At 43.1% G+C, this 122,031-nt stretch overlaps 3 protein-coding genes, 3 long non-coding RNA genes and 1 other non-coding gene across 8 annotated transcripts; 4 read left to right on the plus strand and 3 right to left on the minus strand.

Moving 5' to 3' along the window:
• The first annotated feature begins 2,830 nt into the window (after window positions 1-2,830).
• On the plus strand, window positions 2,831-4,063 carry LOC123631786 (nucleophosmin-like). The gene is made up of 3 exons (XM_045541774.1): window positions 2,831-2,947; window positions 3,235-3,449; window positions 3,530-4,063. Exons 1-3 carry the CDS (start codon window positions 2,893-2,895, stop codon window positions 3,725-3,727), a joined length of 468 nt encoding a protein of 155 aa, XP_045397730.1. The 5' UTR covers window positions 2,831-2,892; the 3' UTR covers window positions 3,728-4,063.
• A 15,555-nt stretch (window positions 4,064-19,618) lies between these two features.
• On the minus strand, window positions 19,619-22,520 carry LOC123631787. 2 transcript variants are annotated; one of them, XR_006733225.1, is made up of 4 exons: window positions 21,980-22,520; window positions 21,451-21,704; window positions 20,692-20,812; window positions 19,619-20,336 (listed from the first exon to the last, which is right to left on the minus strand). It is a non-coding gene; the product is annotated as an uncharacterized LOC123631787 (long non-coding RNA). The 2 variants fall into 2 exon arrangements; XR_006733224.1 differs by having other exon boundaries at window positions 21,953-22,520.
• A 14,799-nt stretch (window positions 22,521-37,319) lies between these two features.
• LOC123631789 lies at window positions 37,320-39,836 on the plus strand. The gene is made up of 4 exons (XR_006733227.1): window positions 37,320-38,670; window positions 38,907-38,985; window positions 39,358-39,384; window positions 39,817-39,836. It is a non-coding gene; the product is annotated as an uncharacterized LOC123631789 (long non-coding RNA).
• Window positions 39,837-43,966: 4,130 nt separating this feature from the next.
• LOC123631788 lies at window positions 43,967-73,676 on the plus strand. The gene is made up of 5 exons (XR_006733226.1): window positions 43,967-44,002; window positions 44,398-44,510; window positions 44,779-46,286; window positions 47,115-47,211; window positions 73,509-73,676. It is a non-coding gene; the product is annotated as an uncharacterized LOC123631788 (long non-coding RNA).
• Window positions 45,705-45,845, plus strand: LOC123633605. Its single transcript, XR_006733638.1, has one exon. It is a non-coding gene; the product is annotated as a U4 spliceosomal RNA (small nuclear RNA).
• A 12,223-nt stretch (window positions 73,677-85,899) lies between the features above and the next one.
• Window positions 85,900-86,772, minus strand: LOC123631790 (40S ribosomal protein S3a-like). The gene is given in 1 exon segment (XM_045541775.1): window positions 85,900-86,772. A coding segment is annotated over 1 exon segment (795 nt). The 5' UTR covers window positions 86,752-86,772; the 3' UTR covers window positions 85,900-85,956.
• A 15,224-nt stretch (window positions 86,773-101,996) lies between these two features.
• On the minus strand, window positions 101,997-103,529 carry TSBP1 (testis expressed basic protein 1). The gene is made up of 2 exons (XM_045542193.1): window positions 103,095-103,529; window positions 101,997-102,977 (listed from the first exon to the last, which is right to left on the minus strand). Exons 1-2 carry the CDS (start codon window positions 103,464-103,466, stop codon window positions 101,997-101,999), a joined length of 1,353 nt encoding a protein of 450 aa, XP_045398149.1. The 5' UTR covers window positions 103,467-103,529.
• Between the last annotated feature and the right edge of the window lie 18,502 nt (window positions 103,530-122,031).

Below are 122,031 nucleotides of genomic sequence, written 5' to 3' on the forward strand. Positions count from 1 at the left end.
ACTCCTGACCTTGAGAGATCCACCTGCCTCGGCCTCCCAGAGTGCTAGGATTACAGGTGCGCGCCCGGCCTGATCTTCTTTTAAGTTCACTGAATCTTTCCTCTGTCCTCTTCATTCTGCTATTAAGCCAATTTATTGAGTTTTCAATTTTGATTATTATATTTTAAGTCCTAAAATTTCTATTTGTTCTTCTTTATATCTTCTAGTTTTTACCAAGATTATTTTTTTTCATTTGTTTCAAGAGAGTTTATGAGTGCTTGTTGAAGCACTTATTTTTATTTTTTTGTATTTTTGTAGAGATGGAGTTTTGCTATGTTGCCCAGGCTGATCTTGAACTCCTAACCTCAAGCGATGCTCTTGCCTCGACCTTCCAAAATGCTGGGATTACAGACATGAACCACTGTCCCTGGCCAAAGCATTTTTAATATTTGCTTTAAAATAATTCTCTAAATATATGTCAGACAATTCCAACATCTAGGTCATCTTGGGTGTTGGTGTCTATTAATTTTCTTTTCTTATTCAGTTTGATATTTTCCTGATTCTTGGTATGACAAATGATTTTCAATTATATCTTGTACATTTTGGATAAGATGCTATGAGACTCTGGATCTTATTTTGACCTATTTTAGTAGGCATCCTCTGACCCTGCGGCCGTGGAGGATAGAGTGTGCTTCCTCACTGCTGTCAGGTGGGGGTAGATGTCCAGGTTCCTCACTTGGCCTCTGTTGCCACTTGCAGAGGCAGGGCACCTTGTTACTGCTAGGTGTGGTTGGGAGTTCAGGCTTCCCACTAGGTCTCTGCTGACAAACACTGGCTGAGAGAGGGTGAAGCACTTCATTCCTGCTCCTCACTTGGTCTCCAGACATTGGTTTTTAAAAAAAATTTTTTTTATTTCAACATATTACGGGGGTACAAATTTTTAGGTTATGTATAATGCCCTTGCCCCACCCAAGTCAGAGCTTCACGCGTGTTCATCCCCCAGACGGTGTGCATTGCACCCATTATGTGTGTATATACCCACCCGCCCTCCCTCCTCCCATCTGCCTGACACCCGATGAATGTTATTACTATATGTCCCCTTAAGTGTTGATCAGTTAATACCAATTTGATGGTGAGTACATGTGGTGCTTGTTTTTCCATTCTTGGGATACTTCACTTATTAGAATGGGTTCCAGCTTTATCCAAGATAATACAAGAGGTACTATAACACCATTGTTTTTTGTGGCTGAGTAGAACTCCATGATATACATATACCACATTTTATTAATCCACTCATGTATTGATGGGAACTTGGGTTGTTTCCACATCTTTGCAATTGTGAATTGTGCTGCTATAAACATTCTAGTGCAGATGTCTTTTTTTATAGAATGTCTTTTGTTCTAAAGCATGAAACTATAAGAATTTTAGAAGAAAATGTTGGAAAAACTCTTATAGACATTGGCCTGGGCAAAGAATTTATGAAGAAGACTCCAAAGGCAATCACAGCAACAACAAAAATAATTAAATGGGACCTGATCAAACTAAAAAGCTTCTGCACAGTCAAGGAAACTATCATGAGAGCAAACAGACAACCTACAGAATGGGAGAAAATATTCGCATGTTACACATCCGATAAAGGGCTGATAAATAGAATCTATATAGAACTCAGGAAAATCAGCAAAAAAAAATCAAACAACCCTATCAAAAAATGGGCAAAGGGCCAGGCATGGTGGCTCATGCCTTAATCCTAGCACTCTGGGAGGCTGAGGTGGGAGGATCACTCAAGGTCAGGAGTTCGAGACCAGCCTGAGCAACAGCGAGACCCGGTCTCTACTAAAAAAAGAAAGAAATTATCTGGACAGCTAAAAATATATATAGAAAAAATTGGCCGGGCATGGTGGCGCATGCCTGTAGTCCCAGCTACTCGGGAGGCTGAAGCAGTAGGATTGCTTGAGCCCAGGAGTTTGAGGTTGTTGTGAGCTAGGCTGACGCCACGGCACTCTGGCCCAGGTAACAGAGCAAGACTCTGTCTCAAAAAAAAAAAAAAAGTGGGCAAAGAACATGAACAGAAACTTTTCAAAAGAAGATAGACTAATGGCCAACAAACATACAAAAAAATGCTCAACATCTCGACCGGGCGTGGTGGCTCACACCTGTAATCCTAGCCCTCTGGGAGGCCGAGTTGGGTGGATCGCTCTAGGTCAGGAGTTCGAGACCAGCCTGAGCGAGACCTCGTCTCTACTAAAAATAGAAATAAATTATCTGGACAACTAAAATTATATATAGAAAAAATTAGCTGGGCACAGTGGCGCATGCCTGTAGTCCCAGCTACTCGGGAGGCTGAGGCAGTAGGATCGCTTGAGCCGAGGAGTTTGAGGTTGCTGTGAGCTAGGCTGACGCCATGGCACTCTAGCCTGGGCAACAAAGTGAGACTCTGTCTCAAAAAAAAAAAAAAAAAAAGTGCTCAACATCTCTAATCATCAGGGAAATGCAAATCAAAACCACAATGAGATATCACTTATCTCCAGTGAGAATGGCCTTTATCAAAAAGTCCCAAAACAATAAATGTTGGTGTGGATGCGGAGAGATAGGAACACTCGTACACTGCTGGTGGGGCTGCAAACTAGTACAACCTCTGTGGAAAGCAATATGGAGATACCACAAAGAAATACAAGTAGAACTACCATTTGATCCAGTGACCTTGTGATGAAGGGGGCTTTGGTAAGTCGCAACTTCCCACTTGATCTCTGATAGTATGCCAGCAGTGGGGAGAGGTATCCCAGCTGGGTAACGGTGGATGTCTAAACTGTGATGTCGCCCTGGTGTGATTCTGTCCTGCATGGCTGTTCTTTGGAGCAGTAGTTGTGTATCTCCATCCACTTTCTCTCCTACCTAAGTGCGTGCCACCACCCCATGGAAGATTCGATGGACATGAGCTCCCTGAGGCCCCAGAACTATCTTTTTGTTTGTGAACTAACACCGATAAAGATTATCACTTTAAGGTGGATAATGATGAAAATGAGCACCAGTTATCTTTAAGAACGGTCAGTTTAGAGGCTGGTGCAAAGGATGAATTGCATATTGTTGAAGCAGAGGCAATGAACGATGAAGGCAGTCCAATTAAAGTAACACTGGCAACTTTGAAAATGTCTGTACAGCCAACGGTTTCCCCTGGGGGCTTTGAAATAACACCACCGGTGGTCTTACGGTTGAAGTGTGGTTCAGGGCCTGTGCATATTAATGGGTAGCACTTAGTAGCTGTGGAAGAAGATGCAGAGTCAGAAGATGAAGAGGAGGAGGATGTGGCACTCTTAAGTATATCTGGAAAGCGATCTGCCCCTGGAGGTGGTACCAAGTTTCCACAGAAGAAAGTAAAACTTGCTGCTGATGAAGATGATCATGATGATAAAGATGGTGATGATGATTTTGATTATGAGGATACTGAAGAAAAAGCCCCAGTGAAGAAATCTGTATGAGATATTGCAGCCAAAAATGCACAGAAATCAAACCAGAATAGAAAAACTCAAAACCATCAACACCAAGATCAAAGGGTCAAGAATCCTTCAAAAAACAGGAAAAAACTCCTAAAACACCAAAAGAACCTAGTTCTGTAGAAGACATTAAGGCAAAAATGCAAGCAAGTATGGAAAAGGGCGGTTCTCATCCCAAAGTGGAAGCGAAGTTCATCAATTATGTGAAGAATTGCTTTCGGATGACTTACCAGGAGGCTATTCAAGATCTCTGGTAGTGGAGGAAGTCTCTTTAAGAAAATAGTTTAAACAGTTTGTTAAAGTTTTCCATCTTATTTCATTTCTACAACAGTTGATATCTGGCTGTCCTTTTTATAATGCAGAGTGAGAACTTTCCCTACCGTGTTTGATAAATGTTGTCCAGGTTCCATTGCCAAGAATGTGTTGTGCAAAATGCCTGTTTAGTTTTTAAAGATGGAATTCCACCCTTTGCTTGGTTTTAAGTATGTATGGAATGTTATGATAAGACATAGTAGTAGCAGTGGTCAGACATGGAAATGGCGGGGAGACAAAAATATATCTGTGAAATAAACTCAGTATTTTAATAAAGTAAAAAAAAAATAAACTGTGGTGTTTGAGCTCCCCACTTGGCCTTTGCTGGCAGATGTGGCGGGGAAAGTCTTTTTGTACGTGCTTTTTGCCAAGAGTAGAGCGATTATTGTCTAAAAGTTTTCTGTCTTTCCAGGATGTCCTTTGCTTGGTCCTTTGGCTAGAGACTTTTCTGGGATTTTTTTTTTTTTTTTTTTTTTTGTCTGTTGCTTGTGAAGTTTCCTGGTTGCTGGCTTTTTCAGCCTCCAGTCTCATATATACCAGGCAAAAACAAAACCCAGGAAACTCACCACTATGTTGGTCTTTGGGTCTTGAGATCCCTAGCCAGTCTACCTTCTTCTTTCTATCTTTCAGAATCTTTTTATGTTCATTTTTTATACAACCTCCAGGGTTGTAGCTATATTTAGCAGGAGGAATCAGAAGTACATCTACCTCATCTTGTCCTAGAACTGGAAGCCAGTTGGATAAGCCCTTAGATGTTCAACATAGACTTAACATATGACCCAGCAATTCCATTCCTAGGTATCTACCTAAGAAAAGGCTGGGCATGGTGGCTCACGCCTGTAATCCTAGCACTCTGGGAGGCCGAGGCTAGTGGATCGTTTGAGCTCAGGAGTTTGAGACCAGCCTGAGCAAGAGCGAGACCCTGTCTCTACTAAAAATAGAAAGAAATTAGATGGACAACTAAAAATATATATAGAAAAATTAGCCAGGCATGGTGGCACATGCCTGTAGTCACAGCTACTCGGGAGGCTGAGGCAGGAGGATTGCTTGAGCCCAGGAGTTTGAGGTTGCTGTGAGCTAGGCTGACACCACAGCACTGTAGCCCGGGCAACAGAATGAGACTCTGTCTCAAAAAAAAAAAAAAAAAAAAAAAGAAAAGAATAGAAAAGAAAAATAACAGCATATATCCACACAAATACTTGTACAAGAATTCATATTAGTATTATTCACAATAGTCATAAAGTAGAAACAACCCAAATATCCATCAATTGTGAATTGGTGAACAAAATAGTATATCCATGCAATGGAATATTATTCAGCAATAAAAGGAATGAAATACCGATACATGCTACAACATGGATGAACCTTGAACACATTTTGCTAAGTGAAAGAAGACAGACTCAAAAGACCACATATGACATGAATACAATTATGTGAAATGTCCACAATAGGCACATTTACAGAGACAGAATGATTAGTGGTTGTCTAGGACTGAGGGTTGGAATGGGGCATAAGTACAAATGAGCATAAGATTTCTTTTTCGGGTGATGAAAATGTTCTAAAATTATATTGTGGTGATATGATAGTTTTACAACTCTATAAATATACTACGTTATATTATTTTCATCATAAATATTTCAGTATCTCCAGAAGATAAAGGCTCTTAAAAAACCACCACAATATTATTATTGTTTCTGAAAAATTTGCAATAATTCATTTTTTTATTTCAAAATATTACCGGGGTACCAATTTTTGGTTACATGTATTGCTTTTTTTTTAAAATTTAAAATAGGGGTGGGGGTTGTGAGGAGGGGTGATCGGTTGCCTTTTGTTGTTGAGACAGAGTTTCAACTCCATTGCCTTGGATAGAGTGCAGTGGCGTCGTTGTAGCTCACTGCAATCTGTAACTCCTGGGTTCAAACGATCCTTCTGCCTTAGCCTCCGGGGTAGCTGGGACTACAGGCGTGCTGCAACGCCCAGCTGGTTTTATTTTTTCCGCTTTCCTTTTGGTAGAGATGAGATCTCATTCTTGCTCAGGCTGGGTCCGTGGGGACTTTATAATCGGGAACCGCGGCAACGTTGATTGGCTTCTCTAGAAACTGGACTCCCAATGGGAGTGAGAACTGGCGACGCGTCATCAGTATCCGGGAAGAAGAACCTGACTCGGGTTGGGACAGGGAGAAGTGAAACTCCGGACAGATGGGGAATCCCCAGCGCTGAGCTCCCCGCCCCGGACGCCGCCCTCGGGACCGAGACCCTGAGAGCCACGCCCGGGGCCCTGCGACATTGCCCTGACCCTCTCCTCCTGCGCGGAGCGACGTTTGTCACACTGTCTCCCTAAGTCCCGGCCCAGGGGCTGTCAGAGGAAACCAGGGACAGACCCCCAGGCTGGCCCAGCCCTGCCCCTTCACTTCCCGCCCTGAATCCCTCTCCCTGAACTGGACTCCCTGCCTCCTACTCCTTTCCTCTCCGCCTGGACTCTTCTAGAAGGAAACTCACCCCAGGGCACTTGATGCCAGAGTGAGCTCGCCCTGCGACTGGAGATGTAGAGAGGGTGGTTTTCTCTTAAAACCTGGAGGCCTTGTGTCTGAACGCACCAGATGGAGATTCCCATAGAGACCCGTTTCCTTTTTGTTTATTAACTAGGGTGGGCAGCGCAATCTTGGTGACCCCTGGAAGATCAGGAATCTAAGGTGTAAAAGAAGTGAATTTGGCCCCTCGATATATAAAAATGTGTCTAAACGCGTTACGGTTACACTCACAACGCTCCCAAGTTTTACTCTCCCAGACGATGTGTCTTGGACTCTGAGTTGTTGTATTTTAAAATTGTCCTCGTTCTACAGCCCTGAGTCTGTGTGTGAGAGTCCAGGACATCCCCTCATAGAAAGAAGCACAATTTGTTACTGTCTGTTTCACCCAGGAGTTGTAGAACTTTAATCACTTCAAAGCTGCACGTGCTCAGTCAGAATGTTCTTCTCCAGTGCTCAGGCCTTGCCTGTTTTCATGAGTTATTCACATCTAAGCTGTGTGCATATTTTGGGGGACACTGGTATTTTTTTTTAACCTGATTAACTTTTAGGAGGCAATTAGCTTTTAGGCAGCTCCACAAATGTATTAGTTACCAAATGCAAACAACGCCCTGCTGGGCTCTGTAGATATGTGTATTCAAAATCTATAACACGCTGGGTTCAAATCTGAGAATTCCAGCTGCTTTACAACTCTCTCCCTCTGCTCCTGTTCCTCAGCTCCTGCTTCTCCAGCCCTTCCCTCTGTCCCTCTCATCCCACAGGCCCCTTCTCCCCTTAGTCCCACCGCCTCTCACTCCTGACCTGTGGCGCTAGCACTGTCCCCTCACCTGCTGCCCACAGTGTCCTCCCCACAGTGGTCAGCAGTCCTGCTAATGAGAGTCAGATTCTGTCATTTCTTCACTTAAAATGCTCCCATGCGTTGGTTTCACTCTTGCGAAGCCTCTGGAATGTAAGGCATGTGGGCACTGGGGCTTTGGGCTGTTTTGGTCAAAGTTGTAACCCCAATATGTAAAGAGGAACCTGGTACAAAGTAGGCACTAAATTAATCTTTGCTGAATGAGTGAACAAAACATGATTGTAGTATAATTTAATCACATAAAAATCATAAACTGAAAAATACCAAAAAATTTAGGAAAGATTTTATTTAATGCAGCTAATTGCATATCAGTTAATAAATTCATTCTGGTGAAAAAATGTTATGTGCTTATCTATGATCCTGTGTATTAATTTCCTGTTACTTACATAACAAATTACCACAAATTTATTGGCTTTAAACCACACCCATTTATTTGTTTACTGTTTCTTAGTCAGAAATCTGGGCATGGTGTGGATGGGTTCATTCTCTGTTCAGGGCTTCACAAAGCTGTGTCCTCGTCTTGAGACTGGGTCCTCCCCCAAGCTTATATGGAACCTGTGGGCAGAGTTCAGTTTCTGGCGTTGTAGGACTGCAGTACTTGTTTCTTTGCCAGCTGTCAGGGTGGAGGGTGAGGAGGGCTGCTTCCAATTCCTGGTGCCCCCAGCAGTCCCTGCCACATGGCCTCTCCACTTTCAAAGCCCAGAGTGAAGAAAATCCCTCACACTGAGTCCCTCTCACGCTGGGAATCTCATTCCCAGGAGGAACCCAATCATTTAAGAGCTCACCTGATTAGGACAGTCCAATCCAGGATAATCCCTTGTCCTAATGTCAATTGATTTGGGACCTTAATTGTACATGCAAATCCCTTCACAGTAGCACCTACACTAGTGGTGACTGAATAACTGGGGGAAGGTGAATAAGCAGGGGGTTGCTATTGGGGGACATGACAGAATCAGCCTAGCATGGCCCGGATCTTCCTTTTGTGTTCATAGGGTCATAGTTGGAAATTGAAGTTCAAATAAATGGATTGTTGTAAATCATAACAAAATGTATTTTATTTAGCAATGGAAATTCTTCTGAAATCTCAAAACCAAATGACATGTTTAGGAAAGTGCAGTAATTCATTCTTTCTTTGGAAGCTGTATTAGTTATCTACTGCTGTGAAATGTATTACCTAAACTTAGCAGCTGAAAATAACAATTATTTATCATTTCCCACAGTTTCTGATGGTCAGGAATCCAGGATAGGTTTCCCTGAGTGCTCCTGGCTCGGGGCCTCTCACAGGGCTGCTGCAGTCCAGCTGCCAGCCAGGGCAGTGTCACTGAGGGCTGGACTGGGGTGGGGGTTCCATGAAACGCGGCTCACTCACGTGGCTGCCGGAAGGGGCCTCAGCTGCTTGTTGGCTGGTCCCAGGAGGGCTCAGTTCCTCACACGGACCTTTGCACGGGGCTGCGTACGACACAGCAGGGGTCTCCCCAGAGCTCGTGACCCCAGAGAGGGAGAGCCAAGGTGGAAGCCACAGTGAGCTTTGTCCTACACCAGAGTCACAAACTATTACATCAGCGTTGCTCTGTCAGTCAGAAGTGAACCATTAAGTCCAGGCCACACTCACAGGGAGGGAATTGAGCTGCACCTCTGGGAGGGAGGAGTAACAAATAATTTGCATACATGTTAAAAGCAATATTAAAGTGATTGTTTCAGGATTTTGTAAATCAAATGCTTTTTTCCTCTGATTATTTTTCTTTAATGCTTTAAACTTCTTTTTTCAAAGTAATATTGAAGGTTTGAGACATCACAGAGCACTGGGTGCTGCATAGGAAGTTTGAGACAGAGAAGGGAGATACGACAATATCTCTAACATTTTCATGCAAATGCCTTTAATAATAATGTTCTCTTCCATAAGTTGCTACAAAGTTGAGAACATACAGTTGCTGGATCCAAGAGTTCCAAGACTTCAGTGCCATAACAATAATGCCTTTAAATAAAAACTATCTTTGTTTTTTCTAAGAAGATTCCGAGCTGGGCACAGTGGCTCACACTTACAATCCCTGGGACTTGGGAGGCTATAGCTGGAGGATCACCTGAGGCCTGCAGTTCCACACCCACCTGGACAACATAGCAACTCCCTGTCTCTAAAAAAAAAAGAAAGAAAGAACATACAAAAAATTTTAAAATAGTTTGTTAAGAATGCCAAGACCACGACCTGTAATCCTAGCACTCTGGGAGGCTGAGGCAGGAGGATTGCTTGAGCTCAGGAGTTTGGGACCAGCCTGAGCAAGAGTGAGAGCTGTCTGTCCTAAAAATAGAAAAATTAGCTGGGTGTCATGGTGGCATGCGCCTGTAGTCCCAGCTGCTCGGGAGGCTGAGGCAGTAGGATTGCTTGAGTCCAGGAGTTGGAGGTTGCACTGACCTACAATGACACCACTGTACTCTATCCAGGGCAACAGAGTAAGACTCTGTCTCAAAAAATAAAATGCCCCAAATGCTGATTTTTTACTCAAACATCATCTTCAAAAATATTTGCCTAGGCCGGGCGCTGTGGCTCACTCCTGTAATCCTAGCACTCTGGGAGGCTGAGGTGAGAGCATTGCTCGAGGTCAGGAGTTCGAGACCAGCCTGAGCAAGAGCAAGACCCCCGTCTCTACTAAAAATAGAAAGAAATTAGCTAGACAACTAAAAATATATGGAAAAAAATTAGAGGGGCATGGTGGCGCATGCCTGTAGTCCCAGCTACTAGGGAGGCTGAGGCAGGAGGATTGCTTGAGCCCAGGAGTTTGAGGTTGCTCTGAGCTAGGCTGACGCCACGGCACTCTATCTAGCCTGGGCAAGAGTGAGACTCTGTCTCAAAAAAAAAAAATTTTTTTTGCCTAATCGAATTGCCTTTTAGTTAGAAAAATGTGAGTTTCAAACCTCATTCTACATACCTAGCTTAGCACAGTGACAACAATTTTGGTTTGATGCAGGAGGCAGAAATGATTAACTCCAATCTAGCAACTAGGTTTTTTGAAAACTAGCTATTCTCTGGGCATCCTATAAGTTTAATATCCTTCATGGTGTTTTCTAATGAGATGAGGGTCAGAGTGATTCGGACACCACGTGATTCTCAAAAAGCACTGTGATCATGTGCTTCTAAAGTTTTTTCTAAAGCAGCTCTATTGTGTTTTCCATTCATATTTTCTATTCCATCCCTGGTTATTCTATTTTTTAAATCACTCCTAGAAAGATAGTGATTAATCTTTTATAATGTTTCCCTGTTTAATTTATTTTGATCAACAATGTGTTTTTCTAATTCTGTAAAAGTTTAATTCAGTTGCATGTTTGGTAAAATGTAAGTGACACATCAAATCCTTTGTGAGATGGAATTGCCTTGCTCATCAGATTGAACACTGGGTACCAGGGGATCCACAGAGGTGCCAGTGAGCCAAGGACCAAATGACCTATTTCTAGCCAGGTCTATTTTCATGGCGTCCTGGTCCTCTCTGTCATGTGGCTCATTACAATTGGCTGTGCCTTTGTTCCGACGTGAGTAGTTCTTGCAAAGGATCCTTGCAATGAATTTTGCTATTTTCTTTTCTCTTTCATTTTAAAAAATTAATCAGAAGTACATCTGAAGCTGCAGTTTGAAGAATTCCAGTTCAAGGAGTTATGATGAAGTAATTGCCTGGGCTCCCGCCACTGGCAAAGAAACAGAACCTATGAAGCCGCCATGGGCTGCTGCCCAATCCTGACCCAGAAAGAGCCTCCGAGTCTTCATTTCTCTAAAGATTTTTATAATAAGTGTCTAGATCCCCAAACCAAATATTTGTTAGTCTTGCTTGTTTTTAAACTTCCTCTGCACTGAACTCATACTTCATGTATTCTTCTGTGACACTCACTGCACATAAGAGAGTTATCCCTGATGTGGGAGGCTGTCATTCATTTTTACTGCTGAAGGTTTACATTTTGTAATTATACCACAATTTTGCTACTTTTCTGTTGTTGATTTCAGGTCTTGCCAGAAACATTGGTGTACGTGTCTCCTGCACATGTACAGGGCACATAGGCAAGGACGTCCCCAGAGTATATATATAATCAGGAGGAGGATGGTGGGATAAGGCTAGGTCATCGTCCCCTCCCTGCTCACTGCTCAGGAGTCACAGCGCTGATGGTCGTGGAGATCCCTGGCTGTCTTCATTGCTCCTATGGATAACACCCCCCTCGTGAAACCTAGGGCTGGTCTCTGAGACATCTTGCAGGCCCTGCGTTATGGTGGACCGACTGGCCCCACCAGACCAGTGGCCTGTACCCAGGAACTGTCCCCACTGATCTTGTGACCCCGCCCAGGAACTGACTCAGCGTAAGCAGACAATTTCTATACCCCGCGCTCTCCCCAAACCCAACCAACCAGCAATACCGATCCCCTGGCCCCCCATCCACCAACTACCTTTAAAAACCCTGGCCCCCAAAATCTTGGGGAGACAGATCTGAGAACCTTCTGCTGTGTCCTCACGTGGCGCTCTGTGACACTGACTCTCTCCCTGCTGCAGCCCCTGCTGTCTCAGTGCATTGGCTTTTCTCTGTGCAGCAGGCAATGCAGCCAGTCGGGTGGTCACAGCCTGACCTCCCGATCTCTTTACCACGTGAGGAGACAGCAAGAAGGCAGCTCCTGCCGGGCAGGAAAATCCCTCACCAGGAACCGAATCTGCTGGCACCCTGGTCTCAGACTTCCAGCCTCCTGAACTGTGAGAAGTAAATTTCTGTTGCCTGAGCCACCCAGTCCCTGGTCTTTGTTACAGAGGCCTGAGCTGACAGTCCAACCCCCACAACTAACAACAGTCACCCTCCTTTCCAGTCTCAGACCTGCTTTAAGGCATTCTGGTCACAGCGGTTATTCACCCATGTAACAGGTATTCAGTGAGTGTCTCTGTGCCAGGCAGTGTCCTAGGCCTGGGGATCATTTAACCAGAGAGACACACACCTGCTCCTTGATGCTGACACTCTGACAGGAAGACAGACAATGAATACACACATAGTGACAGGAGCAGACTAGATGGTGTGTTCTGCTAATCCATCGCTGGGTAACAAATAGTCTTAGAACTACAGCCTTTCTGTTACCTCTCATTCTGTGGGTTGACTGGGCTCAGCCGGGCAGCTCTTCTGCTCCACGTGACATAGGCTGGGGCTGCCGTCACCTGGAGCCCGACTGGCCCGGGACATTCACGAGGGCTCCCTTCCAGGACTGCAGTCGGTGCTGGCTGTGGTCCGGGACTCCCCGGGGCTGTGAGCTGGGTGGCCTGGGTTCTCCCCAACCTGCTGCTCCTGTGGCCTGGCTGCTCCTGGCTGCACACCTGGGGTCCAGGAGGGGGTGTTTCAAGCAGCCAAGTGAGAACCACAGGCACCTTATGTCAGAACCTCAGAAGTCAGGCAGTGCCACTTTCCCCACGTTGCAGTCACCAAAGGCACTTGCAGACCCAGGGGAGGGGGGTTAGACCCAGGTCTTGACGGGGGATGACCAGGTCACATTGCTAAGGAGCATGTGGGATGGGAACATGGCTGAGGCCATCTTGGGATAAAGACTTTTTTTTTTTCTTTTCTGGTGCCTTCCTCTGCCTTCAAAGCCAGTAACAGTGGATTGAATCCTTCTCACATTGTGTCACTCTGACCTCTAACTCTGCCTCTCCCTTTCACTCTTAGGCCCTTGTGATTACACTGGGCCAACAGCACAGTCCAGGGTAATCTCCCTATTTTACAGTCAGCTGTGGTTGTTTTTCCACTGAAGTGGGAACAAGTCAGCTAATGGGGAACGTGAGGTCTCTGGCCTCATGTAAAGGTGTTTCAGTTCCCAACTGGGAGAACCACTGACCTCTAGGAAGGTCTCCTTGCCTGGTCCCTGGACCCTCCCCTGTGGCAGAGGCCATATTCCCGCCCACTCCAGAGTGACGTCCCAGATGGCAAGCTGGGCAGCAGCTGTCACTCTCTAGCAATCCCAACTCCTGAGGCAGGTTTTCCTGTCTCAGCACCTTCCTTCTCTCAGATGTTCAAAGCTGGGACTGTCCACTCCCTTCTGAGCCACCTGTGCCCACGGGCCTGGGGCTGTGCCCTCCACTCTCAATAGGACACCCCTAGAACACTCTGCAGGAAGCTGACATCTACACACAGGCTTGCACACGCCCTGGGTGCGCACAGGGCTTTGGTTCTGTCCAGGAGGAGTGGAGGGAGGCTCACCAGTCCAACAAAGCTTGGCACCTGTGCCAGTGTCATGCATCAGGAACGCAGGTTACAAGTGATACAAAGTCACCAGACTAGCAGAGCAGGCAAACCCCTCCGACATGCCGTGCAGAACAGGGACAAGAAGCAAGGTCATTCTGCGCCAGCAAGAAGAGAGGAAAAGGGAACAGAAAGGAAATCATACCTGAGCCCGGGCAGCGAGTGTGAGCTTTGAAGTCAGGTGGACCTGCGCTCAACCTTCCAGGCTCTTCCCCAACCAGCTGTGGAGCTCTGAGCACATGTGGCCCGGAGCTGGCCCAACAGACACCTGGCGAACGAGCGAGCGCTGCATGAGACCACCTGAGTCAGGTTCCTGCTCTGCAGACCAGTGCTGTAATTCCTCCCTTGCTCAGTGGACGGGAATAAGAGAGCAAAGATACGGTGCTGAGAGAAACAGGAGCAGGCCCTGGGGTAGGCTGGCACGTCCTCAGCACGTTCTGCCTAAACTGGCAGGGACACTTTTTGCATCAGGGTCAGGAGTTGTTCTGGACTCTGGGGCCAGGCTGGGTGGGAGAAGGGGGCAGCAGAGTGGGCGGGGGGGGGGGTCCTGGGCAGGGCCGGGCACTGAAGGAGGCCAAGGCCTGGAGGGAGCCTGTTCCTGGTGGCTGTTGGTAGCTCAGACACCTCCCTGCCTTGCCTGCCCTGGTCCCCCCACTGCCCTGGCTCTCTCGGGACTGTTGCCTTTGCCTTGTCCTGCCCTCCTGGTCCCTGGTACCCCAGGGCTCCCAGGGGTGCTGCTCCCAGAGCCCCAGGGTATGCACGGAAGAGAAGACCAGCTCCAGGGGCAGTGGGAAGATGAGGTCCCCTCCCAGGGTAAGTGGCACCAAGGGTGGGGGCAGATGGCATGAGAAGAATTTATACTGGGGGGGTCCCCTCTATCCCACCCTGCACCCCCCACCCCTGCAGCTCCAGGCCTAGTCCCAACTCTCAGCTCCCAGCGCCGGCCCCACCCCCACCCCAGTCCAGACCTCAGGGGTCCCCCTCCCCCACCCTCTCCCTCCACAGCAGCACAGTCCACAGGGTCCTTGCGCAGGAACCCTCTCATCTGACAGGCAGGACCCCACCCCCTTAGCCCCGTCCCGAGGGTGGTTCTGGGTGGTGCCTCCTGAGGAGCTCCTGTCTCCAGCCCCCCAAATCCCCCAGGGTGACGCGTGGGTGTGAGAGCATTGAGGTGCTATCAGTCTCCAGTGTGTCTGCACACGTGTGTGTGTGTCTGTGAGTGTGCATGAGAGTGTGAGTGTGTGTGTGTGAGTGTGCGTGTGTGGGTGTGAGTGTGAGTGCATGAGCGTGTGTGTGAGTGTGTGTGAGTGTGTGTGCAAGTGTGTGAGTGTGTTTGTGAGTGTGTGTGTGCATGAGTGTGTTTGTGTGTGTGTGCAAGAGTGTGAGTATGAGTGTGCATGAGTGTGAGTGTGAGTGTGTGAGTATGTGTGTGTGTCAGAGTGTGTGAGTGTGTTTGTATGTGAGTGTGTGAGTTAGTGTGTGTGAGAGTGTGTGTGTGTGTTTGTGAGTTTGAGTGTGTGCCTGTGTGTGCATGAGTGTGTTTGTGAGTGTGAGTGTGTGTATGTGTATGTGTGAGTGTGTGTATGTGTGTACGAGTGTGTGTATGTGTGTGTGAGTGTGTTTGTGAGTGTGAGTGTGTGAGTGTGAGTGTGTGTGTTTGTATGAATGTGTGTGTGTGAGAGTGTGAGTGTGTGTGTTTGTGAGTGTGTGAGTGTGTGTATGTGTGTACGAGTGTGTGTATGTGTGTGTGTTTGTGAGTGTGTGTGAGTGTGTGTGTGTGTATGTGTGTGTGTGTTTGTATGAATGTGTGAGTGTGTGTGAGAGTGAGTGTGTGTGTTTGTGAGTGTATGTGTGTGTGAGTGTGTGTGAGTGTGTGAGTGTGAGTGTGTGAGTGTGTGAATGTGTGAGTGTGTGTGAGAGTGAGTGTGTGTGAGTGTGTGTGAGTGTGTGTGAGTGAGTGTGTGTGAGTGTGAGTGTGAGTGTGTGTGTGAGTGTGTGTGCGTGTGCACGTGTGTGCATGTGCACGTGTGTGCGTGTGTGTGAATGTGTGAGTGTGTGTGAGTGTGAGTGTGTGAGTGAGTGTGTGAGTGAGTGTGTGTGTGTGAGTGTGAGTGTGTGAGTGTGTGTGTGAGTGTGAGCAGAAGCACCTGCCTCTGCCCAGGCTGCGCTGGGGTCGGGCGGCGGACGTGTCACAGCTGCTTTCCTCGCTCTCCCAGATTCCACCTCAGGGCACGCTGGGTGATTGGTCGTCACCTCAGGGCACGCTGGGTGATTGGTCGTCACCTCAGGGCACGCTGGGTGATTGGTCGTCTAGGTTTGTGTCCTACAGATACGTGAAAAGCAGCGACGATGCGTGCAGCGTGGGGCAAGGAGAGCCGCAGCCCCGCTGTCTGAACCCTCACCCCGTGCACGTGCCCTGGAGCGCGAGGCGCAGAGGAGCCCCCGGTGCTGCTGGGGGAGGGGGCCGCAGTGCGGCGCGTGGCCCCGGCCCTGACCCGGACAGGGTCCTGTCACAGTGGGTTTGTTGGGATCTGCAGCCAAACCCAGTGTAAACGCTGCCGGAGACGAAGTACCAAACACCAGATGATCGGCGTGTGCTCAGGGAAAAGCTGGGAAGGCCTTAGCGGGGGTTTAGGAGGACAGAACTGGGTGGGGTCTGTGCAGCAGCCAGGGGGATCCAAAACCACAACCTTCAGCACGTCTTTGTCCCTTAGGGGTCTGGTGCCCACAGACAGGGGCTGTGTCCCAAGACAGCCTCAGGGTTGCCTGGGAAGGCCAAATCCCGGCGTGCTGTCTCCACTCAGTGCCCCTCCTGAGGGGTGGGGGCTCCCGAGGGTTGCAGACACTGGGCATTGGCCTTCGCTGATCCCTGGCCTAGGTGATCGTCACCCATGTGCCACCTCCCCACTCCCCCGGATTTCTGGGGTCTGGGCTGCGCTTTGCCTGGCTCCACTGCTACGTCCTGGGAGGAGGGACTGTCCTCAGTGCACCCCAGTGGGGTCCAGCTGCTGGGCCTGGGGGCTTCCCTGACAGGTCGTGCTCATCACAGTGGTGTCTGCCACCAACTCCAGGGATCCACATGAGCCAACAGACTGGGTGACACACGGGAAACTGGAGGAGTGACCAGGATTCTCTTAAGGAAGCAGACACTGCAACGTATAACCAGTGAAAGGACAAACGGGCGACTGAGACTTGCAAGGCCCCTGGTTTGCAGCTGAGAGCACAGGCAAGGGCGTGTCCTTGACAGAAACCACAGGGAAAGAAGACCCTGCTGAGCGTGACACTTGTCTGGCAGGCGGAGGGGAAAGGACTCACCGAGGCCAGGGGACATTCCTGGGATCCTTCCTCTGTCCTGAGATCAGGTTCGCAGGGTCTGGGCAGGGGATGAAATGCCACTGCCCTTCCAGGTGTTCCACTGGCTGTGCGGGCTCAGCCCTAAGGGGCTCTTGATTCTGGGGCCACTTGCCAGGTGTGAGTGCCCTGGGGACACTGTCAGAGGGATACTTAATGGGCAGACACACCTGTTAAATGGCGATGTGGTGTCCGAAGGTGCACTGCGGGAGGACAGCAACCTCCCTGGAGCGGGGTGGGGCGGGGGGAAGGGCTCACGCTGATATTTCACTGAGGACAGTCCACGAGAGCAGGTGTCACGCTGCCCTGACCACGAATCCTCTGAAGGGACCCTAACCCAACTGCCCTCGTCCATTTGCCTCCGCTTTATACAAAGGAAAGTAACCGCCTTTCCCCCAAAACACGACAGCCCCTGGGGATGGGGCTGAAGCCCACAGTGATGCCCTAGGAGGCCTGGGGGTGAAGGGGGAGAGGGCACAGCCCTGACACCAGGGCTCTGTTGTGAACACCAGGGGGAGGGGGGGCGTCCGTCCGCACCCCACCCTTAAGCATGGGATGGGAGGAGAGAACCAGCACGATTTCTGCAGAGACGGAGGGGACAAAGCCCAGGAAGGGACACCGCCATGGGGGGGGGGGCTGCCAAAGGCTTCAGACACGATCACGGGTCTGGGCACCCCCCAGGCCAGCTGTGGGGGCGCTTCTAGCTCTCCACAGACTCTCCTGTTAAGAGCTGACTGCCAGCAGATGAGCGGGAGCAAGCTCAGGGCTTTTATTCAGGAACCAGGGACTCTTCTCCCTACAGCAGGAAGCAGACTGGGTGCCCCCACCCGCAGACACAGAGTCCCGAGTCCTACGACTGCTCCTTCCCTGCCACTTCAAGCGCAGAGACCAAAACCGTTTCCTGCTATAGATAGTTCTGGAAGCCTCAGCGGCTCTCGTGGTTTTCATAACCCTCCAGCACCTCTGTAAATCCTGCCGCCTCCCAGACTCCCAGCCACCCCTGGCTGTGCCCTCTCTTTCCTGCCAGGACCCCACTGATCACAGCGTGTTCGTGGGGAACTGCTAAGAATTCGCACGTTTATGTCTGGAACTAACATATCTCTTCCCTATGCTAAATCCAAAATTTGGCTACCACAGTAAATGTGGGGAAAAGAGGAGTATTTCACAAACAAGCAGGAAAGTGGGCAGAGGTGGGAACAGCCAGCTCGCAGCATCTGGGAAGCCGCATGTGCAGAGGCTGCCCTGGGCCGTCAGGGGACAAAAACGAGACAAAATGTCAGTGTGAGACGCAGCACGGCCAGAGCCGAATGACAGTAGATCTGCGAAATAATACTCAGATAAAGCCCTGATGACAGGGATCACATCTAAACATAAGATACACAGAAAGAGGGGAGCTGAGGGCAGGACTGAGACCTGCCATTCCCCCCGTTGACCCCCACGGGGTTGGAGAATGGCTTGGCCCACAGGGCAGGCGTGTGAGGCTCTGACCTGGAGCCGCACCTGCCCCCTAAAGAACGGGTACCAGTCACAGCACCAGGGGTCCCAGACCAACAGGCAGGAAACCTCGAGCGGGAACTTTACTGGGCACAGAGAGAGGCAATCCCCACTCAACCCCTGCCCTCTCCCGCCCCTGTCCCCACCTGTCCCCGCCTCAGCATAGCACATACTCAGAATCCAGAGAGAGTTTACGCTCTTATTCTACCACGTCTTCAGAGAGGAAATGAGAACAATAACTGATAGGGCAGCGTGGCTATTTAGGACAGGGAAGTCACAGGGAGATCTGGGAGCGACACACTTTAACCCGTTCATTCCCAGAAAAGGCAGGTTGATCCAGGGATGGGTCCCACAGCCTGGACACTGGGTGATCGGGGGACTGGGCCCCTCTCCCTACGCCCTCCACGTGCTCTGCAGGGAGGAGACAGACTCAGCAGCTGAGCAGCTGGGGGAGAGGAGTCAGGGGCCCCAGAGAGACAAGGGGCAGCAAGGACAATGTCTGTCTTGCTGGTCCTCACAAGGCAGCTCTCACGCTGTGGACAAGATGACAACGACCAGATTCAGCTCAGCCACTCTCTGTCGTGACACCCTGAGCATCCCCTACCCTCAAATCCCAAAGGCCCCTGCAGCCCAAGTGTCCCCACTGTCTCAGCCCCTGCTGGCATCAGGCCCCGGAGCACATTTCAGGAAGCTGTGAGCAGCACACCAGCCTCGGGGACCCTGTCACCTCCCAGAGAATAACGGTGAAGAGGGCCTGGCAGAGCCTGCAGGAGGAGACAACGTTGAAGGCAGGATCTGGGCGGGACGGGCACAGGACTGTGGCTCCCACCCTCTCTGCTCCAGGGGTGAGAGGGGTGGGCTTCCCCGGCCACCCCTTCCGTGCTGGCATTTACAGAGTAGACCCCCTCTCGGAGTTCCTATGAGGAGAGGAGACCCTGTGCCGTGCCATGGTGGAGAGGGGCCTTGAATACCTGGTTAATGTCACTACTCAGCTGAGATTAGGGAGTTAAATGCAGGACACAGGACAGGAGGAAGTGACAGTGCAGGACCAGGCAGTCACTCTCCTGGGTGTCTGTTTGCAGCAAGGGTCTTCCCTTCAGGGTCTGGAGCAGCCAGTATCATGTCCTGAGTGTCGCTACCCTGCTGTTGTCACCTGTGAATGGGGCTGGACCCCTTTCCTCCTCCCATGTAAACAGCTAGGAGGATCCGTCCACACATACCTGGCACGAATGCATTAATTCATCCTGTGTGATTGTTTGGTTTAATGTTTTACATATCTCGCAAGAAATGAACAAAATGGAAGGATGACTCTTTAAAACCTGAATTCATGACTTTATTTTGCAGCAAAATATGTGCAGCAATTTCAGGCTTGGAAATTGTGTAAAGTCAAAGGATGAGAAGATTCTGAAATAATAAGTAAACTAAAGTCAGAAAACTTTATATATATATATATATTTTAATCAAACCTAAAGGGCTGACATTTTTAATAAATGCAATCAGATGATGTGAGACCCAGATTCCGGGTGTCATGGGCACCTTCACCTCCACTGTCTGGAGTCCTCATGGAGGGTCGGGGCATAGAGTCCAGAGATGGCCACAGGGCTGAAGCTCTCTGGTGAGAAGGACCTTCCCCCGGCCCCTGGGGCTCGGTGGGGACAGCACTGCTGACCCACCGGGTCTGCAGCCTCCGGCCCCTGCTGTCAGCTGCACGATCTCGGCTTTCCTGGCTGCCAGGCTTCGGGTTCCCAGCAGCCTCCTCGCTCACCCTGAACCTCTCCTGACCCGGGGCAAGTGGCCACTTGGCCAGGCAGTGAGCTCTGTGCCAGTCTGCCTGTCTGCCTGGTCCCCTCTCAGGGTCTGTGGCTTGTCCTCAGCCCCACCAGGAACGGGGAGAAGTGACGTGCAAGTCATCTACTCTCAGTGGGATCCCTCAAGGTCAGATGCAGCAAAGCCACATGTCCAGCCCCTTCCACAGCTGAGAATTTCTTCTGGAACGTCACAGCTCCAAGGACCAGAGCAGCAGGTAGCGCGAAGCCAGCAGGGTTCCCACGATGGTTCAGATGAGCTGGGAAGGTGGTTCTGAGAAGGGAATGAAAGGGGCCTGGGCCTTCAGGTCAAACTGAGCCTGCCACGGGACCCGGAACAGTCCCTCTGCGCCAGTCCTGTGCACGGGTTCCCCCCCCCCACTCAGCAGAGGGGCCTGGGCAGCCCCTGGTGCTGCGCGGCGGGTGGGTCTCTGCTCCGCCCCAGGAGGCACCACCACTGCCACCCCTTCTGGAAGGTCCAGGTCCCCACAGGCCCGGGGGCCCCATGCTCTGTGTCCTGGGCCTGGTCCTCCCCGCCCCGCAGCCAGGTCAGCGTGATCTCTGCTGGGCAGGAGCCCCGGGCCCAGCACCTCAAGGGGACCTCCCATTACGGCCTGGGTGACGGTCACCTGTGCTGATGGCTGGTCTGAGGGGAGTCGGGGGTCGAGGTGCATTGAGCCGTAGACAGCAGGGTTCTCGCGGGTGGAGAGACTAAACGACAGTCCTGGATATCAGCCTCCTTGCCAGAGTCTAACAGCAATTTTCAAAGTTAAAAATAGGTTCCAGGAGAAGCAATTTTCCACATCCCAAATTCTCTTTTTATCCAAATGTGTCCCATCTCTGTTAAGCCACTATTTTGGCTCCACCTTCTGAGATACTATTTTTGAGTTTTAAAATTTCTGTTTCTTCCTAATTTGGAGTTAGATGTAAAATTTTCTGATACTTGTGACCTGCTGTGTTCTGATATTGGCCCCGGGCGGCGCTCTGTGAACTACTTTTGTTCGCTGTGTCTCTGCTGACTCCCTGTCCCGGTGTCTCAGCTTCGGGTTGGGCCAAAGGTTACCTTTACCGTGGGGCCAAGGACCAGGGAAGGAGCAGAAGCCCCGGTGCAGTTGGACCCCAGCACGTCACTGCCACACGGGTCACTGCTGTCCTTTCCTGTTTTCCTTCCCACACTCCTCCTCTCTGTCCTCCTCCCTCCACCCCCAGGTCAGCCTCAGTGGCCTGGGCAGAGCCCCAGCCCGGCAGGGAGAAATGCTTAGGAGGAGGAGGAGGAGGAGGAGGAGGGCGCTGGGTTGGGGCCCCTCTTCTCTGCTATAGGGTCGCCTCCAGGGGACATAACTCCAACTCGGGGAAGTCCTGACGTGCGGCCCGGAGGACCCCAGTACCTGGCCGCAGTGGCGTGTCCTTGCCTTGCTCCAGGTGTCTGAGCAGCGACTTAGCACAGTGACCCATCCGTGTTCCCTGGTAGCCTCGAGATTCCGAACCTCTCCAGGCGCGGGATCCTCCAAGCCGCGGTTTGCGCCGCTGCCCAGGTCTGTGGGTCCCGGTTCAGGGACATGAAATCCTCGCCGTCGTGGGCGGACTGAAAGTGTCCCCCGAGGAAGCTGCCGGCAGGCGCCACCGCGCAGCCGCGCAGCATCTGCAGGTGCGGACCCGGGTCGGGTCGGGGTCAGCCCGAGGCGGGGCGGGGGAGGGGAGGCAGGTGGCCCGGCCCGTCCCACCCCCGTGTCCTCCCTCCTCCCTGTGATTGGTCACAGCCAAAGTCAGTCTAGATTGAAAGAAGCCTGAAGCAAAATGTCCCTTGTCCTTGTGAGGGGTCCGCGTGAGGCCCCGCCCTCCCACACCCGGGGGCCCCTGGCGCGTTAGTGTGGGGTGGGGGGACCATACCTGTCCCCGCAGTCTGACGTCACTCACCGGCCTGGCCCTGGTGGCTGTACCTGCCCCGATCCTCAGGTCCCTTTGTAATCCATTCCCTGTGGGCCTGGCGCCCACAGTCCCGTCCCACCCTGCACCGCCTGCCCGCGGCTTCACGCTCTGATCCTTGCGCTCGCAGGAGGCGACGCCGACGACTCCAGGACGCCAGTCGTTGAGGTGGATCAGGGAGGACTCCAGGTACCAGAGGGAGTGCCGGCCCGGGGCTCACCTGTGACCCTGGACCTGCTCTCCTCTGGGTCTCCCCACCCGCCACCTCTCTAGGAGCTGCAGACGCTCAGATTTAAGCCAGAGACTTTGCATAGTGTCCCGACGGACACATAATCCTGTCCCCTTCTCTCCTGGAAACGTGGGGCCAGTGACCCACTCCGCCCACTCTTCTCCTCTCTCCCCAGTCTCTCTCCCTGAGCTGCCTCCACTTCCCTCCCGTTTCCCGCCCGCCCTGGGGCAGGACTGTGGGGCAAAGCCAGCTCCGACACCACTTTGTCCTGTGACCTTCCTTCCTATTCATCCTCTGCCAAAGGGAAGGATAACAGTCACACCCCACAGACGTGTCCTGAGGATTAAATGAATTAGTATTTTTAAAGTGCTAAGGACGCTGATTAACACATAGCACAATAACAGTGTAAGGTACGATCACTACTGTCATTTCCTTAGTCCTTTTCCCCTGAGCCCTTCCTCTTCTCTTTGGGGTCCCACAGAAATTTACCCTGTTGGAAGGTGATGGCAGCAGGAGACCTGCACCGGGGACGTGCTGGTTCATGGTGAGTCGTCCTTCTAGTAAGGGAAGTAAACTCCTGGTGGATCCATAGCTAGCGAGTCACTCCGAGTCCAGTTCGTTTATTGTAAAAAGATCACCTACCTGGGAGCAACTGCACTGTAATAGGGACACATGTCCCACACAGAGTTTTCATTTGCTCGTGCAGCATGTCCCTCACTGTGCTGCCTTTCAGACAGTCTCGTGACAAACTGCAGATCTCCGGGTCTCCTTTGACACCATCGGCTCATGGAGTGAAGGGGATGAGAAGTACCTTCCTGCCTTCCTCCCCCGTTGGTCTATCACAGTCACAGTCACATGTGACACATACGGATTTTTTCTTAGAAGTTATCATCTGTTGATATATAATTTATCCATGGGGTAGATAGATATTACCCAGCATTTTGTTTTTATTCTCTCTTATAAATATACTACATTACATCATTTTCATCACAAATATTCCAGTATCTGTAAAAGATAAAAGCTCTTAAAAAACAACCACAGTATCATTATTATTTCTGAAAAATTTGCAATAATTTCTTTTTTTTTATTTGAAAATATTATGGGGGTACAAAGGTTTTTGGTTACATGGATTGCTTTTTTTTAAAATTTAAAATAGGGGTGGGGGTTGTGAGGAGGGGGCTCTCAGTTGCCTTGGTTTTTTTGTTGAGACAGAGTCTTGTTCTGCTGCCCTGGGTAGAGTGCAGTGGTGTCATGGTAGCTCACAGCAACCTGCAACTCCTGGGCTCAAAGGATCCTTCTGCCTCAGCCTCCTGGGTGGCTGGGACTACAGGCACCCTGCAACACCCAGGTGGGTTTTCTTGTTTCCTTTCTTTTTGGTAGAGACAGGGTCTTACTCTTGCTCAGGCTGGTCTGGAACTCTGGAGCTCAATCAATCCTCCCGCCTTGGCCTCCCAGAGTGCTAGGATTATAGGTGTCAGCCACCATGCCCAGCCTGGATTGCTTTTGTAATGCTTTAGGCAGGGCTATAAAGTGTGCCCATCACCCAGATAGCGTTCACTGTACCTGTACGTAGGTTTTCACCCATCCCTTTCTGCCTTCAGCCCTGCAATAATTTCTTAATATTCTCAAATATGCAGTCAATGTTCAAATTTCTCCAATTATCTAACATATATGTGTGTGTATACACACACACACACATACCACACATACATGCAGTTTGTTTGAATCAGTATCGAAGCAAGATCCATGTATTGGATTCAGTTGATATATGTTTTAAGCCTCTCTTTTTTTTTTATTTCAGCATATTACGGGGGCAAAAATGTTTAGGTTACATATGTTGCCTTTGCTCTACCCAAGTCAGAGAAGTCTCTCTCTTTTAAATAGAATTTATTAGGTGGGTGTGTTGGTTCATGCCTGTAATCACAGCACTTTGGTAGGCCATGGCAGGAGGATAGCTTGAGGCCAAGAGTTCAAGACTAGCCTGGGCAACATAGTGAGACCCATCTCTACAAAAAGTAGAAAAAATTATCCGGGTGTGGTGGATGTTCTTGCAGTCCCTGGTAATTGGGAGGCTGAGGCAGGAGGATCATTTGAGCCCAGGAGTTGGAGGCTGCAGTGAGCTGTGATGATGCCAAGGCACTCTAGCCTGGGTGACGGAGTGAGGCTCTGTCTCAAAACAAACAAACAAAAAAAATCGACTTTATTGTTTAGAACAGGTTTAGATTTATGGAAAACTTTAGAAGATAGTACAGAGCATTTCCATGTATCCTATTTTCAGTGTCCCTATTATTAACACCTTACATGAGTGCAGTACATTTGTTATGATTAATGGATCAGTATTGAGAAGTTATCATTAAAGTCTATACTGTATTCAGATATTCTTAGTTTTTACCTAATGTCTTCTTATCTATTCTAGGCTTCCACCCAAGACGCCACATTACATGTATTTGTCATGTATCTTTGGGCTCCTCTTGACTGTGACAGTTTGCAGATGTTCCTTGTTTTTGATGCCCTTGATAGTTTTGAGGAGTCTAGTCAGGCATTTTGTAGGATGCTCCTCTTTTGGAATTTATTTGGTGATTTTCTCATGGTTAGACTCAGAGCTTAAGGCTCTTTCAATCTTTTTTTCTTTGACATTTATTTGTTGAAGAAATGACTTGTTTCCTATAGAACTTCCCACACTCTGAATTTTGTTAATTACATCCCTGTACCGTTTGCCCTGTCATTCTGCTTCCCCGTTTTTTTCTTAAACTGCTAGTTAGATGTAAAGACTTGATATGACTCATGATCTGTGTTTTGGCAAGGCTGCCTCCTGGGTGTGCCATCGGGACGTGTGGAACTGCTGGTGCCAGCCACTGGTGAGCATGGCCCAGACCCACTCTGCTCTGAGGGGTTGTAACATGCGAATATTCTAATTCTGTCCTTCTGTCTTAATTGGTTCATACAGAAAAACTATGCCTTGTTTACTATTTTAGCATGGTTTATTTAGGAAAGGCAGACTGATGCTTTTTTGTCCCCTTTATTTACCAGCTTTCAGAATAATGAGTTCATTCTCTAGCATCCTCCAAAGGTAACCAATGACTTTATTTAGTATCACTACAAATCAGTTTATTTTCATGTGTTCTAATCCCTTGTGGTTATTATTTTTACTGATGCCCATTTGTCTCATATTTGGCCAGTGTGAGCCCCAAGTTGACACAGTACTAGTATCTTTTTTTTCCTCCTCCCATCCCTCCTCTGGCACCAATACCTTTGATGGCTTCCTTCCTTTCTGGTGATAAGATGGTCAGGCTCATCTTGTACATATACAGCTCTAAGCTCCTTTTTAGTGGAAATAGTACTAGGAGACCTCGACTTGGGTGCTTGGGAAGGTTTGCACTTATTTATTTTTTGTTTTCTAAGGTAGGAGGAATAACACACTTGCTTGCTGATGGGAGTGACCCACTGCAGAGGGAAAGGTCGTGTGCAGGAGAGGGGTGTTGCTGGAGGAGTGCCCTTGAGAAGGTGAGAGGCGAAGGGCCCAGTGTTCGAGCAGGGCTTGGCTATCAGTTGAAAGTGAGGAGGAGGGAGGCTGTGTAATGAAGGACAAGAAGTGTGAAATGGTTGCGTCAAAGTTTGAGTGAGTGGCCAGGAAAATGCTAGGTACTTCTAATGGCCCACTTGAAGTTTGAAATGTTCAATGAGTATGGTTGAGTTTCTTCTTCTTCTTCTTTTTTTTTCTTGAGACAGGGTCTTGCTCTCGTGTCCAGGATGGAGAGCAGTGGTGTCATCATAGCTCACTGCAACCTCAAACTCCTGGGCTCCAGTGATCCTCCTGCCTCATCCTCCCGAGTAGCTGGGACTAAAGGTGTGTGCCACCATGGCTGGCTAATTTTTCAATTTTTTGTAGAGACAGGGTCTTGCTATGTTGTCCAGCCTGGTCTTGAATTGCTGCCCTCAAGTAATCCTCCCACCTCAGCCCCACAAAGTGCTAGGATTATAGGTGTGAGCTGATGTATCCAGCCCATGGTTGGGTACTATCCAACTGCTTCAGCTGCCTGGATGCAGGCATGGAGTAGGTGGGAAGTTGGGTTTAGCCAGAGCTGGGCTTTTGCCAGGTAGGGATGATGGAGGGCGGGAAATGAGAGTTGAGCATGCAGGGTACCTATCACAACAGTTGGCCTTGAAATCTGTGTGGGATAAGGTTGGAAGGGGACAGGATCTCATACTATCGGGGTCAGAGGTATTGGAGGTATGAGAAATGAAAAAATTGCTGGGGAGGAGGGTACCAGGGGAAGTGATCTGCAAGCACAGGAAATCATGAGCTCAGTGTGGGACACTTAAAATTGAGATCATGCGGAGGTTGCAGGTACAGATAATGACAAAGTCAAGGTGTGACTATGGAGTCACTGGCTGCAGTAGGCCAAGGACAACATCATTGGAGGCAAGAGGGTCAAGAGGTCAAGGTGAGAGGCCAAGGTGTTGGGTGGAATGTGTTGGTCGATGGAGCAGCTACCAGGAATGGTAGCAGGAGAGGGATGAAGAGAAAGACTGACCCAGGGGCTGAACTTTTTTTTTTTTTTTTTTTGAGACAGAGTCTCGCTCTGTCACCCTGGCTAGAGTGCCGTGGCGTCAGCCTAGCTCACAGCAATCTCAAACTCCTGGGCTTAAGCGATCCTCCTGCCTCAGCCTCCCGAGTAGCTGGGACTACAGACATGCGCCACCATGTCCGGCTAATTTTTTTTTTTCTATATATTTTTAGTTGGCCAGATAATTTCTTCCTATTTTTAGTAGAGACGGGGTCTCACTCTTGCTCAGGCTGGGGGGTTGAACTTTTTGATGAATGGTGAGGGGAGGGAGTGGCTGGAAGGCTGCTACATGCTGGCAACAGGAGCAGCTGAGGGTGACCCTGGATGGCTGCTTGTACTGCAGTGCAGCTGAGGCCCTGCATGACCCCTGACTACCGGAGAGAAAGCCCATGTACTCATTCATTCATTCAAGCAGTCAGTCAACCAAAATAACTGTCTAGCCTGCGCTGAGCAAAACCCTCCCTGTCTTCGTTGAATTTATATATATTCATTGCAATGTCATCCTTATACGGTCGAACACCTTCAGGACACCCTCAGTTAATCAGACACCCTGGTCAATCCTTCTGGTTAATTGACATTTTAAGTATAACAGTGAATTTTCATGAATAAAACCTCTAGGACTGGAACTCTTGTATAATGAAATCACGGATAAGAAAACCCTTTGTTCTCACGGAAAGCCCATTCCTACATGGATGCCAAGTGACCTGATGATGAGGTCAAAGGGCAAGTGCTCTCAGGGTGGTGAGAGAGGTGGTGGTGACCCAGGGATCGCCTGTGGAGTTGAAGGGACTCCTAGTGATGGTCTTGCCTGTGGTTTTCAAGCTTTTTCTTTTCATCACGTCAAATGTAGAGGAGTTTTGTCCATCAGACTCTTACTGGGATCCCACAATAGAAAACAGATACAGGGTCAGTGCCGTGGTTGAGTCTGGCCCCTCCTGAGAGCCCCCCATCTGGAGTGCCCCTGAGAGGTGCCCGCGGCATGTGGGGTCGTGGGGAACACGGCTTGAAGCTGTTCACTTGGTCTCACTGCTTTCTGCACTGGCACCCAGCGGGGCAGAGCGACCCGCCGAGGTGGCACCTGAGACCAGGGCCCAGCGTCCTGCCCGTCGGTCAGATGTGGCTGAAGCGGCCACAAGTGAGAGCAGGGCAGGGGTGGAGGGCGGGGCAGGGCCCTGCGGCCTCCCTTCTAGAGCCCTCCCTGAAAGCCCTGGGCCTTTGTCACTCATCTTTCTGACTCTGTGGGCAAAAAATATTTTACAACCAAAGGAAAGATAAGGAATATTTTTGGCGAGCAAAGAAGACTATACCACAGCGGGAAAAACACTTAAACTTAGGGGTTTAAGTCCTGCGCCGCTGTGGCTCACAGTGGCTCACATCCATGTGCTGTTGGCTGGGCCAGCTAACCTGCGCCTCCCCCAGCCCCTCCTCTGCAAAGGAAGGGTCTACACACCTGCCGGGGCACAACTCGCACCCCCCCAACCTGTTAAAACTAAAAAGGGACAAAAAAAAAAAAAAAAAAAAGAAAGAAAAGAAAAGAATCTAGTGAGAGGGATTTTGTGAGAATTACATGGGATAATATTTATATTAATATAATGTCTAGCCCATAATAAGTAATCAAGAAATGGTAACCTTTATAAATATCACCGGGATTTGTCCATTTTATTGGTAAAAGGATGAATGTATTCCCTTTAATGTTTCCTAAATGACCCCTTTCCCTTCAGAGAAGTTTTCCTGTTTCCTGGGTCCTGGGGCTTGGTGAACGTTACGGACTGAACGTTTGTGTCGCCTCCGAATTCCTGTGTCGAAGCCCTAACCTGCAACGCGGCTGTATTTGGAGATACGGCCTGTGAAGAAGTGACAAAGTTTCCGTGACGTTGTAAGGGTGGGGGCTAATCTGCCAGGGCCGGCGCCCTTGGTAGAAGCGGAGGAGACACCAGAGCTTCAGTTCTGTCCCTGCGCCCCGAGGCCAGGCCATGCGGCACAGCGCTGCGGAGGTGGCCGTCCGCACGCCGGGAAGAGAGCCCTCGCCAGAAACCCACTGACCGGCGCCTTGATCTTGGACTTCCAGCCTCCAGAACTGTGAGAAAATTAATTTCTGTTGTTTAAGCCACCCAGCGTGTGGTATTTTGTTATGGCAGCCCGAGCTGACCAAGACATTGGACAAGGCTGGTTCCCCCCAGAGAGCCCCTTGCACGGGCCGTTCTCTCCGCGCCTCTCTCGGCTCCCCTGGCCCTCTGCCCGCAGGCCACTGTGGCAGCAGGAGCTTTGCCTGGGCTCTTTGTTCTCGGATATTTTGGGGAACTCGTCACATGGGCGACTGCTCTCTGTTTCAGTCTCTGCTCTGGGCTCGTGGAGGCTGTAGGGAGGGGCCCCGCGGCCTTCGGGCAGGGGCTGTGCAGCTGACCCCTCTCACGATGCGGATGCCCTGGGTGAGCCCGCAGTAGTTCCTTCTGGAAAGCCTGGCCTGGGAGGGGTGGGCTGGAGAAATATCTGGCTCTCCTGGGCTGGGACCCAGGTGGGGCTGAGAGCGGCTGCTGTCCCAGCCAGGCTATGTCCTCCCCAAGTCAGCCTGACCTTGGCAGTCAGACTCTGGCAGGGCAGGTTGGGGGCTGCTGTGGGTCAGGCAGTGGACGAGAGGCAGGGAGTTGGACCAGGAGGTGCCTGGGGGACGTGGCTAGTGTCAGCCACTGTCCTCCGAGACCCTGGGCTGGGGCAACATTACAGATTATCCCTTTCCCAGGAAGACTGACAATTAACCCTGAGAAAAGACTTTAAAATTTTTACCAAACACATATAATCATGGATTGACAATGGTCCAATCTCCCTTTTAAATTTAGAAACTATGGGAAAAAAAGACATTACAAATGAGTGCTTTCTTTCTCTTCTCTTTCTTTCTTTCTTTCTTTCTTTCCTTCTTTCTTCCTTTCCCTCCCTCCCTCCCTCCCTCCCTTCCTTCCTTCCTTCCTTCCTTCCTTCCTTCCTTCCTTCCTTCCTTCCTCTCTCTCTCTCTCTCTCTTTCTTTCTTTTCTTTTCTTTTCTTTTTTTGAGACAGTGTCTTGCTTTGTTGCCCAGGCTAGAGTGAGTGCTGTGGCGTCAGCCTAGCTCACAGCAACCTCAATCTCCTGGGCTCAAGAGATCCTCCTGCCTCAGCCTCCCGAGTAGCTGGGACTACAGGCGTGCGCCACCACGCCCGGCTAATTTTTTCTATATATATTTTTAGTTGGCCAGCTGATTTCTTTCTATTTTTAGTAGAGACGGGGTCTCGCTCTTGCTCAGGCTGGTCTCAGACTCCTGACCTCGAGTGATCCTCCCACTTCGGCCTCCCAGAGTGCTAGGATTACAAGTGTGAGCCACCATGCCTGGCCAGCACATGATTTCTTATAAGAAAAAAATAAATCGGCCGGGCACGGTGGCTCACATCTGTAATCCTAGCACTCTGGGAGGCCGAGGCGGGAGGATCACTCGAGGTCAGGAGTTTGAGACCAGCCTGAGCAAGAGCGAGACCCCGTCTCTACTAAAAATAGAAAGAAATCAGCTGGACAACTAAAAATATATATAGAAAAATTAGCCGGGCGTGGTGGCACACACCTGTAGTCCCAGCTACTCGGGAAGCTGAGGCAGGAGGATCACTTGAGCCCAGGAGTTTGAGGTTGCTGTGAGCTCGGCTGACGCCATGGCACTCTAGCCTGGGCAACAGAGCAAGACTCTGTCTCAAAAAAAAAAAAAAAAAAAAGAGAAATCATGTGCTAGGATCTAGTATAAGGAAAGGATCTATTAAAATATATTTAATATAATTTTTATATTTAAAAAGTTAAGTTCAAAAATTTATAAGTACAAGAATGATTGACAGGATAAGTAAAATAAGCAACGCAAGTGCTTGGCCTTTAGAAAATGTCCCCAAGCCCCAGTAGATCCACAGGGCTCAGGGGTCTGTATATTTTGTGTTTCTGCCTCTCTTGCCAAACTTTACGGAATACTTGCTAAGGGCTGAGGACTGTGGCATGTGCTTTCAGCGGGGTCAGCGTTTCCTCCACATTAGGAAGAGGCCCTAAGGCAGTAGGTAGCTGGGGCTCAAGGGCCTGGGTGGGGTGGGGTTCGGGTAGGAGAGTGGGGGAAGATAATAGAGTGTGGTTGGCTGGGGCTGCAAGACCTGTCTAGGCGTGCTGTCTGCATGGGTGAAGGGGCAGACGCAGTGAGGGGTCAGAAGACCCCAAGAAGCGCAGTGTGGGCAGGGTGGAGGCTGCAGTATGTGCTGACGGCAGCCTGAGGTGGTGAGACTCACAGCAGTGAGACTGACTGGGCTGCCCTGTTCTATTCACAAGGGACCCTCCCTGGGTGTTTGGTAAACACCAAAGGAGGTAAAATGTCCAATCCACAGCCTGTGCTGACGGTGAGGCTGGGAGGGACTTCCTTGGGTCCTGGGTCCTCAACCTGGCACAGTCATGGGCCAAGAGCTGCCCGTCCCTCACCTGCCCTCCTCATGGGGCCTCAGGCCTGGCCTAGCTTGGGGCATGAGCAGAGTGCCTGCCCTGAAGGATCTCTGGTCCCCAACACCCTGCCCTCCAAGGTTTCCAATCTAGGTGGGAGAGGCAGACAATTAGAACAAATTAAACTGTGAGTGCGGTGGGAGGTGGCCTGAGCATGCCCTGCGGCAGCTCTGGGAAGAAGCTGTAGCTACACAATGGGTGTCTCCAGCCCAGACCTCTCCTTGGGCCTCAGACCCACCTCCTCCACCAAGATGTCTAGCAGGGAACAGAACTGAAACATCTCTAAACCCCAAATCTTGATTGCCTGCAGCAGCTCCTTCCCCCGATCTTGGCAAAGCCAGTACCCCATTGCTTAGGCCATGCTAGGGTCTGAATGTGTCCCCCAAATTCATGGGTTGTAAACTTAATCCCCAGTGCAACAGTGTTGGGAGGTGGGGGCCTTTCGGGGGCTTAGGTCACTGGGGCTTCGCCCTCATAAATGGATTAATGTCATTATAAAAGGACCTGGTGGAAGGGGTTCCTCCCTGCTGCCTTGTACCTTCCTCCGTGTGAGGACACAGTGTCTGTCCCTCCAGAGGACCCAGCATCAGGGCGCCATGCTGGAGGCTGACAGCAGCCCTCAGCAGACACCAAACCTGCCGGTGCCTTTTGGGTTTTGGATTTGGGATTTCCCAGCCTCCAGAAAGTGAAATGATAAATTTCTGTTCTGTTTTGTGATGTCTGCCGTACCCTGTTATAGCAGCACAAGGTGGGCCAAGACAGCCTGGACATCCGGGCGTCGCTCCATTCTCCCGCCTTTCAGAAGGCCCCTGACGGGTGCTCCTGGGGCTTGAAGGAAACCAAAATATTCTGGGGATTGTCGAGCGGAAGGAGGTCAAAATGGGCAGGGAGACACTCTGCCCGTTCCCTGCTTGCCTGATGGTGGGACAGCATCTTACGGGGACAGAAGGTCTTCCTGTCCTCCCCTCTGCCTTTCCCTCCTAGAGACAGCCTTGCTTCACGGAGCTTCCTCTCTTCCTGGCAGCTCGGGCAGCACAGTGGGTGGAGCGGGAGAGGAGGCAGGGGCTCCGCTGGCCCCCAGGGTGGGCTGGCCTCTGGACGGAGACATCAAGGGCTTTGCTGACATCAAGGGCTCTGCTGTGGGGACAGAGCCCGGTGCCTTCCCTTTCTCCTGCCCCGCTTCAGAGCTGCCCTGGTCTGCCCGCCCACCTCTCGCCTCCCCAGGCACGCGATTCTCCGCTCACTGGCCTTGGCCCTGGGTAGGTCACTGGTGTCTTCATTGTTGCGGGTGGAGGGTTGTCATCTGGCAGTAACCTGGGAAGGTATCGGGTGGGAATTCTCACATTACCTGCCCAGCCTTCCCCAGGCCTCTGACCGTGTCCTTTTCTGTGTTGTTTCTTCTCTGTCTGTCCCCGCCCCCATCCATTCTCCATCCTTTCCTTCCCTGCTCTGTGACCTGGGAGACTGACGTGTGAGGACAGTTCACCCTGGGGCTCCCTTGCTGCCGCTTCTGGGGGTTGGGCCAATGGCCGCGCTGTGGGGACGGCAGTGCAAGGAGAGGGGAGGGCATTCCTCCTTGCGGTCAGTGTCTGCCTCCCTCGGCCTCCCTGCAGCAGCCTGTCCCTGCCTCCTCCTCCCCGTGCCCCTTCAACAGGGATAATGGCCTCTGCTGCCTGCGCACCCCTTGCAGCTTCCCTCACCTGGTACACAGCACCTTCCTTACAACTGTGTGGTCGGACCTTCTCGGTGGGAGACAGCTCCCCGCGGGGACCCTCCACCTCTCATTCCTCTCTTCCCTCTCTGGCCCTGGGAGCTGGGGGTAGGCAGGGGCTGAATGTCCCGTGGGGTGGGGAACGTGCTCTCCTGTCTCAGGACAGGGCTCTTTCTCAGCAGGAACTGCAGGGCAGAGCCCTCAGCTTCCTTTTCCTCTCCCGCCCTCCTGGGATTCGGCCTTTCATTGACCCTGCACCTGTGAACCCCTGGTTCCAACTCTCTCAGAGTCAGTGTCTCCTCAGCAAGGAAGCTGTCACGTCAGTGAGGAAGACGTCGTCCCAGAGAGGTCAGGCGTCAGCCAGCCATTTCCAGCTTTGTTCCAGGGAATTCAGAATCTTGTCTGGGTCAGAGCTGGGAAACTGAGGGCACTTCGCTAGCTCCTCTGCCCAGGACAGAAGCCCCTCCACTCCTTTCCCCCTGGCCTCCCCGGTTTTTATTTTCCCCAGCGTGTGTCCTGTCAGCTGGTCAGATTGTGAGGCTGCTCAGGGCAGGGGGTTTTTCTGTTGTGTTCCCCAGATGCATGCAGCTGGCTGTCAATTAATGCTCACTAAACAAGTTGTGCAGGGATTGTAACCTCCTAGTAGGGACACTGTGAAGGGGAGGGGTTGGTAGGCAGAGCAAAGCTTTTGGTCTGGGGGAAAACGGCAGAGCCAAGGTCTGGCTTGGGCCTTTTGCAAAGACAGGGACGCAGCAGTGTGTGTGTTGTGAGTGGGGGGTCACCCTCCTTGTTCTCGGGGCAGCAGTGAGATTGGGGAGCAATGCGGGATAGATGAATGTGCTTAGAGACACTGGCATTGTCCCCCACGTCCTTCTGTGGGAACTCAGCTTTCTTTTTTGAATTTAATTTTTTTTTTTTTCCTGAGACAACGTCTTGCTCTGTCACCCCAGGTAGAGTGCAGTGGTGCGATCGTAGCTCACAGCAACCTCAAACTCCTGGGCTTAAGCATCCTCTTGCCTCAGCCTCCTCAGTAGCTGGGACTACAGGTGGGCACCAGCGTGCCTGGTGATTTTTTTTTTTTTTCTCGTTTTAATAGAGACAGGATCTGGCTCTTGCTCAGGCTGGTCTCAAACTCCTGAGCTCAAGCCATCCTCCTGCCTTGGTCTCCCAGAGTGCTAGGATTACAGGTGTGAGCCACTGCGCCTGCCCAGGAACTCAGTTGTCTTGATAAATGAATATGAATAAAAGCTAATAAGTATAGTACAACAATAAGCGAAAAATTATAAGTGAATAATTATTTGAATCAAGTCATGTAATCTGCACAGAGCCATTTGAGGTTGGCACTCAGGTTACCTGTGTTTCACAGGTGGGCACAGAGGCCCAGAGCAGGGAGAAATGTGCCCAGGTCCCGTAACTACCAAGTGAGAGGTGGGATTTGGACCAGGTGGTCCCACTCCAGAGTTTGTTCTCTGACCACAGTGACCTCCGGCTTCCAGCTCCGTCAGCCTTTTTTGATTTTTGAAAAATTTTTTTCTAAATTGAGGTTATATAGAATAAAGAGCACTAATCTTCAGTGTCCAGCATGATAATTTTTTACCTATGCATACACTTAAGTAAGCACCTTCCAGATCAAAATACGGAGCATTCTCACCGCCCCTGCAGTCCCTTGCTGTCCTCGCTACTCCCTCCTCGTTGGACTTCTGTCATCACAGATTTGCTCTGCCTCGTCTTCGCCTTCATATATTTGGAATGCTACAGCGTGTGGTCTTTGTGTCTGGTTTCCTTCGCTCCTTCCACATTTCTAAGATTTCTTTTCTGCATCCTTCCATCCTTCCCTGCGGACTTCCTGCGCCGAGGCTCCCTTTCTGTCTGCCACGTGCTGGCCACACGGGGGCAGCAGAGGCCGAGGAACGCCGGCCCGAGCACCTGGGCGCCTTCCCGCCGCCCGCCGGTTACTCCCTCACCCGCCGAGCGCCCTTTCTGGCGCCTCCCAGGCAGCTGCTGCATCTTGGTCCTGCTTCCTTCTCCGAGACCTGCTGCTTTAGGGAAGATTTCTGGAGCAGAGGTTTGGAGCAAGGATCTCCAAACTCTTGACCAGACCCTTCTTTCAGTGATATATTTTGGACACGCAGCTAACGAATATGTACAGACGTTGTACAGGTTATGTGAACACAGATAACACATTAACAGGGGTAAGGTTAGAGCTTTTGGCCGGGAGTGGTGGCGCACGCCTGTAACCCCAGCACTCCGGGAGGCCGAGGCGGGAGGATCGCTCGAGGTCAGGAGTTCGAGACCAGCCTGAGCAAGAGCGAGACCCTGTCTCTACTAAAAATAGAAATAAATTATCTGGACAACTAAAATATATATAGAAAAAATTAGCCGGGCATGGTGGCGCATGCCTGTAGGCCCAGCTACTCGGGAGGCTGAGGCAGGAGGATCGCTTGAGCCCAGGAGTCTGAGGTTGCTGTGAGCTAGTCTGACGCCACGGCACTCACTCTAGCCCGGAACAAAGCAAGACTCTGTCTCAAAAAAAAAAAAAAAAAAAAAAAAAGATTAGAGCTTTTACAATAGAAGTTTCAGTATGTTCTCCGCCTTCCCTGCCCGGCCACCGCTGAGCTGCCCTGCGGCTGCTGCCCGCAGTCTGGCGGCCGCGGAGCCCACTGGGCTGGGTGCAGCCTGGCCCGGCAGTTTGGCCACAGGACTGTGTGACCCCGGGCGGGTTTCCTCACACTGTTGAGCCCCTGCCTCTCAGCTGTAAAGCGAGCACGGTGAGACCCTCACAGTATTATACTAAAATATTCATGGAATAAATATGTAAATTCAGAGTAAGATGACCCCCAGCGGGCGGTGGGCCTGATGATTTGAAGATGGTCACAAGAGTGCAGGGCTGCTGGCCTCGGGCTTCAGCTGCAGCCCTTCCTGTGGACAGGACACTGTGGCAGGAGAGGAAAAGGGTGTCCGGCATCCTGGGGACAGTGAGAATCAGCCTGTCAGGGTAAAACGGGCCTCTCCAGCCTCCGCTGATAAGGAAAACCCCCCTCTATTACTCAGCACAGCGGCCACCTGAGACCCCCACCCCTCACGGAAGACCCGCATCAGCATATTACTAACCTAATACCTGGCCCATCAGCATATTACTAACCTAACACCTGGCCCATCAGCATAATACTAACCTAACACCTGGCCCATCAGCATAATACTAACCCAACACCTGGCCCATCAGCATAATACTAACCCAACACCTGGCCCATCAGCATAATACTAACCCAACACCTGGCCCATCAGCATAATACTAACCCAACACCTGGCCCATCAGCATATTACTAACCTAACACCTGGCCCATCAGCATATTACTAACCTAACACCTGGTCCATCAGCATATTACTAACCCAACACCTGGCCCATCAGCATATTACTAACCTAACACCTGGTCCATCAGCATAACACTAAACCTATTACCTGGCAGCGACTAACCTAACCTATTACCTGGTGGGCTGCGGAGAACATGGAGCTGAGGTGGTTCCGCAGCAAGTTCTCAGACGCGGTGTCTATCGGAACGGACGGGAGCAGAATGAGGAGCAAATGGCCCAGTACGCAGGGCGGACCTCGCTGGTGAGGGACTTCCTCACCGAGGGGGAGGCTGCCGTGCGCATCCACAAGGTCCGCGCTTCTGCCCATGGGCTGCACACCTGCTTCTTCAAAAAGGGAGCCTTCTATGAAGAGGCCACTTCGGACCTGAAGGTGGCAGGTTGGTGACTTGATTGGTATTCTAGAGTCCTGGAGTGTTGGAGTTGGGAGGAACCTCATTTTGAATAGCCCCTCATATATAGATAAGTAGAAGGACATTCATTCACTCATTTACTTATTCATACAAATAAATAAATACAAACAAATATATAGAGCCCTTGAAATGTGCCAGGCCTTAAGAGTAGATCTGGGGACACAGAGAGTTTGGAGGGGCAAGGGGGGACTTCAGAGAGTCCCAGGGGTTTGTTTTGGCCACTTGTTTAGTGGTAGAAAGGTTGCCAATTATGCTTCAGTTATCTGTTGCTGTCAAATGCTGTGAAATGTTTTTTTTTTTTGAGACAGAGTCTCATTCTGTTGCCTGGGCTAGAGTGCCGTGGCGTCAGCCTAGCTCACAGCAACCTCAGACTCCTGGGCTCAAGCGATCCTACTCAGCCTCCCGAGTGGCTGGGACTACAGACATGCACCACCATGCCTGGCTAATTTTTTCTATATATGTATATATATATATATATATATAGTCGTCTAGCTAATTTCTTTCTATTTTTAGTAGAGACGGGGTCTCGCTCTTGCTCAGGCTGGTCTCAAACTCCTGACCTCTAGTGATCCTCCCGCCTCGGCCTCCCAGAGTGCTAGGATTACAGGCGTGAGCCACCACACCCGGCCAAATGCTGTGAAATGAACAGTCACAGAGTCTCTGTGGCATATAGCAATAAACATTTAATTTGGGCATGAGGGGAGTTCAATGAGTCTGGACTGGGCTTGGCTAATCTCAGCTGAGCTTACTCGTACAGCTTTGGTCAGCTGAAGAGGTCACCATGAGGACCATAGCTGGGTTTGTTTACATTTTTGGTGGCCAATTGGATGTTGGCTAATGTACAGCAGATTCAGCTGGAAAGGCTGGGTGGCCAGGCCATGTTCCATGAGTCCCATCCCCCAGTGGCCAGCCCACGCTGTCCTTCCCGGGGAATTAGCAGAGGGCAAAACCAGTGGTGCCTGTGCCTTTCAAACCTCTGCTTGAGTTACCTTTGCTAACCTCTCACTGGCCAAGTCAAGTCACATGACTGAGCCCGGACCAGAGTGTGAAGTCACTGAAAAGTACATGGCAGAGGGTGAGCTGGACACAAAGAAAGGTGAAGAACCGAGCATATTTTTGTAATCCACATACAGGATATGGGGCAGAATTACGAATTCAGGTCTGGAATTTTGAGTTTGAAGCGCATGGGAGGAATCGTGGCAGAGGCACGCCATAGAGACGTGGTTGTGAGGGAAGGGAGTTCTGGAGGCGGGTTGCCCAGCTATGCAGGTTTGGAGGTGACTTACCAAGAGAGGCAGAAGCCATGCAAAACCACGTCCCGGGAGAGTGTGTGAGGTGAGGAGAGTGGAGGTGAAGATGGGACCCAGGGACCAAATTCCTCCTCTGCCTCTGAGCCTCAGACTTTCTACCTGGGTGGCTGGAGAGAACAGCTGACTGTCCCTGTGCTCCTTCCTTCTGTTCCCTGTGGCAGGGCCATTACGTCAGCCTTCTAGGGGGCGTCCTTCCCACAGGACCCCCAGAATGCAACAAGGCTGGCTCCCCTTGGAGTTGGGCGACACGTAGGCACTGCTGGGTGCCGGGGCCCGAGGAGGCCTCCCTGGCTACATAGCTTCCCTCTCGCAGGGGTGGGCTCTGCCCCTCAAGTACGCATCGACGGGCCAGAGGATGACGGGGTCCACGTGGTGAGCACGGCCTCGGGGTGGTTCCCAAAGCCCCAGGTGCAGTGGAGGGACCTCAGTGGAGAGAAGTTCCTGGGGTTCTCCGAGGCCCATGCCCAAGACGCTGAGGAGCTGTTCAGTGTGGAAGCCGCTCTGGTGGTGGGAGACAGCTGTGTGGGGAATGTGACCTGCTCCATCCTCAACCCCATCCTGGGCCAGGAGAAGGCGATGGCCACTTTCAGCCCAGGTCAGTGCTGCTCCTTGCTCCCAGCAGGGCTGGAGGGAGACAGCAGGTGTCCCTGAGTGTGCTGGGCTGGCTGTCCTGGGCTGTGCCCCTGACTGGGTCTCTGCTGGGCCACAGAGCCCTTCGTCCCTCCGGCCTCTCCCTGGAAGCCAGCATTCCCTGTGAGCATGGTCATGTTGGGTCTCCTGCTCTTTGGAGCTGGATATTTTATTAAGAGAGAAAAAACCACAAAGTTGCAGGTGCAGCAGGAACGGGAGAGTGTGCGCCGGGCTAAGGAGGAGGACCAGAAGGCAAAGGAGGAGGCGCAGAAGGCTGGCGGTAAGGCAGGACAGGGGCCAAGGCTGGCAAGGGCAGCAGCTGGTGCCGAGAGTCCGTGGGGCGGCTCTCAGGGAGACCCAGGCCCGGGCCCAGAGCAGGTGTCTGAGGAGACCCAGAGAGGACAGCTGGAGCTGCGCAGGCTCGGGCGGCTCTGGGGGTGGAACCTCCTGTAGGATACAGCAAAGGGTTTTCGTGGGTTCTGCAGGCACGGTCATTCCTTTTCTCAGCGGTGGGAGTTCATGCTTTTTTGCACTCTCTTTCAGAGGAACTCCAGGCAGATCTCAGTAACAGTTCCCTTTGGAACTCTCTGTGTTCCCTTTGTAAGACACATTCTGGTTCTTAGCTTACCTGTTTCCTTGTGTTACCTTTCAGACTGGAGGAAGGAAACTTGCCTGGTTGGTGAGTGACTCTCCGCATGTCCCTTGGCCTCTTGTCCCACCTACACCCAGGTATCCCTTCTCCTTATTTCTATCTAGGCACAGACATGTGGACCCCCCCTCCCCAGGGACAGAAGTGGAAGCTGGTTGGAGGTGGAACCCTGCTCCACGGGCTCTCCCACGTCTGGGCAGCTGTTTCTTGCCCAGTGCTTGGGAACCTGGGTGGGATGGTGACCCCTGGAGTCTGTTATGCATCTTGGGTCTATTCCAACCCTGGCCTGTCCACCATACTGTTAGGTTTTTTTGTCTTCAATGCTTCTAGCTCTCAGTCCGAACCTGAAAGCCAAAAGCCAGAAGCTCCGATGTTTCATGAAATGAGCTATGTAAATAAATTTGGTCATTAAGTTCAGGAGTGTGACCTCCTGCCTCCCCCCTACCCCAAAACACCACCCAGTGGGCACCGTGGCTCACGCCTGTAATTCTAGCACTTTGGGAGGATTGCTCGAGGCCAGGAGTTTGAGACCAGCTTGAGCAACATACCAAGACCCTGTCTCTATGAAATACAACACAACGCAACACAACACAACACCGTCCGGCGAGTCTGTTCTGTCCAGCTCCTGAAGGTGCTGATCTGAAAGCGATGAGGACAGGACTGGGCTGCTGACCACATGTGGGAGCATGAGGGGTGAGCCAACTGCTCCCCAGAAGCTTCTCTTTAGAAACAGTCTGTCTGTGAAAGGCTGGCGACTTTTTCACCCAGATGTCACCTCACATCCTATCCTCAAATCATTCTTCCTTTCTGGTAATTTTCCAAATCTGCCAGAAAAATACTGGGTATAATAATGCTTTCTTACAATTATGGAGTAATTGAAATTCTATTCCCTAAATATTTCCACACGTAGTATAATTTTTTATTCTCAGCAGCACAACTGAAGATAGAATGTGAATTTTCGAGGTCGTTGAGGCACAGACAGCTATTTGACAGCCAAAATTCATGCACTAGCTGGACAAGGGTGGACCCGGCCTGTGATGCAGGTTCCTGACCTGTGTCCAGGGAATTTCCCACTGCACCTGCTGTCCAGCCTCTCCTCCTATGGGGGTCTCGCCTTTGGAACAAAGGGAGGCAAGAGCCAGTAGGATCACCCCGAGCAGGCTTGTTCTGGCTGAGGTCTCACCAGGGTGTGTTCCCTTTCAGCCTGGAGGAAGGCCCAGCTGTACGCAGGGAAGTGACTCTGCTATTTCCTCTGGCCTCACCTCCCCCACCCTCTGTCCTGTCCTCTTCTCTGTCAGTGGTCCGCACCCCAGGATGGGATTGTTGTCCCTGCTCTCTTTGTCACTCTTGTAGCCTCCATCGGAAGACTGCAAGATCGCCTCCTTGGGAACACAGACCTGCCCCCATTCTGGCCCTTCGTCTACTGCAGGTCACTTAGGGTTAGCAACACCCTCTGAGAACACCACGGTCAACTTACACTTCTTGGTGCAGTGACAATGGACAGTTCAGCTGTGAGAAAAGCTGGAGCCGGGTAATGACTGCGTAGAACAGGAATTGCTGGTCTGAGGATTTTAGGAATCATGCTTGTGCTTTCAGGGGTCGGGTCTTCCTTGGTTCTGTATTCCTCTTACCCCAAAGTTCCTATGCTTTTTGGTCTGATTTTGGTTTTTCTGTTTCTTCCTGGTCCTCTGCCTCTGGAATATTGGTCTTCTCTTGGCTTTCTATGCCCTGACTCACTGTCCAAGCTAAGTTTCTTCTTCCAAGCCTCCTTGCGTGCTGAGGAACTGGTTGCTTTAGAGCAAATGTTCTAAAGTGGGGACCAGAGCCTCTAGGATGTTTACGGCCCTGAGGTGGGGTCTGTGAGCCAACTGAAATTATATGCAAAATTCTGTGTATGTGTTTGTGTTAGAGGGACAAAAAAGCAACTTATAATTGTTCACAACCATTTTCTCTTCATTTAGGAGAATCTTGTTTTGCTTGATGGGCTTGGCTCTTGGTTGGGTTTTTTAGGGATAATGTGTGAAGATTTTAAAAGGAGAAACCTAGGGAGGTTAAAATTGTTTAGTTGAGAAGGAGTGGGAAGCACATCAGGGAAGAAAAGATTAGGTAGGGAAGAGAGAGGAGACAAGAAGGAAAGTAGAGTGCCCAAGATTGGCTTTTGAAATTTTTGGTGGCCCAGAGTGCTGGAAGAGACCAGAAATCATAGCCAAGGTGGTCTGAGTTGGGAAGTGTAAAGAGGGTTTGCAGGTTACTTGGGTGTATGAAATGTAATCAACTCCCTGATACCTCGTCAAGAGTTTTCAGTAAAGACATATTCATTTTTAAGCCATTTTGAAGTAAACATGTGAGTTTGCCTCTAGTTATGAGGCCGTCTCAGCCTCCCCGCAGCAGCCGGGGCAGGAGTATAGTACGCGGTCCAAGTGCGATGAAGGGTTGTCCTGAGGGCCCTGAACGCTGGGTGGTTTGGGATCTGTGCCTCTGAGCCTGTGTGACATGCCCTTTCCCTGCCCTGGATGATTCTGCTCACGGTCAGGGGTGGGGCTGTGAGACAGAGAGGGGTGAGTCACAACATGAAAGATGCCTGGGGGGCAGATGCATGAGGAACCCACCCAAGGAGTTTGGCTGGTTCTCCCTAGGATTTGCTTAGCAAAGAATGAGGATCGGAGAGATTTCTTTTACCATCTCCCCCTGCTATGCTGAATTAGTCTATGTATTTTAATGTATATCTTACATACACTTTTATTTGGTAATGTTTATCATTACCCTAGAATCAACATTTTCATATTGACAGGTTTATAGTGTGAAGTGGACAAATGCCTGATCTCATCTTATTCATAAAATTGGAGCAATAATCTGTAACCTACAGATTTGCTGTGGAAATTAAGTGAAGAACGCATTAAAGCACACAGCATAGTCCTTGATACACTGCAGTCTCAAACTCAAAGCCCATTTCCTTTTCTCCTCCTCCTCCCTGTCTTTCTCTTCTCCCGCCTCCTTCTCCTCCTCTTTGTTCTTCTTTGGTAATCTCTATCAGCTGTGATACAGAAAATTACAGTCAAGTATTAACTGATGTCTCCACGAGAAACAAGTAAAGTTCCCTTTTCTCAAAGGGTCATCTGGGGTATTCAACTGTTTTATGTGATCCTCTTTCCATCAAGCAAATCAATAAAGATAGAAATATCAATTGAACCTGGATAAGTGGCAACGGTGGTCACAAATTTACACCCATGTGCAAGATGTTGACTTATGGTTTACTGTTCTAATCTTGGCTCCTAAGGCTCCACCCTGTTGGAGACAAAAGCTCTCCAGTTGAAGATATTTTGGAGTCTTATGACATACATAGGTTTTGCTTTGGTTGGTGATCTTTCTTCTTCCCCAAAAGGAATGCAGATGTCGGAGCAGAGTCTATGGCTTAGGACCATGTGGGGAGGGGACCCTGTCCTTCCCTCTTAGTCATTTCAGGTTCTCACTCTGGGGAGGCTAGTTTGATCTGGTCCTAAAGGTCTTTGGGCTGGTGTCTGCTGAGAAGGGGCAGGTCCCACCTGGCATTGTAGTCTCCCCTCCCTGGCCCTGAGGTGAAGTTCGTAGTCTAGGTCACTTGTCTGTGGTTGCAAAATCAATGCACGTTATGGCTTCTTCCTCTTGACCCCAGGCCTGGTCTAGTGGCTCTCTGGGCATCTCTCTGCCTCTCCACCTTCCAGAAGAGCATGTGAGATTTCCTGGGTCCTCAGCTGTCCATGTGCAGTTGATGGAGAACCTCATCCTCTCTCCTGGCACCTTCCCCTGCCTGTGCCCTATTCCATGTGGGATGTGTTCCATGTCCCTAACCCTATGTGGGCTTATTAGCTTTCTATAATATTTGCTACCATAACAAATTACCACCCACTTAGTGGCTTGAACCAACACAAACTTACTGTCTGACAGCACTGTAGGTCAGAAGTCCAATAAGGTGTGGACAAGGCCACGTTCCTTTCTGGAGACTTCTCCTCTGTTCCAGCTTTTAGGGGCCATCTGCATTCCTTCATTTGTGGGCCCATTCTTCCATTTTCAGAACCAGTGACACGGCATGTCCCTGACCCTGCTTCTGTGATTACATCTATTTCTCCGACTACGGCCAAGAAAGGCCTCTGCTTTCAAGGGTTCATGTGATTAGTTTGGGGTCACTTGGATAATCCGGGATAACCTCTCCATCTCAAGGTCCTTAATCTTAATCCATTTGCAAAGTACCCTTGCCATGTATGTAACATATTTACACATTCCAGGGCTTAGATCCTGGACATCTTTAGGGGCCTATCATGGTGGGGTTTCTCCTGGGAGCTTTCAATCCTTTGGGCAATTCTTGGGGGAGCCAAATGACCAGATCAAGTACGTTTCAGTTCTCTCATCTATATAGGGATGTTTTCACTCCCATCAGCCCATGAAAAGGGGATGAGAGGTCATTATCGTCTGTCCTCTCACTGGATATATGTGTTTCCTGATGTGAACTTCTTTCTCTCCCATCCTAGAAGCCTCTCTATTGCCTCCTACCTGGGCAAGATTTCTCTTATTCTGCATCTTGACTTTCACTCATGGTTTCCGGTCATCCTCCAGGTTCAGCTCAGCCAGATGCAATTCTCTCTCTGCCCAAGGTTTACAGGCTACCTACAAGGTCAGCTCAGTTCTTCATAAGTAAGTGGAGGTCGTAGACGTTTCAATCTCCTCCATGCCTTCTCAAATAACCCTAGCTTTCAGGAAGCTTGAATGGCTAGGGACTTGAGGAAGCATAATTTGACAATGAAATCTGGGCAATGACTTTTCTGTTCAGGTTGGTGTCCAGTCTCTCAATCCCTGGGTGTTAAGCTTTATGGCTTAGTCTTCATCATGAAGGCTGCAGCATGATCGATGTGTGTGTGTGAGAGAGAGAAAGATATATATCAGCTGAATGTTTTCCAACACACTTTTCCCTATAACTTCTGTATCACTATGTTTCAGAAGTCTAGGTGTTTATTTTGGTGTGTACAATCTCTGCAGATCCCTAATATGAACTCTGTCATTCTCTTGTAGATTGGTGGACAGAACAGTTCCAGGCCTGTGAGTGACTACATGTTCTTTCTGGGTGCTCCTTCTGCTGCCACCTTGGTTTCTGGATGCTTCTTCCATTCTCTGTGATCATCCAGGTGCTGGCACCATGAATGGTGGTGGGGTGGGTGGTGGAGTTGACTGTCACAAAGCTGGGCCTGGTCCTCAAGCAGGCTGTGGCATATCTAACCATCAAATCAGTCTCCTGGTTTCTTCTTCTGTTTGGAGAGCATGGACTAGAGTCACATGACTCTCATCTTAGGGGGTTTACCCCTCCGCCATGCAGCTAAGTTTGGGGGCTGAGGGGTATGCGCACCCTTGTTATGGGGCAGGGGAGGGCCTTGTGTGACTGGTATCTCTCTGCAGGGTTTGTCACTCTGGATACAAGCTCTGCCCATTCCAACCTGGCCATCTCTCTGGACAAGAAGAGTCTGACCTGGAAGGACACCTATGGTGACTCAAATGGCAGCCTCAGTGTGTTGGGCCTTGAGGGCATCATGTCTGGGCGACATTACTGGGAGGTGGAGGTCAGGCATGGAGACAATAGCCAGTGGACTCTGGGGGTCTGTAGGGAAGATGTGAAAAGAACAGACTGGTACAAAGAGTGTCCAGAAAAGGGGTTCTGGGTTATGGGGCAGTTTGAGGAAGAATACTGGGCCTGTACTAATCCTGACACTCAGCTACACCTTAGGCAGATTCCCCACAGAGTGGGAGTGTTCCTGGACTACAGCAAAGGGGATGTTTCCTTCTATAACATGACTGATGGGTCCCATATTTTCTCCTTCCCTCCAGCTTCCTTCTCTGGGACGCTCCTTCCATACTTCAAGTTTAAGTCAGGCGATGTGTCCCTGACCATCTGCTCCATGGTGGGTGGGACCAAGGGGTTCCCTGTGCCCCATAACATTTCTTCTTCTTTGGAGAAGGCAGAGAGCTCCCCAGGGGAGAGGTTCAGCTCAGGCTCAGGAGTTGGTGGTGCTCCCCCAGGGGTGGAATCCCCATTGCTCCCCTGCAGCCGAGGCTGTGCCCCTCTAGGGCCCCATCACTATCCCTGACCCCTCACTGTGGCTCTTCCAGGAGCTGCAAAACCTCTGAAGTGAGTCCTGGATGGCCCTGGGAGCCTTGTCCTCCTATTCTGGGTGCAGAGTCCTGGGGCGTGTGGTTATGAAAATAGTCAGTTCGTGCCTTGTGTTCAGATCGCAGAAGATAAAAGTTGACTGTTGTTGGAATTGGTCTGTGGTAGGCTGAATTTAACCATGAGAAGTCCTTTTTCTTTTGATATTAAAAAATATTTCAGCTTTGCGCAGTGGCAATATCATAGCCAATGAGGTTTATCTGAGGTGTGATTACTGCTAATTGAAAACTTTTCCCAGTACCCCTCAATGACGACTTGCAATATAGTCAGCATTGGCAATTTATGATGGTCCCTATGGGGACTGAATTAAAAAAAAAGAGAAAAAAATATTTCATGGGGTTTTTATATTGTTTGAGTATGAAAGGGGCTCAGGGCTGAATTACTCTGCAGAACAAAGGGGAATTTACTTTATCCAACTTGAGTTTGTGCAGTGGGCCCCAGAGGTTGGGGGTGGTGGAGTCTGGACTACCTGCCCGGAAGAGCTGGCCTCTAGAATACCCAGGGAAATGCATAATTGATGGATGTGTAAGAGAAGGGGAATCTCAGTCTAAGATTGTACTTTATTCACTTCTTATTCTGGGATGGATGAAACACACCTATTTTTTCAGACCTCAGTAAAGTTCTGTTACCTGTGAAAAAGTTGTGCTGTGGTAATTCAGGGAATTAAGGATAAAGGCCTGGATTCCCCTTTTGTGTCAATGCTACAACTGTGGAAAGAAGAGACTTGCTCGCAGAGTAAGTGGTAAGTACCAGAGTAAGACAGACATGAAGAAGAGAATTTTTAGATACTGGGTGAACTGTAGAAAGATTTGACCATCAGCATGTTTCTAGTTAGTAAATGTATTGCCTGTTAGCATTTCCAAGTCTGATTTTAATGGTTAATGGTGTTGACTTAAAGGAAAGAAAAACGAAAGACTGAGGCAAACTTAATATAAGTAGAGAGTTTGCTTGGGTCATATTTGAGGACTACAGGCTGGAAGCATAGATTCAAGTTGCCCTGAATATGTGCTCAGATTAGCAGCAATTACAATGGGGTTTTGTGAGTTTTTTTTTTTATTTTTTTTTTATTTTGAGACAGAGTATAGTAGCATCATAGCTCACTGTAACCTCAAACTCCTGGGATCAAATGATCCTCCTGCCTCAGCCTCCCAAGCAGCTAGGACTACAGCCATGCACCACCATGCCTGGCTAAGTTTTCTATTTTTTGTACAGATGCGGGTCTTGCTCTTGCTCAGGCCAGTCTGACCTCCCATGATCCTCCTGACGTCAAGTGATCCTTGGCCTAGGCTTTCCAGAGTGTTAGGATTACCCAGTGGGTTTTTAAAGGTAAAGGAAAAAGAAAAGAAAAGGCAAGTTGTTTATCAAGAATTTGCATTAAAATAACATATTGTCCTTTGCATCACAAATTTCAGGAACAAGAAGATAATGGGTGAGGCAGCTAGTTAGGAACAAAATGCCTTTAAATAATTGCCCCTGAGGGAATGCGTGGTAGTGGGCAAGGTGTGAGTGGTGACTGAAGTCCCATACTCACGTCTCTCTGGACCTGATGCATTTTGCATACCTCACACAGCTCACGCTGCTCTGAGCTACTTTTCTTTTCTCATTGGAAGACCACAGCAAACGAAAAGAAGTGGACTATTGAGGACTCATATTCTTCAGGAATGAAGGTGTGTTCACTCTCCCAGGTACAGAATTCTGACCAGCTGTGGTTCTGGCTGAGGGTGAGAAGACATGGAATGGGAAGGGCAAGAAGGAAGTCATAGATATCAATTCTGGCCTTGTCACCAATTATTAGTACAAATGCACACCGTAATGGTTTTGCATATTTTTTCTTTGCTTCTCATGAGCATGTGCTTATTTTCATATATTATCAATTTTCTTTGTCCCTCTTTTTTTACACTTATGATTTGATATATGCAAATTGTTGGAAGTTATGTTTATAATATAGTCTTTTAGGTGACAGTATAGTCAATGATACTGTGACTAAATTTGAAGAGTAAACAATACAGCTCTATCTCGAGCTACACAATGACTGGGACTGTCTGTCTCTGTATTTTGGGGAAAGGGTGAGAAATTCACTTGTAAGGTGGCTTTGTCTTGATAGGTGAAAATATACAGAGTTGTTTTGTTGTTAAGATCAAATGTGTTTAAAATGGTGTGTAATAAGTATGTAGTACAGAAACCACGTAGCCAAAGGTGTGAACAGTGCTCACTATGATTGCAAAAACCCAAACTCTGCAAAATAATTTAAAAGGGCTTTATTATGAGCTGAATATGTGTGACCCAGCCCAGGGAGTCACACCCAAAAAGTCTTGAGCAAGTGGTCCTGAGGTCGTTGGGTTACAGGTTGGTTTTATACATTTTAGGGAAAGGGGATTTCAGGTAAAATCGTAAGTCAATACAGGGGAGGTATACATTGGCTTGGCCCAGAAAGGTGAGAGGTCTCCAAAGCAGGGGTTCAAAGATTCCTTGATTTGTAATTGCTTAAAGAAATAAAACGCTGTCTAAACGCTTTTAATGTTTTAATATAAAGAAGTCTGTTAATCACAAACAAGCCACAATATACCAACTCAAGTGATCTGTTAAGCAAACTGATGGGCTGCAGGTGGGATTTAACCTTTGCCTTGAATGGCCTTAGGTCCTGTTAGTAATTTAGTATCTTATTGTCACCAAGAGTCTGTTTTGACAGTCTTATGATCTCTGTTTTAACATTAATGCTGGTCAATTGTATCTAAACTCCAAAAGGGAGAGGGTATAATGAAGTTGACCTCCCTTCCCTTCACCACCAGGAACTCTGTTTTAAGGTTTTTCTGGGGCCAAGAGGAGGATCTGTTCCGTTGGCAAGGGTTTAGGATTTTATTTTAGCTTGCTTTTTTAAATTGCATTTCTGTTCCATATCCACCCCATATTTGTCCTGCTTTGTGATAATGGAGCTGTACCCTGTAAACATTTCTTCTTTGCCATCTGGTACAATGTTAGACTTTGTCAGTAAATTGCACCGGAGGGAGCACTGCAAGACACAGGGAAGGAAGTGGCTTCTATCTAGTTCTGGTACTTTTCTTTTTGATGTGACTTCCAGTGGTGTGCAGGCCAGTTGTGCTCATCTTTTGGTAACATAATAAAAAATATATATAGTCTCTGCTCTTAGTTCCTGTTGTCACAGCAAGTGTCACAGCGAGTGGTCCCGAGGACAAACCGAGCTGCACATGGAGAGTCGGAGAATCAACGTTTATTTGCTGGCAGGCTCAGAGGGGTCTCGCCACCAAATTCTGAGCACCGTCTATCCAATTTTTTCCATTTTTATTAAGTTGGGGTGATCCAAGGGGAGGGGTCTCAGGTGACTAATGCCCACCAGGCAATAGCTTAGTGTTTTGCACCAGGTAATTAGGTTTAGTGTTATGTTGATGTGCTAGATGTTAGGTTAGTGGTATGCTAATGTGGGTCTTCCTTGAGGTGTGGGGGTCTCAGGTGGCTGCTGTGCTAAGTAATAGATGGGGCTTTTCCTTATCACTGGTATTTAGTTTTTCTTCCTGCTTTCTAAAAAAGCTCCTAAAACCTTTGGAATTTCCTGATAGGGGTGAAAGGAGTACTTTTTGTTATCCATAACAAGCTCCTTTTGACCATATCTGAGTTTAGGTTAATGAGGTGACTTTTGTTTTTGTTTTAGTTTTTTTTGAGATTGGGGCTTGCTATGTTGCCCAGGCTGGTAACTCCTGGGCTCAAGTGATCCTCCTGTTAGAATCGATTTCCCTCGGTCCCAGGACCAGAGAGGCAGAGTCACCGAGGCTGCAAAAGGGAAAGGAGTTTACTGGCTAGCTCGACCTAGGGTCCAAGTCCCAGAGCACCAACGCAGTGGCCTCTCCACCAACTAGGACCCCCACCCTGGGGTAAAACTAAGCTTTTATACTTTCCAGTGGGCTACATACGCTGTGCACACCATCCCCCTCCCTCCCTCAGTTCATTTGTTCCTTCAAGACTGGCTGACCGTGTCGGCTCCTCATTGGTCGGTTCCATGGTCGCATTGACTCCTGATTGGTCAGCTCCAAGTCTCGGGATCCTCAGGTGGTCATCCGCCTCATTTCGGGGAAGGGGAGGGCCCACGCCAGGGAAACCGAAACTTAGGCCTATTCCAGGAAGCCTAGCCTGTCATGGAGTTACCTTTGTTCTTACATCATTAAGCCAGGCTAGTAGAAAGCTGGGTCCCTGGTCCACTTCCTTTCATTCTTCTGGGAAATTGGTCATTTTGCTCTGGTTTACACTAGGAAATGCCACAAAGAATGACCTGATTGGACTTGCTGTTGTGCTTATTGTGTGGATTTTGCTGAGAGCCTTGCTTGCTTTATTATGTGGTGTGTCCTCTTTCTGAGGGACAAGTAGGGTGGGACCTTTTTGGCCTTAGTACCAGGAAGCAATGGAATAGTATCCTAGGAATGTAAGGAAGGTCAACTTTGAATTTTCTGCAAAAGAAAAAATAAACAAACAAAAAAGAAAAACAATGCAGCAATGTAAACAGAAAACAATTTCACTTGACTCAGGGAAAGGCAGCCTTGGTTTGAGTGTGAAAAGACAGATGTCAATCTCTGTTTCCTAAAGAGGTCTCCTTCCCCAGGGTTTCTCACTGTTTGACACTGTTCAAACACTGAGGGTGATTTTAATGTTTAAAGATGGATTTTGGTTTATCACAGTCTTTCTTACGATATTATGTCCATTACTCTATACTTTACACAATCATGTTAAGCTTATGCACGTAGCCATGGTACAGTGCTTTGATGAGCAATATAAAGGATTTTCTAGGGTTATTTTGACCATATATAAGTTTTGCCTGTCCCAGAACTGAACTCTTTGTAGGAGATGAGACTCCATTCTATTGCCATTGCTGTAGAGAAACAGGTTTATTTTTTTTATCTTACCCTTTTCTCTGAACTTTCTCTGGTTCATTGTTAATCTTTTTTTTTTTTTTTGAGGCAGAGTCTCACTCCATTGCCCTGAGTAGAATGCCATGGCATCAGTCTAGCTCACAGCAACCTCAAACTCCTGGGCTCAAGCGATCCTCCTGCCTCAGCCTCCCGAGTAGCTGGGACTACAGGCATGCACCACCATGCCCGGCTAATTTTTGTATTTTTAGTAGAGACGGGATCTCACTCTTGCTCAGGATGGTCTCGAGCTCCTGACCTCAAGCGATCCTCCCGCCTCAGCTTACAGGCGTGAGCCACCGTGCCCAGCCCATCATTAATCTTTAAGTCGAAGCTCAGGCTCTTTCTCCAGTCTTAAATGGAACATCTTCCTTATTTGGTCCCATAGAATGCTATTCCTTAATTTTGGAGCAGTTATTTCAATTTATAGTTAGTCCCAATTATTTGATTGATATCTGAATGTCCTCCAGAATATATTGATAAATTTCATGGTGGGTGTTGCATATATCCTGAAAGCCTCAGATTATTGTGCCTATCATATCATGACTGCTTTATAAGTAATTGTTGAGTGAATTGAACTGATTACATTTTCCTCCTTGTAATGGCTACTAGAAGTCCAGCTCAATTAGTAGCCTATTTTTAAGATCTGTAGGCCAGGCGTGGTGGCTCTTACCTTGTAACCCCACTACTTTCAGAGGCTGAGATGGGAGGATAGTTTGAGGCCAGGAGTTTAAGACCAGCCTGGGCAATACAGGGAGACCCCTTCTCTACAAAAATGAAAAATTCTCTGGGCATGATGGTGCATGACTGATTGAGTGCAAGAGTTTTAAGCTTCAGGAGCTATGATTGTGCCACTGCACTCCTGCCTAGGTAATAGATCCAGATCCTGTCTCTACAAAATAAAAAGTATGTTTCCTCGGATTCAGTCACAGTGTCTCTCTTCTTCTTCCCCTAGAAATTACTTCTGGCAGTTCTCATCCATACCTTAGAAATCAGCTCTCACCCTCAATCCCGTTCTTGAGCAACAGACTTACATTTTCTTTTTTTTTTTCCATGACAAATATAATTTTTATTTCAATACACAATTAAAGATTATACATAGGACTAGATATAAATATTAGTGATTAAGTTACTTTGTAAAAAGTCCTTTCATTGGATATAGTACAGCTGCTTCTTGAAATCTGGAATATTTCACGGTGCAAGATTAATTCCAAGACTATTGAGAGGCGTCTTAAAATTTTAAAGCAAAATATAAAACTCAAATTTATTTTAAAAAATGAGTCCTTTTTAAGAAACATCCTAATTAGGGTGTAATATGCCCTACTCGTTTCTACTTTTGCTACAGAAATGTAATTTTGATACTTTTACCTATTTTGGAAAGCTTTAAAAAACCTTACATGTTAAGGTAATAGTTAAAGAATTATGTCTAACTATAAAAGCCCCCAAATGCACATACAAAGCTTTTTAGTGAACAAAAACAATTTTCAGAATGTCCTTGACATCAGTTTTGCATTCCAGGTTCTCTGAAGGATAAGTAAGTAGCCTAACACTTACATGCTATTTTAAAAAGGTAATTTTCAGAAACTCTGTGAAATATCTTTAAGATTCTATAGACAACACATTTATATGTTCTTTAGCTAAGCAATACAAAGAGTATGCTGTTGGGGAAAACTCAGTTATCTGTCACAGAAAAGGTCTGAAAAATAACTAATGATAGTTATCTGGATAGATAGTATGGGTAGTTCTCTTAATTTATCTATACTTTTAAGTTTTTCAATAATAAACATAGACTTGGTAATAAACATACACTACTCTTTAATGTAGAAATGATACCTTCTCACTTAGTAAATTCTCTTCTAGGAATTTACCAGAAATTCTTCCTCCTTAAAAAAATGTAATATACAGATATAGAATATAAACAAAAATGTTTACTTCAAATTATTTACTGTAAGTGAAAACTGGAAACTATATAATATTCAATAATAAAGGAATCATTAAATAAAATTGGATTCATCCATAAGGTAGAACACTATGCAGCTATTAAAAATGTTTTTTTTTTTTTTTTTTGAGACAGAGTCTCGCTCTGTTGCCCGGGCTAGAGTGAGTGCCGTGGCGTCAGCCCAGCTCACAGCAACCTCAAACTCCTGGGCTCAAGCGATCCTACTGTCTCAGCCTCCCGAGTAGCTGGGAGCACAGGCATGCGCCACCATGCCCGGCTAATTTTTTCTATATATATTTTTAGTTGGCCGGATAATTTCCTTCTATTTTTTAGTAGAGATGGGATCTCACTCTTGCTCAGGCTGGTCTCGAACTCCTGACCTCGAGCGATCCACCCACCTCGGCCTCCCAGAGTGCTAGGATTACAGGCGTGAGCCACCGTGCCCGGCCTAAAAATGTTTTATAAAGTTATATATAATAAGCAAAATGCTTAGGTTATAATGTTAAGTGGAAAAAATACAATTTATAGTGCATCATGTGCTTTCGTCTATGAAAAAAATGCATTTAAATAAAAATACTAGGGGGAAATATGCCATAATGTTAAGAATGGTTTATTCCCACTTGTGGAGGAATTATACATATACTTTTTTATACACTTTACTCTTCTTTATTTTTTATATTTTTTATAGTAAGACACTATTTCTTTAAGAGTCAAAAAACAAAAAATTTAAGGGCATAAGTGGCTTTTCTAGAATTTTACTTAAAAGACAAAAGACTAGCTAAACAATTACCTAGAAAGAAAAAGTTATTTCCTAGTACTATGTAGTATTAATAAAATAAAAGACTACTCAAGGACATTCACAGAATAGCAAACTAGCAACCACTACTGCCTAAAACAGTTTAACAGCTTAAATGCCATTATTCTTTTCCCATTATGGTAATTTTATAAAATTCGATTCTCTAATTCATGAACCACAAACCAACACTACAAAGCTTTTATGAAGTATTATATTAGGAAGCTGGATTCTACCACCACCTGCTTTCCCTTTTGTGTGTAAAATTCACAGAGATTTAATAACATAAGAATGCCGGTTCAGATGATGATGTCATTATATTTCTTAAACAGTGTTAAGCTACTTGATAGATTAAAACAAAATGAAGATCTCTTCTGTCTACTATTTTTTTTTTTTTTTTAGGGAAGCAGACTTGGATTTCCCGAGCTCTGTAGAAAATAGAACATTTTTGAGTGATACAGAACAAGAGACAGAGAAGAGCCAATTAAAAATAAAAGTTCCAATTGTTCATCATGTAGATGTTTAAACTAAATCCTAAAACTTGTCTCAGGATCAAACTTGGGGGAAAAAAGACCTCTAAGTTTTAAAACATACAAACTTACATTGATGTGAAAATACAGTATATGGGCCGGGCGCGGTGGCTCACACCTGTAATCCTAGCACTCTGGGAGGCCGAGGCGGGTGGATTGCTTGAGGTCAGGAGTTTGAGACCAATCTGAGCAAGAGCAAGACCCTGTCTCTACTAAAAATAGAAAGAAATTATCTGGCCAACTAAAAATATATATAGAAAAAATTAGCTGGGCATAATGGCGCATGCCTGTAGTCCCAGCTACTTGGGAGGCTGAGGCAGTAGGATCGCTTAAGCCCAGGAGTTTGAGGTTGCTGTGAGCTAGGCACTCACTCTAGCCCGGGTAACAAAGCGAGACTCTGTCTCAAAAAACAAAACAAAACAAAACCAACCAACCAACCAACAAACAAAAAAACTTGGAAAAAGAAAATACAGTATATGAAGAAATTTATAATGATATTTTGGTAATTGTTTTTTATAACATATTTATTATTCTATGTTTACTGTAGTCTATTCAGCAATGAGAACCTAAAATAATTGAAAATAAAACAAAGTTTTCACTAGCCATCTTATAGTTTTTAAGGTAGTTGTATTTATCGAAAGCACACATATTTATCTAGTGAATGAGTGAAGTTAACAAATACTGCTGTAAAAAAATCTCATTGACAACAAATGGAATACTTTATGAAATAATTGTGTCTGTGCCCTTGCTAAACAATTATTAATGTAAATTACCTATAAAAATTCACAGAGCAACTTCACAAATCTAGAGATCTACAGCAAATTTTCTGTTCAGCAATTGCCTTGACATTTCCCTCACCCCCTCTACATTATCTCTAATTGCACCAAATTACTACAAACACACTCACCCATCTTAAATTTACATTATTAGTTTTTATGTTAATGACTTCTTTAGACAAGCACTAGGAAGATGATTTCTGTGGACTAAAAATTTAGTTTTTAACCTAAATCACTTAAAACATATATACTACACAAACAATTTAGGATCTAAGTGCTCTTTCATGATCTAACCTGTACCTTCAATTACAAATGAATGCATTGATCTCACTCTGATAGCCAAACCAGGATATTACTGTACAGTGCCTCCTAGCTCTCTAAAACGTATCAGTTTAAAGGGGACACCATTTGAATTGTCAACCTCAAGTGTCAGTCACTATCAGTTCCGCTTAAGCAGCTCTTAAATAGATACTGTATTAACTAAATTTGACCTGATAAATACCAACTGACTTGATTTAATCTCACTATGAATCCAGTAAGAGCTGATGGGAAAAAATGTTGTGAACTGATGGGTTTGGAATAATTCTACCACATACATACTCTAGTTCAAAAGTTCTGTAGAACCTCTTTATAACTGGCAATTTGTTTGATTTTCAGACAGTCATTAAGCAAAGACTCATAAAATTTGCATTTAAAACGCCTTCTTTAATGTAAATCCAGGGGAAATGGCATGGCATAAGGCCATGGCTCTTCAGAAGAATGGAATCAATTTCTTCATTTTTAAAAATGCTGGGATCAGATTAAGTTATGCAGAGTTAGTAATGTCACCATAGCCAGATTATCAGTATCATTACAAACAGTCTAAATTGCCAACACTGGTAAATTTTTGAGAGGAAAATCTATGATCTTGGTCCCGATGCTACAAAGTAAGTCAGATCTAGACTGCTTCAGGATCAGTCGGGGAAGGCAAAAAGTGAGGACTGAATGACATATGTCTCTTCCTTCTGGAAACCGACATTAAGCAAAATTTCTAAGTACAACAGCCACAAAAATCACTCAAGTTTCCAAATGCCCTTCGCCTTACCTAAGTCTTTCTGAAGAAAAGTCCTACTTTATTCCACATTCAAACTCTAGTACATTCGTACTAACAAGGGAAAAAACGGAATAGGTTGAAAACTGGGGGGAAAAATGATGAAACTCCAGTAGCAATTACAATAAACCAGAGTAGATACATCAAAACCACTAAAGAATGGTTCTGTTTCCACCGTTTCTCTAAGCTAAGGTATTTAATTTGCACGTCTTAAAATAGAGACCCGAGGAGAGCAGCCTGAGGCAGTGGAAGGAAGGGAGGCGCGTTAGGTAAGCACAGAGACTTGTGAGAAAATACGTGCGGTGCATTAGAACGTGCGGTGAGGAGGGGTGCTGGATCCACCGTCAGGACGCAGTTGAGGGCTTTATCAGTGGAGAGGCGGAATCCGATGTGGCTTAAGGAATGCGTGTTCACAGCCAGAACGCACACCTGGTAAAGGGACAAACCTAGACAAGAAAGACCAACCCACCAACTGTGCAAATGCAGAGATGACCATTTTAAGCAGTTCTATTGTCTGGAGTATTAGATGGAAATGCCCTAGGCAAGAGATCAAGGTAGCCAAACGGCAAATCAGAGACACTGTGGGGCAAAAGGAAGGCGAGACGATGGACAGTGGCCGTCTGGGCATTCCCGGCCACCGGGGCCCCCTCCTCGGGGGCAGGGGAAGGCCGCCGGGTCGCCGGGCCGCTCGATCCCCCATCCGCGGAGCCCAAGCGCAGCCGGTCCCCTCCTCCGGCTGGCGACCTCTCCCTGGGCGCAGCCCCGGAGCACCGAGACTTCCCCTCCCAGCCCAGCCCCAGCCGAAAGCAGGGAAGACGCGGAACTTGGGCTCCGGAGCGGAGGCCACAGACCAGGTCACGGCCCGGGTGGGAGGCTCTGGGTGAAATTCCGTGTGACCACCGGAGGTGGCGTAGGGGAAAGCAAAGCCCCGGCCGGTCGGGTTTCCAGTCGGACGACACTCGGGTCCCGGTGACCCGCCCGATGCCTTCGCTGCTCACCGACCCCCCGCACCTCCTGGGTCCTCACAGTGCCAGGCCCGCTCGCCTTGGCTAGTGGCGGCCTCTCGGGTCTCCCTGGTCCCACCGCTGCTGCCGCCCCTCTCGGCAAGCAGCTCCTGTCCCGAGCCCTCTCCTCCGACGCTCCCGCCGAGCCCCGGGCCCACCTCCGTCTTGGTGATCCCGTGCCGCCCCAGCTTCACCACGGCGAAGTCGCCCTTGCCCAGCGTGCCCTGGATGTCGTAGAGCCCCACCCGGACCGCCCGCGCTGCAAGTGCATCGGGCCACCCGCCGTGACCGTGCCGGGCCCCGCTGCTAGACGCCGCCGACCCGAGCGCGGACTGGCGGGCTGGCGGCGCGGCGCGGCTCCGGCGACGACTCTCCCCAGACTTACATTTTCATCTCAAGCATTAGATGTACCCCAAGATGTTATTTTGTTTTTTGTTAAAAGGGAGGTTAATTGGTGATTTCCAAATTACATTTTAAAATTTAAAATCACCTCCTCATGCCATAGGTAATTCAAACCAAACTTGTTCAGGACACACCACGTTACTCCCTCTCCTGATTGCAGAATACTGCTTTTCTCTCTGAATTCTCTCTTGATTACTGTTCTCACCAGCTGCCCAGATGTCACCCTTAATCGATCCTCTTAATTATCTTCTTCAGGAATTCCACAGAGTTCTGCCAGTTCTCTTTTCTAAATACTCTACCACAGTCCCCCTCCCCTAGAGGTTGTTACCAGTGGAGAAATAAGTAGGAGCCAAATGGGAGCAAAAGATAGTATAACTCTGTGAGAAGGGTTACTCTGGTACTCCTGGAGTAGAAGGGAGCTCCCAGCTTTGGTACCTTTGGGAGCTGAGAAATGATGGCTCCTGCCTAAGCACTCCACATTATTGTTTTCATTGCTTTGGCCAACACTTTAGTTCCAACCCTCATCTTCTCTACTCCAGACTACTGTGCTTGTCTCCTCGTTTTTTTCCTCCACATAAATGCCTTCCTTTCTTCCTCAAACACTGAAACAGTATATGCCAGACTATGTGCCTGAAGTACCCTGTCCAAGCTTAAGATTATTTTGAAGTTTTATATTGAAACTGCATGTGAAATCCTCTAAAAATTTCTATTTTAGATTAAAAATAATTTTGAAAAGTATTGACCAATTAAGTTATATAACTTATTATCCCTTCCTAATGACGAACAACAAAAACATTAACTTGGAGAGTAAACTTGGTGCCTGTGGGAAGATGTGCCATTTTTGCCTGAGGCTTTGGGTGCTCGAACTTTCAATTAAAAACATTCCATTATTGGAAAAAACTTGGGCTTTTGAGTTGGGCCTTTGTAGGTTTGCATGCTGCCTGTCCACTTTCCAGTTATGTCAGCTGGGCAAATGTTTTGCTCTCTTTAAAGCTCACTTTCCTCATCTGTACAATGGTGATACCAATTACAACCTTATATGGATGACTGAATGACACAGCTTGGCAAAGCTCCTGGCACTGTGCCTCACATACAGAAGGCAAGTAAGAATGTTCCCATTGGAGGTTGTGCCTGGTCAGCTAGATGAGGAAGGGAAGCACATTTGAGATACAGTACATGGAAGACACAAATACACCAAGGCAAGACACAGCAAGGCATGCTCAGCAAACTTTTACCTATTTTGCAGTGATAGGAATGTTGTGTACTGGGATGGGAGCTACAGGAAAGGAGGCGATGTAGGCATGGCCAGGTCACGAAGGTCTTGTGTGTTGCACCAAAGAGCTCTGATTTTATGCTGAAGGCAATGGGGATCACCTTGAAGGTTTTGAGTAAAAGGTATGAAGACTACATTTTAGGGTTTAGGTCCCTCTGACTGCTGTGTGGAGATTTGGAGATTTAAGATACAGGGTAGGGAGACCCTTATGTATCAGCCTGTTTTATGTTGCTATAAAGGAAATACCTGGGTAATTTATAAAGAAAAGAGCTTTATTTGGCTCATGGTTCTGCAGGCTAGACAAGAAGAATGGTGACAGCATCTGCTTCTGGTGAGGACTTCAGGGAGCTTCCAATCAAGTGGAAGGCGAAGGGGCAACAGGTGTGTCATGTGGTGAGAGAAGGAGGGAGAGAGAGAAAGAGAGGAAGAGAAGAGGTGGTGCCAGGCTCCTTTGAATAAAGGAAGAACTCATTACGTGGGGAGAGCACCAAGCCATTCATGAGGGATCTGCCCCCATGACCGGAACACCTCCCACTAGGCCCACCTCTGACACTGGGGATCAAATTTCAGATTTGGAGGGATCAAGCATCCAAACCGTATCACCTTAGGTTCAAAACTCTGGAAAGCCTATTCTCAGGCAGGGGCAGAGAGGATGGGTTGTGGAGACAGGAGATCTATCTGACAAGACTTGATGCCTGTGCGATGCAAGGCATTCAGTAGAGGGACTCTGGGGTATTTCCTAGTTACTCTGCCTGGGGGTTGTAGTGCTGAGAGTAGGAGTTCAGGAAAAGGATTGAATGTATTTGCAGCTATACTGAATTAATTAATGAGTCAAAGCTTTTGCAAGACTAGACATCAAGAAGGCAATTGTATCCCTGGGCCTAAGCCATGGGCTGGATGATATGGCCCAGGTAGAGAGTGAGAATGAAAAGACAACAGTCACAACCTTAGGAATAACATTGCTTAAGGAAAAGGAGCTCAATGGAGAGGATGAGGACACTGCATGGGGAGACAGGAGGCTTCAAGGCACAGAATGGTTTGGACCATAAAAGATTTTTACCTCTGGGAAAAGGCAGGAACAGTGTGTGTAATATTTAGATATTACTTTGCACTGCATTTCATAGGAAATAAAGGGGGATAACTGTGTGTTGTTAGTCCTATATCATCTGTCTCTATGGTTAGTAAGACTCAAAATAATAACGTCTTTTCAAGGGCAGGAAGTGGCCCTAAGTCATGCAGTGTCTTCTGGAACTAGGAAAAGGATTAAGGCCAATGTGTCAAGAAAAATAAGCATCTTGTCTACCGGGTTTAGACCCTGAGTTGTTTTGGTGCTTTAGTTGGAATAGAAATCTAATTGCAAAATGTAATGGGTGGTGAGGAAGGAGAGAAGGATTACTGGTGTCACTTCTCTGAAAAGCTTGGTCATGAAAAGACGGTGGGAATGACATGATGGTATATCCTGATAGCTTTGTTCCATTTATTTATTTATTTATTAAGATTGGAGAGTCTTGATTGCATTTATATATGTTTGAGGAATAAAGGATGGGCATGGAAGACAGGAGAAAGGCTGAAGATAAAGCAAGGGTTTCTGGGAGACAGGAGATGATGGGATCTAGAACAGAATACTCAAAGGATGGTCCACAAATGGGCAGCATCGGCATCACCCTGGAGCTTTTTAGTAATAGTGATGCAAAATTGTGAGACTTCATTCCAGATACAGTGAATCAGTGAAAGGCAGAAGGGGGAGCAGGAGTGACTCCCACGACAGGCTGACTCTCCTGCACAGGCCTAAGTTTTTGTTTCCCCAAGACGGGTGGGCCTAAGTCACGAGTTCCCGGGACGGGTCCTCCTCTTCCTGCCCAATGACTCTGCAAAACAGCTGGAAAAGTATTGGGACGTGGAGCACCTTGGAGCCAACCAATCAGGAGGCAACTCGATGAAGCCACCTTTGAAGGAGCAAATGAACTAAGGGGGGAGGGGGAATGGTGTGCACAGCGTATGTAACCTACTGAAAAGCATAAAAGCTTAGTTTTTACCCCAGGGCGGGGTCCTAGTTCCTAAAGAGACCACTGTGTTGGTGCTCTGGGACTTGGACCCTGGCTCGAGCCAGCCAATAAACTCCTTTGCCGTTTGCAGCCTTGGACTCCGCCACTCTGTTCCTGGGGCCGAACGGGGAACCGGTTCTAACATCAGAATCTCTGAGAGTGAGGCTTTGGGAAGTGTACCACATGACTCTGATGCATGCTCAGGTTTGAGAATCACTTGGCTAGAGCACAAGTGAGGGAGAAAATTTGATGGAAGCAGGAATGCCACTGCTACTGAAATATGAGAGAGGAGACGTAAAGGTGGATCTCTGGGGCTGTTGACAGCATTGTGAATTGATTCATTTCCTGTGAAGGCATGACCCTTTGTTGAGAATGAGGACTAGGAAGTGGTTTAAGAAGATGGTTGAAGATCTGACAAGGCTGCCTTGGCCAGTGGGAGAGGGACATGTGGCAGTGGGCATGTTGAAGGCACAGAGGAACATGGACATGGAGATTGGGAGTCAGACCAACTCATAGGCCTTTTTACCTTCTGGCAACTGAGAGGGAGAGAGTTGATTTGACCCAGTAAGAAGATGTTTGTAGTGTAGGTGCAACTGAATTGACTGATCATGTTTTAGGCCAGAAAGTTTCAGGTAATGAAAGCAGTAAAGGAAGGAAGTAGACAAAAGGGTGAAGTGCCTAGAAGTACTAGCGAGGTCCAAGAAGGAGGGCAGAGGGAACACCAGAGTGCTAGAGCTGTAAGAATGGTGCATTTTTGTTGGAGAGCGAGATGCTTATGTGTAAGGTTTCAGAAGGGACCTCCAAGTATGACTAAAATGCAAAGAAAACAGCCAATAACAAAGGCAGAGTCCAGGGCAATCAAAGAACTTGGAAGAACAGAGTCAATTCAGAATACATCTGAAGAAAGAACTATAATAAAAATTTTTCAAGAGATAAAAGCAGGTATCCCATACTCGAACAAAGGCATGATTAAAAAATAAATAAAAATATGAGAGCTCAAGATAAGTATTTAATAAAGGCATTGGAAGATAAAGGAGAGGAAATATCCCAGCAATATAACAAAAAGATAAAAATATGGGCAATGAGAAAATAAAAGATGTTAAAATAGAGGACTGAGTTTATATCAGCTACTTTGTTAAACTCTCTTATAGTAAATTTGTGTAGCGGCCCGATTACAGAACGGGGGATAGACACAGAAAGAAACACGCAGACACACAAAGACGGTACAAGACTACAGCTCTGAAAAGCACCAGTCACTTTATTTTTATACTGCTTTTGTCCAGCAGCTACTTTCTGGTACGTGACTATCTTTAGAGTCCTGAGGTGATATGTTCCATTTCTTATGGAAATTGCTCAAGGAAGGCAGACATTTGCATGTCAACCTTTGGACCTCATTGCCTCATGCAGGACAATGAGACATGCCTTGGCCTGCGTGCAGGACCTAAGGCCCTTGGCTATTTTCCATAGGGAACAGTTTGTCTGTTCAATAGGCCATTGACCTCTAGCTCCAGGAAGCATTCAGCAGGCAATAGGCTGTCCGGACCTATTGACTTCTGGCCTCAAGGAGCATTCTGGACCTATTGACCTTTGGACCCAAGAAGCACGTCTAGCTTCGCTGACTCTGGGCTCAAGCCAATTCTTGCCCAGAGACGGTCCCTACAATTTGCCCTTAGATTCATTTGTCTTTAGCTTCTATAGTGCAATTATATCCTCTGTAAATACTGACAGTTTTAGGCCAAAATAAACTTTTGGTTTCTTTCACTGTGCGGGTAGTGACAATGTCTTCTTCACAATTTTAGTGGGAATGCTTCCCAATTTTCTATTTTTGGAAGATGTGTTGTAGATTTAAAAAAATACCCTTTATCAAGCTAAAGAAATTCCCTTCTATTCCGAGTTTATTAATTTCTTTTTAGTTTGTTAGAGCTGGTTCCCCCCGCCCCCAGGAACAGAATGACAGAGTCACTGAGGTTGCAAAAAGGCAAAGGAGTTTTATTGACTAGCTCGAAATAGGGTCCGAGCCCCGAGCACCAACACAGTGTCTCTCTCCATGGGCAGGGACCTCGTACAGCGGGGATGCATGTCTTTTATAGTTTCTGCTGTAGCCCGTTACAGTCGGTTATTTCAGATAGGAAAGAAGGTTGCCCAAGCACACACCCCTTGCACAAGCTGTTCACGTGCTGATCATGCCCTGGCCCCATTATCAGGAAGTCACTTGCAGCCACCTCCCCAGGGCCTTGTTTTTTTTTTTCTTTTTATCGCACCCAAGCATTGAGCAAGCAAGCACTGTTTACAGAAGCGAAACCAAGCTATTAGGCAAAAGCAAATTATTCCTGCCTTTCATTCCAAAGCAAATTATTTCTGCCTTTCATTCCAAAGCAAATTATTTCTGCCTTCAGTTAAGCCAGGGATGGGCAAACTACCATCCATGGGCCCAGTACACTCTGCCACCTGTTTTCTGAAAAAATTAACTTATTTTTAAAAAATATTTTCTATTTAAAAGAAACTTATTTATTTAGAGACAGGGTCTGGCTATGTTGCTCAGGCTGGAGTGCAGTGGCTATTCACAGGTGCCATCATGACACAGTACAGCCTCTAATTCTGGGGCTCAAGTGATCCTCCTGCCTCATTCACCTGAGTAGCTGTGACTAAAGGCACCAACCTTGCCATCTGTTTTTGCATAGCCCTTGAGCTAAGAAAGGTTTTCACATTTTATGCAAAATGTCACATAATATTTTGTGATGTGAAAATTATATAAAATTCAAATTTTAGTGTCTATAAAGTTTTATTGGAACACAGCCAAGTTCCTTCATTTATGGACTGTCTATGCCTGCTATTGAGCTACAAAGGCAGAGCCGAGTAGTCGTGATAGAGATCATATGGATCCAAAAAGCCAAACTAAGTATTTGGCCTTTTACAGAAAAAGTTTACTGACTCTTGTTTTAAGTCAAGAATGGTGTTGGGGGAAAGCTGCTCTCATGGATGTGCAGACCAAGAATAAGGGAAAGATCTCAGCCCTAACTCCTTCTTGCACAGATTTTCAATCAGTCCACTTTTTTCAGCTTTGCTTCCTGACCTTAGACTTGCTTAGTTTCCAGGTTTCCAATTCCTGCGGTTAGGGTTTTGCCTGAACGGCAGTCTTCCCTCTCTTGAGCATTTCTCTGGGTGCACGCTAGGTTTTCCCTTCATCAGCTCTGCTTTTCACCAATTTTCCAGAAAAGCGTTACAGTCTCTTGCTGTTTCTTGTTTCCTTTGTCCTTGTCTGATTTCTTTACAGAGTCATTTTAGCAGCGTTTGGGGAGGAGTGGAGATAAATGTTTGTTTTCCTCAGCTATAATCATTCTTACTTCTTTTCCTACCACCAGATCAAGCACAGGGCGAGGGAGGAGACGAGCGATGGGACTGAGGACCCGGAGGCGGGGACAGGTTCCTGCGGGGCGGGGGAGGATGAGGAGGAGAAGGACCGGGTGTGGGACTCACGAGAACGGGCGGCTGAGTGAGAAGAGGTGGGGGTTGTGCTGGGGCGGAGGGCGGAGTGAGCGGGGGACAAAGGGGGACGGTGTGGGGAGAGGTAGGCGGGGTCGGTGGGGTGAGGGGAGTGAGGAGAGGACTTAGGGTGACGGGGGAGGCGGGAGGGGATGAGGAGGGAAGTGTGAGGGAGAGAAGGAACCTGGGGAGATCTGAGGGAAGGGCGCGAGGGGGCGACCGAGGGGAGCAGGGGCGGGAGAGGGCGACCGAGGGGAGCAGGGTGGGGAGGAGGCGACCGAGGGGAGCAGGGGCAAGGGGGCGACCGAGGGGAGCAGGGGCGAGGGGGGGCGACCGAGGGGAGCAGGGGCGCGAGGGGGCGACCGAGGGGAGCAGGGTGGGGAGGGGGCGACCGAGGGGAGCGGGGGGCGAGGGGGCGACCGAGGGGAGCAGGGTGGGGAGGGGGCGACCGAGGGGAGCGGGGGGCGAGGGGGCGACCGAGGGGAGCAGGGTGGGGAGGGGGCGACCGAGGGGAGGGGGGGGCGAGGGGGCGACCGAGGGGAGCGGGGGGCGAGGGGGCCACCGAGGGGAGCGGGGGGGGAGGGGGCGACCGAGGGGAGCGGGGGGCGAGGGGGCGACCGAGGGGAGCAGGGGCGAGGGGGGGCGACCGAGGGGAGCAGGGGCGCGAGGGGGCCACCGAGGGGAGCAGGGGCGGGGGGGGCGACCGAGGGGAGCGGGGGGGGAGGGGGCGACCGAGGGGAGCCGGGGCGCAGGAGCAGACGCTGCGCGGCCAGCCTCGGGGGGAGCCAGGAGAGGGGCCCGGAAGCTTCGGCCATTGGGGATTCACGTCTGGGTCCTGTGTCCCGGCCTGGCGGTTAAGAGGACGCCTCCGGGTGGCCGAGCGGGCGCCACAGCAAGGGGGCTTGGCTTCACCAAGGGATTCCGGGAAGGATAGGCTTCAGGTGGAAGAGCGGTGTGGGAAGCGCGCCTCTGCCCAAGGGGTAGGTGTCCCCCTCGCGGTTTGGCTGAAACCTGAGCAAATGCAAAGCTGTTTTCACTTGTACTCTCTCCCGGAACAACAGGTGTGATATAATCTGTTTTGGGGCCCTTCCCGTGCTCCTTCCTTCTTTCCTTCCTCTCACGTTTTGATTTTGAATTAATTTTGGGGTTCGCTTGGTGGCCCGCCTGTACTCCCAGCTCCGGGAGGCTGAGGCAGGAGGATCACTGGAGCCCAGGGGTTCCAGGTTGCAGTGAGCTGTGATTAGGCCCCTGCTCTCATGCCCAGGCCGCAAAGTGAAACCCTGTCTCAAAAACCAAACAAACAAAAGTATATCATTCACCCATCTTTCCCCACTGACATCTTACATAATTACACATTTCTAAAACCAGGAAATTGACATTAATTCAATACTATTCAGTAAACTACAGACCTTATTCAGATTCCACCAGTGTTTATGCAATGATTTTTGGGTATATAGTACTATGAAACTTTATCATATGTATAGGTTTAGGAAATCACCGCTGTAGTCAGAGTACAAAGCTGTTTTATGACCACAAAGACTCTCCCTTATGTTGTATCTTTTTTATCTCTTGACTACTACTGACCTGTTCTCCATCAGTATAATTATGTCATTTCAAGAGTGTGATATAACAGAACCGTACAGTATGTAACCTTTTGAGATTGACTTTTCAAACTCACCATAATACCGTTTGGGTCCATCCAAGTGATTGCATGGATCAGTAGTTCATGCCTAAGTGTTCTATTGCGTAGATGTGGCACAGTTTGTTATTCATTTGCTTGCTGAAGGACATTTGGATTGTTTCCATTTGTAGTATATTACAAATAAAGTTTCCATGAATGTTCATTTTTTTTTTTTTTTTGAGAGTCTCACTCTGTCACCCAGGCTAGAGTGCCTGGCATCAGCCTAGCTCACAGCAACCCCAAACTCCGGGGTTCAGGCAGTCCTCCTGCCTCAGTCTCCCAGTAACTGGGACTACAGGTCTGCATCACTACACCCAGCTAATTTTTTCTATTTTTAGTAGAGACAGGTCTTGGTCAGGCTGGTCTCGAACTCCTGAACTTAAGAGATTCTCCTGCCTCCGCCTCCCAGAGTGCAGGTGTGAGCCACTGTGCCCTACCCTGTACAGGTTTTTGTGTGGACATACATTTTATTTCTTTGGGATAAATGTCCAGGAATATCATGGTGGCTAGATTATATATGGTAAGTGTACTTTTTACTGTATAAGAAGCTAACAAACTTTTCCAGAGTTGCTGTATCATTTTATGTTCTATGAGCAATATATATGAGATTCACTGGTCCAATCCTTGTCAACACTAGTATTATCAATACTTTTTAATTTTAGCTATCTTTGTAGATCTGTAGTGATATCCTGTTATGTTTACATTTACATGTGTCTGATGTTTAATGATGTTGAATATCTTTTCATGTACTTTTTTCCATCCGTATATCCTCTTTGGAGAAGTGTCTGTTCAAGTCTCTTGCCCATTTTCTAATTGGATTATTTGCTTTCCTACTTTTGAATTTAGAGAGTTCTTTATATATTCTGGAGATAAGCCATTTGTTGAACATGTGTTTTGCAGATATTTTTTCCCAGTTTGTAGCTTGTATTTTCATCCTCTCAACAGGGAGTTTTGAAGAGCAAAAGTTTTTAATTTGTTAGAGTCTGATTTATCTAATTTTCCTTTTATGGATTGTGTGTTTTGTGCCATGTCTATGTCATAATGTGTTTCTCCTATGTTTTCTTCTAAAAGTTTTTGAGATTTAGATTTATGATCCCTTTTTTTTTGAGATGGGGTCTTGCTCTGTTGCCCGGGCTAGAGGGCAGTGTCATCATCATAACTCTTGCAACCTCAAACTCTTGGGCTCAAGTGATCCTCCTGCCTCAGCCTCCCTAGTAGCCAGGACTACAGTCATGTATGACCATGCCCGGCTAATTTTTTGTAGAGACAAGTTCTCATTATTTCCCAGGCTGATCACGAGCTCCTGGCCTCTAGCAATCTTCCCACCTGTCTTGGCCTCTCAAAGTACTAGGGGTATAGGCATGAGCCACTGACCACAGCCAGATTTATGATCCATTTGACTTTTATTTTTAAATAAACTGTGAGGTTTTTTGTTTTTGTGTTTTTTTTTTTTTTGTTTGAGACAGGTTCTTGCTATGTTGCCCAGGCTAATCTCAAACTCCTGGGCTCAAATGATCTTTTTGCCTCAGCCTCCAGGGTAGCTACAGGCATGTACCGCTGTGCCTGGCAATTTTTTTGTGTGTGCCCAGTGGAAGTCTAGTTGTTCTAACACCACTTATTGAAAATACTGTTCATTCTCAATTGAATTGTTCTTGCACCTTTGTCAAAAATCAGTTGGGGATACTTGTGTGAGTCTTTTTCTATACTATATTGTTCCATTGATATATAAGTCTGTTTTGCTTTCAGTACCATACTGTCTTGACATTGTATTTATATAGTAAACCTTAACATTGGGTAGTGTGATTCCTCCTACTTTATTATTCTTTTTCAATACTGTCTTAGCTATTCTTATTCCTTTGACTCTCCATATACATTTTAGGACTAGCTTGTCTATATCTACAAAAGAAAGCTTTTGATATGAATTATGTTAAACCTATAGATCAGTTTGGGGAGAATTGACATCTTTACTTTGTTGAGTCTTCCAATTAAATGACACTGCATATCTCTCCATTCATTTAGATATGTTTTTATTTTTTTATCAGCATTTTATAGTTTTTAGCCTGCAGATTCTGTACATATTTTCTTCAATTTATGCCTTAGTATTTAATTTTCTTGGGAGTGGTTGTGAATGGTATTGTGCTTTAATTTTGGTTTCCTATTGTTTATTGCTAGTATATAGGAATACAATTGATTATCCTATAATATTGCTAAAAAGTTTTTATAGATACTTTGGAATATTTTCTCTAGATATAAACTTCTTGGTGGACAGTTCTAATCTTCTAGCACTTGAAAAATGTGCTACTTTCTTCCGGTTTCATGGCTTTTGATGAGAAACTCACTGTCATTCTAATTGTTGTTCCCCCAGAGGTAATGCTTTATCTTTCTGAATGTTTTCAATATTTTTTGTTTTAAGTTTTTAAAAATTTGATAATGATGTGTCTGAGCATGAATTTCTTTGGGTTTACTGTGTTAGAGGTTGGCTTAGTTTCTTGAATTGCACATTTATGTCTTTCATTAAATTTGGGAAGCGTTCAGTCATCTCTTCAAAAATTTTTTTCAGCACCCTTTGTCCTCTCCTTGAGGAACTCCAGTCACAGAAATGTTAGATATTGTCCCACAGGTGTCTGTGGCTCTGTTCATTCTTTCTTTTCTTTTCTTTTTCTTTTCATTAGAGGAGGGGTCTTGCTCTGTTGCCTGGGCTGCCAGGCTGCAGTGCAGTGGCGTGATCATAGCTCACTGTAGCCTTGAATTCCTGGGCTCAAGAGATCCTCCCGCCAGTAGCTAGGACTATAGGCATGCACCACCATGCCTGGCTAATTTTTTTTCTTATTTTTTTTAGAGAAAAGGTCTCATATGTTGCCCAGGCTGCTCTTGAACTACTGGCCGCAAGTGATCCTCCTGCCTTGACCTCCCAAAGCACTAGGATTAAAGGTGTGAACCACAGCTCCCAGCCCCATTTTTTCAATTTTATTTCCCCTCAGTTCAGATTGAACAATTTCAATTTATCTATGTTTGAGTTCACTGGTTCTTTCTTCTGTTATCTCCATCTGTTGTTGAATCCATCCAGTGAGTATTCATTTTGGTTATTTTAGTTTTTAGCTATAAAATTTCCATTTAGTTCTTCCTTTTATTTTATATGTCTTTGCTGAGATGTTCTATTTTAAAAAATTTGTTTCAAAGTACTCATAATTGCCTGTTGGCACATTTTAATGATAGCTGCTGCAAAAATCCTTGTGATGAGATAATTCCAATACCTGTGTCATATTGATGTTGGCATTGTTTGGATTTTCTAATTTAGGTGGTTCTTGATAATGTCAAGTGATTTTTTTGATTATATGTTGGATTTTTTGAATATTATGCCACGAGGCTCTGGTTCCTATTTAATTCTTCTGTTTTAGCAGGCAGTCAGCTTATTTAGGTTCAGAATGCATGTCCTGACACACATTTATGGACTGCAGTGTCAATTTAGGTTTTAAATTACTTTTTTGCAGTGCTGTTCTGGCCTGTCCTGCTTGTGTGCTACTTAGAGGCCCATTTGAAATCTGGTGGTGTTCCAGACCAGTGTTAAGTTCTTGGACTTCTTAGGTGTCACTTCTGGTCAGTTTCTCACATGTACCACTCACGAGAATTTCATACAGAGATTCAGAATATTACCTTTTCTCTTCTCGTTTCTCCGTGATCTTCCCTTCCCTACATTGTCTAGTAGTGAGAGGGAGGACAGTGCCTTGTTATTGTAGGGCAGGTGTTCTGCACCCTGTCTCCACAGCTGCTGCACCAGATACCTTTTGATTCAGAAATTATTTTTTTGGAAATATAAACTCAGGAAAAGTTTAGGTAAATTAGTGTAAAGAGACATACATTTACCATAGCACTGGTTTGAATAAAAAGATAACACTCCCCAATAGGGAAATGGTTAAATAAATTATGCAGTCATTAAATGCTAATAAAGATACATATTATTATGGAAAAAATTTCATGGTATATTAAGTGAAAAATGATGCAGGTATATAGATATGAAATCCACTTGGAAAAATGAAGCATCTACTTATCTGTATATGTACTTAAATATTTCTTTTTTTTTTTTGAGACAGAGTCTTGCTCTGTTGCCCAGACTAGAGTGCCATGGCATCAGCCTAGCTCACAGCAACCTCAAACTCCTGGGCTCAAGCAATCCTTCTGCCTCAGCCCCCCGAGTAGCTGGGACTACAGGCATGTGCCACTATGCCAGGCTAATTTTTTTTTCTATATGTATTTTTAGCTGTCCAGATAATTTCTTTCTATTTTTAGTAGAGACAGGGTCTTGCTCTTGCTCAGGCTGGTCTTGAACTCCTGACCTTGAGCGATCCTCCCGCCTTGGCCTCCCAGAGTGCTAGGATTATGGGCGTGAGCCAACGCGCCCGGCCTGTACTTAAATGTTAATAGCAGAGTCATGGCAGGGGATGAAGAGAGTTATAGCAACTTTTACTTTCTTCTTTTTTTACATTTTCTATATTGTCCATTTTTTTTCTTTTTCAATGAGCATACCTTACTTTTGTAGTCAGAAATACATAATAATCTCTAATTTGTACAAGTCAAATGTAATCACTTATCTGGTGACCAGTACCGTTTCAAGCTTAAATGAGTCTTATATTGCCAAGCCTCTGATTTGTGTATTCTGTGCTGTCTCGCCTGAGGGTAGTCCCACCCCAACACAGTGTTATTTGAAGCTTTTCTTTTTCCATTCTGTTTTTTTTTTTCTGCTTGATTCCACAGTACTTGGAACTTTTATATTCTTTTAAGAACTGCTTTCTTGCACAGGAGGACAGAGACATGACCTTTGAGGAAACTAAATCTATAACTGGAATAATATTTGTTAATCCAGGGGAGAATAAAATTTTAGAGGAATAAACTTAATTTTGATGCTCTCCTTTAAAACCAGTGGCTCCATATGGACTGCAAGATAAATAATAAAATCTTTACTTATTATGGCATTGAAGGCACTTCTCAGTTGGGTCCCAGTCTACTTTTCTGATGTCATTTCACTTTGCTACTTATTCCTTTTCACTTGCAGTCTAGCAAGGCTCAGCCACTCACTCTCCTTAGACTCTCCATGCTGTCATATTAATATTAATACCTCTGGTTGTTGGCTCATCCTTGCTCTTTGGAATGGACTCTCACATTTTTAAAATCCACTTTTCTTTGTCTGATGTAATCCTATTCTCTCTTCAAGGCAGGGCAAATATCACCTTTTTGTGAAGTTTCCCAGTACTCTATCAACAGAAATAATCATTCCTCCTTCAGTATTTTGTTCTAAGCTCTTTGTCAGTGTATATGATAGTTGTCTATTTTTTCCCCTTATGATTGAGATTCTTTCAGTAATTTTTAAATGCTTTTTGTGAACCAGCTAAGCTTGACACTGCTGGTCCCTCATCTCTGGGCACTCAGAGTCTAGTAAAGGAGGTAAACATGTAAACAGAGGATAATTGAGGTATATAAAAGTGGTTTGGGAACTGAGTGGAGGGCAATTTCCCTTAGTAGGTGTTTTGGAAGACTTTACAAAGGAGGTGACATTTGAGTTGAATCCTATAAGCAGGAATTTGTCAGATGGCAAAGAGAAGAATGGGAACACCTATAACCCCTAATCAAAAGTGACTGGATTGTGGTTAGTTTTAATGTAATTTTCCTTATTTAGTGTACAAAAATATTCATAAGTTACAAAACTGTGTGAGTTTGTCCGAACTGCCACTAGAGACCATAGAGTTCTTCCATTTGAACAAGAAGAAGATGGCTCTTTCTCTGGGAAGTTTCAGCTCCCTACTTGCCTCTTGTCTAGATGCCCTCATGCAGTGTACAATTTGCACGAGAGTTTGTGCTTTATCTTATTAGAAGTGAGAGCTTATTAAAGTATTTTAAACAGGGAAATAAACTTTATCGTATTTTAGATAATTCAGTCTGGAGGATGGAGATGAGACAGAAAGCAGGAAGGCCCTGTAGGAGGAAATTGCACAGGGAAGATATCAGAGCTGTACTTAAGTGCTTGTGGTACAGATCCCAAAGTTGTTCAGGAAGTGAAAATAACCTGGCTAGGCTTTTCATCATTTCATGAACCCTATTTCTAGCTCAGTGGGCAACTGAAGCATGTGGTTCTTCCATGTATTCATTCATTTAATTAATATAATTTATTAAATATTATAAAATATAATTAATATATTCATTAAATATAATTTAACAATGTACATCTATTATATGCTAAGCATTGTGTTAAGTAAATTAGATAGCAAAATGAGCAAGACAGATAAATTATCTGCTTTCATGGAGCTTACAATCTGCGGAAGATGAACTAACTGAACTTAAAATTGAAATAAAATGTAAATGTGTTAAGTGTTTTGACTTGGGCAGTGGAGGTGTTGCAAGCCTAACTTCTATATACCTAACCTAGTCTGGGGAATGAGGGAAGGCTTCCTGGAGGAAGTGACTTATAAACTGACCAGAAATTAGTGATAATTGTCCTACATATGTGAATCCATAAAGAAGTGAGAGAGGGTGGCCTCGTGTGATTGGTGATTAGGAGCTGGGGGAGTAATGAGAAATAAAGCTGGAGAAGTAGGTATAGATCATAGAGGTCTTGCAAACCATGTTATCTTCTAAGGGGGAAATGGAAAGCCCTTGAGGATTTTAAGCAAAAGAACAACTTAATCAGATTCAAGGTTTATAAGATTAACTTTGAATGCAATGTGGCAAGTGGATGGGAAGAGAGGGGAGATAAGGAGACCATTCAGGAGGCTGCCACAGTAATCAGGGTGAGAAATGATAGGGGTTTGACCTAAAGTAGTGGCAGTTGGGAGGGATGGAAATGGATGGATTTGATAGGATTTGGAGGATTAGGGAGAGGGAGGATTCTGGGGTGGTGTTCAGGTTTTCACTGAAATGGGAATGCTGGTGGAGAGTCAGGGTGTAGGGAATGCTGGAGTGAGGGCGAGATGAGTTTGACTTTGGATACCTCCTCTTCTCATTCAATGTTCCTTCCCTGGATGATCTTGACATGTGGCTTCAATTACCATCTCTATTCATCAATTAAATTTATATCTCCATATTTGATTGCCTATTTAACATTTCCTCTTGAATACTGAAAAGGCACATCAAACTCAATATGTACAAAATGGAAACCCTGGTTGTCCCTACCAAGTAGTCACCTTTTTACCTCACTTCTGTACCTTTCAAATTTAATCCATCACCACATCCTGTTGATTTTACTCACAAACCTGTCCACTTCTCTGCATCTCCAGTACCACCGCCAGGATACCCTTCATTGCTCCCATGAATGATTGTCAGAAGATCTGACTTGGTCATCCATTTGTAGCTAGAATGATTTTTTGTTCAAAATACAAATCTACTTATGTCTTTCACTAAAAACCTTTCAGTGGTTTTTCATTGGTCAAAGACTAAAGACAAAATCTAACATATCCTAAAAGCCTCTACATAGTGTGGATTCCAGTCTGCTTCTCCACCTTTTTTTTGATTTATCTTCCCTTTTTTAAATCATGAAGTCATTTTAGCAATATCTTGACTATGTAAATAATCTTCATAGCTGAATTATGTTTTGTACCAACTAGCTTTCCTGTGAAAACTGTTCTTTCTTTGTAGTTACTTTTTACTCATTTTCTTCTTTCTTAGAATGTTTTTGCAGGTTTTATGCTCTTTGTTATTTTTCTTTTCTTTTCTTTTTTTAAGCCATTCTTCCCAGAAAAACACCTTTGTTATTTTTCTTAGTCATTTTAGTGAGCTTTGGGGTGGGGGGGGGGAGAGGAGAAAGTATTCATTTTTAATTTGCCTAAAATGGATTCCTATTCTGTCGATACATTCTTTATGTATGGTCATTCAACCACAAATAGTAATATATGGATAGCTCAAAAGCCTCACAATTAGCAGACCAAATCACCCCTAGATTAAAAACAAAAAGAGTTCTGTTGTGTTCTAGAATCTTTTATACAATAAAAATAATAACATGTGTGATTTTTTTTGAGGAAATTAATATTTTTTTCTCCTTAATTTACAGTGGTAAAACCTTGAAGTTATAACAGCCTGAGGGTGAAGTTTTCCTTACAACGAGGAGACCAAAAAAGCAGATATGAAAAATTAAAAATGGATGGATTCTGAACTGAAACACAAACAAAACAATGCAAAATTGTTATTCACCTGTCAAAAGAAGACTTGTTTTCTCTTATTGTTTTGATTGTGAATACAATTGACAATTGACATAACCACACGTATTATTGAAATTCAAGGCAAGGCATGATGGCTTATGCCTGTAATACCAGCACTTTGGGAGGCTGAGATGGGAGGATCACTTATGCCTGGGCAACATAGCAAGACCCTGTCTCTACAACAAATAAAAAAATTATCTGGGCATGGTGGCATGCACCTGTAGTTCTGGCTGAGCCAGGAGAATCACTTGAGCTTAGGAGTTCGAGGTTAGAGTGAGCTGTGATTGCACCACTGCACTCCAGCCTGGGTGACAGAGCAAGCCTACCCTATCTCTAAAAAACAAAAGAAATTTAATTGGTTAAATTAAAGTAATATATTTTCAAATTTGTTTATTTTATTTTCAAATTTAAAAAGACAACCTATATTGTAGGGTTACAGCAAAAATCATTGGTCCTTACTCTCCCTATTCACAATTAAATTTGATCTCCCAATTTATAACCACTAAATATTTGGGAACTTTTTCTTTTGGAATTTATTAAATATTTAAATATAGCTTTCTGAAAACATGATTTTCTAACTTTTCAGTTTATCTACTGTATACTGATTTCTCCATTATCAAAGATGAGCCTTCTTGCTTCTCCACTCAGCCCCTCACCTTTTTTACCTTCTTGTAGTAGGCAAAATTCTAAGATCAGCTCCCAGTTGGTGAGCCTTCCTCACCTCGAATGAGTGCAGAACCTGTGACTTGCTTCTAACCAATAGAATATGGGCAAGATGATAGGATAGTCACTCTCATGATCATTTTACATTATATAAGACTCCAATTCAGCAGAATGAAGTGAGAGGTTATCTCCTGCCATTTTGTGACAGAGTCTGTGAGAGAACTATGTGACAAGGAGCCTCAGGGTTCTCTGATGGTGAGTGTGGCCTATAGTTGATGCCTTGCAAGAAAGAAGTGACTTCAGAAAAGAGTATAAAGGATGTGGGATTTGGCAAAGTGGTCTAGCAAACATGAAATTTTAGAGAATATGGTAGAATATTGTAGATAATATGGCAGAAGTACTAAAGGTATATTAAGGAAATGAAAGGAAAAAAATCTTTATGGATACATGGAAATGTGGAAAAGAGTAAAGATAACCAAAAAGTAAACATATGGGTAACTACAAGGAAATATTGTGGTTTTAAAAAATATTGTGGTTTTAATAATTAAATTTGCACTTATTTTAAAACACAATAATAGCACAAAATACAGAAATAGAGTCCAAATGTTCCAGAATTCTTAAGTTGTCTCAGAAATGTTAAAGGTAGTAATTTATATTTCATTTTAATAAGATGTCTATGCATGTTTTAATCTTTATGGTAACTGATAAAAGAATAGTAAAAGAATATATAACTAATGTGCCAATATGGGAGGAAAAGAGAATTTTAAAAAATTAATCCAAAAGAAGGCAAAAAGGAAAAGAGACATCGAATAGGTGGGACAATTAAAATATACAATAAGATGTTATTTTTAAACCCAAATATATAACTATGTTTAATATAAATGAACTAGGTATTGTTATTAAGAGACAAAGATTGGCAGACTCAATTAAAAATAAAATCTAAATATGTATTGCTTACAAGGCACACCTTAAATTTAAAGATATATAAAGGCTGAAACTTAAAGGAAAATTAAAGGAAAATATATATTATGTAAGAATGGTAAACTAAACCAAGGTGTGCTTTAAGGCAAAAAACATTTCAATAGCCAAATGCCTATATTAAAAAAGAAGATAAAACAGCATCTCAAAATACTGTTAAAAAAAAGAGGAAGTGTTAGGTTGTGAAATTTGTACCTGAGGGAGAAAGATTTCTCACACAGTGATTAGGATATACAGAAGTAAACGTTTATTTATTTTCCCAAGAAAGAAAGAAAGAGAGCGAGCGAGTATGGCCATGGCACTGAAGAAAAGGTAGAGGGTAGTGCCAGGCAGCTGAGGAAAGTTGTTTGGTGCTTTTAAAGGGTAAAAATGACTTTTTTTTCTCTCTGCTTCAGCAGACTGATAACAGAAGCGGCTTTATTTCTTTTTTGTTCTTTATTTCTTTTTCTTTGTCTGTGAGGCTGGGTTATCTGAGTCCTTGGAATCTGGTTTTTTGGTAGGAATTGAGGCAGAGAGTTGGAGCCAAGAGTTTGCACCCCTACTGTCCGTTGTCCGTTTAGGACTCTTCAAGGCTATGAAAGAACTCTTAGACGTAATGGGTTAGGCCACAGGTGTTTTAATTAAACAAAACAAAGGACAGTTGTGAGTTTCCTTTCAAAGGAGCAATTATATGCTGTGAGTTTATCTCTCTTACTTTATGTTTGATAGTTTATATTCTTTTGTTAGATAGGTTGTTAGTAAGGCCACCTTTCAGGAAGAAAATCTCAAATCATTTTCCAACCTTCCACCTTAAGATTAGAAAAATAAGAGCAAACTAAACAAAGCATGTAGAAGGAAGGAAATAAGACAGATTAGAGTGGAAATATAGAAAAAAATAGAGAAAATTAATGAACCCAAAAGTTGGTTCTTTGAAATTATCTGCAAAATTGACAAAAGTCTAGACCAAGAGAAAAAACAGAGAAGACTCAAATGACTGGAATTAGCAAAAAGAGGGAACATTATCACTAACCTTACAAAATAAGCAGAATTACAAGGGAATCCTTTGAACAATTGTATGCTAAAAAATTAAATAACCTAGATGAAATGGAGAAATTTTTAAAAATACCCAAACTACTGAAAATGATTCAAGAAGAAATAGAAAATCTGAATTCATATATAACATGTAGAGATTATGTTAATAATAAAAAAAATCCCCAGAAAATTTACCAGGACTAGATGACGTCACTGGTAAATTCTACCAAATGTTTAAATACACATTAATATCAATCACTGGTAAATGCTTCCAAAATATAGAAGATGAGGGAATACATCTCAACTCATTCTGTGAGGCCAGTGTTACTCTGATTTCAAAACCCAACAAAGACATCACAAGAAAACTACAGATCAATATCCCTTATGACTATAGATGCAAAAATTCTCAACAAAGTACTAGGAAACCATATCCAGCAACATAAAAAAGGTTATGCAACATTAAAAATTTGGATTTATCCCATAAGTACAAGTTGGTTTAACAGGGGTCTGGTCATCAGCTTGCTCTGCCATGGCTCCTAGCTCTCATGTGCACTCTCAGGAGGCCTGAGGACAGTCCTTCACCTGTGTCAATACATGTTACCTGCAGGCCTGGGGGGTCAATTCACCCACCAGTCACATCTGGCATCTATGTGCACTATCAGGGTTCTAAGGACAGGCCCATTTTGCCTACTGCTATGGCCAACACCCTTGTGCATTGTCCAGGGGCCTAGAGATTGACTTACCCTGCCCACCAGCACCCACACACACTTGGGGCCTTAGAAGAGGCCTGCCCTGCCTGCTGCCACCATGACTGGTGCCTGAGGATTCCTATCCCCAGCAAAGCCTCACCACAGTTTCCACTAACAACTTCCGTCTAAGCCACTGAGGAATTCACAGACACCACTGATTAAAGCTGAAGAAATCATATGAGACTACACTACTGCACCCATCCACAGTCAAGCCAAAGCACTCTACCCAACCAACACTATAGATGCATTTATAGGAGAAAGTCTTTATCAAAGCCAATCTATAAAAATGGAAGCAGCAATTGTCACACATATGCACACAGATGCACAAATATCAACATAAGGACAGAAATATGAAGAAGGAAGGAAACATGATACCTCCAAAGGAATACAATAATTCTCTGGTAACAGAACCCGAAGAAAATGAAATTTATGAAATTCCTGGAAAAGAAAAAATAATGACAGTACAGAGACTTGGTGAGATACAAGAGAACACAGATAAACAATACAATGAAATAAGGAAAACAATTCTTGGTCTGAACGAGAAATTCAACAGAGATAGATGTCATATAAAAAATCCAAACAGAAATCTTGTAACTGAAGAATTCAATGAATGAAATAAAAATACAGTCAAGAGCTTCAACACTAGACTAGATCAAGCAGAAGAAAGAATTTCCAAACTTTAAGACAGGTTTAAAAAAAAAATTTTTTTTAGATACCTCATCCAAGGACAGATCTTCTGAAATAACTCAGTCAGATACACATACAAAAAGAATGAAAGAGAATGAAGAAAGCCTGTGTTACATATGGGACACCGTAAAGGGACAGACCACCTATTAAATGAAATAATAGCTGAATACTTCCCAGTCTTGTAAGAGATACATATAGACATCCACCTACAGGAAGCACAAAGATTCCTAAATAGATTCAATCCAAAATGCTCTTCTCTACAGCACATTATAGTTAAATTGTCAAAAGTCAAAGACAAGGAGAAATTTCTAAAAATGGAAAGAAAAAAGCATCAAGTCATCTATCTATAAGAAAATTTCCATCAGACTAACCTCAAATTTCTCAGCATAAACCCTACAGGCCAGGAGAGAATAGGACAACATACTCAAAATGTAGAAATAAAAAAAAAAAAAAAAAAATCCTGTTAGCCAAGAATAGTATACCCAGCAAATCTATCCTTCAAAAATGAAGGAGAAATAGCCTTTCACAGATGAACAAAAACTGAGACTGACCCTACAGGAAGTGCTTAATGGAGTACTACATCTGGAAGCAAAAGGATGACATCCACCACCATGAAAACACACAAAAGCATAAAATTCACTGGTACAGCAGATATACCAATGAGGAAGGGAAAGGTGTCAAATGTTAACGACTATAGAACTACCAAAGTGTAATGATAAATTGTAAGAGAGGAAGAAAGGATATGCAAAACAACCAGAAAACAATTAGCAAAATGACAGGAATAAAGCCTTACCCATCAATAATAACCTTGAGTGAAAACAGACTAAATTCCCCATTTCAAAGTTATAGACTGGCTGAATGGATTAAAAGAAAAATGACTCAACTATATGCTGCATATAAGAAACCCACTTCACTTGTAAAGACACATATTGACTGAAGGTGAAAGGATGGAAAAAGATATTCCATGCAAATGAAAATCAAAAGCAAGCAGGAGTAGCTATACTTACAGCAGATAAAGCAGATTTTAAAAGAAAAATTGTAAAAAGAGGCCAGGTGTGGTGGCTCATGCCTGTAACCTAGCATTCTGGGAGGCTGAGGCAGGAGGATTGCTTGAGGCCAAGAGTTTGAGACCAGTCTGAGCAAGAGTGAGACCCCATCTTTACAAAAAATCGAAAAATTAGCCAGGCATGGTGACACATGCCTGTAGTCCCAGGTACTCAGGAGGCTGAGGCAGGCAGATCACTTCAGCCCAGGAGTTTGAGGTTGCAGTGAGCTTGATGAGGCCACTGCACTCTACCCTGGGCGACAGGTAAGATCCTGTCTCACAAAAAAAAAAAAAAAAATTTGAAAAGAGACAAGGTCATTATATAATGATAAAGCAAACAATTCAGTAAGAAGATACAGCAATTCTAAATATATATGCACCCAACATCAAATATATCATGCAAATATTATTATATCAAAAGGGATGGATAGACCCCAATACAATAACAGTTAGTGACTTTAAAACTCCTTTCTCTTCATTGAACAGATCATCTAGACAGAAGATCAACAAAGAACATTGGATTTAAATAGCACTTTAGATCAAATGGATCTAACAGACATTTACAGAACACTTTATCCAATAGCTGCAGTATACACATTCTTCTCATCAGCCCATTGAACACTCTTCAGGATAGACCATATGTTAGGCCACAAAAAAGTCTCAAAAAACCTAAACTATATCTGGCCATACGTGGTGGCTCACACCTGTAATCCTAGCACTCTGGGAGGCTGAGGTGGGAGAATCACTTGAGGTCAGCAGTTTGAGACTAGCCTCAGTAAGGGCGAGACCCTGTCTCTACTAAAAAAACAGAAATTAGCCAGGCAACTAAAAGTAGAAAAAATTAGCCAGGTGTGGTGCCCACACCCCTGTTGTCTCAGCTGCTTGGGAGGCTGAGGCAGGATGATGGCTTGAGCCCAGGAGTTTGAGGTTGCTGTGAGCTAGGCTGATACCACGGCACTCTAGCCTGGGCAACAGAGTGAGACTGTGTCTCAAAGAAAAAAAAATCTAAACCATATCAAGTATCTTTTCAGATCATGATGAAATAAAATTATTAATAGAAATTAATAAAAAGAGGAACTTGGGAAACTATAGAAATAAATGGAAATTAAACAACGTGCTCCTGAATGACCACTGGGTAAATGAGGAAATTAAGAACGAAATAAAAAATCTTAAATGAAAATGGAAATACAACATACCCAAACCTATGGGATACAGAAAACAGCAAAAACAATGCTAAAAGAGTTTATAGCAATAAATGCCTGCATCAAGAAGTAGATTTCAAATAAACAACCTAATCATGTACCTTAATGAACTAGAAAATAAAGAAAGCCCTCAAAATTAGTAGAGATACAAAAATAATGGCAGATGAGAACAGAACTAAATAAAATAGAGGCTAAAAATTACAAAGAATCAACAAAATGAAAGTTTTTTAAAAAAAATAAACAAAATTGATAATCTCTAGCTGGGGTAACCAAGGGAAAAAGAGAGAAGACCCAAATGAATAAAATCAGAAATGGGAAAGGAGACATTACAACTGATACTACAGAAATACAAAGGATCATTGGAGACTATCGTGAACAACTATAACAAATTGGAAAACCTAGAGAAAATGGATAAATTCATAGACACATACAACCCACCATGATTGAACAAGGAAGAAATAGAAATAGAAAACATGAGCAGACCAGTAATGAGTAATGAGATTGAATCAGTAGTAAAAAGTCTCCCCCAAAAATAAAATCCAAGATCAAATGGCTTTACTGCTGAATTCTTCCAAACTTATAAAAAAGAATTAACAGCAATACTTCACAAATAATTTCAAAAAATTAAAGAGGGATGGGCATGGTGGCTCTTGCCTGTAATCGTAGCATTCTGGGAGGCCGAGGTGGGAGGATCACTTGAGCTCGGGAGTTTGAGACCAGCCTGAGCAAGAGTGAGACCCCATCTCTACTGAAAATAGAAAAAGTTAGCTGGGCCTCATCGTTCATGCTTATAGTCCCAGCTACTTGGGAGGCTGAGGCAGGAGGATTGTTTGAGCTCAGGAGTTTGAGGTTGCTGTGAGCTAGGCTGACGCCACAGCACTCTAGGCCCTGGAACAGAGCGAGACTCTGTCTCAAAAAAAAAAAAAAAAAAAAAAGAGGAGGGCATTTTTTCTAACTTATTCAGTGAGGCCAGCATTACTCAGATACCAAAGCCAGACAAGGACATGGCACACAAAAAAGAAAACCACAGGCCGATGTTATTGATGAACATAGCTGCAAAAATTATCAACAAAATACCAGCAAACTGAATCCACCAACACATCAAAAAGGTAATACACTATGATCAAGTGGTATTTATCCCAGGAAAGCAAGTATAGTTTAATATATGCAAATCAGTAATGTGATATATCACTTGAATAGAATGAAGGGCAGAAACTATATGATTATTCCATAGATGCAGAGAAAGCATTTGATAACATTCAACATAATTTATTATGTATTTCAAAATAGTTAGAAGCAAAGAGTTGAAATGTTTCCCACACAAAGAAATGATAAATGTTTGAAGTGACAGTTCTCCTAAATATACTGATTTGGTCATTACACATTGTATGCATGTTTGAAAATATCACATGTGCCATATAAATATGTACTATTGTAATGTATCAATAAAAGAAGAAAAAATTGGAGTACTTACACTTCCCAATTTCAAAAGCTACTACAAATCTATAGTAATTAAGATTTTGTGGTACTGGCAATAGGATACACAAATAGATCAATACAATAGAATAGAGAATGCAGAAATAAGTTCATCTGTTCATCTATTCATCTATTCATCTATGGTCAATTGATATTCAATAACAGTGCCAAGACTATTCAATGGAGTAAAGAATAATCTCTTAAAGAAATGGTATTGGGATGATTGGAAAACCACATGCAAAAGAATGAATTTGGGCTCCATCTTAGTGCATTTTGTGTAGCTATAAAGTAAGACCTGAGCCTTTCTAATTTATAAAGAGAAAAGTTTATTTGGTTTGTGGTTCTGTTAACTGTACAAGAAGCACAGCCCTGGCATCTGCTCAGCTTTTGATGAGGGCTTTTGTGATGCATGGAAACATGGTGGAGAAGGTTATAGGGAAGTGGGCACTTGTGAAGAGCGACCATACGGGAAGAGGAAGCTTGCAATATATCATTTCATTATTGTGGGAACTACTCCATTTCCCTGAGAAATTACTACCACAAGAATGGCACCAAGCTATTCATGAGGGATCCACCTCCATGACCCACACAACTCCCGCTAGGCCCCATCTCCCAACATTGCCGCACAGAGGACCAAGTTTCAAAGTGAGATTTGTTGGCAGCAAACTATATCCAAACCAGAGCATTATGCCCCTGGCTCCCCAAAACTCATGTCCAGCTCACATTGCAAAATACAATCATCCATTCCCATCAGTCCCAAAATGCTTAACTTGTTCCAGACTCAAGGCAAGTTCCTTCCACCTATAAGCCTATAAAATCTATATTTACTTCCAAGATATAATGGTTGTACAGGCATTAAGTATATATTCCCACTGCAAAAGTGAGAAATCAGCCAAAAGAAAGGGGTAACAGGCCCCATGCAAGTCTAAAACCCAGCAGGGCACACATTAAAACTTTTTTTTTTTTTTTTCAGACAAGAGTCTCACTCTATTGCATGGGCTACCTGACTAATTTTTTCTATTTTTAGTAGAGACAGGGTCTTGTTATTGCTCAGTCTGTTCTCGAACTCCCGAGCTTAAGCGACCCTCCCACCTGCTAGGATTAAAGGCGTGAGCCACCACTTCTAGCCCACACATTAAAACTTAAAGCTCCAAAAAAATCTCCTTTGACTCCCTGTCCTGTATTCTATGCACACTAGTGTGAGGGGTGGGCTCTCAACACCTCAGGCAGGCCCACCCCCATGGTTTTGTTGGACACAGCCCATTTGGCTGCTCTCACGGGTTGGAGTTGAATATCTTTAGCTTTTCCAGGCTGATGTTTGATGCTGCTAGTGGCTCTAGAGTTCTGAGGTTTGAAGGCAGTGGCCGTGTTTGCACTCCCAGGCTTTCTGATACATCCTCTGCAATCTAACTGGAAGCCATCAAGCCTCCACCATCTTGCATTTTGGGCACCTGTAGACTTAGCACTATATGGATGCTGCCAAGGCTTATTGCTTGTGCTCTCTGGAGCAGCTGCCTAAGCTGTACCTGGGGTGGTTTGAGCCACGGCTAGAGCCAGAGCAGTTGGGATGTGGGGAACAGCATCTCAAGGTGGCAAATGGCAGCAGTTCCTTGGCTCTGTCTGCTGAAACCATTCTGTCTTTCTGAGCCTTTGGCCCTGTCATGGGAGACACACAACCTCAAATATTTCTAAAATGCCTTTGGGGCCTTTTCCTCATCGTCTTGACTTTCAGCACTGGCCTCCCTTTTAGCCATGCTAATCTCTCTAGCTACGGGTTGCTCTAACCCACTTTGTTTCCTTTCCCAAAAATGCTCTTTCCTTCTCTACACATGGCCAAGCTGTGAATTTTCCAAATTTTTATGCTCTGCTCCTCTTTTAATTATAAATTCCACCTTTAGGTCATTCCTTTGCCGCTGTAATTCAGCATAAGCTGTTAGAAGTACTCGCACCACTTCTTGAATGCTTTGCTGCTTAGAATTTATTCTTCCAGATACCGTAGATCATTGTTCTTACGTTTGGCCTTCCACAACCCTTAGGACACGGACACAATGCTGCCAAATTCTTTGCTATGAAACAACATGGGTGAGCTTTACTCCAGTTCCCCGTAAGTTCTTCATCTCCATCCGAGACCTTGCCAGCATGGTCTTTACTGTCTGTATTTCTATCAGCATTTTGGTCATAACCACTTAAACAATCTCTAAGAAGTTCCCAACTTTCCCTCATTTTTAAAATCTTCTTCTGATTCCTCTAAACTCTTCTAACCTCTTCCTGTTACCCAGTTCTGAATCTGCCTCCACATTTTCAGATCTCTTTATAGCAACACTCCACTTCTGGTACCATAGTCTGTATTAGTTTGGGTTCTCCAGAGGGATGAACCAATAGGAGACATATATATATATATTATATATAATACACATATTCATTTTATATATTATATATATTTATTATATATATAAAATAAAAATATACACACATAAGTGTATTTTGTGTGTGTGTGTGTATATATATATATATGTATATGAGAAAGGGAGTTTATTAGGGAAAAATTGGACATGATCACATGGGTGAAGTTCCATGGTAGGCCATCTGCAAGCAGGAGAATGAGAGAAGCCAGTAGTGTGGCTACCGGAGAAGCTGGCAGTGGCTCCCAGGGAGGCTGATAGCATGGCTCAGTCTAAGTCTGAAAGCCCCAGAACCAGGGACAGTGCAGCCTCCAGTATGAGACCAAAGGCCTGAGATCACCCAAGAGGCTGCTGGTACACATCCCAGAGTCCAAAGAAGTTGGACTCTGATGTCCAAGGGCAAGAGGAGAAAAAGGCCTCCTGGTTCTGAAGGGGCAGAAAGAGCAGGAAAAAGAAAGCCAAGTGAGCTGAGCGTCCCCCTCGTTCTGCTTGCTTTGTTCTAGCTGCACCCGCAGCTGATTGGATGGTGTCCAAACACACAGAGGACAGGTGTTCCTCTCTTAGTTCACTGGCTCGTGCGTCAGTCTCCTCTGGAAACACCCTCACAGACACATCCAGAAACAGTGCTTCACCATCTTCTAGGCATCCCTCGATCCAGTCAAGTCAATACCTAATATTAACCATCACAGTCCTTATCTCACACCATATATATATACATATATGTATATATATGAAAATCAATATAGAACTCAATCAATATGCTATAACTATAAAGCATTTAGCAAAAAAGTAGCATAAATCTTTGTGACTTTGGAGTAGGCAATGTTTTTTTGGATATAACACCTAAAGTACAAGCAACTAAAGAAAATATATATAAATTGGAGTTCATAAAAATTAAAAACTTTTATGATTCAATGGACACTATCAAGAAAATGAAAAGGTAGTCCACAGAATGGAAGAAAATATTTACAAGCCATGTATCTGATAAGAATCCAATATCCAGAATACATAAAGAGCCTTATAACTCAACATTAAGAAGACAAATAACCCAGTTAAAAAATGGAAATGGATTCGATAAAATTGAATGCCCATTCATGGTGAAATTCTTAGCAATCAGACAATTGAAGACAATCTCATTAATGTGATGAAGTGTATTTTAAGGAGTCCCAAAGCAAAACTATTTAATGGTGATAACTTGAAACATTTAGAGGAAGAGAATACTCATTCACCTCTTCTTTTTAGCATTGTACTTACGTTCTAATTAGTTCATAAGTCAAGAAAAAAATACAAAATAACTTAATATTGGAAAATAAGAAATAAAACTGCCATTTATAGATGACATGACTGTGTACATAGAAAATCCTAAGTAATGTGAGATAACCGTAGTAAGTGAATTTAACAAGGTCACTGGAGACAAGGTTTAGGATATGTAAACAATTTTATTTGTATTTACCATCAGCAAACCAATAGAAAGTTACCATCATTTAAAAATATTATTTAATACAAATATGATTTAATTTATAACAGCATTAATAAACATTAAATACTTAGGAATATATCTAACAAAAGCTGTATAAGATTTCCACAGAGAAAAATCCAAAACTGTACTGAAGGAAATTAAAGAAGATTTAAATAAATAGAGAAATATACTGTGAAAATTGACTGAAGACTAAACATAATAAAGGTGTAAATTCTCCCCAAATTGCTTTGTATATTAATTCCAATCCCAAGGTCTAAGTGTTTATTTTTGTGAAAATTGGCAGGCATATTATGAAATTTATTTTGAAATGCAAAGGGCCAAGAATAATCAAGACAATTTTGAAGAAGAGCAAAGTTGGAGGGGTCATTTTACCAGCTATTCAAGTTTATTATAAAGCCACTTTAATTAAGACAGTGTGGTATTTGTAAGGGTTTAGATAAATAGAACAATGGAACCAGACAGGTAATATGGCATGCAGAACTGTGGGAGAAAAGATGTCCTTTTCAATATATGATGTTTAGTCAACTGTATAGCCATATGCAAACATGGCTTTTTTTTTTTTTTTTTCACAAATAGGACTCTTTATTTGTCATTGAAAGTCTGAATTTTAAACAGATTCTTGGACTGGTGGTTCATATCCATCAGCTCGTTCAACTTTAGCGCCTGTCTCGTCACCAGTAGCTTTTCCAGAGCTACTACCTTCACCATGAAGCTCCATGAGTTTCCCCAATTCAAACTTGGGCTTCTTGAGCATTTTTACTTTTCTAACAAAGACATCGTGGAGAGAATAAATAGATTGACAAGCCTTTTCTATGTCTTTTCCAATGCTGTCCGGAATCAATTTATTGACTACTTCTTTCAAGTCATTTGTCTGCACCTCTCTGGTCATGATTTCCATCATCTTCTTCCGGATTTGGCGGACCTGTTGGTGCTGAGCATAAGAGGTCTTCCGTATCTGATTGTTGCGTTATTTAGTAAAACCAACACAGAACAGATGAAGCAAATAACCATTGGTAGTCTTGACATCAACATGAGCTTCAATCATAGTCTGCCATTTTTTAACCATGGAACACATTTTGTCATGGGTAAGGTCCATGCCATGAAAATTAGTCAGGCAGGTTTTGCCCTGAACATCTTCAGTAATCAGCTTGAATTTTCTAAATGCAACTTCATCATTTTGCAGATCAGCGAGGCTCACTTCAAACACACGACCCTTGAGGCCATCGGAGGCAATTTTTGTTCCTTGAGTCCTGGTGACTAGTGTTTTCCCAATATTTCTTATATTGAACATAGCAGGTGCCTTCACATCATACCAATCTTTCTTAGAAAATGGATCAACCACTTTCTTCTTGGCTCCCTTTTTGCCGCCTTTCGTAAGGCGCTTGTTCTTGCCAACTGCCATGGTGCTGCTCAGAGAGCCAAAAGGGCCCCTGTAATATTTTGAAAAAAAAATTAATTCTTCCAGTCCATGAACATTGGATATCTTTCCATTTATTTTCTGTCTTTTTCAAGTTCTTTTATCAATATTTTATAGTTTTCAGTGTACAGGTCTTTTACTTCCTTAGTTAAATTTATTCCTAAGTATTTTTTTGGTAAGTATTATGAATGAGATTGCTTCCTTAATTTCTTTTTTGGATAGTTTTTTGTTAGTGTATAGAAATACTACTGATAAAAATCAGATACAAAAGTATCCTGCAACTTTACTGAACTCATTTACCAGTTAATAACAGTGTTTTGGTGAGGTCTTTAGTTTTTTTGTATGTCATCTACAAACAGGGACAATTTAACTTCTTCCTTTCATATTTGGTAGCCTTTCATTTTTTTTCTCTTGCCTACATGTTTCTTATACTATGTTGAATAGAAATAGCAAGAGTGGGTGTCTTTGTCTTGTTCCTAATCACAGAGGAAAAGGTTTCAACTTTTCCTGGTTGAATGTCAATCTCTGGATTTGTTTCTGGATTTTTGGAATTACCTAAAGGTAAATTCATTTTATAACTAATTCATTGAGAGTTTTTTTTCATGAAAGGATGTTGAATCTTTTCATATGCTTTTTCTGCATATATATATATATTTTTTGAGACAGATTATCACCCTATTGCCCAGGCTGGAGTGCAGTGGCATGATCACAGCTCACTGCAGCCTCAAACTCCTGAGCTCAAGTGATCTTCCCACCTTATCCTCATGAGTAGCTAGGACTGCAGATGTATGACACCAAGGCTGGCTGATTTTTTTGAAAATTTTTTGTAGAGATGGGGTCTCACTATGTTGCCAAGGCCAGCCTCAAACTCCTGGTCTCAAGTGACCCTCCCACCTGAGCCTCCCAAAATGCTAGAATTATAGGCATGAGCTACCACGCCTGGCTTGCATCTATTGAGATGATCATATGGTTTCATTCCTTCATTCTGGTAATGTGACACGTCACATTTATAGATTTGTGAATGTTGAACTATTCTTTCATGCTGGAATAAATGTCAGTTGAAAATGTCTAATGATCTTTTTTTGTGCTGTTCAATTTGATTTGCTAGCATTTTGTTGAGTATTTTCATATCTGTATTCATCAGGAATATTAGCCTGTGATTTTCTTTTCTTTTAGTGTTCTTATTTGCCTTTGGTATCAGGGTAATGCTGGCCTTGTGAAATAAATTTGGAAGTATTCTCTCATCTTAAAATTTTTGGAAGAGTTTGAGAAGCACTGGTATTAATTTTTTAAAGGATGTTTGGTAGAATTTAGCAGTGGAGCCATCAGGTCCTGGGCTTTTCTTTAATGGGGGGCTTTTTGTTACTGATGCAATCTTACTTGTCTTTGGTCTGTTTCTATGTTTTCATTATTTAGTCTTTGTAGGTTATGTATGTCTAGAAATTTGTGCATTTCTTCTTGGTTTTCCAATTTGTTGGTGTATAACTGCTCATAGTAGTCTGTTATAATCCTTTGTATCTCTTATCTGTGTGGCATCAGCTGTAAATGTCTCTTCTTTCATTTAAGATTTTATTTATTTGATTCTTCTCTCTTTTCTCTTAGTGTAGCTAAAGGACTGTCAGTTTTGTTTATCTTCCAAGAAAACCAACACTTGACCTCATTGAACTTTTCTAATGTTTTTCTAGTCTCTGTTTCATTTATTTCTGTTCTAAACTTTATTATTTCCTTTCTTATACTTACTTTAGGTTTTGTTTTTTTCTAGTTCCTTGTGGTGCAACATTAGGTTGTTTATTTGAGATCTTTTTTCTTTTTCGATGTATGTGTTTATTGCTATAAATTTCCCTTTTAGATTTGCTTGTACTACGTCTCATAGTTTTGTTATATTGTGTGTCCATTTTTGTTTATCTCATGATATTTTTTATTTCCCTTTCAATTCTTGTTTGACCCCTTTGTTCTTCAAGAACATGTTGTCCAATTTCCATGTGTTTGTGAATTTTCCAAAATTCCTTTTGTTTGTGATGTTTCGTTTCATACCATAATGGTTAGAAAAGATACATGATATGATTTCAGTCTTTTTCGATTTATTGATTTGTTTTGTGGCTCAACATGTGATTTATCTTTGAGAATGTCTCATGCGTGATTGAGAAGAATGTGTATTCTGCTGCTGTTATATGAAATGTCCTGTATTTGTCTGTTAGGTCCATTTGATCTAAAGTATATTTAAGTTTTATGCTTTCTTATTGGTTTTCTGTCTGGATGATTTATCTATAGCTGAAGGAGGGGGATTGAAATCCCCTACAGTTATTGTATTACAGTCTCCCTTTTTCTTCAGCTCTATTAATATTTGCTATGTATCATTATATGTTGAATGTTGGATGCATAAATAGTTATAATTGTTATATCCTCTTGATTAGTTGGCCCCTTTATCTTTATATAGTGACCTTATTTGTCTATTTTTACAGTTTTTTACTTCAAGTCTATGTATAAGTATATATAAATATACATACTTCTGTTCCCTTTTAGTTTTCATTTGCAGGGAATATATTTTTCCATTCTTTCACTTTCATTCTATGTGTGTCCTTAAGGTGAAGCAAGTCTCTTATAGGCAGCATACAGTTGGGTCTTGTTTTTATTATTCACCTACTCTATGTCTTTTTATTGGAGATTTTAATCCATTTATATTCAAGATAATTATTGATTGGTAAGGACCTACTACTGGCATTTTGTTAATTGTTTACTTGTTATTTTGTAGATATTTTGTTTCTTTCTTCCTATTTGATGTTTTTCTTTGTGATTAGGTGACTTTCTCCAATAGTATATTTTGATCCCTTACATTTTATCATTCATGTATCTGTTATAGATTTTTGCTTTGTGGTTGCTATGAAGCTTACAGAAAACAGTCTATAGTTATATGTGTTATCATTTAAGATGATAACTCAGCTTTGAATGAATAAAAAAAAACTCTACTGTTTTACTTCACACACTTCCCCCACATTTTGTTTTTGATGTTACCATTTACCTTTTTATATTGTGTATCTTTTACCAAATTATTGTAGGTATTATTATTTTTAATAATTTTGCCTTTTAATCTTGTACCAAATATATGTGATATACACACCATCAATACTAGATATTGAATATTAGAATATTCTGAAATTGTGTAATTAATTTTACACCTCAGTTTACATTTCATATGTTATGTTTGCTAATTAGCATCCTGTTCTTTCAGCTTGAAGAATAGTCTCTTGCATTTCTTGAAAGACATGGCTAGTGTTGATGAACTCCTTTAGGTTTTGTCTGAGAAAGTGTTTATTTCTCTTTTATTTCTGAAGGACAGCTTTGCTGGGTATTCTTGCTTGATAGTTTTTTTCTCTTTAACACTTCAAATATATTATACCCACTCTCTCCAGGCCTGTAAGTTTCCCCTCTAAGAAATCTGCTGATAGTCTTATTGAAACTCCCTTACACATGATTTACTTCTTTTTTCTTGCTGCTTTAAGGATCCTTTCTTTGTCTTTGATTTTTCACAATTTGGTTATAATATTTCTTGGTGTAGTCTTAGGTGAATTCAATCTGATAGAGACCTTTGACATTCCTGTACCTTGATATTTATATCTTTCCCCAGATTTGGAATGTTTTCTGCTATTATTAATATTTTTTAAAATAACCTTTCTTCTCTTTTGTTTATTTCTTCTTCTTCTCTAACTCCTGTAATTCAAATATTTGCTCTTTTGATACTTACATAAATCCAGTAAGGTTTCTTCACCCATTTTTATTCTTTTTTCTCTCCTGACTATATGATTTCATATAACTATATAACTGTTTTTTTTTTTTTTCAAGACAGAGTCTCGCTCTGTCTCCCTGGGTAGAGTACAGTGGCATTATCGTAGCACACTGCAACCTCAAACTCCTGGGCTCAAGAGATCCTCTTGCCTCAGCCTCCCAAGCAGTTGGGAGTACAGGCCCACACCACCATGCCTGGCTAATTTTTCTATTTTTTGTAGAGATGGGGTCTCGCTCTTGCTCAGGCTGGTCTCTAAATTCCAAGCTCAAGCAATCCTCCTGCCTCAGCCTCCCTGAATGCTGGTATTACAGGCGTGACCCACAACACCTTACCTTGTATAACTGTTTTTTAGTTAACAGAGTCTTTCTTCTGCTTGACCAGTTCTTCTATCATCATTCTCTATTGCATTTTTTGTTTCATTCATTGTATTTTTCAGCTCCAAAATTTGTTTAATTTTTTTCATAATTGCAATGTTTCTGTTAAATATCTAACTTTTGTCATTTATTGTTTTGATTTTGTTGAAATAGTTTTCTCTGTATTTTCTTGAAGTTTTCTAAGCTTCCTTAAAACAATTATTTTGAATTCTTTGTCATGCTGTTCACAAATCTCCATTTCTTTAGTGTTGGTTACTGGTGCTTTATTTTGTTCTTTTCTTGGTGTCATGTTTCCCTGATGGTTCTTAATGTTTGTGACTGTGTGTTTGTGTGTGTGCATTTGAAGAAGTAGAAACTTATTCTTGTTATTGCAGACTGGCTTTGTCTGAGATAGCCTTTCACTGGTTAGCCTGTTCAGAAACTTTGGGCTAGCTGTCTGGTGTGGTCCATGGGTGGGCATGTTGTGGAAGTGCTTGTGCAGGCTGGTCTGGTGCCTGGCCCAGCAGGTGGGCATGTCTGGCACTTGGGTCTACAGAGTTGGTCTTATAGCCTAGATTCTCTGTGGTGGACCACTTGTTCTGGTCCATGAAGTTAGGCCTAGACCCCATATCTGCAGGGGCCATCCTGAAGCCTGGATCTGTAGGGACTGACCCGGCTCTTGAATAGTCCATGAGCTTGAGTCTGCAGGGGATGGCTAGGCACTGGGTTGCGCCAGGCACCTGAGTCCATGGTGGCCAGGCCTGGAGCCTGGGTCTCTAGTGGTAGTCCTGGAGTGTTGGTCCTCTGGGACTGGCCTGGCACCAGAGTCTAATGGGGTTGTCCTGGGCCGTGGGTCTGCTGGAGCAGACCTGGCTCTTGAGTCCACTAGAGCCTGGGCCCATGGGGACTGGTTTGGAGCCTGGGTGTCAGCTTGGTTATAGGGCAGATATATAGTCTGTGTCCTTGGGGTCCAGTATGAAGACTGAGATCATGGATACTGTTCCTGGAGCCTGTAACTATGGAGGCTTGACTTGAGCCTTTGGACATATATACTGACCTGGAGGTCAGGTCCATGATGGTTGGGCTGGGCTGGGGTGGGCCGGGCCCTGGGGCCACAAGGTGTATTCTGAAACCTTGTTCCATTGGGTCTGTCCTAGAGCCTAGGTCTGTAGGTGCTAGGCCAGTAATTGGGGTCTCTTGGGATGGGCCTGCCTCCTGGGTCTGCTGGAGTCTGGTGTTGTACTTGCTGACTTGGTACTAGACTGGCCTGGAGCCTCTGTCTGTGGGTGCTGGCCTAGTGCCCATGGCCAGGGGTGTTGACCTGATGCTGGGGTAGGCCTGAATCCTGGGGCTGTGTGGATTGACCTGGTTTTTGGCTTGTCTGGAACCTGGGGTTGGCCTGGAGCTTGTATCTGTGGGGACTGGCCTGGGGTGAGTACACAGGTCCTGGCCTGATAATTAGGGCTATTTTGATTGGTCTGGTACTGGGCTGTACCTGTAGCTTGGGATTGTTGGGGAAAGCCTGGTGGTGGGTGTGGTCCAGAGCCAGAGCTACTGGGGCTGACCTGGCCTCAGAGTGGGCCTGGAGCCTGAGTCTCTGGGGGCTGGCTTGTCACTGGTATTGCCCTGAAGCTTTGCGCTGTTGTATTGGTTCAGCTCTGGGGTCAGTGTGGTGCCTGGGGCTGATGGGATTGCCTGGAAGTGGGGTGGACCTAGAGAATGAGTTTGCCGGGCAGTAATGGAACCAGGGGCTACAGTATGTAGTGGCACTGGGGCAGGCCTGGTGGCTCAGTCTGCAGGTACCAGTCTAGAGTCTAGAGCCATGGGGGCCTGCCTGGCACTAGACTTTACTAGGGTAAGCTCATTGTGGGGGTTCAAGGCAAAGTCTGGTGCTCACTTTCTTCTTCTTCCCTAAGTGTAGGATATCTCTTTCCATGCGGTGCTGCTTGGCGTTGGGAGAGGGGGGACATAGTTAATTCAAAACTGTCCTTCCTATGGTCTTCAATGGGCCTTTTCTTATATCTTTGCTATATCCAGGTGCTATAATCTCTCAGCTGAATTCCATAGCTCTTGTGAAGGTATTTTCACGTACAGATAATTGTTCAAATTGATGTTTCTGTTGGGGGGATAGCACTGGAAAGTCCTATTCCACCATCTTCCTGACATGGATCACTAAATGCCTAAAAATTAGTCCTTTTGAACTGTCTGCATAATGCCAGAACCACAGAACATTGTACCTCAATTTAGCCTCTCCTGACATTTACACTGTTGTTCTCAAGTATATATATTTTAAACTTCTTGAGGCATTTTTGTTTGAAAGTCAATATTCATTTGTTTTCTTAAGAGATAGTCTTGCTCTGTCATCCAACCTTGTGTGCAGTGGCATGGTCATAGCTCACTGCAGCCTTGAACTCCTTGGCTCAAGCAATCCTCTCACCTCAGCCTCCTGAGTAGCTGGGACTACAGATGTTCACCACCACACCTGGCTAATTTTTAATTTTTTTTTTTTTTTTTTTTAGAGATAGCATCTCACTATGTTGCCCAAGGTGGTCTTGAACTCCTGGCCTCAAGTGATCCTCCTGCTTCAGCCCCCCAAGTAGCTGGGATTACATGTGTGAGCCACTCCACCCAGCTGAAAGTCAATATTCATTTTGATTTTTCACATATCATGCCTTTTAAATTTTGTTCTTAATTTCTTTCTTGCATTGCAAAGCTTTTGTAACAGAGTAGTTGCCCCTCCTCCCATAGATATGGAAGGGTAAAATTGACAGTGGGGACTATGTAACAGAGGGAATGGCCTAAAAAACAGCAATGTTTTTTGTCTCTTTAAAACCCTCTTACCCTTTTATAGAGCTTAAACCTGCATCCCTGCCTCAGGTCAGTGGTAGGGAGGGGCAGGGGTGTGTCCTTTGTTCTTTGTGCTACAGGAAATGACTCAGTGGAGGTAGGTGGAGGTCTGGGAGGTCTGGATGGGTGGAGGTCATGAGATCCTCTTCATGGGAGATGCAATGGATCAGAATTTAGCCTGAAACTGATAACCCACCCTTTAAAAGCTCGGTATTTCTGCTTATGATTAGGAATTGGTACTTTCAGATGGGAGCCTGACATTTTCCTTATTTGCCAGCAAATTAATAAATCTTTTCTTCCTTCTCAAACCACTTGTCCTTGTTCTGATGTGGCCTCAGGGACAAGTGCCGAGCTTTTGGTAACACTAACACTTTTGTATGAGATAGTTTTTCTTTCACTTAAGATTTTCTTTGGGAGTTTCCTTTAAAAGCAGTATGCTACTGATAGAATTCTTATTGCATGAAAACATCTTCATTTCTGGGGATAATTTTTGCTTGGTATGGTATTAGAAGTGTGCAATTATTTTATTCCATCACTTAGAAGATTGTAGTCCATTTTTTCTGACTTCCATTTGAATCAGCTGTTAGTCTTACTCTTATAAATGTAATCTATCTTTGATCTCTGCCTGCTTTTAAAATCTTCCATGTCTTTGATTTTTAGCAGTTTTAGTATGGTGTACCTAAATATTTATTTTTGGTATTTATCTTGCGTAGCTTTAGAGTGCATTGTGAATCTGTGGAATGACTTAAGGTTTTTCCTATTCATTGGGAAAAGATCCATTATTTTCTTGCCATCATGTTTTCCAGTTTTGCTTCTGCACCACTCTCTCTCTTCCTTCTCTTTCTGGGACACCAATGACACATGTATTACATACCATTTTACTCTATCATGTATGCTTTTTATATATACCCTTTTTTAATTCTCCTTCTGTCTTTTCATGTTGTGTTCTGGGTAGTTATTTCTGACCTATCTTCCACTTCTTTAATTTTCTTTTCATTGGTATAATTTGCCTTCATCCCATTTATTGAATTCTTAATTTTAGATATTATATTTTTCAGTTCTAGAATCTCATTCTCTTTCTTTTTTTAGTTTCTAGTTTTTTACCAAAGTGATCAATCTTTTTTTTCATTTCTTTGAACATGCTAATATGGTTATTTTAAAGACTATGTCTCATAATATCATTATCTGGATTCTACTAGGGACTGAAACTGATCTACCCAGCCTGTGAGTACTTAAGGTGAAAATTTGTGGCAGGAATTGTCTTTGGCCAAGTTTTCTAGGGCTTACTTCATTTCCTTCTTGTTTCCTTTATACTCACTCACTCATCCCATTGCCAAGGCTGGTGTTAGTGTGAGGTGTCCTAGCTCTGGTTTGCCTTTTCCATGAGGGTACAGGACGTTGGTCTACCAGTCCAACCTGGGGAAAATCTCCTACAAGACTTATGTGTGGGGCTGGACCCAGAATTTTGAAGGCATTACTGTATTGTCTTCTAACTTCCAGGGTTCCTGTTGATACATTAGATATTTTCTGATTCTTTATTCTTATATGTGACATGCTTTGAAGCTTTTCTTTCTATTTTCAAACTTTTCAAATTTGGAGAGTTCTAGTTCAAGATGGCTGACTAGATGCAAGTAGTGTGTGCCTCTCCCACAGAAAGGAATCAAAATTAATGAGTAGATATTTACATTTTGAATAGATATTCTGAAAGAGAACACTGGAATTCAACAGAGAAGTGACTGCAACCAAGAAAGCAGAGGCGAGGGAGGAAGCCAGACACCTTGCTCGCCAGGATTGATGGGAAAATGTGGGGAAAGTGTGAGTGAAAGATGCCTGGCATTCCACACTCCTCCCAGGGACCACTAAAATCCTAGCTACAGGAGAGCCCCTAGATTCTCTTGGCCCCCCAGACCGATGTAAGGAGCTACCTAGAGAGTGTGCAGAAGCATTGCTTAAATCGTAATGTATACTATGGATTTTGGGTGATAATGACATGTCAATATAGGTTCACTGATTGGTACAAATGTTACTGTCATGGGTGATGCTGATAGTGTGGAGGCTATGTGTGTGTGTGTGGGAGCAGGAAGCATATGGGAAATCTCTGTACTGTCTACTCAATTTTTCTGTAAATCTAAAACTTCTCTAAAAAATAGTCTATTTTAAAAATTCAATGAAGGAGTTGAAAAAGAATGGTTATTATTGAGAATAATATATGAATACTTTGGAATATTGAGTGGAAGAAATAACTCTCAATAGACAGATAAAATGCCAAGAAATAGAAACACAGAGCAAAGAAATTTGGGGGTCAGATCTAGTTTATCTAACAAAAGAATATTAGGGGACCCAGAAGCATACAAAAGAACAGGTGAAGCAGATGAAATAAATTAAAATTTCTTGAGGACAGACTCAGTATTATATACTGAAAGGGCTGAGTGAGTTCTAGGCATATCTTGGTAAAATTCTTGAATTCCAAGTACGAAAGTACAATTTTAAGAGCTTCCAGTTAGAACTAATAGGCTATGTGTGATGGTAAGCGAGTCAAAGAAGCATTTGATTTTTCATTAGTAACACTAAAAGCAGGAATATAGTAGAATAACATCTATATACCATTTCTCCACAGTTCATCTATGGAATATCATAGATTTCTAATCCTAGTCTTGAACAATGAATTAGAGTCCAGCCAGGCTAGCCTCCAAACTGCTGCAAACTTGACTTGCATAATGTCAGATTGAATCACTGCTAAGCATATGAAATATGTGGTTGCATTTTGCTTTTAATTTATGTATATTTACATGTATGTAACACTTTGTGAGGCATTATTTGGTTTGTAAGAATTTATATTTATTTATTTATTTTTTAGAGATGGGATCTCGCTCTTGCTTGGGCTGGTCTTGAATTTCTGAGCTCAAGCAATCCTCCTGCCTCGGCCTCCAAGAGGGCTAGGATTACAGGTGTGAGCCACTGTGCCCGGCCTCAGAATTTATTTTTAAAGGTTAGGCTTATTTGTAACTTTTTTGTGTGTGTCAATTCAATGCAACGTTAGCTCTCTTGAGAAGTCATTGGTGAGACATTGGTGAATGTTAGTTCTTGGGTTCTACAAAGTTATTGTAATGTTACCTCTTAATTCTCTTTAGAAATGAAAAAAACTTCTTAGCCAGTTATTTGAGTTTTTTCCCCACAGAATTATGTGAACTTGTGAAAGTAGATGGCTTTAGGTACTGTGAATGTTTTCCATTAAGCCAATTATCTGCTTAAATTATTCAGACCCATATCCTAAAGAATAATTCATTTTGATGGTCCTCCCATTCATGATTGTGCATGTACTCATACATACTATCAAGACCAATGCTACCTTTGCTAAAAATGGCTGTAGGAACTAGCTGTGTTTAGAATCTGCACTTCAAAGATAAAGGAACCTGCAAGCTCTCCCCTGTGCCAAAAGTAAAATGTATGATGTTTACAAATGTCTGGAATTTGCACTGCCATCGGGATTATTGAGGTTACTGTACTAGAATTTCTCAGATTTGCTGAGTAGACAAATTGCAGTTTAGCATCTGAGAGGGAATGTTGAGAACCCTAAGGCTGAACTGGAAATGAGGAGTATGTGAGATAGTGGTGGATAAGGTAGCTCCCTAGACCTAACGTGGGGACAGTTTTTCCTGATTGCTCTGAGATGTCCTTTCTGTTGACATAACTTTCCTTATTGTCTGCCATTGCTGTATTCTACCTTCATAGGAGCTGCCAGATCTCTTCTCTCCTGTGGGAGAATGTCCTGTAAGCATATTAAGATCTTTTGAAATAATGAACATGCAGTTCTAAGTAATGCCATTATTGGTGAATGTGGCATTGTTAAAGAAACTGTTACAGTAAACCCACACTTAGAGTTACTGCAACTCTACCAGTAGCCTTTTAAATGACTGAAAACGTTACCGAGAAAGAAGCATATCTGCAGAGATAGTTAATATTTCTTGGTACCTTATTTGAAATCCAAGATGCAGCTTCCCCTGCAGGTTGTTTTCCTTCCTTTAATGCCCTCTGGGAGTATAGCACAGCATAGCTAGTAGAACTTCCCATTTCTTAGAGTGGGGAGGGTCAAGCATACCTAAAAAGGGCCACATAGTGCTAGAACAGCCTTTCCTTCTTTAAAGCAATTGCTGAAATTTGGCAAATACTTTATTGAAAATTGGTATTATCATTATAATGCTTTGAGAGTTTATCAGAACATCTAATTTCTTATCTGAAGGTGGTATTTTTAATAAAACAGTTAAATGTTTTCATGTCAACGGACATTTCTTCTTCCTCCCTCTTTTACTATTGCTCTTATATCCTCTTAATTCAAAGTTATTAGCTATTTCTGGATATTGCTTTTATACCAAAGGCTTTCTGTATCGCCCCTTGGATGGTTGTAACTATAGTATCTTTAGATAAAATTCTTTTTTTTTTTTGTAAAAAAATACTCTTTATTCATCATTTTTCAATAATATTCCCTTTATATCAACTTTTTAAGATACAATTCATATAATAAAATTTATATATTTTGAGCATATAGGTTGATGACTTTTAACAAAAGTATACACCTATATCATTGCCATCAAAATGAGATATAGAAGGTTGCTATCTCTTCAGAATTCACTTGTGCCACTTTGCAATATCCCCTCCCCCCCAAAAAAACCCTAATGGAACACTGGCCTGTTTTTTTTTTTTTTAAATCACCACAGATGAGTTTTAACTATTCTAAAATTTTACATAAGTGGAATCATATAGTATGCACTCGTTTTATGCCAGGTCACTTTCACCCAGCAAAATGTCTATGAAATCCATCCATGTTATTGTGTGTATTTGTACTTTGTTTCTTCTTGTTGTTGAAGCGTATTCCATTGCACTAATGTACAACAATTTATCTGTTCACCCGCGGATAGATGTTTGAGCTGTTACTAACGTTCACATACAAGTTTTTATGGGCATGTGTTTCCATTCTCTTGGGCAAATACCTACTTGTTTTTACATATTGTTGGATTTGATTTGCTAAGATTTCATTTAGGGTTTTCTTTTTTTTTAAAATTTCAGCTTACTATGAGGGTACAAAAGTTTAGGTTATGTATATTGCCCATGCTCCCCAACCCCCCGAAGCAGAGCTTCAAGCGTGTCTATTCCCCAGACAGTGCACATCACTCATTACGTAGGTATACACCCATCCCCTCCCCCCACCCCCCACATCTGCCCAACACCAAATTGGTGTTATTCCCAAATGTGCATTTAGGTGATGATCAGGGAAACCAATTTGCCGGTGAGTACATGTGGTGCTTATTTTTCCATTCTTGGGATACTTCACTTAGTAGAATGGGTTCCAACTCTTTCCACGAGAACATAAGAGATTCTATATCACCGTTATTTCTTATAGCCGAGTAATACTCCATGGTATACATATACCACATTTTACTAATCCTCTCATGTATTGATGGGCATTTGGATTGTTTCCACATCTTTGTGATTGTGAATTGTGCTGCTATAAACATTCGGGTACAGGTGTCTTTCTTATAGAATGTCTTTTGTTCTTTCAGGTAGATGCCCAATAATGGAATTGCTGGATCGAATGGTAGGTCTACTTGAATCTGTTTAAGGTATCTCCATATTGCTTTCCACAGCGGTTGCACTAGTTTGCAGTCCACGAGCAGTGTATGAGTGTTCTCGTCTCTCCACATCCATGCCAACATGTATTGTTTTGGGACTTTTTGATAAAGGCCTAGATAAAATTCTTCTTTTCCAGTCTTGGGGAATGTTTCTGTTGCAGAGTTAAGGATGGATTCTAGCAGTGAGAAAGTGAAGCTATGAGGGCAGAGCTACTATTAATAATAAAGTAATAATTTGTAGTTGAAGCTTCCTTTGAGTGAGTATCGCGGATAGGGGAATTAGCTTCCTTATTGTCTTAGTCCTAAGAAATTGAGATCAGCCTTCCCTCTTCCTACAGAAGGATTATTTTATTTTCTCTGTAGTTTTCCTTGTTTTTTCAGTTACTTTTCATAAGAATCAAAATATCTCCTTTGGGTTTTTTTCTTCCTTCTCTCTTTTAAAACCAACAAAAAAATGTTTTAAAGGGAAAATGAAATGTTTCTTGGTCTCCTCAGGACTTGGCACAGTAGAAGTCACAAGCAACCTCTGGATACAACTCTCTGTTCAGTCTATAGCTATGCACTGTTAAGTGTCTTGGATAGAGGTGGAGTAAGTCTTGAGTCCCACTTCTAAAGCCTCAGTTTTTCTCATCTATAAAATGAGTACGTGTAGCTACCCTTTTAACCTCATAGTTTGTTGTGGGGGTTAAGTATTGGGGAGCAAATTAAAAACCTATAATTGCCTTGAGGAGATAAAAGAAGCTATTATCCTCTTGATAGATCAAGCTCTGGGGTATATATTCAGAATACCTCATGTCTTGGAAGCTGAGCACAAGTTCTCCTTTATGCTTACCTGTCAGAGGCTGTGTTGCTTACTACAAGCTCTTTCATCTGTGCTTCTAGCGCAGATACTCTTTAAGTGAGGCTCTTCACTGGAGAAGAGTTCTCGCTCTAGGTGTTCTGAGAGAAGTGTGTAAATTTGGATAGCAGATTCTATCCTGATAAAACTGCCTTGCTGTGGTCTTGATATACAAAAATTCTCTTTCTGCATACACTTGAGTAAGTGGCATAAAATGCACTGCCAATATACAGAAAACATGCAATTTTCCAAATATTTCTGATTGGGTCATCACAATCAACAGGAGTAGCAAATGTGGTTTCATAAAGTGAGAAGAAAAAGACAATTAAAAATAACTTTGAACAGTGGCCAGCTCGCTCACTAAGTGAGGAGAGGGAGGCATTTTCATGCATGCTCACCTCGTTTTCTTTATAAGCCCCACTAAGTTAATAGGTTTGTATCTTTTTGGTGTTTGTATTACAGAATGCTTTTAATACCTTTGATTTTATTCTGCTTTTTTGTGTATTAAATAGTTTTCATTTTGAAAAAAAAAGCATGGAGGAAAAGCAAAGTTAAAAGAGGTAATGCCTAAGAATTTTTCAAAATTGATGCAAAATATGATTCTGAAGTTTTCAGATGCATACTTACAAAGCGGAAATAATGAAAATGTACTAGACACTTAGTAGTGAAATTGTGTAACACTGAGACAAAGAAAATTCTAAATACCACCAGACAGAAAAAGACAACCTCTAAACTAATTAGGTATTTAGCAGACTTCTTGAGAGCAAAAACAAAGGCCAAAAAGCAATGGATAATATCTTCAATTAGCTGAGAGAAAATAAATTGTTAACTTAGAATTTCTTTCTTTTTTTTTTTTTTGAGACAGAGTCTCACTCTGGTGCCGTGGCTAGAGTGCCATGGCATGAGCCTAGCTCACAGCAACCTCACACTCCTGGGCTCAAGCAATCCTTCTGCCTCAGCCTCCCAAGTAGCTGGGACTACAGGCATGCACCGCCATGCCTGGCTATTTTTTTTCTATATATATTTTAGCTGTCCATATAATTTCTTTCTATTTTTAGTAGAGAAAGGATCTCGCTCTTGCTCAGGCTGGTCTCGAACTCTTGAGCTCAAACAATCCACCCACCTCGGCCTCCTAGAGTGCTAGGATTACAGGCATGAGCCACCGCGCCTGGCCAACCTAAAATCTCTTATTCAGCAAAACTATTATTTGATAGTGAAGGTGAAGTTAAAAGATTTTCTAGCAAAAGTCCAAGAAGTTTATTATTCACAGATCCTCACTGGAAAACAAAGGATACCTATCCAGAAGAAGGAAATCAAACCACAAAGCAAGGATTAAGACACACAGAGAAATAGTAAGCAAAGATATTGGTAAATATATGAGTAAATGTGAAGAACTATGGATTGTAAAAACAACTTAATTATCATGACTAATTTTAGGGTGTTTAAAAACATAGCAGAATGAAAATATCAGAGAATAGCAATGACAATGGAATAGTGTAATGTATTATAAATAAAATTGTCAAAGGAAATTGTTATGCATTTCTTTATTTAAAGTGTTTTACCCCAAAGAAATCAAATATTTGGAAGCTGAGAGGTCTAAAAATAGCAAAACTTTTGAAGAGCAGAAACTCTGCAGATATAAAAATTAAAGGAATTTTATAATTATAATCCATTTAGGCAATGGATGGAGGATGGGAATCATAATGACTATTTGGCTTATGGGGCTTCCTTTTATTTACCCTTTTTGTTTTACTTTGTTCACTAGCTTTACTCTCCTTTTCTTAAGCTTCCTCTCCTTGTTGTACATTTGCCTCATTCTCCTTTCCTTGGGCTTCCTGTCCTTGTACATTTGCCTCACTCTCCTTTCCTTGGGCTTCCTGTCCTTGTGGTACACTCATCTCACTCTTCTTTCCTTGGGTTTTCTGTCTTTTTGGTACACCTGCCTTTTTGGGGGATGCCTGTCTTTCTGGTACACTCCCCTCCCTCTCCTTTTCTTGGGCTTCTTGTCCTTCTTGTACACTCGCCTCACTCTCCTTTTCTTGGGCTTCCTTTCCTTGTTGTACACTCGTCTCACTCTTCTTTCCTTGGGTTTTCTGTTTTTTTGGTACACCCGCCTTTTTTGGGGATGCCTGTCTTTCTGGTACACTCGCGTCACTCTCCTTTTCTTGGGCTTCCTTTCCTTGTTGTACACTCGTCTCACTCTTCTTTTCTTGGGTTTTCTGTCTTTTTGGTACACCCGCTTTTTTGGGGGATGCCTGTCTTTCTGGTATACCCACCTTAGTCTTCTTTTCTTGGGTTTCCTGTCCTTGTGTTACACTCGCCTCACTCTCTTTTTCTTGGGCTTCCTGGCCTTGTGGTACACTCATCTCATTCTTCTTTCCTTGGCTTTTCTGTCTTTTTGGTACACCTGCTTTTTTGGGGGCTTCCTGTCCTTGTGTTACACTCGCCTCACTCTCCTTTTCTTGGGCTTCCTGTCCTTGTGGTACACTCACCTCACTCTCCTTTTCTTGGGCTTCTTGTCCTTGTGGTACACTCACCTCACTCTCCTTTTCTTGGGCTTCCTGTCCTTGTGGTACACTCGCCTCACTCTCCTTTTCTTGGGCTTCCTGTCCTTGTGGTACACTCACCTCACTCTCCTTTTCTTGGGCTTCTTGTCCTTGTGGTACACTCGCCTCACTCTCCTTTTCTTGGGCTTCCTGTCCTTGTGGTACACTCACCTCACTCTCCTTTTCTTGGGCTTCTTGTCCTTGCGGTACACTCTTCTTTCCTTGGGTTTTCTGTCTTTTTGGTACACCTGCTTTTTTTGGGGATTCCTGTCTTTCTGGTACACTCGCCTCACTCTCCTTTTCTTGGGCTTCCTGTCCTTGTGGTACACCTGCCTCACTCTTCTTTTCTTGGGCTTCCTGTCTTTTTGGTACACCCAGTTCACTCTTCTTTGATTGGGCTTCCTGTACTTTTGATACACCCACCTCACTCTTCTTTACTTGGGCTTCCTGTCTTTTTTGTATTCCAGTGTCTCTCTCTACCTTGATCTCCATTCTTATCTTGTGTTTCTCTAAATTAGTGCCTATTGCTTTTTTTTTTGGTTCCTTTTTGTGTGTTGATGTGAAGGATTTATCAGAATCTCTAAATATGACTTCATTCTTTGGTGCTTCCTTGTTTTCTTCCTGGCTATTCTGAGACCTTGTAGGGCCTCCACTTTTTAGAATCTGGGCTTTGGACTCTGATTTTTTTGCAAGTTGTTCATCCATGTAACCTGGAAATACAACTGAGCATACAACAAAAGTGCATGATTCAGATATCAAGTATTTTCTCTTTATTTCTACTTTCCCCTTATATTGGTTTATTTTTTGTCTTAAAATTAATAAACAGGAGGTAACGTGAGATTTTCCTGAATCTCAAGTTATCTAAAATTATTGATAAAATTCTAGACTCTTTTCAATAAATTAGAAGACTAATGAGAGAAAAGATACATGTACTATAAATGAAGTGACATTAGTTGAGTAGATTAGGGCTAATAAATAATGCTTAGTGGCTAATGGAGGATGTATTCTGAAAAGAAATAGAATTTATTTTAAGGAAAAATTGTGGGAAGAAGGAATAATTGTTTCTTAAAATAGAAGAAAGCTTAAATATGCTTTTTATATTGAATAAAAGCAAATTTCATTATGCAAAAGTAATAACAGTACTAGCTAATAATTATTAAGTGCTTACCATATACTAGGCTCTCACTGTTTTGAGCATTTTACATATTAAATCTAGCTGGGTGACCTTGGGCAAACTTTAATTTTCTTGTCTGTGAATGGGGGCAGGAGTAGTAGCTACCTCAAAGAGATGTTATGAGTATTAAATAATGTTATCTAAATAAAGCACTCAGTACAGTGCCAGGAACATAAGTAAACATTGGCCATCTCATACAGAATGAGATAGTATAAGAAAAACCCTGATGCAGTCAAGACAAGGCATTCTTAGTTCCCTACCAATAATTTGGAGGAATGTTAATTGTATTGCAGGAACACTTTTTGCTTAAAAATTAATTATTAGACTTTTCGTGTTTTACATTTAGGGTTTGATGCTTAAAAAATTGGCACACACATCAAGAATTTTATCAGTTGTAAAAATGAGGCACACCTGTATAAGATAATAAACTAATTATGAATCAAAGAGATATTATAGTTCAGTGTTTACTGGTGTTTTCTTTTTTTTATTTTAAGCTTTTGACACCAAGACAAAAATAATATTAGGAACCTTACAGTAATACTTTCTGAACCCTTTTTTATATTTCCCCAATGCTTTTCATTAAAATATGAGTCCTGACATTTTATATTGGACAAGCCAATTTCTAATTTTGTAATGAAAATCAGGGGTAACATAGCCCAAGCATTGCTGAATTAAGAAAGATAGCCAAGAATATTTTGATCTTTGACAGTGCTACCACTGGACACTGGTTTTTTTTTGGGGGGGGTATGGTGTGGTGTGACATGTTATAGAGAAGAGTGTGTTTTTCCACTGACGCTTCTAACCTCAAGAATTTTACGGAAGGTATTTCTCAAACAAGCTGATTTTTCTTACTATATGGATATTTTTGGTTTTACCATCTCTGGGGGTAATTGTTTATTACTGTGTAACACTGCATAACCCATTTTAACCTAAGTTGTTTTACCCTCTAAATTGTATAGATTTGTTAACCAAAATTAAGTATTCTAGGATTTCATGAAACAGTGTTTTTTCTTAACTATAACTTCCCTAATTTCATAGAATTAAAACAATTTATTCTTTTTTCCATTGCCCTAAAAAATACCGTTAGTCACTTCTAATAGTATCTTCATACCCTGGATTATTTGAATATTTTTGCTGTTATCTTTTCTATCTTGAATATAATTAACATATATTAAATTTGCTAGTATTTATTTTCCAGGGACCTATATATCTCATGGTGAGGTTCACTTTTATTTCAACTTTGCATTGCAGAAGTAAGCCACAAATCATTATTCCATCACATTCTAAGTTCTTCTCTTCCTTCTCCCAGATTTCAAGATAGTGCATAAATCTCTTCTTTCCCTTGGACCTCATAATCATCCTATGTTTACAGTGTAAATCTTCATAATATAAAGATTTGTAAGTCCTGGCTGGAAGTCTATTTATTGCAGGCAGCAGTCCATACAAAAAAATTCTAATACAGTTAAAAGATTTAATCAAGACTTTGGGGATCATTGCAACATAGGCTGATTAAAATTTAATGATTAAAATTTTTAAATTGGATTAATTTTTGTTAAAGCTAAAAGATATGAAATAGCTATCACACTAATAATCCTAATTATATGATACTTAAAATAATGTGGGAAATAGAACATGGGCTTTATTAGGAAACTAATCTTAGGTGCTTAATTCTAGTGGTTGGCAGGAAGAGCACAGTCAGATCTAGACTCTAAAAGATCTGTTAAGCACCAGAGAGATAAATCATTATGGCTCTCAGGCCATGAATTACATTTTGAAAGATCATATACTAATTAGCTGAATGTGGGAGTGAGAAATCAGAGACTCAGCTTGAGAGGATAACGATGTTTGATAGTCTTACCTGTCTTAAATCTTTCTTTGAACACTGAATTAAACCTTAACCTCATTTTTCTAAAAATATCAGTTGGAAAGAATGTGTTGAAAGAATATATCAATAAGATATCTTTTATAAGAAAAAAATTTAAAAGATTAAATGGATTTTTATCCTGGTAACTTTAAAAAATTAGTATTCATTAAAAACTGATTTACATCTGGGAAGAGACTTGGCTTATGATTCCTTCTCAGAGAGCTTGTATTAGTTAGGGTTATTCTGAGTCAAGTTGACACATAAAATTAACCATCACAGCCCTCTTTCGTTTGTCAGGGAAACACACAAGATCACAATCCTGTCCCTTTCCTATGTGGGGAAGGCATTTGAGGGATGTAGGTACATCATGACTGCTCTGAATGCAACGGTTTCTTGTACTGTGAATCAAAACAAGATAATTGCTCCTGTCACCTTCATCTCGCTGCCCTCCCCTCCCCTCAAGCCATCCTCTTTCTAGTGTGAACTGAGAAAGAAGAATGGGGCTTAAACATGATTAAATATAAAGACATATTTTGTGTTTGTCACTGTTTGGAATGTTTGAAATGTGTCTTACCAAATTTAAATCTTACTGTTTCTTATAGTTATATAATTATAGAATTAAAAAAATTATTATTTTATTTTGTTTTATGTGGTTTCCTTGAAGAGCTGAGCCATACATTAAATAATCCCGATAGAGAGAAATCCATATTTTGAAAACAGTTAAAAGTCAAATGTTGATTTAAATGGAAAATCTTCTATTTTTAAAAGGATTCTTTTGGGCACATTTGATTATCTAGCTTCTCTAGTAGATGTATATTTTTTTATGAACATTTGATTTATAGATAAGTTTCCATGACCAATCACAAGAAAGGCATTTGTGATTCAGTATAGGAGGCAACGTGTTGGGGTGGAAAGTATATGTATTTCAGAGACAGAAGGACCTGGCTTTCTGACACTGATGTTTACCAACTCTTTAACCTTGGACAGATATCTGAGTTAGTTTCCTGATCTGGAAAATGGGGGATAATAATAGCTACCAGGCAGGGCTATGGTAAGAATAAGAGATAATAAGAGATACTGTTTTTGAAAGTGCCTAGTACAGTGCACAGTAGGTGCTCAATAACTTCTTTTTAAAACTTTTTTATTTTTAAGAAATGGATTCTTGCTCTGTTGTCTAGGCTGGAATGCAGTGATGTGATCATAGCTTACTGCAGCCTTAAACTCCTGGACTTAGGCAATCCTCCCACTTTAGCTTCTGCAGCAGCTGGGACTATAGGTGTAGGCCACCAGGCCTGTCTAATTTTTAAATTTTGTTTTAGAAAGGAAGGTCTCACTGCATTGCCCGGGCTGGTCTATGGATTCTTGGCCTCTAGTGGTCTTCCCACCTTAGCCTACTGAGTAGCTGGGATTACAGGTACAAGCCAATGCACCTGGCTAGTGCTCAATACCTTCTGTCTCTCGAAGGTATTCAGAAGGCAACAGAAAGTTGATGAGACTTTGTTCTTAATGAGGTTTTTTCCTAATAATATGACTCAGAGGGCCTTCACTTATAATTAAAAAAGAGTTCTAAATTCCCAACAAAGAGCTAATGGAATTCAGAAACTAATCTTTCTTTCATTACATTTTTCTGAGAGTCATGGAGGAGATTCTTTTTCAGAAGATGACCAGAGATTATGACATTCTTTCTTCTGAACTTCATCTCCTCTACAGCAACATCTCCAAAAATAGTTATTTAAAATCTTAGAAGGTTCTGGAGAATAGGAACGTTTAAAATGAACTTAGAAGTGTAAGCCTCTATTTTGGTAGTAGAAACGGCCACGCCAGAAAGTAATTATAAGCAATATAAAACATCAGAGTTGAGAATAGGTAAGTAACTTATCTATAGGAGATAGTGCTAAAAACAAAACGCAAAAGAAAGTGGGGATTTTCTAACTCAAGGAAAATCCACCTTCCAATGATACCCTTTCTAGGTGAATGAAGAAACAGGACCTCCATGGGATATAAGACTCTCTGTTTCATCCTTAGGAGTGCTGTGGCCAAAGGTCCACATCCCACTCCACAGAGAGGGTGATCTTTAGGATGTCATTTAGTTAATGTAAGGATTTGTAATTTTGGGTAGGTAATATCAATTTTACCACAATTCAAACTACTGCATTTCCTACCTTTCTTTGTTCTTTCACAAGCCAGCTTTTTACCCACTCTCTTGATCAGTTTGAAAAATGTGTATTTTTGGTCAATTACCAAAATCACCATCTTGTTCTGACATATATTCTTTATGTCAATCTTAGACGATTTTCTTTTTTAGTAAAAATTATCAGATTCCAGATTAAAGCACAGAGAAAATAGGCTCTGCTGGGAATATATGCTACCAATAGTATTTGGTAGTAAATAACTAAAATCAAATACAAGACCATTATATCTAAGGAAAATAGATAAGAGCAATCAAAATTGAAATATGACGAAATCACTTATTTAAGAAATATTGACTATTTGAAAGGAAAAGAACTTGTAATACAAGAAAATTTAGGAAGAACTCAAAGGTCCTAGATAGGTAAGGCAAGGAAATGATCCAAACTTACCAATTTTTCCAGAACTTTCCACTGAAAGACAAAGGCAAAGACATCAATAGGTATTAGGCTTTCCCTTTTTCTCAATCCCCAAGCCTTTGCATTGGGTGGAATTTGTGGCATTAACAACCAAGTTTCATTTATGTAAATATGAGGAAACTTCATTTCCCTTCCACTTTCTCTTGGCTTGTTGTAGTTTAGAAAGGCCTTGTGGTAAGCTATCTTTAATCACCTTTACTTTTCATTAATCATTAGAAATTTTGTATAGAGTGTCAAGATTATAATTTATAAAATACAAGATGTATATGGTCTTGCTTAGAAGAAGTGTGTTAACACTATTCACTGACATTGTTTGATTTGAACTATTTGAGATACAATGGTTGCCAGGTACTGGAATATGATTTCTTACGTTGATGTTACTTGATACACCTAACATATAAAGCACAAAATACTAAGAAAGCATGAAATTGTGAGAGGCATAATACCTGGATTGTTTACTGGAGATAAATATGTGGAGTTAGGGCATTTAAACCCTAGAGCAGGAGTTGGCAAAGTATTGTCCATGGAATAAATCTAGCTTGCCGTCTATTTTTGTGTGTCTTGTGAAGTAAGACTGGATTTCACATATTTAAATTGTTGAAAAAAATATTTTGTGACATGTGAAAATTATATAAAATTCAAATTTCAATGTGTACAGATAGTATTTTCTTGGGACATTCTAAGATCATTCTTTTACATATTGTCTATGACTGCTTTTGTGCTACAACAGCTGAGTAGTTGTGACAGAGACTTTGTGGCTTCTAAAACTTAGAATATTTATTATCTGGCTCTTTATAGAAAAACTTTACCCACCCCAGCCTTAGAAGGAACTAAAGTACTTGAAATAGATTAGGAACTTACTAGCGTGTATTTGAGGCATTCCTGAAAATCAAAATAAGAAGATAGGTTAATGGTAGGATTTTTGAATCAGAAATACAGTTCTTCCCCACTCTCATTTCCCCAATTCTTTTTTCTAGGGTATATCAAGACCTCTAGCAGGATACAATGAGATAAAGTGGGACAGCTCAGTGTGTTATGAGAACCTGTTACTATTCACCACATTTATGACTCTCGCTGTGGTCCAAGTTATTGTCATTTCTATAATTGCTCTCTCTGTTTTTACTCTTGTTTCCCAGTCTAGTACAGCACCTAGAGGGATCCTTTTAAAGTGATAGACTCTGTTTACTATTCACCAATTTTTTCTTATCTTGCTTTAGCCAAAGTCAAAGTCATTATAGTGGCTTTCAAGGAAGGCCCTAGAAGATCTGTCCCCCCATAGCTCTTTGATAGCTTCTTTCATGTCACTTTTTTTTTTTTTTTTTGAGACAGAGTCTCGCTCTGTTGCCCGGCTAGAGTGAGTGCTGTGGCATCAGCCTAGCTCACAGCAACCTCAAACTCCTGGGCTTAAGCGATCCTACTGCCTCAGCCTCCCGAGTAGCTGGGACTACAGACATGCGCCACCATGCCCGGCTAATTTTTTCTATATATATTTTTAGTTGGCCAGATAATTTCTTCCTATTTTTAGTAGCAACGGGGTCTCGCTCTTGTTCAGACTGGTCTCGAACTCCTGACCTCGAGCGATCCTCTGGCCTCGGCCTCCCAGAGTGCTAGGATTACAGGCGTGAGCCACTGCGCCTGGCCTCATGTCACTTTTATTTTATTTTTTTCTTTTCTTTTCATTATTATTAGTTTTAGAGGTAGGGTCTCACTCTGTTGCGATGATAATAGCTCACTGCAGCCTTGAACTCCTGGGCTTAAGCAATCCTCTTCCTTCAGCCTTCTGAGTAGCTAGGACTACAGGCACATCACCATGCTCAGTTACTTTTAAAACTTTTGTTTTAGACATGGGGGCTTGCTATGTTGTCGGGGCTTGCTGTGTTGCCTAGGCTTGTCTCAAACTCCTGGCCTCAAGACATCCTCCCACCTCAGCCTCTCAAAGTGTTGGAATTAAAGGTGTAAGCCACCACATCTGGACCTCACGTCACTTTTCATTCTGCTCCAGCTATGTGATACTTGCTTTCTTGCTTTTCCTCAAATAGTCTGGAAGCATTCCTACCCTAGGGTAGTTTACTTGTTATCTCCTTTGATTGAAATACTCCCTCCTCAGATATCTGCATGGCTATTTCTCCCACCTTTTTCATGTTCCATCTAGTAGTTCTATCAATTGCAGAGACTAGGGTATTGAACTTTCCAACTACAGTTGTGGGTTTTTCTATTTCTCTTCAGTTCTAGTAGGTGTTTTTTCCCATTTGTTTTGAAGCAATGTTCTTTGGTACATACACTTCTACGATTTCTATGTTTTCTAGATATACTGATCTTTTTATCATAATGTAATGTTCCTCTTTGCCCCTGGTAATTTTCTCTGCACTATGTGATATTAATATAGCCACTTCTGCTTTTCTTTAAAAAAAAAACTTGATGCTTTCATGGCATATATTTATCATTTTTTTTACTTTTGTTGTTAAATTTGAAGTGAGTTTCTTGTAGATAGCATATAGTTGGGTCATGGTTTTCACGTACTCTATTAATCTTTGTTTTTTAATTGGTATATTTACATGTAAATATAAAACTCAGATGTCTTATAAAACAATCACACAAGGAAGAGAAAGGACTCTAATGGCAACGTGACAGAATTTCATTAAACCACAAAGACAAAAAGAGAAAAAGAAAGAAACAATTTATAAAACAACTAGAAAACAATTAATAGTACGATAAGAATAAAACCTCACATATCAACATTAACCTTGAATGTAAATGGGTTAAATGCTTCACTTAAAAGATACAGATTGGCAAATTGAATAATAAAAGAAAGACTCAGCGGTATGCTGCTTAGAAGAAACTCGTCTTACCTGTAAAGACACACATAGACTGAAAGTAAAGCAGTAGAAAAAGGTATTCTACACAAATGGAAACAAAACGTGAACAGGAGGAGCTATACTTATATAAGATAAAACAGACTTTAAGTCAAAAACAGTAAAAAAGACAAAGAAGGTCACTGTATAATGATAAAGGGATCAATTCAGCAAGAGGATATGACAATTGCAAATATATATGCACTCAACATTGGAGTACCCAGATTTACAAAACAAATATTACTTGACTTAAAGAAAGAGATAGTCAGTAATATGATAATAGTGGGAGACTTCAGTACCCTACCCACAGAACTAGGCAGATCATTGAAACAGAAAATTAAAAAAGAAACACTGGGGGTGGACCCATCAGAAGCAGTCCCCCAACTGAGATAGAAAAAAGAAACTCTAAACAGCACACAACAGTCTCCCCCTATAGATAAAGGAAGCAACATTCCTAGACTGTTCCATAGCCTAAGAACAGAGTACAAGATGTGCTGTTAACTAGACTAAAGCTGTGAGAAAAGATCTAACGATAGAGCCAGATGGGAAGGGCTCAGCGGAAAAATATGGGGAGCACAAAAAACCAAACGGAAACCTCGCCCCCAAAGAGAAATACCAACTCTCCTCCAATTGGCACAAGCCAGTTTCAGAATACCAATATGTTACCAGAAGAATTTCAGTCTTGGGTTATAAATAAGCTGAATGATATACAAGAAAAAATTGATATCCACCGCAAAGAAACCGCAAAAAAATTCCAGGATTTGGAAGAAAAATTCACTAAAGAAATAGACGTATTGAAAAAAAACCAAACTGAACTCCTAGAAATGAGGGATTTATTCAGGGAGCTACAAAACACAGTGGAAAGTCTCAAGAACAGGGTAGATCAAATAGAAGACAGAATCTCAGAAATCGAAAATAACTCTTTCCAATTAAATAAGACAGTCACAGAGATAGAGCAAAGAAATAAGAAAAAAGACCAGAGTCTTCAAGAAATGTGGGATTATGTGAAGAAACCTAACGTGAGAGTTATAGGCATCCCTGAAGGTGAAGAAGATAATAAGCAAGGGCTGGATAAACTATTTGAAGACATAATAGAAGAAAATTTCCCAGGCCTTGCTAAAACTTTAGATATACAGGTTCAAGAAGCTCAAAGAACCCCTGGTAGATTCATAGCAAATAGGAAAACACCACGCCACGTAGTCGTCAGACTGACCAAAATATCCACGAAAGAGACCCTTCTTCGAGCTGTAAGGAGAAAGAAACAAGTAACATACAAAGGGAGACCCATTAGAATTACGCCAGATTTCTCAACTGAAACTTTACAAGCAAGAAGAAGTTGGGGCCCCATTCTCACTCTTCTGAAACAGAATAATGCCCAGCCTAGAATCTTGTACCCAGCTAAGCTAAGCTTTCTATATGAAGGAGAAATTAAGACATTCTCGGATAAACAAGGACTGAGGGAATTCACCAAGACAAGGCCACCCCTCCAAGAAGTACTCAAAAGAGAGTTACACATGGATCATCACAACAAAGACCCACGAATGTAAAACCACCCAAGAGCTAAAGATCAAATTCTAGCCACCACAATGGCTCAAGAGAGAAAACATAGCAATGAAGTTCTACCCAATAAGATAAACAGAAATCTATCCCAATTATCAGTTCTCTCACTAAATGTCAATGGCCTGAATTCCCCACTCAAGAGACATAGACTGGGCCAATGGATAAAAAAACACAAACCAAGTGTCTGCTGCCTTCAGGAAACTCACTTAACCGGCAAAGATGCATTTAGACTGAAAATAAAAGGATGGAACCTGATATTTCAAGCAAATGGTAGCCAAAAGAAAGCTGGTGTGGCAGTTTTAATTTCCAATAACTTAGTCTTCAAACCAACAAAAGTAATAAAAGACAAAGACGGTTACTACATACTGGTGAAAGGCACAATTCAACAAGAAGACATAACCATACTTAATATATATGCACCCAATCTAGGTGCACCCAGATTCATAAAGCAAATCCTACTCGATCTAAACCAAATCATAGGCAACAACACTTTAATAGTTGGAGATTTTAATACCCCACTGACAGCACAGGACAGATCCTCCAAGCAGAAAATAAGTAAAGACATAGTAGACTTAAACAGAATGCTAGAACAAATGGGCCTGACTGACATCTACAGGACATTCTACCCGAAAACCACTGAATATACATTCTTCTCATCAGCTCACGGGACATTCTCTAAGATTGACCATATCCTAGGTCATAAAGCAAGTCTTAAAAAAATTAAAAAAATAGAAATCATACCCTGCATCTTCTCAGATCACAATGGAATAAAAATAATAATGAACCTTAACAGGAACTCTCATTCCTACGCAAAGTCATGGAAGCTAAACAACCTTCTCCTGAATAACAATTTTGTAAAGGAAGAAATTAAGTCAGAAATCAAAACATTCTTTGAATTAAATGACAAAGGTGACACAACTTATCAAAATCTATGGGATGCAGCTAAAGCAGTCCTGAGAGGAAAATTCATTTCCATAAATGCCTATTTCAAAAAGACAGACAATTTACAACTAGACAACTTAATGAATAGACTCAAAGAGCTGGAGAAAGAAGAACAGACTGACCCCAAACCCAGCAGAAGGCGAGAGATTATTAAGATCAAATCAGAATTAAATGAAAAAGACAACAAAAATACTATAAGGGAAATTAATAAAACAAAAAGTTGGTTCTTTGAAAAGATAAATAAAATAGACACACCACTGGCTAGACTAACCAAGAGCAGAAAAGAAAAATCTTTAATAACTTCCATCAGGAACATGAAAGGAGAAATCACAACCGAAGCCACAGAGATACGTGACATTATCTATGAATATTACAAAAATCTTTATGCACACAAATTGGAGAATGAGGAGGAAATGGACAAATTTTTAGAATCACACAGCCTTCCCAAGCTCAATCAGGAAGAAATAGAATTCCTGAATAGACCAATATCAACAACTGAAATTGAAACAGCAATAAAAAACCTTCCCAAAAAGAAAAGCCCTGGTCCAGATGGGTTCACACCTGAATTTTACCATACATACAAAGATGAACTGGTGCCCATCCTACATAAACTATTCTTCAATATTGAGAAGGATGGAATTCTCCCCAACACATTCTACCACGCCAATATAACATTAATACCAAAACCAGGAAAGGATGCAACAAAAAAAGAAAACTACAGACCAATTTCTCTCATGAACGTAGACGCAAAAATTCTCAATAAAATCCTAGCAAATCGTATCCAAGTGCTGATTAAAAAAATAATTCATCATGACCAAGTAGGCTTCATCCCAGAGATGCAGGGGTGGTTTAACATACGAAAATCTATAAATGTAATTAACCACGTAAATAGAAGCAAAAATAAAGACCATATGATCCTCTCAATAGATGCAGAAAAAGCATTTGACAAAATTCAACACCCTTTTATGATAAAAACACTTAACAACATAGGCATAAATGGGACCTACCTAAAAATAATACAAGCCATATATGACAAACCCACAGCCAACATCATACTGAATGGGGAAAAACTGAAAGCATTCCCACTCAGAACTGGAACCAGACAAGGCTGCCCACTGTCCCCATTACTTTTCAACATAGTATTGGAAGTCCTTGCGAGAGCTATCAGACAAGAGAGCAGAATCAAAGGTGTCCAAATAGGGACAGAAGAGATCAAACTCTCACTCTTTGCTGATGACATGATGTTGTATCTGGAAAACCCCAAGGACTCAACCAAGAGACTCCTGGAATTAATTAACGAATTCAGTAATGTCTCAGGTTACAAAGACAATACACACAAATCAGAGGCATTCATATATGCCAATACCATTCAATCGGAGAACCAAATTAAGGACTCAATACCTTTCAAAATAGCAACAAAGAAAATAAAATATCTAGGAATATATTTAACTAAAGAGGTAAAGGACCTCTATAAAGAGAACTATGAAACGCTAAGGAAGGAAATTGCAGAACACGTAAATAAGTGGAAATCCATACCATGCTCATGGATTGGAAGAATTAACATCGTTAAAATGTCTATACTACCCAAAGTAATCTATAGATTCAATGCAATTCCTATTAAAATACCAACATCATTTTTCACAGATTTAGAAAAAATAATTATACACTTTGTATGGAATCAGAGAAGACCCCGTATAGCAAAAGCAATCTTAAGCAATAAAAACAAAATGGGAGGTATTGATTTGCCAGACTTCAAACTATACTACAAAGCTGTGGTTCTTAAAACTGCTTGGTATTGGCACAAGGGCAGGGACACAGACCAGTGGAACAGAACAGAAAACCCAAATATAAAATCATCCTCATATAACTATCTAATCTTTGACAAAATAGACAAAAACATACTCTGGGGACAAGAGTCCCTATTCAATAAATGGTGCTGGGAAAACTGGATAGCCACATGTAGAAGACTGAAACAGGACCCACAGATTTCACCTCTCACAAAAATTAAATCACGGTGGATAACAGATTTAAACCTTAAATGGGAAACAATTAGAATTCTAGAAGAAAATGTAGGAAAGACTCTTACAGACATTGGTCTAGGCAAAGAATTTATGAAGAAAACCCCTAAGGCAATCGCAGCAACAACAAAAATAAACGACTGGGACCTGATTAAATTAAAAAGCTTCTGCACAGCCAAAGAAATAGTCATGAAAATAAACAGACAGCCTACAGAATGGGAAAAAATTTTCGCATACTACACATCAGATAAAAGACTGATAACAAGAATCTATTTAGAACTCAGGAAAATCAGCAGGAAAAAATCAAACAATCCTATCAAAAAATGGGCAAAGGACATGAATAGAAATTTTTCAAAAGAAGACATAAGAATGGCCAAAAAACATATCAAAAAATGCTCAACATCCCTAATCATCAGGGAAATGCAAATCAAAACCACAATGAGATACCACTTAACTCCGGTGAGAATGGCCTTTATCAAAAAATCCCAAAACAACACATGTTGGCGTGGATGCGGAGAGACAGGAACACTCATACACTGCTGGTGGGAATGCAAACTAGTGCAACCCCTATGGAAAGCAATATGGAGATACCTTAAACAGATTCAAGTAGACCTACCATTTGATCCAGCAATCCCATTATTGGGCATATACCCAGAAGAACAAAAGTCATTCTTTAACAAAAACACCTGTACCCGAATGTTTATAGCAGCACAATTTACAATCGCAAGGATGTGGAAACAACCCAAGTGCCCATCAATCCACGAATGGATTAGTAAACTGTGGTATATGTATACCATGGAGTACTACTCAGCTATAAGAAATAACAATGATACGACATCTCTTTGGTTCTCCTGGAGAGAGCTGGAACCCATTATACTAAGTGAAGTATCCAAAGAATGGAAAAACAAGCATCACATGTACTCACCAGAAAACTGGTTTCCCTGATCATCACCTAAATGTACATCAGGGAAGGATACCAATTGGATATCAGACTGGGATGGGGGGTGGGGGGAGGGGATGGGTGTATGCCTACATGATGAGTGCGTTGCACACCCTCTGGGGAATGGTCATGCTTGAAGGTGCAGACCCGGGGAGGTGGGGGGGGAGGGGATGGAGGTATGACTACATGATGAGTGCCAGGTGCACTGTCGGGAGAATGAGAACGGACGCGCTTGGGACTCTGACTCGGGGGGATGGGTGGGACATGGAAAATGTATATAACCTAAACTTATGTACCCCCATGATGAGCTGAAATAAAAAAAATATATATAAAAAAAAAAAAAAAAAGAAACACTGGACTTCAACTAGACTATTAGACCAAATAGATTTAACAAACATTTACAGAACATTCTACCCAATAACTACAGAATATACATTCATTTCACCAGCATGTGGAACATTTTCCAAGATAGACTACATGTTAGGCCACAAAACAAGTCTCAACAAATTTTTAAAAGTTGAAATCACATCAGGTGTCTTATCAGACCATAGTGGAATAAAGCTAGATATTTAGGAATATCTAGGAACTTCAGAAACTATGCAAATACATGGAAATTAAACAACATGCTCCTCAACAATCACTTGGTCAATGAAGCAATTAAGACAGAAATTTAAAAGTTTTTGAAATGAATGAATATAAAAACACAATGTACCAAATACTGTGGGATATAGTAAAAGCAATGCTAAGAGGGGAGTTTATACCATTAAATGCCTACATCAGAAAGTATAAAGATCACACAAATTAACAACCTAACATCCCAACCCAAGGAACTAGAAAAACAAGAACAAACCAAGCTGAAAGTTAGCTGAAGAAAAGAAATAACAAAGATCAGAGCAGAACTACATGGAATAGAGACCAAAAATAAATAAATAAATAAAATAATCAATGAAACAGAAAGTTGGTTCTTCAGAAAGATGAACAAAATTGATAAACCATTGAGCAGGCTAACCAAGAAAAGAAGAGAGAAGATCCACATAAAATTAGAAGTGAAAAAGGAGACATTACAACTCATGCCACAGAAATACAAAAGATCATCTGAGACTATTACAAACAGCTATGCTCTAACAAACTAGAAAACCTAGAGGAAAGGGATAAATTCCTGGAAACACAGAACCTCCCAAGATTGAACTAGGAAGAAACAGAACTGAACAGACTGATAATAGTAGTGAGAATGAATCAGTAATAAAAAATCTTCCAAGAAAAAAAAAAAAGAAAGCCCAGGACCAGATTGATTCACAGCCAAATTCTACCAAATATGCAGAGACCTAATGCCAACCTTCCTGAAACTGTTCCAAAAACTCAAGGTGGAGGGAATATTCCCTAACTCATTCTTTAAGGCCAGTAATACCCTGATAGCAAAACCAGCCAAGGACATAACAACAATAACAACAAAAAGAAAACTACAGATCAATATCCCTGTTGCACATAGATGGAAAAATCCTCAGAAAATCCTAGCAAATCAAATTTAGTAGCACATCAAAAAGATAATACACCATGATCAAATGAGTTTTATACCAGGGATGCAAGGATGGTTCAACATACACCAATCAAAAATTTAATAATCACATAAGCAGAATTATGGACAAAAACCATAAGATCTTCTCAATAGATGCATAAAAACCATTCAATAAAATTAAGCATTCCTTCCTAATAAAAATCCGAAACAAACTAGGCATAGAAGGACCATACCCCAAAATAATAAAGGCCATATGTGACAAACCCACAGCCAATATCATAGTTAATGGGAAAAAGTTGAAAGCATTCCCCCTAAGAATTGGAACAAGACAAGGATGCCTGCTTTTGCCACTTATTCAACACAGTACTGAATTCCTCACCAGAGCAGTCAGGCAAGAGAAAGAAATAAAGGTCATCCAAATTGGAAAATAGGAAATCAAATTATTCCTGTTTGCTGATGATATTATCTTATATATAAAAAATCCTTAAGACTCCACTAAAAATCTCTTAGATTTGATAATGAATTCAGTCAAGTCTCAGAATACAAAATCAGTGTATAGAAATCAGTGGCATTTCTATACACCAATAATGATCTAGCAAAGAACCAATTCTAGAAGACATTCTCAGGCTGGGTGCTGTGCCTCAAGCCTGTAATCCTAGCACTCTGGGAGGCCAAAGTGGGAAGATCACTTGAGCCCAGGAGTTTGAGACCAGCCTGGTCAAGGAAAAGACCTTGTCTCTACTAAAAATAGAAAAATTAGCCAGGCACAATGGCATGTGCCTATAGTTCCAGCTATTTGGGAGGCTGAGGCAGGAGGTTTGAGGTTTGAGGTTGCAGTGAGCTATGATGATGCCACTTACACTGTAGCCCAGTTGACAAGAGTGAGACTCTGTCCCCCCCCCCAAAAAAACCCACAAAAATCATATTTAACCAAGGAGGTGAAAGATTTCTAAAAGGAAAACTTCAAAACACTGATGAAAGAAATTGTAGATGACACAAACAAACGGAAAAGCATTCCATGCTCAGGATCAAAAGAATTAACATCATTAGAATGAATATACTTCTCAAAGCAATCTACAGGTGCAATACAATCCCTATCAAAATACCAATGTCATTTTTCACAGAATTAAAAAAAACAATTCTAAAGTTCATATGGAACCAAAGAAGAGCCCCAATAGCCAAAGCAATCTTGCACAAAAAGGACAAAACTGGAGGCATCACATTGCCTGACTTCTAATTATACTAGAAGTCTATAGCAACCAAAACAACATGATAGTGGTGTAAAAATAGACATATAAATCAATGGAACAGACTAGAGAACCCAGAAATAAAACCACATACTTACAGTCAAGTGATCTTTGACAAAGTTGGGAAGAACATACACTGGGGAAAGGACATCCTTTTTCACAAATGATGCTGGGAAAATTGGATTGCCATATGCAGAAGAATGAAACTAGACCCCTAGTTCTCACCATATATAAAAATCAACTGGATATGGATGAAAGACTTGAATGTAAGATTTGAAACTATAAAAATACTAGAAGAAAACCTAGGGAAAACTCCTCTGAACATTGGTATAGGCAAAGAATTCATGACTAAGACCTCAAAAGCACAGGCAACAAAAACAAAAATAGACAAATGGCACTTAATTAACCTACAAAGCTTCTGTACAGAAAAAAAATCAACAGAGTGAAGAAACAACCTGAGGAATGGGAGAAAATATTTGCAAATTATACATCTGACAGGGGACTAATTTCCAGAATTTATGAAGAACTCAACAATTAAAAAACAAATAACCCCATTAAAAAGTAGGCTAAGGACATGAACAGACATTTTTCACTAGAAGATATACAAATGGCCAAAAAAACGTATGAAAAAATGTTCAACATCACTAATCAGAGAAATGCAAGTTAAAACACAATGAGATATCAACTTACACTAATCAGAATGGCCATTACTAAAAAGGCAGAGAATAATAGATGTTGGTAAGAATGTAGAGAAACGTGAACACTTATACATACTTATACTGCATATTCTCACTTATAAGTGGGAGCTAAAAATATGTGTACACATGGAAACAGAGTGGAATGATGAACAATGGAGACTTAGAGTGCTGGGGTGTGTGGAGGTGGGTGGATGATGGGAAGTGGCTTTGTGGGTACAATGTGAATTGTTCCAGTGCTGGATACACTGAAGGCCCTGACTTCACTGCAATGCAATATATCAATGTAGCTAAATTGCACTTGTACCCCATGAATATATATAAATAAAAAATAAAAGGAAAAAAATAAAAAAGGAACTTTTTGGAGAGAGGTATCATTTGGAGAAAAAATTTGATTTGGGTTAAATATAGGTTTTTAAAACTATAAAAAATTGGTGTATTTATGCCCATAGTATTTTTCTTAAATGGAAACACAAATAAATTTTTGTAATATGTGTGATTATTATGAGAGGCAAGTCCCAATTCAATTCTTTCAAAGAGGGGAATTCAGAAAAGGCTTATTCTCTGGAGCAGTGGTGGTCCACGTTTAAATGTGATAACTTTATGAAGAAGACAAAGATCAGCCTTTCTCATTTATCTTTAGTTCTATTTTTGTTAGTGCCTCTTTGTTTGCATTTTGTAGTCTGTCCCTCTCTATACTCTCGCTACATCTTCTCATTTTATTATGTCTACCTCTTATTTTGTGGAATTTTGTTCTGTGACCCTATAGCTTCATATAAACTTCTTAGTGTATTATTTCCATGATCTTCGCTATTATCTGACCCCAGGGTATTTTGCCAACATTGTTTCCTGTTGTTTCTCTTTTGTAACTTAATTCTCTAACCAGAAGACAATTTTTTTCTTTTGTCCTTGTGGTTCCCTGTTTCTGTGGGCCTTTGACTTACCAAAAACAAAAACAAAAACAAAAAACACCCAAACCAAACAAAAACAAAAACACCAGCACCACCACCAATAACCAAAAACAACAACAAAAAGTATTTGTAACTTAAAGGAATACTAGAAAATGTGGAGGAAAAGAGATGGAAAACAGTGTGACTCTCAGGGTTCTGAGAGGTATATGTCCAACATGTCAGTGCAAATAAAGGAACTCACATCCTACAGAAGACCAGGGGAAACTGAGAAAGACAATATGAACTTACTGGCTGCTATTGGAGCAATTGCTAAAAAGAAAATAAAACAAATTAGTATTTTTAAAAATTTATGTACTGAGTTCCCATTGAAAATCCACTTGGAACACCACAAAAGGGACTTTTGGGAATGTTAAATCTCACAAGAATATGCTATTCCTTATTAAGTCAGTTTTAACTCCACTTTAATAACTTAAATATCCAGGCCATTCTAGAAGGCCTGTGTTATGGGTTATATGAGTAAAAGTTACTTTTTCTAATGAAACAAATCTGTATCTATATCTATATCTATATCATCTATATCTATATACCTACATATAGATAGATAGATATATTTTTAACATTCTTAACCAGGACACAGGGTCACATTCTTTCAGGAGACTGGTTAATAGTTAAAAGTTACTAACTTATGTTCCTTCTTCATCATCTTTTTTGTCTTACAATATTCTTTTTTTTCATTCATTAAATCATTTTTTTATTTTTTTGCAAGAAACAGGAGAGTATAAATCATTTATTGACTACACATGATAATGGCTGATACACAAAGTTAATTCTCATCTATAATTTTATCTGGTACCATTATTCAATTTAGATATATTGCATAGGATAATATGACAATCATCTTTATAACCAATAATTCCATGATTTTTGCTGGGGTGATCCCTTTTA

Source organism: Lemur catta, chromosome 2, assembly GCF_020740605.2.
Source record: "Lemur catta isolate mLemCat1 chromosome 2, mLemCat1.pri, whole genome shotgun sequence".
Classification (NCBI taxonomy): Eukaryota; Metazoa; Chordata; class Mammalia; order Primates; family Lemuridae; genus Lemur; species Lemur catta.

Bases quoted from the DNA above. Each gene is read 5' to 3' on its own strand.
- LOC123631786 (XM_045541774.1), top strand. From the start codon at position 2,893: ATGGAAGATTCGATGGACATGAGCTCCCTGAGGCCCCAGAACTATCTT. The intron at 2,948-3,234 runs GTGAACTAACAC...GGTAGCACTTAG, and splicing joins CCAGAACTATCTTTTTGTTT to TAGCTGTGGAAGAAGATGCA. The intron at 3,450-3,529 runs GTATGAGATATT...CCAAGATCAAAG, and splicing joins AAGCCCCAGTGAAGAAATCT to GGTCAAGAATCCTTCAAAAA.
- TSBP1 (XM_045542193.1), bottom strand. From the start codon at position 103,466: ATGGATGAACAACTTGCAAAAAAATCAGAGTCCAAAGCCCAGATTCTA. The intron at 102,978-103,094 runs GCAGGTGTACCA...ACCCAAGGAAAG, and splicing joins CCCAAGAAAAGAAGAGTGAG to AAGAGTGTACCGCAAGGACA.